Genomic DNA, 144,179 nt, shown 5'->3' with positions numbered 1-144,179 from the left:
TGTACAATGGTCTTACCATTCACCATTTTTGTATGTCATATGATATTTCAGTATGCCATTCATTCCATTATTTTTGCACTGAATCAAAGGAAGTTTTCTTCAACTGCACTTTTCTTCCCTAATCTTTGGAGGCTCATACTGTCCCCTGCAATTAGCTGCTCAGCTCCTCTGCCTGAAAAAGATAAAAAGATTCAGGTAGCAAATGCCATTTCCTGTCTACTCACTTAAAATCCCTAGAACTAAGAACTTTGTTTTATTTCTTTTTCTTTGCATTTTTGTTTTTCAATTTGCTAAACATTTATTGAATGGCTTCACTGTCTGTAACACTCCATTAGGGTTGCGATGGGGAGACTAATTTTCTAAAATAAATTAAATGTCCTCTATTCCTCAATCTCTTATTGAGTATACAACTGGGTAACAGTGGACACAGAGGAGAAAATGAGTGAATGTTGGAGAGCAGAGAATACTGCCTACGGACTAAGAATGGATCTAATGAGCTTCAAAATATCAACTGGAATGTTGCTATTACAATGTGGTTTTCTCCCTTAAATATTATTTCGTGCTACAATTGAAAGGAGAGAATATTCCACGTTGGGTGAAAAAGTTGAAAGTAACGCAACATGGCAGGTCGGAGTCAGGGTCAGTGCTGCGGTGTGAATGCTGGGGCAATTGAGAATGGGTCCACCTTAGATTCCATCCCATTTTTTGCAGTTTTTGGCCAATGCCTTGATCAGAACTTCTTCTTTTCCTGGTCATAAATGTGTGCCAACTTGTGAAATTCAGAAGACAAAAGTACTCTATCAAAATAAAACCACAAAATTCTGAATGTTGGTTATTGATGTTGCATGTAGCCGATTTTATTGCAATTTATTTAAAAATAAGCCCGTCTTCCCCTTGAGGCTGAGTGTTGAGGAAGCAATGGGTCCTGACTTAACTTGTCCTTCCAAGCTTGAGTCGTACTTAGCACCTGCTAGGTGCTTAATGAAAATGTGATTTGGATTCTGCCCTTCACTCCTCTGAATTCCATTCTCCCACCAGCTTATGATACCGCAAAAACATGGTGCTAGGCAGGATTTTGGCCCCCATGACTTTCATCCCTTGTTTTATGCCTGTGATTATGTTATATAATTAAGGTTGATAATTGACTCTCAAATAGGGAGATTATCCTGGATAAACAGGGTGAGCTCTGGGTAATCACAGGGTGCTTAGAGTGGAAATGGAAGGTAGACAGATGAGTCAGAAGAGATGTGCAGCATGAGAAGATCTGCACCACTTCTGATCCTGAACTGTAGGGATTGGATCATGTGCGAGATGTGGAGAGAGGTCTTTGAGAGCTAAAGCTGACCCCAGCTGACAGCCGAAAAGGAAATGGGAATCCCAGTTCTACAACCACATGGAACTGAATTCTGCCAACAATCCAAATAATCCTGGAAGCAGATTGCCCCCAAAGCCTCCAGAAGGAATGAAGTCTTGCCAATGCCTTGATTCTAGTTGAGTAAAACCATGTCAGACTCTGACCTACAGAACTGGAAGGTAATAAATTTTGTATTGTGCTAAGCTACTAAGTTTGCAGTAATTTGTTACAATAGCAATAGATAAGTAATTTTAAAAAACTATTTGTAGATCCCTAAAAATCCTTCTTGTAGGCACTTTATATCTGGTCTCTCCAAAGAGAAGTGTCCCCTCCCTCCTCCTAACCACACAGCACCTGCTATCCATTTGATACTTGCAGCATAAGACTTACCATAACATTAGCTCAATTTTCTTGTACTTTATCTGACACAATTGACTGTAAGTTCCTCGAAAGTAAGGACCAGGTATTAGTCATGTTTATCTCTTTTTGCGTAAGTCTTAAGGGAAGCCATTTATCTCTGAGAAGAAGGAGTCCAGAACTCATTTGGGAGAGAGGTGGTAGCAGGCTTGACTAAGGGAATTGTTTCACAGGCTGGGGTCTACAATGGTTGGAAGTGTTCAGCTCTAGTCCACCAGGAGGGGCACTGCCAAACCTGAAGGAGAACCAAGTCAGATACAGCAGCTACCATAGGAACCCAGATATCTGAAGCCAGGAAATGAAAGTAAGTACATGCATGTTGGGAGCAGTGGGGAAAAACCCTGGAAGATTACATAAAACCTCTGCTGAGTTGAAAGATTTGCCTTTGGAGCCCACTAGGATATAGTTGACCTGAACTAAAGGGCCCAGGACCTCATGGGTGTCCAGGGATAGCCATTTTCCTAGATGGCAAGCTATAGGCATCTCCCTGTCACTAGACCACCATCAAGATAATAGCTTTCAAGCAATGTATCATCTCTGGTAACCTAGAGAGTAACTCCCCACAAAGAATTCTAGAATCCGAATTTATAACTAACTAACCTTGAGTGGGTCTTGCACCATTTCACTTGATTCCATAATCTGAGTCTAAAGCTTCAAAAATGAGATGTGTTCCCCCACCTCCCCTCCACCCGCTACCACACACATGTTCCCACTTGGCTAGCCTGGAAAGTTCAACTGTGGAGACTACCTTCCATTTGGATCTCAGTCAACCCTAGGCGCTCTCATGGTTGTCTCAGAAGTACGGATCATCCCCAGATCAGACTTTTCAGCTCACCAATCCCAAGTGGTAGCCTCTCCAGCCAAGTCACCCCTGGAAACATATTTTCAACTCTTTTAGCAGAGAAAAATATTTGGATCTCTGCCTATTTTGCAAAGGCTTAGCATCAAATTACATACTCAGGGCTTCTGTTTTTTTAATATTATGTGTCTGTACTATTTAAACATACATGGAAAGTAGTATTTTTTTCCTAACAAACTAAAGCTTGCTGGCGCCAGAGTTGCGTTGGTGACTGTGACCGTTGTGTGAGTCGTGTCACTGGGATGCAGTTAAAGGCCTCAGCAAAGTCGTCTGAACGCTCAGGATGGAGCCAGTCGGATTGGGACAGGGAACGTGGCCCTTCCCTTTGCTTTTCTGGAAAGTGTGATCATCACTGCTCCTACAACGAGTTTCCATTAATTACTCAAATGTCACATCCTGTGTCTCCTAGCCGACTACAGTAAGCCTTTGGATATTGAAATATTATTCTCCTTTTATTTGTGGATACTCTTTTCATTAAATATTTTTCCTGTCTATAATCTTTTTTTTTTTTTTTTTTTTTTTAGTTTAGAAAACATTCTTAGCCTAGGTATCTAGGCTATGTAAGCACACGTGTTTTGTAACACTACATATTTCAAGAGGAAAAGAAAGAGGTTTTTTTAATGTATTTTCCAAGTCTCAGCTGATTAAGAATCTATTTTATCTTCTATGTCTGTGAATAGTTCACCAATGATATGGCCCAAGTCTTTTACCCCTAAATATCATACAGCATCATTAGTGCAGACTACCCTTGGGAATTAAGGAACATTTGAACAGCAGCTGCACTGAAGCTTATGGTCCCACAGTCCAGGGAGGAAAAGTTAGCTGAATAAATTAACAATATAAATAATACTTCAGAGGTTTTTAAAAACCAGTTAAGAAAACAAGCTATTTCCAATCTCTCCATATGAATTATTAACATTCTAAATTCTAATACTAAATTTGCTATTTTGTTTTATTAAGCCAGGCATTTTCATTTTCCCTGCTAGGAAGGCCCTTATTAACATAGCTTAAGTTATTATATCTACCTGAAAGAAGTAAAACTATATATCTTTAAAAATTAATACTTTTTAAACATTTTCAACTGGAATTTTGCCCCATTTAATGATGTTTGACTCCAGTTTTAATTACATAATAAGCTGTTTGGCTGTTCCCTTCCTTTCTTTCCCTTAAGAACTTCATTTTGACTTTGGACAGCTTTCTTTTTGCTTGACAAGTGTTGCAAAGTCCTCGCTTAATTTACCTGGACCTCCAGTGCTGGCTGATGAACAAGGTATGTTTCCTAGTAGGCTGTGATGGTAAAGTGGACTCACAGAATCTGTGCCATCCAGCTTAGCCATGCCCTCATCAAACACAACTCACTCTCCTGTAGGTCTGCCACAAGTCGAGGCAGGAGCTCACATTTTTGGTTCACCTACTATGTACCACATGGTGCAAATCACTCTAAATGCCTTACCATATTTCATCCTCTCAGGACACCTAAGACAAAAGTGCCATTGTTCTGATAATTTCCTACTCTACTTAGAAGAGCAGGGTTTTAGGCTAAGGACCATCTGATCCCAAGGATCATATGAGTATATGTAAATAAATTGGTCCCTTAAGTCCAATAAAAGATCCAATAAATTACAACATCCTTTAAAGAAAAAGCAGAAACAATTTCACAAGTCAACCACTTCAGTGGAACTAAATATTTTGTTGAATTTAGGGAAAGAATTGTCTTACATGTAGTACTTTAAATTGTAATAAAGAGTTTTGAGTAAAACAATGACAGGCCTGAAAATGCTTATAAAGTGAATATTTTGGAGGTGATTCAGATAAAGATTAAGGCAGGGGGTTGTTTCTTCTTTTGCTTTTCAGAGTTATTTTCGGACTTTCCCCTGATCAGGGTGAGATAAAATTTTTTGCTTTCCCCTCAAACCTGTAAGTCTTGTCATAGCAATGAGAGAAAAGCATGGCATGGCTGAATCATCTTTAGAACATGCAAAGTCAGGCATGTCATCTCCTTGTTCTAAATGCTTTAGGGACTCCCTGATGTCCACAGTAGAATAATCTAAGCTCCTTGGCAGAGCAAACAAAGGCTACAGAATCCCACTGTGACTTGCTGTGCAGCGTCTCCCCTGGCACTCTACTCCTGCATTCAGTAACAGAGACACCGCTCCAGGCCCTCATGGTCTGGACGCCATTCTGTCTGCCCAGGGAGGCCATCTCCACTCTACTTCAAGCATCATAAGCTACTGCCCTCCTCACTTGTTTCTGTCTTCCTACCCAACTCCATCCCTGCCTCTACAGGGCATCGGCCTTTGTGCATTGTAATCCCGGGGCTGTGTGTTGATTTCTCACTAGATGTCAAACCTTCTGAGGACAGACACTGTGTCTTTTCAGCTCAGCATCCCCACAGTTTTACTAAGTCACTTTGCCTATTGTGGAATGAACAACTTTCCTTTGAACCCACTCTGAGGTCTAGAGGCCCAGGTTGAAGCAATAGAAGTTAAGGACAAAATGGCAAAATAAGAAAACTGACCTTTTTACATTGGGTGGTCTATGAAATTCTAGACAAAATTTTGTATGTCTGAGCATCAGTTTCCTCATCTATAAAATGTAAGAGGCTACATAATTAGCTCTAAATGATGTCACCCACAGCTAGAAAGAGCTAGAGTCAAAGACTGACCTCCCATCTCCAGATCCTCGTCTATTTTCCTTTTATCACAAGTCCTGTTTATCACAGGTCTAGTCTTGACGCTGTAGCCAAAATCTTAGCAATGGGAATTCCTTTAGGGCCGTTGAGCCCCAAATCTCCAGTTTCAACATTTTTTAAGTGATTTTGTTTGAAAGCAATAAGCACTGGGCACATTACAATTCAGGGACAGCCCGATGATGAAAACTACAGATCATGTGGTACTGGAAATAACACAAGGAAAACCTTTTCTTTTTCTTTCTTTCTTTATAAAATGTATAAACTGTGGCTGTCGATGCAGCAAAATATTCTTGAGGTATAAGATATCAGTAAATAGATATTCATAATATCCTGAAATATACAACTTTCAAAATTAAAAAAAAATTAAAGGAAATATGTAATACTAAGAGGATTGGAGATGGTTAATAGTTAATTGTTTAGAGGAGGAGTTAATAGTTATCGATAGTTATATTCACTATGTTGTCTTCTAAGTAAAAGAATACATGGAGTCGACTTAGGAATTTAGTTACAAAGAACAATAAAATGCATTTCAAAAGCAAAATTATTGGATCCAGATAAAAAAAATTTCAGGCCCAATTGTGTGCTACAAATAAAGAAAGAAAATTATAACTTCAAATATTTCATAACCAGTTCAAAAGAAAGACTTCCTTCAAAGTAAAATCATAGTATTTTACAAATTAGAAGATATTTTCACTATCTGAACTTCAGGCACATGGAGAAACTATATACAGTACACAGCTGTCTTTACATTGCCCTTTTTGTTACTATAAAGTACAGTAAAAAGAGACCAATCCCTGTAGAAATGAGATATGTTCTTTTTTGTCAAAAAGAGTTGCACTTTCATGATTTCCCACAAAACAGCTGCAAAAATACCTACAGTAGGGCATCTGGAATTCTTAAAAGTGACTTGAGGATTTGTGGCTAATGAAACATTGTGAAATAACACTCACCATGTTGTAAAAACTACCCTTAACCATTTATTGGTATTTTTTAAGACAAAAATGAAAGGTGCCCTAAACATATTAGCCTAGCTTGATTAGAAGAAAAGACTAAAGTGACAAAGAAATAGTGTAAATAAATGCCTTGCCAGAAACAGATCTTGACACAGTAGACATTTAAGTCTCTTTTGAAAGTTATGAAGAACAGTGTGGTAAAATCATAACGTGACGGCTGTCGCTTAAGTGTTTGATCAGATTGTGGGACATCATCAGTAATAACTTTCATGTTCTTAAAAAATGTGGTTTCCTATTGAGACTGAGCATTGTTCCCAGGGAAAAAAAAAGATGGAATTCTCTTAAAGATGTTTTTCATTTTTACCTCTCGCAAAGCAGGACTATCAAAATGAAAGCAATGGCCTTTTCATGAGAACTTGGGTCAAATAAACCACACATTGTTCCATCTTAAAATGAAACATCTGGTTGATTTAAGAAGAAAACGAGCTTAATTATTCTTGAGCATCTAACAGAGAGAGGTTAACTTCAAAATCTATATGTCTTTCCAAGCTAAACATGGAGGGGAAAAAAAAAAACTATGAAGTTATTTTTGACTCAGGAAAGTAGATCTGGAGGTAATTTAGTGAACACAAATTACCATTGACAAGGGAAGAAATAATTTATTCTCCTGGTGAGTCTTTTTTATATGAGTGGCCAGTGTGGAGCTGTCAGCAGAGAAAAGGCATTTGGATGGATTTAAAATAATTGAAATCCAAGTCCAAAATCCTATAAGATATCCAGGGTATCATGCATAGTTGTGATATTCCTTGGAGAAGTTTAACTTCTAAACTGAAGCATGCGGGTGAAGCCATGAGATATAAATTTGGGTAAAGGAGAGTTCACAACTTGGAGATAAACAGGTTGGAGGGATAGCCAAACTAAAGTATTTCTTAACAAATCATTTTCTTTTAGCCTCACTTTGCATTTTTTCCTTGGGTTGTCAACCTAAAGGTCTCTTTTCACTTGAGTATTTATGGATGTCTTCTTGGAAGTCCTGTCTCAGCTCAAGTGCTCTTCCCTATGGCCCCTTCCTTGAAGGTGGACTTGACTCACTGTTGATGGTCATTACCAAACATAATCCGCTTGGAAGGGTGTTGTCCTTTCCCAGCTGGAACCATAAGGCATGGGTGGGATGAGGCATGGATTTGGTACCTGGCCAAGCTTCCCTCAGTGGACTGTTTCCTCTTCTTCACTTGTGTGTCACTGAAGACAAAAGGATGATCAGATTTTCCTGAAGGTGTGGAGTACCTTCAAGGCAACTACATCTTAACAGAAAAAAACTTGTAAAAAACTTACAATTATACTTTAAAACTGTCTTCTCTCACACTTCTGGGGGAAAGTGCCGACAGTTGAAGGGAAAAGTGCCTTCATAAGGGATTTCCTCCAGCTCACACTCAAGTTATTCACCTTGACCTTGATCACCTGGCCAGTACCTCCCTCCACCATTTCTTCTTCTAATCTCCATGGTGTGAAACTCCGCAGGCTTTTTGGCCCTCATCACGGGCTCAATTCACAATCTGTCCTTTTCTCTCCTCAGCACTATATTTCCTCCAGTTTAGAACACTTTCTCTCTGAGAGGAACAGCAGACTAAAAGGAATTGTGATTGCTGGCAATTAGCCTTTTAAGTCAATGAACAAGCCATCTAGCTTCCTTTACATGATGGAGAGACTGTTGAACACACATACTTACATATCTCACAGAGACAAACTTTAAATCTCAGAGAGTATCAACTAAACTCGGAGGGAGAGGAGTAATTACCTGACTGCACCATAATTTGCAAAACTGCCTCTCTCCCAGTGGAGTTGTACTTCACCGTGTTACACAGAGCTCTGTTAATGCAATCCCTGAAACCCCAACAATGCTCTCATTCTCTCTTTGCCATCTACAAGGAATAACCATATAGCTTTGGTTAGAACACTCTTTTAACTACACAAATACTCCTCTGACATTTTGAGGTTGCCAAATACATCAAATTCTTATCTGAGGGTCATCGTAGTCTTTTTCTGGGGTGAAGAAGTTATAGTGACACCTGAAATTATTTTATTGATGAAGATTTCATAGCTGGCTATTGGTCATATGATCAAATGCAACGTGGGTAGTCACATGGATAATCTCAAATAATTTATGCTCAAAATAATCTTAATCTAATGGTTTATGTATATTGGAAGTGAGATATGTTAAAAATTTGAAAATCTACTATAACTCAGAGAACAGTGAAGCCCTACCTTAATTACCAAATGCAAGAGGCCCTGAAGACTAGCAGCATATTTGCAACGACGCTTCAATGCCACATCCATGTTTGTGGGGATTGAAGTGATCTACCTCATCATTAGGAATATTCTGGAACTCAGGCAAGTCCTATCTCTCTCCAGCTCTGTGATTCTCGAACTCTTTCTTAAGGGAGAGGTGTGTGTGTGAGGAGAAGGAAGAGGAGCAGTAGCAGCAATATGTGTGTATGTGAGGGGAGGAGAGAAATGAAACATAGGGAAGGGCTACCAAACGCTTTTCATGGCAAAGATGGCTCAGGAAAGTCAAGTTTCATGAGGAATCATAATGACTATAGAAGCTCTATATATTCAGGACCCACCTTAAGCAAAACTGTCAATTTGGTTAGCTATACTTTGTAAGACTAGCTGGTAAGCTGGTCTTACCAGGAGTTAGGTTGTATGACAAATCATTTGCTCAATGAATCCCACAAAATAGGGGAAGCAGAACATCCCTCATATTACCTATACTTTTCCTCAATGTAATTTTTTGGTTTCAGGCTTCTGCCTTTATTGTTTAAATTGCTGTGGGAAGGGAAGGGCAAGAGAGAGAGCAAGAGGGGAGAGAGAAAAATCGTTTGCTGGGGAGGACCTGAGTCCCGGGAGAGGGGAGAGGAGTTCTAGGCAAGGCTCACCAGAGAGGAAGCTTGGAATAAGCAGCTTGAGGCCCCATTTCTAGCACAGTTGCCTAGGCATTGTGGGATCTACCATGTTTACACCAGGGAAAAGAATTGAATCTACGTTGGTAGGTTGGTTGTGTGTGTGTTTAATGCCCCATGTAAGAGAAATGAAGATTATCTCTACTTTAAAAAGAAATTAATAATAAATTCAGCCACTAGAGTTCATTTTCAATTGCATTATGAAAGATTAATAATGTAACTAAAACAAAGACATTTGACTTTATTTCTAAAGGTGATATTAACTTAGGAATTCAAAATACTGACTAAGATGACTGCAAAGTGATCAGGTGACTTTAATATTATGCTGATCGGCAAATCTTAAAAATGAGTGCTACCAATGGGTCTTTTTTTTAAAGGATAAGAACACTGATTCCAAGCCATGGTTTGGAGTTGTTAGGATAGCTTTCTGATCATCCAAGGACTCTTTAAAAATTTGCCATTTTAAGCCCTCTGAAAAAAATACAGATATTTGTTACCCACTATTTGATTATTTCAGTGGGGGGCTTAGAAAGTTAGGTGGAGTCAGGAAGTAAGGCCAAATTCAATGTTGCAACTCACCCAATAAAATTAAATCCAGGATACACAAGTCACTGAGTTGGGAGAGAACTTTCTGGAAAAGGTTACAATTAAAGTAAGAGGGCTTCTCATCAAGACAGGGCCTTAGGACTTTGGCACTGAGGCATAGTCTTGTTTCCAGGGAAAGAAAAGAAGTTTTAAGCATTCTTTGAACTTATCTTCACTGCTTTAAAAAAGAGAACAATATGGAGAGCTAAAGCCATAGAAAGAAAGGGAGGAAGAGAATGTTAAGGAAACTATGACGCATAAGGGATAAAAAGAAGGAACATTTGCAGGATAGTTAGCAAATTCCTTCACAAACAGAACCTTTAAATCTTTAAACTTTTCAACACCAACTAGGCTGCATTGTTTTCAAAATACCGTTTACTATTATTTTGTATTCTAAATTCGGGAACTTTTTAAAAGAGGTACATGGGGAGACAGAGAGGAAAGAACCACCTTCTTATGGAACTACCATTTTAAATCTCAACCTATCATGAATATTTTGTATTTTGTTTCCACCGAGAGGGGAAAATAGCTTTAAATATAACTTCCAGGCCTGCTAGATATTCAATTTTGCCCATGCTTTAAACCCAATTAATGTGATATCCAAAGGCACCACTTTTTAACAAACCAAATAGATGGTGTATTTCACCTCCTTCGATTACTAAGGAAAGTTAAGGGATGAATTGGACTTTTCATTGGGCAAACATAAAAAGGAACTTCAAATGATTGTGTCTCAGATCTAGCTGGGAGAATGGCGAACTGACAAACAATTAGCTTACAAGATTGACTGGGTTTCAAGAAGAAAAATGGAGGTGAGATTGTTTTTTATACTTAAAAATTTAAGAATAAAAGCATACTTTAAGTATAAAATAATAAGAGAGGTAAGTTAAGGAAATGAAGCTTGACTCCTATCTGAGTAAGAAAATGAAAACAAATTGAAAGCCCCACACGCCATCCCTACTGGGCTAATGCAGTCCCCGTTCCTAAGGCAACAGGACAAACAGGTAGTAGCTCAGACAACAGCATCTGGAATGGCCATGGCCTTATCCATCACTCTTCCTTAACTCCTTGTCACCCTTCCCTCCTCCCCTCCTCTTCTCTTTCTCCTCCACCCCTTTCTTTTTTTCATGTTATCAAAGGATATTCTGATACTAACTTAGGGCTACTACACCTCCACTGAGCCCACAACTGGAATTTAACAACCTCTAACACAGGAGGCAGTTTGACAGGAAAGCAGTATCAGGGAAGAGCGGTAAAAGATACTTGTTATTCCAAACTCTGACGTTCACCTCTAAGAGGCATTAGATGATTTCAGTAAGTGAAAATGATCAATTTCTTGGCATCCCTCAAAATACCATGATTTATAACATTGATAAGAATTTGCATACATGTCCTTTAGTAAGAATATGCACAACTCTTCAGTCACCACAGGCCATTTGTGATGAACCTAGCCAGTAGCTTATTTGCTCACAGAAAGTATCAGTTACATCATGAAAAATCACAAAATGCTGCTCTCATAGCTCCCATCTTCTGTGTCTTCCTCATCATTCCTAGGGAATTGGTTATCAGTGTGTGGACCTCACAGGTCTCATAGGTCAATGCCTGACACTATAGAAAAGGTTTTAATCAGCCGGGTGTGGTAACTCACGCTTATAATCCCAGCACTTTGGGAGGCTGAGGCAGGCAGATCACGAGGTCAGGAGATCGAGACCATCCTGGCTAACACAGTGAAACCCAATCTCTACTAAAAATACGAAAAAATTAGCCCGGCATGGTGGCAGGCACCTGTAGTCCCAGCTACTTGGGAGGTTGAGAGAGGAGAATGGTGTGAACCTCGGAGGCGGACGTTGCAGTGAGCTGAGATGGTGCCACTGCACTCCAGCCTGGGGGACAGAGCGAGACTCCATCAAGAAAAGAAAGAAAGAGAGAGAGAGAGAAAGAAGAGGAAGGGAGGGGGAGAGGGAAGGAAGGAAGGAAGGAGGGAGGGAAGGAAAGGAAGGAAGGAAGGAAGGAAGGAAGGAAGGAAGGAAGGAAGGAAGGAAGGAAGGAAGGAAGGAAGGAAGAAGCGAGCTTAATCACTCACTTAGCTCAACACCAGACTGCCTACATCAAGGGCAGGAGGAAACATGGCTCATGTTCCACTCTTCTGAATATGATCCCAACTCTTCCTGCCAAATGAATCAGTTGAAATAATAATAACAATAATTTATTTGGATGAAATTTTTGGTGCACTGTGAGAATATGTACCAACAGGCGATTTGATGGCACCCCCATATAACAAGCCTTGACATTAACACTGCTCAAACAAGAACATTAATAAATGTTTCTGTCTCCTAATATCTCTCATTAAGTGCAGGCAATAAATCAGTTGTGCCGATTATATTCCACTGACCTGAAAAGAAAGTTCTTCAGATCGTCTCATCCTTTTTAGGTCCTGGCTGTGTAACAATCCATAACTATTCACCTACAAACTTGTGTTGTGCATAGTAGGTACCCACTGAATGTTTGGTGAATTGAAAGAAAGACCCCTAAACTATATTTTACCAAAATCTCTCAAAGGCAATTCATAGGCATCTGAAACATTCCAGAGTGCGACAAAAACTAGCATAATTATATTTATCAGGATCCACCTAGGAAGGCAGAAACCACTGTGGGTACATCAAAGAGAGAGAATTAAATTCCTCACATAGATAATAGATGCTAAGACGCTGAACCAGGCACAGCGGTGTAACCCAGAGATCTGCACGAGCAGGGAGCTGTCATGTCTCCAAGGCTAGAAGGACAGAGAGAAAGACCGTAGTTACCAGAGCCCAAGGGTCGGGTCACAGGAACCAGTGAGAACTATGGCAGCCAAGTGGGTAATGGAGGTGTGGAGTTGGGGGACGCTGCTTGAGGCAAAGAGGGACAAGAAAAACATCCTGGATTCTCCCTTCCTTCTTTCTCCTTTGTCCCTCACCAGTGCCTCCCCTCAGCCAAACCCTGCTGAAAAACAGCTTACGAGGAAGTCTGAGAAAGTCAGCCAGCAGGGTGAAGCTCTCAGGGATGCAGAAGAGGGGACAGAAGGGGAAGGACAGGGGCTGGATCCAGAGCCAATGGCTCAAGGATGGCACAATGGTGGAATGTCAGCTTAGTTAACACTAAGTGGCTAAATACATTCAGAAAAGAGAGAGGCACTGTTGTCCCTGACACATTATAATGTATGTGCTCAAAACAGCTTATGTCACATATACATTGAGCTATGCACACAAATATCAGAATGACTCAAAGAAGTCACCAAGAAACTCATACACAAAATAGAGAATAGGAACATTTGAAATGACATCAAATAATTTTAGACACATTTCTCTCCAGCGTTGCCTAAACAATCAAAAGGGATCACTCTGCACATGTGTAGTGTGAAATCGGCATCCTGAATCCAAGGCAGCTAACTACTTAATCTTCCTTCTCTTTAGGAAAGCAAAGTTGGCAACCTTGGGAAGCTGGCTGCCCACGGAATGCACATTTCCCACCAATCTGTTTCACCCAGGCTTTTTACCAGTTCTTGGAGCCTATGGTGTCTGGCTTGTGGCTAGACCACAATTCTGACAGCAATTGTGAGTGGGGGCCACGCCAGGCTGACTTCACCGTGATGATATCAGAGCTGAGGCTGGGTTGCCAGTCTTGACATGCTGATGTCAAAGCCAGCCCACTCCTCCAACCTGCTTGGTTTGTTGGCTAAAATAATTGGCCAACATTAAACCAGGGACTAAAGACCAAATGATTGTTTAAGGCCCCAGTAGACCAGTTTCCCAGCAGCTGCTCAAAGTAAGCACTTCATAGCACATCATGTACAGTGAGGCAAGGGAGGCAAGATGTTGGAGTCAGAGAGATCTAGCTCCAAATCACAGTTGCTTGCTAGCACTGTGGCACTGGGCATCTCAAGCCATACATCTGCAAATAGGCAGAATGAAGTTAGGATTAAGGGCATGGTGCACATATAAGACTAGTACACTCTAGCATAGAATATGTGTTCAGCCCACAACATCTCCTGAAAGTATGAATGCTCAATAAAAATTATTCATCAGTGGCCAGGCGCAGCGGCTCACGCCTGTAATCCCAGCACTTTGGGAGGCTGAGGTGGGTGGATCACTTGGTCAGGAGGTCAAGACCATCCTGGTTAACATGGTGAAACCCCATCTCCACTGAAAATACAAAAAATTAGCCGGGCATGGTGGTGGGCACCTGTAGTCCCAGCTACTCGGGTAGCCTGCAGTGAGCCAAGATCATGCCACTGCACTCCAGCCTGGGTGACAGAGCGAGAATCTGTCTCAAAAAAAAATTTAATCATCAATAATAATGATAATCCTTGGCTGGGTGCGGTGTCTCACTCCTGTAATCCCAGCACTTTGGAAGGCTGAGGCAGGTGGATCATGAGGTCAGGAGTTCAAGACCAGCCTGGCCAACATAATGAAACCTTGTCTCTACTAAAAACACAAAAATCAGCTGGGCATGGTGGTGCGCGCCTGTAATCCCAGCTACCGGGGAGGCTAAGGCAGGAGAATTGCTTGAACCCAGGAGGTGGAGGTTGCAGTGAGCTGAGATCACACCACTGCACTCCAACCTGGACAACAGAGCAAGACTCTGTCTCAAAATAAATAAATAAAGAGATCCATGAAGGAGATAGTTTTGCAAGGTGGAATATTGGGCTAACCACTAAAATAAAATTGCAATGTAAATGGCAAAATCAGTTGCCCATGTGTATTAGTCGGTTCTTACCCTGCTATAAAGAAATACCTGAGACCAGGTAATTTATAAAGAAAAGAGGTGTAATTGGCTCGTGGTTCCACAGACTGCACAGGAACATGTGCTGGCATCTGCTCAGCTTCGAGAGAGTCCTCGAGAAACTTACAAACATGGCAGAAGGCAAAGTGGGAGAGAGCACTTCAAATGGCCAGAGCAGGAGGAAGGGGGAGCGGGGATGTGCCTCACACTTTTAAACAACCAGATCTCTCGTAAGAACTCACCCACTATACAGTACCAAGGATGAGTGGTGCTAAACCACTCATGAGAACACCGCCCCCATGATGCAATCCCCTCCCACCAGACCCTACCTCCAACATTAGGGATTAAAATTGGACATGAGATTTGAGCAGGGACACAAATTTAAACCACATTGCCATGTGTGTTTAATAAATATGTCCTTCCCTTGTTTAAGACACAAGGGTTCCCCAGGTTGTTTATTTGGCCACTGACCCTCCCAACCACGCTTCCCACACTCTCAGATAATAATCCTGAGTCATAAAGTCAACGGCCCCTAGAAAGGAACTTTCTACCCTGGGTCAATACATAGGAAATCATTAGTAACACCGTTACCCTCTGATTTCACTGTTACTGAGAAAAAACAGTCCTAAATATGTTTCACTTTGAGTATGAGGACTCTGCCTTACTGGCTATATATGACACTGAAGCATTAATATTTGCTGTAGTAAAAATTCAGAGACTAGGCTGAGCGCCGTGACTCAAGCCTGTAATCCCAGCACTTTGGGAGGCTGAGGCGGGTGGACCACCTGAGGTCAGGAGTTTGAGACCAGGCTGGCTAAAATGGTGAAACTCTGTCTCTACTAAAAATACAAAAATTAGCCAGGCATGGTGGCACACGCCTGTAATCCCAGCTACTCAGGAGGCTGAGGCAGGAGAATTGCTTGAGCCCAGGAGGCAGAGGTGGCAGTGAGTCAAGATCATGCCACTGCACTCCAGCCTGGATGACAGAGCGAGACTCCATCTCAAAAAAAAAAAAAAAAAAAAAAGAATTCAGAGACTACAAACTTCAAATGAGATTAATATTTCCTAAGGCAGCACTCTCAAACAATTACATCTAAACATTGCTTGCTTTTCCCTTTCTTCTTTAGCTTCCCTGCCCTCCTATTTTTTCCTTCTTGCCCTATGTAGCTGTACCATGAAATTAGACACATGAAATTATTTGTAGCAAAGTTAGACACATGAAATTATTTGCAGCAAAGTATCCAACAGGCCGTCTAAAAAATGTGAGTCACATCCAAGTAATTATTTTAAGGATTTTGTTATTTCAAAATTTGAGAAATCTGCACATGAGAAGAGTCCAAAAGCTAGGCAACTGCTTTTCTTTCAAAGGGTATGTTGACATATTCAGCAAATAATTTCCAAAACACCATGATATGTTTGAAGTTGTTTTTCTCTCTAGACAATTGTGTCACTAGAAAATCACATTTGTGTGGTATATTTTCTTAGATTGGCTTGCCAGGTGACTGGAAATAAAAGGCAGGTTCTTAAAAATCACCTCCTTCAAGGCCTATCTCCCCCAATCGAGGGGGTTCAGTGCATTCCAACTGTACATTTTTTGCTTTAACGCCCTGTGTGGCCTTGCTCAGTTTAGATTTGAACCCAGTTCAAAAAAGCACAAGTCCAGGAAAAGATTATGCAAGACTTCCGTGTTTACGCTGCACTGTACATTCTTAGCAATACTAGCCATGTCATCCATAAACTTCAATCTAAATCTTATAAGACTACCAATCAACTTCTCGGCAAATAGGGCAAATTTCAAGGCAAGATTGGAGAAAATTATTGAAAAACAATGTTTTCCAAGAAGTTTATAGACGATAATGAACACGAGTGCATTTATGAAATCAGTGAGGCCTCCTTTAGGCCTCACACCAACGCTACATGCTCAGAGAAACACACCAGTGAGCGAGACCTAACTCTAATACTTATATTCATATACTCCAATATTTAATACTCTAATACTGTACTCATAGACATAATACAATATTATTCCACTTAGTGGTATAGAAGAACAGCCATTTTACAGATTATCTGGATCAGTAAATTGGACATAGGAAATCAGATGGGAGTGACCTGTTTCTCCTCTACAACATCTGAGGTCTTAGCTCCAAAGACCTGAACAGCTGCAGGTGAACTGACCAACTGAGCAGCTGCAGGGGGATGGAATCATCTGGGTGATTCTTTCTACACATCTGACATTGGCTTGCGATGATTTGAAGGCGGGACTCAGTTGGAACTGCAGATTGGAGTACCTGCTTATTGCCTCGCCATGTAGTTTGAGGATCCCCCCAACATGGCGGCCTCAAAGCACTTGTACTTCTTACGTGGCAGCTCTGAACTCCAAGGACAAGGGTTCCTGTGAGTAAGGCAGAAGCTAGATCACTTTGTGTACCTAGCCTTGGAAGCATTACTTCTGTTGTATTCTGCTGATCAAAGCAGTCACAAGCCTGCTCAGAGTTAGGGGTGGGGGGAACACAGACCTTACTCTCCACAGAAGCGTGTTAAAGAATGTGTAGCTATGTTTAAAATGGCTGCAGAGGGCTCTTATTAATACCTGCATTCTACAGATAAGAAAACTGAGGCATGGAGATGCAAAGTAACTTGTGCAAGATTACTTATTAAGTAAGAAGTAGAGCCAAGTTACAAACCCAGCCCACCTGGCTCAAGAGCCCACGTTCTTTCCTAGTAGCTACGTTGCCTCTTAATTCAGTCTTGACATTTATTCAACGAATGTTTGTGAGGGTTTAGGTACTGGTCTCTGTTCAAGGCTCAGGGGATCTAGCACTAAATAAACTATATAAATGCTCTTCTCTTAGCATTTTACATTCTGTTTTTGGGTGACAGATAATAGAAAAGTAAGTATATAATATACCAAGAGATAAGGGCAAATGTAAAAACTAAGCAGAACAAGGCAGGTGGAGAGTCACAACTAGTTACTTGATTAATGTTGTTCCATGTAGGAAGGTCATGAAAGGCCTCTGTGAAGATGACACAGTGACATTATTGGAATAATAATAATAGTCCATCATGTGGATTTCTGGAAGGATTGTATATAAGGCAAGGAATACCACCTCCAAAACCTTGATGGAGAGGGAAGGACGGAGGAAGTTTAGGTCCACCAACAGCAGAGTGAATGGCAGGAACAAAGGACCAGATTTAGGAGCCGGCTTGCCAAATATAAGTGACAACACAGCCACCTGAAGGTCTCCAGCAGATTGCTTATGGGGCAGCGAGAAGAGGTGAGGTCAGGGAGGTGCCGGGGGATGGGATCATGTAGGATCCTGTGGGCCACTGTAAGGACTTTGGCTTTGACTTGGAATGAATTGGGGGAACCATTAAAGGGATCTGAGCAGAGAAGTGACATGGTCTGAATAGTTTATGAAGAACAAGGGTAGAAGCAGTGACAAGTTAGGAAGCTGTTGTCATAGTTCAGGCCAAGGTTAATGTTGGTTGGGCCACAATGGTCAAGTTGGAGGCAATGAAAACTAGAAAGATTGTTGATTGGTTTTGAAAGTATAGCTGAAGGATTTGGTTATGGGACTATGGAAGAAATGGGAGTTCAAAAATCACCTCAGAGTCTTGTCCTGAGTTGTAAGTTGCTGAGATGGGGAAGAGGCTGGGGGAGAAGTGGGTTTGGGGAAAATGGAAATTCGGGCTTATGCTTTTGATGTGCTCCATTACCGTGACTATTGGACTTCTGAGTAGAGATGTTGAGGAGGCAGAAAAACAAATCTGAAACTAAGGGGAGCAGCCTCCTTGAATGAAACCTTGGAGTCATCCTCCCTTCTATTACAGTGGGTAGCCAATCAGGCATGAGTAGAGCAGCAGAGGGCTCCCCACCCAGGAGTGTCAGGTCACCGTCAGGAAATGGTCAGGCGTTGTTACAGGTTCTCTAAAATAATAATTGGTCATAGCCAGAACCAGGGACAGGCAGTCTCCTAATAGATAGAAAAAAAAAAAAAAAAACCCTGAAACTGGTGATCAGCAGCTTCCTGATAAGATCTCAGGAGCTGGGGGAGTGTGCTCAAGCATATGCATTAAGAAGAGGTAAAATGGTGGCGTTTATCTGGTATATGACCTTCTAGGAACATTCGACTGGTCAGGGAAGAACGCCTCAAGTGAGCACACTTACAATTCCAGTAGACACACTAGGCATGTGGCCCCTCCCAAGTGCCAGCAGTTGACACATAGCACATGTGCACAGCCCACCCCAAGGGAGGAATCAGGGGAGGATCGGGGGAGAAGGGGTGCAACCCTCCAGAAGCATGCCAACGTGTAAAATCTCGGATCAAAGGTCAAACGTACACTTGGTCTCTCAAGTCGCCCACTTGGCCCTCTTCCAAATGTACTTTACTTGCTTTCGTTCCTGCTCTAAAGCTTTTTAATAAAGTTTAACTCCTGCTCTAAAACTTGCCTCAGTCTCTCACTCTGCCTTACGTCCCTCAGTCTAATTCTTTCTTCTGAGAAGGCAAGAATGGAGGTTGCTGCAGACCCGTTCAGATTTGCCTTCACTAACTTACTTTGGTGCCACGCGATACATCCCGCTGCTAACACCCCCTTTATTTATTATTTCCAGTCGGTTACTAAACACTGTCATTTTTTGCCTTGAAAACAAACTTTCTTGTCTGCCCTTCTTTTTATATTCGCTGCTCCTACTTGTGCCTAAGCACTCTTTTCACCCTGGTTGATGGCAATCTCATCTTAATTAGTCCTGCTGCCTCTTTTCCCTCCAATCAGTTCTAACAGGCTCATCTTCAAATGCTGCTCTCTTGTCACTCATCTGCCCAGAAACTTCCACAACCATTCAAGTTTCCTTAGCCAGAGTCCTCAGACTCCAGTGTGCAGAAGAAGTCACTGTAGATGGTACCATGTGGGGTTCTACAGGCTCCACTACCAGAGTCTTCTGCAGGTCCAGGAGATGTCCAGGAATCTGCATTTATGAAATAACCCAGGGAAGTTCTATTCAGGCAAGAGATACGCCATTGTGGTAGTAGAGGGATCTTCTTGCTTCAGGTTAGCTGGTGAGTCTGTGAAGGACAGGTACTGTCTCACATTCACCTAGAGCAGCACAGCACCAGGACACGGCAGATGGGCAGTAAAGAGTCATATATACAGAACTGCATGAGTTTCTTTTAAAGAGCCAGTAGGTGTGTGCTCACAGATATTAGACAAATAAAGCATCTCATCTGTGGTTTAAGTTAGCCAATATGTGTATCATGCTAGATACTCAACTCTTCAGTTAATAATTTCATGCTCTGAACTTCCTTTTACAGGTTAAGAAATTTGAGTCTCAGTGAGTTTAACTAATTCCTATAAGGCTGAGATTCAAACCCTGGCTGTTCCTAGCATCTGTGCTGATAACCAACCACCTCCCCTGGGGAAGTCCCCAATGAGTAACTCTCTCATTTCTATTAAAAATCCTGGAAAAAGTTGCTTTTACTCACTTTTTCCAATATCTCCTCATGTTCTCTTCCCAATTCATTATAATCAGATTTTATCTCATCATTTTATCTCATGAGATTTATCTCATGTCAAGGTCACTAATGATCAAAATCTTGCTCTACCCAATGCAATGGTCACTTCTCAGTCCTCAGCTTATGTGACCTTTCCACAGCATTGGACATGACCAATCATCCCCTTCTTTCCAAAGTGCGTTTTGATATTTTCAATCTTAGTCTTTCTCTTATCTCCATACACACACACACACACACACACACACACACACACACACACACACTCATTTGGTTGTTCAAAAAACATCTCGAACTTATCCTGCCCCAAGAGCTCTTCTAATTTCCCACCCCCAAAGCCTGGTTAGATTTGAATCAGAGAAGTCAGAATATGGCACCTAGCACTCGAAAGCAATGGGAAAGAGAAGAGGTTCAGCCCACCAACATTGTGCTTTGCCATTGATGAGGTATTGTACAAGCCGGTTAGGCACCAATGGCACCCTGAACCTTTTGCTCTATGTAGTAGCTCCATGACTCACTCCACAAAGCTCAAGTTCTCATTAAGCTTGTTACATTATGCCTAAGAGACTTCCCTACACATGAGATAGACATTTTATTCACAATCATCGTTTTAAAACTGATGCCATGGCCGGAGAAAAGGTGGGCACTGAGGAGAGAGCAGAATCAAAAGGGACTAGCTAGGTGACCCCAAAGCCTAATCTTGCCCTATTTTCTGCTGACGCAAATGTAATATGGGGCATATCCAAAGTCAGTCTCATGGTCATAGCAACTGAAACAGAGACTGGTTCCTTAGAAATAGAACTAGACCACGGACAGGCAGTGGGGCGCCTCTCTCCTTACTTCAGGGAAGCATATGGTTACCAGTTGCCTCACGTTTAACTGCTTTGGACCACTGGGTCTTCCTCAGCTGTTTCTCTCTGCTCCTTTCTCCAGCTAAGCTTGCTCGGTTTGCACATGGCCTGCCCTGTCAGTCAGCTCCCAATCTATGCCACATTTCAAGCCAGTCTCCATGTCTCTTGGTTCAAATCCCAAAGAGAGGAATCAGATTGGTTGCTAGACAATGGGTTGACTGACCTTGAGTCAGACGCCATACCTGTGGCCATTAAAAGTCGGGCTGTGTTTTTCAAACGTGAACATTTGGGCTTATGAGATCCATGAGTCTGTGCATTTCTCACTGAAAGGACCTATTTTATAGTAAATTCCAATGGAATGGATTGTGTAATGACAAATGGCAAAGCAAGATCATGTTTTCCTGATAAATTCTTCTTGAGAGTAAACTTTACTTATAATGATTAGTGAAAATTACGGAAGTAGGAATCAATGCACCGTAAAGAAAGCACTGAAGTTAAAAAAGGAGAAAGACTGATTTGAAAAGGGCAGGTGAAAATGAAGAGGGAAAGAACATAGTTCACTGAGTGCAATGTCTCCCTGAGTATGCGTATACACGTGAGACTCTAGATCAGTAGAGAAGGAATGTACCAATTTTTAGAGAAACAAAAATGCCAAGGGGGAAAAAATAAGAAAATATTGGTTGGATGATAGCCAGTTTCTCAGCTCCAGACATCTGGAGACAAGACACGGAAAGGTGAGGAGCTGCCCTTGCTGCAGTTCTTGACTCCGTGTGGCTGGTTACTGGGGATATTTACATTAAATTAATGTGGCTGGCTATGGCTGTGTTCAGCACTTGGATACGCGGTTAAATAATCAGTGTGGTTTGGCTGCTGGTTTCTTTACTGTGGTTAAATAATTGGTGTTGTCTTGGTTGCTAGCTACTTTAAAAATGTATATGTGCACTTGTTTCTCTCTCTTTTTTCCTCCCTCTTGAGCAATTTTGACAAGCCCTTGGCAGAAAAGTGGCTGATCAGCTTTTAAAGGGAGGCTTTTCTTCCACCTTGTTTATGCTTCCCCCAGATGTTTCTCAAAGATTTGAGAATGGCATAGACTTTTCCTCCAGGACCTAGAAGGTCCTAGGAAGGAATTCACTTCACTTCTTTTGTTTGTAGAACAGAGATAAGGTTAAGCCTGAGGGCATCTGCATTTTCCAGAAATTCCAGAAACGGACTCCCACTTTTGTAATGATGGGTCACTCAGTTCTCAGATTTACCATGAAAATGGGGAAAGAAAATGATGACAGCCATTGGATAAAATGACCTACAGGCAGGCATTTCCTCCTGTTAGTTACTGCCAGACCTCTAGAACACAGACCAGCTTCTGACACAAACTGCTGTGCAATATCTGTTCGATGAATAAAGAATAATAACAGCAAAAACGCATAATTCAAGATTGACATAACGTCTGTTCCAGAAAGTTGGTTCGTTTGGTCACTTCGTTAATGTGTTTAATAATTGTTAAACTACCACAAACTGCTCGCTCTGCCCTGGGACCACAGGAAGCCTTCTCGTTTCCATGTGGCTCTGTCTCTTCCCTTCCCTCCAAACCAAGGGTCAAGAGTGGGTTTGAGGGTACAAGAAGGGACACTTAACCCTCTTAGAGCAGCAAACTGCCTGTGACAGTGAGGCAGTAGACAGCTCAGGTTCAGAGACAAGCCTCTACGTGACAAACACAACAAATACAAATGAAAGCAAAGTCTTCACTGGCTGCTCAGAAAGCACAAGATTCTCAGGGTTCCATAGTGTATGGAAACTCAATGCTCTGAATTTGGTCAGATACAGAAAGGAAACAGGTGTTTCAGAGCAGGAAGTTAGGGAGGAAAGAGCAAAGCTTTGTTTCTCAACTATGTCCCGCCAATAATAGGATCATTTCATCTCAAACAGAAGTCCAGATATTTTATGTTAGTCATTCAGTGATTATCCAGATAAAAAATGTTGATTTTTTTTCTAGTATGTCTCTAGTGAGAGGGAAGGGAGTTCCTAAAATTTTAAAGGAAATCTGGGAGGATTCTTCAGAATTAACTGATTTTGCCATTTTAGTAAGAAATCCTATTCCTCTTCACAAAAAGGAATAATTGTTTGACAATTACTGATCAAGTGGAGGAAAATGCAAACCTGTAACCAAGCCTGTTGGCACTGTGCTATATACTACGGACAGGGAGCTGGGGCATGATGCAGGACAGGGGCTTGGGAGAGCACTTTCTGGGTGTCCTCACTCATGAGTTGGATGATGTTGGATCACTTAACCTCCTTGTACTTCAATGTATTCAATCTTTACCTTATTAATTTCCTGAGGACTTAAATAATAATGTATGACTTACATATAATAAGAGAAATTAAAATTAAAGCTACAATGGCATAACTGTTCACTTATCAGATGGGCAAAGATCCAAAAGCTTAATAACATGTAATGTTGGTGATGATATTAGGAAACACTCTCGCACACTGGCATGACTTCTACAGAGAATAATGGACCTATCAGAGACACAGAGATAGAACAATCGATCTAGCACCATTTAAAATGTACCTCCTCTTTGACTGAGTAATTCCACCTCTACAAACGCCACCTATGGCTGCATTAAAATATTTATGAGGTGACAAATGTGCAAGAATATTCACTGCCACATTGGAAGAACAAAGAATTTGAATTTAAATAGTCAACAATAAGGGGCTAAGAGACTGCTTAAATAATTTATGGAACACTCAAAAGTGGAATGCTATGTACTGATCGAAAAGGATAAGCAAGGAATACATCAGCTTTTCACAAAGTGACATGAAACAGTGCCCAAAATATACTGTTAAGTAAAAAACAAGGCAAAGATTGTTGTTTTTAAAAAGATTCTTTTTTTTTTTTTTTTTTTTTGAGACGGAGTCTCGCTCTGTCGCCCAGGCTGGAGCGCAGTGGCGCGATCTCGGCTCACTGCAAGCTCCGCCTCCCGGGTTCACGCTATTCTCCTGCCTCAGCCTCCCAGTAGCTGGGACTACAGGTGCCCGACACCTCGCCCGGCTAATTTTTTGTATTTTTAGTAGATACGGGGTTTCACCGTGTTAGCCAGGATGGTCTCGATCTCCTGACCTCGTGATCCGCCCGCCTCGGCCTCCCAAAGTGCTGGGATTACAGGCGTGAGCCACCGCTTATGTAGGTGTATACATGTAATTTCTCTGGCAATGCATGCCAGAAATTGATAACAGTGGCTAACGGAAGTGGCAGTCTCAGTGCAAAGGTAAGTGGAAGCTTGCTAAAACTATATGATTAAAAAAAACCTTTTGCATTTCATACTATATACATGTAAAGGACTTTGATAATTAAATGCATGTCTATGCATGAAACAAAGATATGTAACATAAGGTCACCTATCACAAATTTCACTAATCAGGAGAAAAACAGACCAGAACGCTTGGCCCAGGGCAGGTACTCCAGAAATATTTCCGGATGGATAACTGAATTATAAGAAGTACTATTTCAACATAAATAGTTAATCATTTGAGGAGATGGGTACCACCGAGAGACCAACTTTTGAATTCAAATGGCATGCCAAATCTTACCTCCTTTTTTTTTTTATAATGGACAAAAAGGAAATACTAAATCCAGAAGCTTTAAGAGGTGAAGCTGTAAATGAAAAAATTTGATTTAAGGTCCCTTGTAGGTTAATACAGAATGCTTCCAGGGAATTGAGGGAAGTGAAACTCTACATGATATTCGAAAGGTGAATACATGATATTATACATTTGTCAAAATGCATAGAATGAAGAACACTAAGAAGGAACTAATGTAAATTGAAGACTTTAATAATAAAATATCAGTATTGGTTCATCAGTTGTAACGAGTGTACCACAGTAATGTAATACAGAATGTAAATAATAGAGTAAACAGTTGCGAGGAGGAGGAATTGTGTGGGAAACCTCTGTACTTTCCAATCAATTTTTCTTTTTTTTTTGAGATGGAGTCTCGCTCTGTCGCCTAGGCTGGAGTGCAGTGGCTCAATCTTGGCTCACTGCAAGCTCCGCTTCCTGGGTTCACACCATTCTCCCGCCTCAGCCTCCCGAGTAGCTGGGTCTACAAGCGCCCGCCACCAGGCCCAGCTAATTTTTTGTATTTTTAGTAGAGACGGGGTTTCACTGTGTTAGCCAGGATGGTCTCGAACTCCTGACCTCGTGATCCGCCTGCCTCGGCCTCCCAAAGTGCTGGGATTACAAGCATGAGCCACCACACCCGGACTCCAATCAATTTTTCTAAAATTATCTTAAAACTAGGAGTGCTTAAAAAAAAAGTCTAATAATAAAGAAAGAAAAGAGGAACAGAGTTGGAAGACTTGAAAAAAAAATTATTCACCTTCCTAGAACATACAGTGGGAACTCAAGAAACATGTGTTGGATTCACCTGAATCAAATTCAGTAAGAAATGAGCAGGTAAAGTGCATATGCAGATTTAAAATTTAGGAAAAGTGTGAACTCATCAATGAGGTGTTTGATGAAGTCCTAGGGTATATATTTCATTAAAATGAATTAGATGGCTTGCAATCCTTATCAATAAGATTATAGATCTTTCCCAAGACATTTATGACAATTACAGATTTCCAGCAATAAATATGTAAGCAATTGTGGTATTTTTCTCAAATTATTTAGAGAAGCATTAACCTGAAACTTACAAATTTTGTACAAGCTTGTTGCCAGACTTTTTTCCCCCTGTGGATAGGTTTTTTTTGGATGTCTATTGTCTTTATATAAATCCTCACAAGATAAAAAGCAGACTTTTGAGGGATTTGTTAAGGTCTCTTATAAACTATGTTATTTTTATTTAGAAAACAGTTTATCTAGATTTATGAAAGAGTTATTTAAAAGTTTCTTTCTTGGCATGAACCCGGGAGGCGGAGCTTGCAGTGAGCCGAGATCACGCCACTGCACTCCAGCCTGGGAGACACAGCGAGACTCCGTCTCAAAAAAAAAAAAAAAAAAAGTTTCTTTCTTTCTTTTTTTTTTTTTTTTGAGACAGAGTCTCACTCTATTACCAGGCTGGATGGAGTGCAGTGGCTTGATCTTAGCTCACTGCAACTTCAGACTCCCTGGTTCAAGTCCTTCTCCTGCTTCAGCCTCAGTAGCTGGGATTACAGGCATGCACCACCACGCCCAGCTAATTTTTGTATTTTTAGTAGAGATGTGGTTTCACTATGTTGGCCAAGATGGTGTCGATCTCCTGACCTCGTGACCCGCCCACCTCAGCCACCCAAAGTGCTGGGATTACATGCATGAGCCACTGCGCCCAGCCAAAAGTTTCTTCTTAATTTTAGTCTTGACTTCAGTAGTGAGAAGCTAGATTTGGAAATAAGGCCTAGCACAGCTTTGAAACATACTAACTACGCATATTGTAGAATCGGCCACAATTATTGGAGAATTTAGTAGGTAATGCCCAAATGTGCCCAAGGTGCTCTCCTGGGGGGAAAAATGCTCTTGGTAGAAATATGGTTGTACTGCTAACTGCAATCCACTGAGGTTGAAGTGTGTTGTGCCTCAAATGTTCTATGTTGTATCTTGCCATTGGGTTTAAGTCTCTATTTCATTAATATCTCTTTTCAAAAAGTATGAAAGTCAAGTTTCCTGATAATTGGAGCTCCTTCTAATTTTGTGGGTATTTCCTTGTGTTATTAGGTATTGAAACTGAGCCAGGATCTTGATCTCCCCAGTCCCAAAGCAATGATGTGGGGATGTGTTTTTGCCCCCAAGAGAACAGTAGGCTGATGGTGTTAAACAGCTGCTCTGTCTCTATTGATACACTTATCAGTGAAAGCGGGATCCTGTTGTCATTCTGCATCTTGGAGTTGCTATCTATGTTCCTTGAAGAATTCGAAGTTTGTTCCGTCCATTTTTATTAGCCTTTACACAGCGCCATATCCTTATGTTCCTGTACCAAACTACTTATTTACCTCTAAAACCAAAGAAAATAACCAGTATCCGTTTCTTTTTTGTATTTTAATGTGTATATTTCACAGTGCTTCTCAAACTGTCTGTTCTGAAACTGCAGAACTTTTTTGTCTATCACAGATACTTTGTAAAACAAAATTTTTAAGTGACTAGAAAAAAGAATACCTACAAAATAGAAGCCTCAAATGTTATTATTAGCTTCAACTGACATCATACTACTCTATGAGATTGCTATGAAAGTATTCAAATGCCTGCTCTAATGAGCTGAGTGGTCTGTCTCATCATGAACCACTACAAAGCACTGGATCACATTTGTGGAGCCCTGGTGTAGTGGCTGATTTTTCTCATCATGACAGCGTTGGTTTTCCTTCAGGAAGCACGTGCTCAATCTCTCTCTCTCTTTCTCATCTCTTTCACTAAGGTACGTGGGCACATAGCCCAGATCCATTGACGTTCCAAAACTTTTGCTAAAACTTTTGGAGGAAAAAAGTAATTATTTCTATTGAGATTGCTAGAATGTACATAGTGTCCTTCCTTATCAGTATTTATTATTATTGGAAAGATTCTCAGGGTTGGGCCAGTTAGTATTTATATTTTACATTTTAAAGGTATTGCCAAAAAAGAATCCAACATTTCACATTTACACCAGCAACACTTGAAGGTATCTTTATAAGAACTGGCTGTCAAAGTGCTTTCACATCTTAGTCGGTCTATGGAGTGTTAAAGGAACATCTCATTGTTTTCTAATTTCCTTTCATCTAACTACTCATTAATTTAAACATTTTTTCACTTGTTTGCTGACAATTTGGATTTATGCTTCTGTGAATTGTCTATTTATATCTTTTACCCATTTCTCCCTTGGTCTGTCCTTTTCCTGTAAGTTTTTTTTTTTTTTTTTTTTTTGAGACTGAGTCTTGCTCTATCACCCAGGCTGGAGTGCAGTGGCGCAATCTTGGCTCACTACAACCTCCGCCTCCTGGATTCAAGCAATCCTCCCACCTCAGCCTCCTGAGTAGCTGGGATTACAGGCGCCTGCCACCATGCCCGACTAATTTTCGTATTTTTTCTTCTTTTAGTAAAGATGGGGTATCGCCATGTTGGCCAGGCTGGTCTCGAACTCCTGACCTCAAGTGATCCACCTGCCTCAGCCTCCCACAGTAGTCGGATTATAGGCGTGAGTCACTGTGCCTGGCCCTTTTCCTGTAAATTTCTAAGAGCTCTTTGTTTACTAGAAAAATGTGTCTTTTTCATCCACTCTCTTAGTTTGGGCTGCTATAACAGAATATCATAGACTGGGTGGCTTAAGCAACAAACATTGATTTCTCAGCTGTTGACTACAGTTACAAAGAGTATGTGCACATAGAAAGGGGGCGGTGAGACTTTACATGTATTATCCAGGAGGAGAGCGTCAAAAGGGAGACTTTCTCTCGTAATCCCTTAAAGCTGGGGGACAGAAGCGTTTCTCTGCTAAAGAGGCCAACATACCAAAGTCCATGGAGAGACAGATAAAGGGCAGGATGGAGATGCCATGGTGGATACTCAGAAGAGAAATTCCAGTTTATGTGTATGTGTGTGCATGAGTATGTGTGAGTGCATGCATGTGTATATGCTAGTGCCCATGCATGTGTGCCTGCATGAGTGTGCAGATGCATACATCCATATATGTATGTGAGTACATGCATCATATGTGAGTGCATGTGTGTGTGTGCATGTATGCTTGCGTTTGGGGGCACAGGCAAAAATAGATGGGGTTAAATATTTGGAACGGGTCTTTCAAACTGCTTTTTTTTTTTTTTTTTTTTTTTTTGAGACAGGGTCTTGCTCTGTCATCCAGGCTGGAGTGCAGTGGCGATCATAGCTCACTGTAGCCTTAACCTCCTGGGCTCAAGTGATCCTCCCTTCCCAGCCTCCTGAGTAGCTAGAATTATAGGCACGCATCACCATGTCTGGCTAATTTTTGTGGGTGTTTTTTGGTAGAGATGGGGTCACACAATGTTGCCTAGGCTGGTCTCAAACTCCTGGCTCTAGTGATCTTCTTGCCTAGGTGTCTCAAAGTTCTGGGATTACAGGAATGAGCCACTGACTAGGCCTCAAACTGTTATAATAATGGTAGTGACCTTGGACATTTTCCTGAGGAGTCACTGTAAATTTTTAAGTGGAGTAGTGATTTCATCTGACTCATTTAACATCAGCATGGAGGATTGCATTAGAGTAGTATTTCCAAAACGCTGTCTGAAGATGCAAAAGTTTCTGAAGAAGTTTCCCGTGTGTAGTAAATTTAGTTAAAATAATATAGTAAAATTTAGTAAACAAAAAATAGGACAATATAGTAAATCCTTTAAATATCTAAATTTATTCAACTTGCCTGAATTCTCTGGTTATTCCTTCTCTGCCTTCGGGGTTTCAAATCCTTTTTATTTAATAAGACACTGGTGTTAATAGATGGTAGTAATAGGTTTGTTTGTTTGTTAATGCTTGATAAAATAAAAAGTTGGCATCTTTTTTTTTAAGATATTCCAGATTTTTTTGAAAATAAACGGATCTTTGAAATCTCAAAGTCTGGGAGCCACTGGCAAGGTGATATAAGCAGAAATATGCCTTTGTCTGTGTGTGTGTTTTTTCCATAGTACACATTCCTCGGCCCCTGGGGAAGAATTCAAGTGTAATGAAGTCGGTACAGGCATATGTATTTGGAAAAAGCTCCTAAATCCTTTAGAGATGCTTCTCTGGTTTACAATCCCTGGTTTGGAGGAGAGCTGGGAAAGGCCTGGTGTTCATCAATGAAGAAAGCCTTGAAGAAACCAGGACATGAGAAGACAGGAAGGGTGAATGTGAACAACATTTTTCTTAGATGGAATGAATAGGACTCAAGGATGCGAAGATGGTCCTTGTGGATGATATAAGCAAAGCTGGGGTTCAGGAGGAGGCTCCAGATCGTCAGCTGGGAGAATGAGCCTGCTTTACTGTGCATGAAAGGGATTTCCTTCAACATGAGGTTCCCATCCTTCTATCTTGTTCCTAAGAATTAATTCTTCTTAAGAAGGCAACAGACAAAGAGAAGGCTTTTGTGAAGAATGAGGTAAACATTCAGGATACAAAGTCTAATGTAGAATTCTAGAGTAGATGGTGCTTGATTTCCATGGAGTATCTGCCACAAACTGAAGTATTAATATTTTCTGGTTTTAAGAATGCAAGTAAATAAAGAAAACAAGAGAATGGGTGTGATACGGTTTGGCTCTGTGTCCCCACCTAAATCTCATGTTGAATTGTAATCTTCAGTGTTGGGGGAGGGACCTGGTGGGAGGTGATTGGATCATGGGGGAGGGATGTAGGGATTTCCCCTGTACTGTTCTTGTGAGAGTGAGTTCTCAAAAGATCTGGCTGTTTGAAAGTGCCCAGCACCCCTCTCCTTTGCTCTCTCTGTCCTGCCAGCCATGTGAAGAAGTGCTTGCTTCTCTTTGCCTTCAGCCATGATTGTAAGCTTCCTGAGGCCCTCCCAGAGGCAGAAGCCTACAAAGCCTTCTGAACCATGAGCTGATTAAACCACTTTTTAAAATACATTACCCAGGCTTTATAGTAGTGTGAGAACACACTAATACAGGATGTCTGTGACTTAAGACTTCCGCTAAGTGGTTAGAGACTTTGACAACTCCAAATGGTCAAGTGACATATTGTTGAGTCCTCTGAGGGCAAGAGTCTATCTCCTCCTACTTTATCCTGGCTATGTTGCTAAAGCACCAAAAGGTAATTGGTACTTGTTGATTGAGGTTTTTGTTCTTTTACCGAACCAGTGAACCCTTTTGGAAATATAATTTTATATTTTAAAACTTCAGAACTATTCTGTATTCTTTAATCTCTCACGGTCTCTATTACTGTTCTCTGTAATAGAAATGATTTGGACTAGTTCTGAGTTGGCTGATTTAGAAGACAAGAAATAAGTGCTGATTCTTCATTCATTCAACTTATTAAATATTTTATTGACACCTATGATGAACCACTAATTGAATGTGGAATGTGAAGAAAAGGGAAGAATTCAGGCAGATACTAGCATCTTTCAGCTAAGCAATTGGACAGGATGAAAAGTTCTAATGATCTATTGTTGCCTAACAAACCATCTCAAAACTGAGTGGCTTAAAAGAACATTTTTTTGTTGTTGTTATTTCTCAGGATTATTTGGGTTGACTAAGCTAAGCTCTGCTGTTCTTGCTTGAGGCAAGACCAGAACTACAGAAGGGTGAGTGTAGTGTCTCAAGTACAAAATTTAAGGAGACACTCACTCTTGGAGTCTTTGGAGCCCAATTATGAAGGTCAATGCCTCCTTAAATTTTGCACCAAAATGCCTCACTTGCTTCACCCTGATCTTGATCCTGGCTTGGGGTCTCTCTCTTGTGCCTTAAGTAGGATGGCAGCTAGAGCTGGAGCCACTTGAAGGTTCAATTGGGCTGGACATCCAAGATAGTGTCTCCACTCACAAGTCTGGTGCCTGCTTCACTCACATGGCTGAAATAGCAGGGAGCTGGTCAGGGATCTCCTTCCCTCTCCATGTATCCTCTACACATAGTAAGCATGGGCTTCCTCATAGCATGCCAGTCTGAAGGTGGTCCAGATGTCTTACATGGTGACTGGCTTCTCCAGAGCAAGCATTCCAAGAGGCCTGATAAGGTTTGGCTCTGTGTTCCTAGCCAAATCTCATCTTGTAGCTCCCATAATTCCCACATATTTGGGAGGGACCCCGTGGGAGATGGTTGAATCATGGGGGTGGGTCTTTTCCATGCTGTTTTCATGATAGTGAATGGGTCTCATGAGGTCTGATGGTTTTAAAAACAGGAGTTTCTCTGCTCAAGCCCTCTCATTCCCTGCTGCCATTCATGTAAGACGTGATTTGCTCCTCCTTGCCTTCCGCCATAATTGTGAGGCCTCCCCAGCCATGTGGAACTGTAAGTCCAATAAACCTGTTTCTTTTGTAAATTGCTCAGTTTGGGGTATGGTCTTTATCAGCAGTGTGAAAACGGACTAATAGAAGGCCTGAGTAGAAGCTGCAAGGCTTCTTGTGATCCAGCCTTGGAGGCCCCAGAATGTCAGTCACTTTCACTATGTCCCATTGGTCAAAGTCAGTAAGGCCTACCCAAGACTCAAGGGGAAGGGGATTGAACTCTACCTTTTGGTCTGAGCAGTAAGGATTTAAAGGCAGGGGGAAAACTGATGGAGAACAATTTTGGAGGGTATCCACCACAGAAAGCCCATTAAACAAAGAGGTTTTGGGGATGGAAAATTAGAAGTGCTCTTGGGGAAGCTTAAGTTTGAGATGTTCTTGGAACCAAGTGAATATATACATATGGAGATCAGAGAAAGACTGAAATTGAAAACATCAAATTAGGAGATTCAATTTAAAATCAAGGCAATAGATGTGGTTACCTAAGGAGTCAAGAGAGAGAAGGAGCCACCAGGCAGTAAAATGAGAGAACAGGGGAGTGTGGAGTTTCAGAAGCCAAAATTTTAAAAAGCGTTTTGAAAAGAAGGAAGTGATCAGTCATGGCCAATGCTGCTGAAACGTCAAATAAGCTGAGGACTGAGAAGTGACCATCGGGTAGAGCAAGGTTTTGGTCACTAGTGACTCTACATAATCGAATGTAACTCAATTATGTAGCGTGAATCGAGGGGAGAACAGGAGAGTGGGAAAAATGAGTAAAAGCAAGGTTTTCAAGTTTTCATGAAAATGGGATAGCTACTGAGTAGGGACGTGGAGTCTAGAAGATTTTACTTTTTTTTTTTTTAAGATAGGAGACAGTACAGCCTATTGTGGTGAATGGAAATGACACAACAAAAAAGTGGGCTGAGAACCCCTCAGGATTGCAATGCTAATGCTGTGTGACTGGGATGCAGAGGTCCCCAAAGCATGCAGAGGTCTTGGGTCTCCCTTAAACCCCACTGAGAGCTGTATCAAGGCCAAGGTGGGGCAAGTTTTACCAAAAACACAACAACACAGAAAAAACAAACCATGTTAACTTCGAGAGCAGTGGTTCTCAAAGTTTGAGCAGCATTCCCTGAGAACATGTTAGAAATGCATATTCTTGGGACCCACCAGTCCAACTGAATCAGAAACTCCAAAAACTAGGGATCTGAGTTTTCTGATATGTGCTAAGGTTTGGGTCCCACTATTCTAAAGGAACTCAACAACCATTCAAGCAAAGATGAAACCGAGTGCTGACTTTGTTCCTTATGGGCCTAAAATAACAAAGCTTTAAAGACAAGAGGGGCTTGTTCAATTGTCTAATTGGCTTCGAACCTTATCTATGAGGGATCCCAGACACAGAGAAGGTGTCTGAGTTGTCCAAGTCCTTTCAGTCCTGCCTGGAGGACTTGGACAACTCCAAATAACAGAAAGAAAAAAAGAGAGAGAGATTAAGAATCAGGGATATGGTTGTTTTGATGTGCTATGAAGTTGCAGGCTTTCTGTATTTTTTTGGTATCGATGTATATTATTTGTCTACTACGACTCAAGTGAGAGCAAGCCGGTCCGCCTTACCTCAGTCCGGCTCTTTTAAGGTTTGATTTTGGTACTGCAGAGGTGCAGCTTCCCACGGCCGACCCAGCGCCTCTAAGGACCGCAGCAGCCTCAGCAGGCTCAGGAGGATTTCCCACAGCCGGAGGAATCTCCTAGTGCTGGGCCTGCGGCTGTGACTTTTGCCGTTTCAAATTCACTTGGCCTCTAGGGAGAGGCGGACAGCCCGACGCTGAGCGCGTCGGAGCCCCGGCTCCCTCTGTTTCTGGAGAGGAGATTTAGCCTTAATTTTTGTGACAGATGGAGTTGATAGTCTCTCCACGGAAAGGGGAGGAAAAAAGCGCCAGTTTTTGACAGGCCGCAGACGCCCGCTGCCTCTGGTGGCCGAAGGCTGCGTTGCGCCCCAGTTAAGGTAGCTCGGTAACTCCCGCGCCGAGACAGAAGTTTCCTCTGCGGGGCAGCCTCCCTTAAATGTAGTGAGGGGCTGAAACTTACACTTTAACACAAACCTTTGGTGCGTGCCCATTTATCTCCTTCTTCTGTCTTGTGACTGCGGCTAGGTGGTACTTGCTCAACATTCCTGAATATTTTTAATGCTATTTAAATTCTTTCATTACTGCACGTGTTGCAAGCTTATCTTCCTAAGAAATTATTTCGGTTGATTGGATTTCGGTCTTGCAATTTGAAAACGATGCCTGGCGCACGGGCGGTACCTGCCAGATGGCCTAACTGGGACTCGGGGGCGGGAGGAGGGTTGTAAGCATCTCATCAACATCTCCCTAATAAAGTGTGTGCTTCTTTCTTGTATGCTTTTTTAAAAAAGTTTCAGTCTCACATTTTCTCTCTGCATTCTCCCCCTCCCCTCTGCAGTGATCGAGACCCAAAGACAGGGAGCCTGGAAGATAAACTGAGTTCTGAATCCAGTCGAAAGCACAGATGGGGGCCAGCGAGAATTAATAAAACTATTAAAAAAAAAAAAAGCAAGAAAAAGAAAAAGAAAAAAGAACCAAACAAAAAAGGCCCGTGCCTGAGCCGGATGCAAACAGCTGCCCTTAAGCCCTGCCCGCTGGTTCAGTGCGCGAGCTAGGGCTGCATATCCGAGCCTCCTTAAGAGTAGGAGGAGCTCCCGGCCTCCGTCAAGCTCCCTAAGCCTTTCCTTTCAAGCCCTGAATGCCTGAATGTGAGCTGCCCACCACCCTCCCGCCCTCCCCCACTCCGCAACCCCACTCCAGCGGCTCGTAAAAAAAAAAAAAAAAAAAAAAAAAAAAAAAAAAAAAAACTTTCAACAACAACAGGCAGGACCAATAGCATCTCGAAAAGCCGGGAAAGGGGGCCGAGCAAAGGGCGAAAGAGAGTGGAGAAAGGAGAAAGCGGGCAGGCTCGGAGCGCGCGGGGCCGGGGCTCGGCGAGCCGGAGGAGCGTTGCTAATGTTTTTGTTTGTTTGCTTTTCCATGCATGCATAATGAGGGGGCACCGCGGCACCACGCGGGGGCTCCCGGCCCACTTTTGTATTTAAAGCCTCGCTGCTAACGAGTCTGCAGCCGGGCTCAGCGGATCCGCTCCCCGGGCTCCTGGTCACCCGAGAAGCCGCCGCCGAGTGAAGCCAGGGAGCCGCTCTCCGGCAGCGCCGACTTTCTTGTTCTCCCCGCGCCTCCCGGAAAGAGCTCCCCGGAGCTCGGTGGAGGCCGTGGTTGCCGCGGGCGGAGGGGGAGGGGACGCGGGGCGGCCGGGCCGCGGAAAGGCGGGCAGCGCGCGGACGCCGGGCCAGGAAGCGGCGCGATGCGAGAGACCGCGGCAGCAGTGGCGGCTGCGCGGCGCTGAGCCCGGGAGGAAGGAGAGCCGCGGCCACAGCGCGAGCAGCCGGCGCGGGGACAGCCGGCCGCACAACGGATCTGCAGGCGCGGAGCAAAATGCACCCGCCGCGCCGCGCGGTCCTGCAGCCCCGCCACGGCCCCGCGGCCCGCACCCCCCCGGGGCGACAGTGAGCCTCTCCCGCCACCACCGGGGGCCGAGCGGAGGGCTCTCGGGTGGGAGAGCGGGACCAGATCTCGGCAGCTGTTCATTTCCAGGAAGCCACCACAGCCGGAGCGAAAGGGGACCTTCTGCCACCAGCGGGGCATCAGCCAGCGGCGCGCATGGATTTATGAAGACACTCATGCAAGAAGTGGGCAGGACTTGGACAAACTTTTCCACCGGCTCCGCGTCCGCCGCTCCCCGCGCCTCGTCTCCTTTCCCCTCCTCTCCCGGCGGCCGCCGCTGCCCGCGATGGTGGCCGCGCTGCTGGGCGGCGGCGGCGAGGCCCGCGGGGGGACCGTGCCGGGCGCCTGGCTGTGCCTGATGGCGCTGCTGCAGCTGCTGGGCTCGGCGCCGCGGGGCTCTGGGCTGGCGCACGGCCGCCGCCTCATCTGCTGGCAGGCGCTGCTGCAGTGCCAGGGGGAGCCGGAGTGCAGCTACGCCTACAACCAGTACGCCGAGGCGTGCGCGCCGGTGCTGGCGCAGCACGGCGGGGGCGACGCGCCCGGGGCCGCCGCCGCAGCAGCAGCTTTCCCGGCCTCGGCCGCCTCCTTCTCGTCGCGCTGGCGCTGCCCGAGCCACTGCATCTCGGCCCTCATTCAGCTCAACCACACGCGCCGCGGGCCCGCACTGGAGGACTGTGACTGCGCGCAGGACGAGAACTGCAAGTCCACCAAGCGCGCCATTGAGCCGTGCCTGCCCCGGACGAGCGGCGGCGGCGCGGGCGGCCCCGGCGCGGGCGGGGTCATGGGCTGCACCGAGGCCCGGCGGCGCTGCGACCGCGACAGCCGCTGCAACCTGGCGCTGAGCCGCTACCTAACCTACTGCGGCAAGGTCTTCAACGGGCTGCGCTGCACGGACGAATGCCGCACCGTCATTGAGGACATGCTGGCTATGCCCAAGGCGGCACTGCTCAATGACTGCGTGTGCGACGGCCTGGAGCGACCCATCTGCGAGTCGGTCAAGGAGAACATGGCCCGCTTGTGCTTCGGCGCCGAGCTGGGCAATGGCCCGGGCAGCAGCGGCTCGGACGGGGGCCTGGACGACTACTACGATGAGGACTACGATGACGAGCAGCGCCCCGGGGGCGCGGGTGGTGAGCAGCCGCTAGACGACGACGACGGCGTCCCGCACCCACCGCGCCCAGGCAGCGGCGCTGCTGCAGCGGGCGGCCGCGGGGACCTGCCCTATGGGCCCGGGCGCAGGAGCAGCGGCGGCGGCGGCCGCTCGGCGCCCCGGGGCGCCTGGACCCCTCTTGCCTCCATCTTGCTGCTGCTGCTCGGGCTCCTCTTTTAGGCCTCGCGCCCCCCGCCGTTGGCTGCGGGAGAGCCTGCGTCCCGCTCCCATGCTCGCCTCGCCCCTGCGCCGGGGCACCTGTGGCTTGGGGACAGATAGAGGGGATGGTTGGGGATACTTCCCAAAACTTTTTCAAGTCAACTTGGTGTAGCCGGTCCCCCCCGCCACGACTCTGGGCACTTCCCCTGAAGCTCCTCTCCGGAGCTTGACTTCTTGGACCTCTTCCCCCGCCCCAATTCCAGGCTGCAGAAACTCCCGACTTGTCTGCGATCCAGAAACCTAGCTGCAGTGTTCAGGACCTCCCGGAGGAAGCGGGCATGTAGGGGACATAACAGTAGTCCTGGACTCGAAAGGGAAGGTGCTGACCAGTGGAGCCTTAGCAATTCGAAGGGATGGGAAGGAGGAATTATATTTGCAAAGGGGCTGCCTATTAGCATATTTCCTTTAAGGGGGAAAAAAAGTACCAGTATCGACTTTTATAGATTGTGGCCAGTGAGGACGTTAGAATCCTATGTAAACAGAAAAGTCCCACTTACCGATTCATTCTTTCACTGTTTGTATCAGCGCCCAGAATTCTCAGTGACGTGGGGGTGGGGGTGGCGGCGATTGCCTTAGAGGGAACCCCTAAATTGGTTTTGGATAAGTTTGAGCCCTTGACCTTAATTTCATTGCTACCACTCTGATCTCTTAGCACATTTCTTAGGATTAAGGGTCAAAAAATGCTGATCTAAGGGGTTGCCATGGTGTTGAACAATGCAACTTTTTATTTAAAAAAGCTCTGCACTGCCATCTATGAAAGCCTCTTTATGATGTTTGTTTTTTTGCCATTTTTGTTCTTTACATCAAGAAATTGTATGTTTAAATATGCGGAGAATGTATATTGCCTCTGCTCCTATCAGGGTTGCTAAACCCTGGTACATCGTATATAAAATGTATTAAAACTGGGGTTTGTTACCAGTTGCTGTACTTTGTATATAGAATTTTTATAAATTGTATGCTTCAGAAATAATTTATTTTTAAAAAGAAATTAAAAGTTTTAAACTCACATCCATATTACATCTTCCCCCCCTGAAATGTATAGAATCCATTTGTCACCAGGAATCAAAACCCACGGTCCATTGTGAAGTGTGCTATATTTAGAACAGTCTTAAAATGTACAGTGTATTTTATAGAATTGAAGTTAACATTCTTATTTTCAAGAGAATTTATGGATGTTGTAGAAATGTACAAATGCATTTCCAAACTGCCTTAAACGTTGTATTTTTATAGACATTGTTTTTTAAAAATCCTAAGTTTTTAAATAACTATGGATTTGTGTATTTTTTGGTTGTTTTATTAAAACGTGTACATCAGTAAAGAGTTTTAAACAATGAATATGGTGTAGTTACTTTCCAGAGTTACATTGTGGTTAACCCAATAATGGGTGAGGAGGGGGGCTGAGGGGGCACTGAGAATCTATCAACCATCAACTGAAATGCAAATACAGTACAAGACAAGAAATGCAGGGTATTATTTCTGCCTTTAATTTAATGAACAATTAGACATCTGTAAATGAGGCAGCCAAAAATATCTAATTGACTCGCCTCTCTATTGGTGTTTGCGTTTGTGGAGAGGATTCACAAAATAGTGTCTCTTGTACATAATTTGAGGATAACTCAGACATCATGTTGCCCCGCCTCCCCCTTTTTCCCTGAGACCTCCCCTCTCTGTATCCCCCTTCCCATCACCCCTTACCCCCAAGAGTATCCTCTCTGGCTACTAGCCATTCTCAATCAAACATGCCAATAACATCTGTTACCAATAGGTTTTAGGAAGCTTGCAAGACTCAATACTTCAAAGTCATTTTCACACTTTTGGTGAAAAAGTACAAAATTTTGTTGCAAAACATTCAGACCAGCAAAAGTAAACACACAGGGGAAAGGAACAATCACCAGAACTTGTAATATTGTTGTGAGGAGTTGTTTAGCAGTGGCTGAAGGCTGGGTTCCTGCCAGAGCTACTGATCTACACTCAAACGCCCTTAGATAAATAATTACACTCTTAAGCTGTGTCGAGTGCTGATACACTTGACCTTGTAAATAGAAATGTTTGCAGTAGGAATAAACTCCGGCATTGGAAAATCTTTTAAACATTAACACAAAAGAGAGCGCTCTGTCCTCTGGGGATTTGAGCCTGAACCTCGCCAAGCTAGGCACTTGCAAGGGGGAAAAAAAGTTTATTTATCTTCTATTCCTGGTGTTTATTTAAAGCTTTTCATTTTAAACGCGGTGATTGGAAGGCAAGTCAGGAGTTTAAAAGTCACCACAAATAAACTTTGTCTGAGGGGTCGACAGATTAGCAAGATCTGGTGTCTCTTTATTTGATATTAACATGTGCTGAAAAAACATAACCAGAGTTCTCTGCTGCCTAAAGTAATTAACAAAGCTATGCCCCCATTCTGACTTCCTCCTACCCACTCCCACCCCCCTACTTTCAAGGTTTCTTGTGCCTCTCACTCGCTCTTTTCTCAGCTTTTATGGAGGTTTTCAAGACACTTCTTGGTGCACCTAAAACCACAATTTCTATATGTATAGTATTAGAAAGTCTAAGATAGCTGTAGTGTCAGACGTAAGCCCAGGAGAGTGGTGTGTGGTTGGAATCTCCAGTCACCTGAATGGTTGAGTAAACATATTGTTAAAACAAAGCTGAGAGCGTTGTTTCTTTGGGAAGTGAACAAAGAGTATTCCCAGAGACTTGTAAATGAAATCAGCTTTCTTTACAAAACGACAAGCTAGCCGTGCTCCCGCGGTTGTCCTTAAATATATTTAAATCATCTCCATCTCATGTTATTTTAACACATTCTTGACTAAAAGTTAAGTCTTTGTCCCAGTAAAAGGCCCAGTTTTCCCCAGTAAGAAGTAAAAGGCATTAGCACTAGAAAAGGCCTGATAATTAACTGCTACAATAAACTCACAACTTGATTTTACAGGGTCCTGTCAAAAGCATCTGCCTGGAATAAATCAACACAACTCGGTCTTGGGGAGAGAGGACACGAGGCTTTATGCTTTCTTCCTTGAAGAAAGTGAACATTGATTGGTGGTCCATTTTCATTTAAACAATTATACACTGGAGCCAAGGAGTCCTCTGGTACCCCTGCAGACCTAGCGGAGGTTGTTGAGATGTTAGAACCCTTCGGCTAGTGGTTATGAGATTGCATATTGCCATCTGCTTCTAAGCAGAAAGGATTTTTACAGATGTTGACATCTGTAATATCTCACGCTCTCTGGGGAGGCTTTTGGAATTTTGGACATTTGGCAATCTCGAATGTCCCGTGGAGAATGGCTGGAAGTCCCATTAATGAAAGAAAAGGTATCTCTGGGTTTTCCTGAGGATTCTCAAAAAGGATCAGCCTTCTAACAGAACTCTGCCAGGGTGAGAGGAACTCCTTCTAGATTTCGCGTAAAATCATGAGTCCTCACAGCCTTTCCCATTTCCCCAGTTAGCAGGTTTGAATTCTCAGTGACAGTTTATTTGTCTTTGGAGGCACTTCAGTGACAAATGTTTAAGGGAGTGTGGGACAATGGTCGAGAACAAGGAGGCAGTTCATTGAACTGACAGTGACCATACAGTAAATAGAAGGAGGTTCAGGCTTCACTGCTCACCCGAGCACACAGCAACGCTTTTGTATATAATCACAATGGACATAACATAAGGTCTCTGTTTATTTTAAACAATATATAGCGATGTACGGGAGCAATACACGTATGTAAAGTGGAAACATGTCTGTAGGGAAATAAGTTCTTCTACTAAGTAGCAGGACTTCTCTGTACTTGGACAGCAACCCTACAAATGTCTAGAAGGATGGACATAGTTCCTAGCCCTGATCGCCACAAATTTAAGGGACCATCAGGTTCTAACACATCTAGGGTGTACCGCCATTCTCCAGATGGTGTCCCTGTGGGCGAAGACAGAATCTTTCCGTCTCTTTGCCTTGAAGAGTCAGGAGAACCCTCAGGGGAATGAGCTTTCTCTCTTCCTTGCCACCGTCTGTATTCACACCCTCAGCCCATCCCAGCAATGTTACAGAGCATCAAATAAAAGCAGATCCCCAAAACACCATGAGAAACCTCAAACACTGTATTAAAAATTTTTCTACTTTTAAAGTCTTCTACTTTGGCTTTGCATTGTTAGCTTGTTGAGTTCATTGTGGAGGCTCTCTAACAAAATAACCTCGTGTATCTCCTTTCAACCCATAAAAAAGAAAAGCCTGCGTTATTTGTGTTTTGACCTCTTACACCAAGGGACATCAGAAATCTTGCCAGTTGACCCTGTTTCTCCCAGCTACTCAAAGCAAGGTTGTGGGAGGGCATCAGGTTGCAAATGCCTTGTGGCCAGTATAGTTAAGGAGGGTTGAGTCTCCATGGGTCTCGCTGCCTTGTGAGTGAAGTAAAGTTGGACTTTACTGTAGTCTATTTGAGAGATTGCCTCTGGAAGACAGTGGAAAAGGTTCACTCTTGACTATCAGAATGACATAAGTCACGTGCTATTAGCATAAATACCTTCCTTCTAAGCATCAATTTAATCAATTTCTTAAATAACAGAATGATCTACTACAAAATAGTGGACTGTATACACTATATTTTGGCACAAAGATGGTCATTCTCCCACTAGTAACCAGGGGCTCTAAATAAATGATTTCAACAATGTTTTATTAAAGGACGACAAGAGCCCTCGAGCTGCATTAATCGGGGAGAAGTCGAGTGGCACTTTTGTTATGGAAATGTTAAGCACATAATAGCACTGCCAAACAATGTGCAGCCACTTCATTCTTTCAGCCATGCTGACACCTCTTAAAGAGGAACTGCAGGGAAGGATGTGGGAAAGATTTGCTTTCCGAGGAAGCTTTCAGCTAATATTTTGGAGGACTACCTTCACACCCTGTGTAATATGCATGCAAGGGGAGCCAGAGGGCTGCTGAGATGCAGAAAGTATTTTCTCCACTTATTTCAGGAGCATGGGTTCCATAATAAAATCAAATGTCTATGTTTTTGATACGGCATTCACCAAAACAATGCTTTACTGATTTTGTTGTCCTAAGAGTTCAATTTTATAAAGTTGATCAAAGCAAAGACAGCTACTCTCAATGGTGCTGGTATATACTGTAGTTATCTATAGCATGTTCTCCTTAAGCAAACAGATAGCATCTACACAATGTTGTCAAGGACACCTTCAATCTGTAATAAAAAATAAAATGCTATTATAGACAGCCTTGTGTTCTCTGGTTATCAATATGTGTCCTTACAAGTTTATCTTTTATTTAAATTTTATAAGTGCTATAGGATATCTACGAGTTCTTGGATACCAGAATGGGGTAAATACCACAGCTAAATCTGATTGTATATTTTATTCCTGATTAGATGTTACTAAGCATCAAAATGAGGAACAATTTCAGTGAGATTTGAGGTCTTTGTCATAGACAGTTCTTTTAGAAAAATGCCAGCCTTTAATTTTGTGTTTTAATCTATGTCACTTCTTACCTGCCAGTTAGTTTCACTGATGTGGAGCATCCTTCTGTAACAAACATTGAAGTGAGTTTTGCAATGACTAAAACCTGTGTCCATAATCCTGAACAGGTGCTGGAGGGTATAAAAAGAGTTCCAGAGGCATTTCCTGAGGGAGTGCCATGTGTGGGGGTATCTATGTGAATATGATACAGTCATGTCCATGGACAAGCTGACACTCAGGATGAGGAGACAGACACACGCAGAAACTTTTTATATGACATGGCAAGCATAGAAGAGGATCACAGCGCAACGCTGGGTTTAAGGAAAGCTTCTTGGAGAAGGTGACATTGAAGGTAAATCTAAAGCCAGGCATGGAAGGTAGCCAAGAGAAAGGTGGGGAAGGCCATTGTATTAGAGGTAATAAAAGAGAAAACTTCCGTTGAATTAAATGTAAGAGTTTAATTAAGCAAAGAACACTTTGCAAATCGGTCAGCCTCCTGAGCCACAGTGGTGGGCACTCCAGCATAGCCACGTGCTGGAAGAAGATTTATGGACAGAAAAAGGAAAGTGACATACAGAAAACAGAAGTGAGGGACAGAAACAGCTGGATTGGTTACAGCTCAGTGTTTGTCTTATTTAAACACGGCTCAAACAGTTGGCTATATCGGATTGGACAAAACTTGGTGATTGGCAGAAGAGTAAGCTACGGTCTGTTCACATCTCCACTTGTTATGGTTCACAATGTACAAGGAAACATTTAGACTGAACTTAAAATATGTAAGGAGGCAGCATTAGGCTAAACGATTTAACAGGGAGAACAGCATCACCAAAGGCATGGAGGGATGTATCAGCACAGTGCTGTGCATGAGACCACCTGTTCCCACCAAAGTAGAAAGTAGCAGCGGCCTGAAAGAAGGGTTCATGCCGAGTCATGGAAGCCTTGAAGGACATGCTAGGCATAGACTTTACCCTACACAATGTGCAAGATTAGGAATCCTTGGGTGTTCCCAGCTGAAAGCTCGAAGGTTCACTTTTTGCACAGAGTATATGTCGGTTGTAAGGGAAAAAGACCAGAGATGAGAGAACAGTTCAGAGGCTACTGCATGGTCCGGTGAACAAAGGCCAGGGATGGAACTTGAGGAGTGTCAGTGAAGGGGAGGAAGAAGTCAGGTTCAAGACATCACAATTGGTCAAACATGGGGCGTTCAGGGAGGGAAGAGGCCAAGATGACTGCTGGGTTTCTGGCTCAGGTAACCAGTGAATGATGTCACCCTTGATCCTAGAGGAAGAAAGGTGGGAGAGCAAGTGATGTGTGAGGACCTACAGGAGACCCCGTTGGTGGTGCACTTCAGCAAACCAGCTACAGGCCTGAAGTTCAGGCAGCAGTCAGCCTTGCATCGTGGTCATTGTGAAAACTGAGGGAGAAAGATGTGCAGTGGGCAGAGGAAGGGGTGCCCAGCGAGTACTCCCAGCAGGGATGAAAGAAAGTCAGAGGTGTCTGAGGAAAGCAGGAACAAGGAATAATAATAACATGTCTGGACACGTACACCTAAATGTCAAAATGCTTAAGGGGCCAATACTGTAAGCAAAGCTTAGAAAGCAAGATGAATTCACTGAATTTCTAAGAAAATGTAAGTGATCAAAATATTATTCATTTTAACAATAATAGTAATCATAATGGTAATCACAACTAATTCCAGGAAACTTAAAATGACCAAGTTACACCATTACATTCAAATAATAGTAATAGTCAATCATTGTTCACATTAAATGATTATTATTTACCATGACAATGCTGAGCACACAATATGTATCACATTATTTCATCATTACTACATCTTTATGAATAATATTTATTATTTTTATTATTACAACCACTTTAAAAATGAGGGAACAGATGCTTAAATGACTTGACCATAGTCGTTCAATGAGAAAGTTGGTGAATCTAGGTCTGTTTACATCAAGAGGTTGTGATCATAACTTTAATACCTTGCTGATTCTCAAAATGTAAAAAGCCTGAAGAACCCAAGAACATTTGAAATACTGGGCAAAATTCAAATAACTTTTCTTTTCTTTCTCTTTTTTTTTTTTTTTTTTTTTGAGACAAGGTCTCACTCTGTCACCCAACCTGGAGTGCAGTGGTGTAATCCTGACTCGCTGCAGCCTCAGCCTCCCAGGCTCAAGCAAGCAATCCTCTCACCTCAGCCTCCTGAGTAGCTGAAACTACAGAGGTGCACCACCACGCCCAACTACATTGTTTACATTTTTTGTAGAGATGGAGTCTCACTATGTTGCCCAGGCTTGTTTTGAACTCCTAGGATCAAACAACCCTCTGGCCTTGGCCTCCCAAATTGTTGGGATCACAGTCATGAGCCACTACATCTGGCTCCAATGACTTTTTCTAATCATCTGTCTATGAGAGGAAATGTGCCTTAATGTTAGCAGTCAGCGATGTAATTGTGAGTCGTTATTATTTTCTTCCTTACAGATTTAAATGTTCTCTAAATCTCATCAATGAATATATGTTATCCTGCTTTCACAATGAAAATGTTTTTAAAATGTTACTCAGAACCATGAAGAAGAAACAGCAGAGTGTGGATTCAGTCCCTGTGGGTGCTAACCTGCCCGTGACAACCATTACCTACACTTCAGAGGAATGGGCCTTCGTTTTCCCTTATTTGCTTAGTAGACTTCAGATTCATGAAGAAGAAGTTCATTCATAAAACAATACAAACTCTAAAACTGTTCTACATGAAAAATATATGATGTATGAAAATAAATCATAACACAAAACTGTTAGAGTGAGAAGACTTGATAAACTGTTTACTCGTTCATTCAATCAATATTTATTGAGCACCACTTACCATGGGCTAAGCACCATGCTGGGCTCTAGGGATATAACAGTGAACCAAATAGTAAACTTTCCTGCTATCCATGAGTATAAGTCAACACTAGAAACCTACTTTTTGGAACCCCCCTCTCTTGTCTTCTGTAACAAGACCATTCTTCCTCTACTAAAGAATGATTGTACCTTTCTTTTTTTTTCTCTACACCTGTTCATTAAACATTTTGTTTATCTTCTCTTTCTCAAAATATATTCACGCCTTACAGATATTTGTGGGAAAATATTAGCTCTCATATAGACGTTAATCTTCTGGCTTTTTAAAAATGCATTTTATGAGTGGAAGACTTAAGTCCTATAATATTTCAGTATATTTAAAAATGTATGAAAGTACAGCTGTCTTATTCTAGGGAAGTTCTGATAGAAGGGCTAAGCCAAAAATTGTTATAGCACTTTCAGGGCTAAATTCTGTCCTGATTCTTGACATGTAATAAAATGAAAACATACTGTTATATTCTAGAAGGACAAGTTAGTTATAGTAACTAAATTAATCATAACATTTCACATTGCATATTATTTTAAAAATAATTATTAGTAAGTTCTAGAAACAAATTGACTCATATGTCATGTAAATTGTCAAATGGGATCCTTGCTCACTGTCTCCTGATTTTTCTCTATTTCACAAAATCCAGCCTATTGAAACCAATAGTATTTTAAGACAAAACAAAAGGAAAAAAAAAAAAACCTGCCAATATTTAGCTTACTGCCAGGAAATTCATGATTTTATTATTTGGCCTCTGCCGCATAATAGACCACCCCAAAACTTCATAGCTTAAAGTTTTTAGTCATTCCTTTGATCCCAATTTTGGATCTCCTTTGTTTGGATCAGTAATTTGGGCTGGGCTCAGCAAAGTAATAATCTTGACCTTTTCTTGGCTAATTTGGCTTTAGTTAGCTGCCAGGTCAGGATAGGGAGGGTTGGTTCCTGGTGGCCTCATTCACATGTCTGGCAATTGGCAGGGTTGACAGTGACAGCTGGACCACATGTCTCACATCTAGCAAGGTAACCCAAGTTTCTTATCGTGGCACCTAGAGTCCAAAAACAGCAAGAGAGGGGAAGCCCCAGTTTGCAAGAACTTTTTTTTTTTTTTTTTTTGAGACAGAGTCTCTTCCTGTCGTCAGGCTGGAGTGCAGTGGCCGGAACTCAGGTTACTGCAACTTCCGCCTCCCGGGTTCAAGCGATTCTTCTTCCTCAGTCTCCCAAGTAGTTGGGACTATAGGCGCACGCCATCACGCTTGGCTGATTTTTGTGTTTTCAGTAGAGACGGACTTTCACCATATTGGCCAGGCTGGTCCTGAACTGCTGACCTTGTGATCCGCTCGCCTCGGCCTCCCAAAGTGCTGGGATTACAGGCGTGAGCCACCGCGCCCGGCCTGCAAGAACTTTTTAAGCTTCCGCTTGCGACACATTTGCAAGCATCTATATAAAACTCACATGACCAAGCCCAGCTTCAAGGGGTGGAGAAATAGACTCGACCTCTCGGTGAGAAGACAAGCAGCAGCTTTGCATAGAGGTGAGCGTTTGGGGATGTTAAGAATTATGACATCCGTTCTGTAAACGATCTTCTACAACAATGAATCATTTTCCCTGGGTTCTGTTCCCACATCTTCTGTTGGCATGATAGGAAGAAAGAGTAGTAAGAAAGTAGTTTATTGTTTTGGTTTTCAGAATTTATAGAATTTCAGAGCCAAAAACCCAGAAAGGACCTGAAATACCGATCTACTATTTTATTCACCAAAGACTTGCATTGATTTGGTTTCTAGTAGGATCTGCTTTTACATCAAAACATTTCACATAATGCTGCATTGTTTGCCTTCCAGGAGAGTTTTAGAATCAGCTTGTGAAGTTTATTTTTAAAAACTGTTATTGAGATTTTGATTGGAATTGGATGTGATTTACAGATCAATATGGAGACAATTGGCAACTTGATAATAGTGAATCTTTCCATTTTTCCAGTTAAATACTATAGTGATCTATAAACAGGTCTTGCTGAAGGTTTTATATCTTTTTAAAATTCAGGTCTTGTTTATTTCTTCTTAGATTTATTCCTAGGTATTTTGTAGTTTCTGCTAGATTATTACTATTATTACACTATTTTATTATTACATTGAGTACAGGCCAGGCACATCTGTAATCCCAGCACTTTGAGTCTACTGAAAATACAAAAAACATTAGCCGGGCGTGATGGTGGGCACCTGTAATCTCAGCTACTTGGGAGGCTGAGGCAGGAGAATCACTTGAACCTGGGAGGCGGAGGGTGCAGTGAGCTGAGATCGCACCATTGCACTCCAGCCTGGTCAACAAGAGCAAAACTCCATCTCAGAAAACAAAAAACAAAAAACAAACAAACAAAAAAATTGAGTACGTAGGAAGCTACTGGTTTTTTTTGTTTTTTGTTTTTTTTTTTTTGAGACGGAGTTTCGCTCTGTCGCCCAGGCTGGAGTGCAGTGGCCGGATCTCAACTCACTGCAAGCTCCGCCTCCTGGGTTCACGCCATTCTCCTGCCTCAGCCTCCCCAGTAGCTGGGACTACAGGCGCCCGCCACCTCGCCCGGCTAGTTTTTTTTTGTATTTCTTAGTAGAGACGGGGTTTCACCGTGTCAGCCAGGATGGTCTCGATCTCCTGACCTCGTGATCCGCCCGTCTCGGCCTCCCAAAGTGCTGGGATTACAGGCTTGAGCCACCGTGCCCGGCCTAACTACTGGTTTTTATACATTGATGTTGTGTCTAAATACTTGGCTGAACACTTACGAGCTCTAACTATTGGCAGTAGACTCTCTTTGATTTCCTAGACATAAATATAATAATGTTTTCTATCTAGAAAATGGTAAACCTTAAAAGTTTAATTGTAAGGTAGACTCTGAAACCATATCAATAAACATTTCATAATCTGTTACATTAAATTATATTGTTCTATCTTGCACTTTTAATGGATCGTTCATTCATGCATGATTTTGTAACATTATGTCTCAATCTTTTGAAAGATATTTGTCACTGAATTATGAAGATTTTCCAAGTGTTGACACATTTAATCTCATAATAGTAAATAAATCACATTTGTTAATATCCCCACTGATTCCATCATATAATTCTCTGTTGAAAGATGTCAATCTCACAGTATAGGATAAAAGTTTTTCTGAAGTTCTAATTTTTCCATGAATTTCACATTTTTACTATTGACAACAAATTCTGTTATTTTCCTTAAATTATGTTTGTTTTTGATAAACATTTGTCAAATATCCAAATCTGAAAAACTTAATTTCCCTTACAGTTATTTTTTGCAGTCTCTTCAAGTAAAAATGGTGTTCCATGAAAAAAAAGTGGCTAATTCTATTTGTAACTCAACCACGAGCTTTTTTCTTGAGAAAAACATTGTATGCATACTTCCCATTTAATCATCAAAATATTAATAATGTATACTCAAGGGTTGAGATCAGATAAAATTGTTACTACTTTATTAAGGTTATTCTTAATAACCTGATAAACTGTCAATTTTTTGTGTGTGCAAATACATAGCAGGGAAGAATACTGGTACAGTGTGGTGCAATTGCCTTTGTGCTAATTCACAGTGAGTTTTACCCACCATTGCTTTTGCTCCATCAGTGCAAACAAATGTCAATGGTGCAAAAGGAAAATTGAACTTTGGGATTATTTAACCTCATGGTCTCCCTGAAAGAAGCTTAGGAATCCTCCAGAAATCTATATACTACACTTTAAAAACAGCTGATATATTTTTACTTTTTAATATTTATAATATTTATGTCACATAATTACTTTTCATGTCTTATTGTTGTAGGTAGGGTTTCCACTTAAATAGGAGGGTATGATATTGGCTATTCTTGCATGCTGACTTCAGGGATGGTTACACTTTTAATGTTTTTTATTACGATGCTGGGTATAGATTTCTAGTTTATGCTTTATCAAGTTAAGGAATTTTCTTTTCAGTTTTTTTTTGTTTATTGGTCTATTGTGAAATTCTATTCTTTTTGTTTCTTTTTTTTTTTTTCTTTTTGAAGCATGGTCTTGCTGTGCCCCGCAGCCTGGAATGCAGTGACTCAATCATGGCTTACTGCAGCTTCCATCTCCCAGGCTCAAGTGATCCTCCTGCCTCGTCTCCTGAGTAGCTAGAACCACAGGCACGTGCTGCCATGCCTGGCCAATTTTTTTTATTTTTAGTTGAGATGAAGTCTCCCTGTGTTGGCCAGGCTGGTCTCAAATTACTAGGTTCAAGCTATCCTCCCACCTCAGCCTCCCAAAATGCTAGGATTACAGGTGTGAGCCACTGCACCTCGCCCTATTCTTGAGCTATTGTTGGTGATCTATATTTTCATAAAATAAAATCACTTTAGGTTTCCAATATATTATTATTACATTGTGGAAGATATTCTCTTTCAGTTTTAAAAATTTTCTGATTCTGTGTTTATGTCTTCCTTCTTTTTTAAACTTCTATGTGCTTGCTTTCTTTGGAAGTTTCACTTATATTATTTGTCTTTACTTTTCTTTTTTTTGAGACGGAGTCTCGCTGTGAGGCCCAGACTGGAGTGCAGTGGCACAATCTCGGCTCGCTGCAAACTCTGCCTCCTGGGTTCAAGCGATTCTCCTGTACTACAGGCGCCCAGCTAATTGTTTTGTGACTTTAGTAGAGATGGGGTTTCACCATATTGGCCAGGCTGGTCTCAAACTCCCGACTGCAAATGATCTGCCCGCTTTGGCCTCCCAAAGTGCTGGGATTATAGGCATGAGCCACCGTGTCCAGCCTATTGGTCCTTTCAAATAGCAAGTTTTTAGTTTCATCTATCAAACACATTCTATGATTGCTTGTTTCTTATCTTGATAATTTCTGCTGTACCGTTCTTGACTGCCTTTTTTCTACTTTATGTTTCTGTTCTTTTCCTGGGTTCCTCAGCTAAATGTTTAGCTTATTTATTTTCATTTTTTCATATGCTCTAACAAGTTCATTTCTAAATGCTAGTTTTCCTTTGTGCAACATTTGGGTTACAGGTTTTGGTGTGCTATTTCCTTATTATAATTTATTTGCAAAGAGTACATACTTCCTATTTTGATTGTCTCTTTAGCCTCAGAATTATCTATAATTTTGTATGTATTATTTTCTCATTTTACAGCATTTTTGATTAATGAGCCCAGCCTAATTATTTCTGCTGTGTGTAACTTCATGCTATTTAATGTATGGCTGTTAATATGATAAAATGTTAAATTTATATTAGGTATATTAAAAAGAAATGTGTAATCTCTGATTTTGTCTGAGTTCTTCTTTACAATAGTGTATTAAATACTTATCTTAATTCTCTGTATTTCTTTTTCTGTTATTTTCTTTAGAACATATGTTAACATTTCCTGTCACACTATGGATCCATCAGTTTTTCCTCTTATTTCTGTCAGATTTTATGTATATGTTTTGAAGGTATAATGTTAAATGCATTTAGGTACATGACTTTTATCTTTACAAAAGAATATATTTTGTAACAATATGAACCTTAACTTTGCCCTTTTAATAATGTTTGCCTTTAATTTTATTTTGTGTAGGAATGTCACATCGGGGCTAGGTGCGGTGGCTCACACCGGTAATCCCAGAACTTTGGGAGGCCAATGGGCAGATCACCTGAGTTCAAGACCAGCCTGGCCAACATGATGAAACCCTGCCTCTACTAAAAATACAAAAATTAGCCGAACTTGGTGGTGTGTGCCTGTAATCCCAGCTACTAGGGAGGTTGAGGCAGGAGAGTTGCTTGAACCCTGGAGGTGGAGGTTGCAGTGCACCGAGAGCACACCACTGCACTCCAGCCTGGGTGACAGAGCAAGGCTCCTTCTCAAAAAAAAAAAAAAAAAAAAAAAAAAAAAAATATATATATATATATATATATATTGCACCTGCTTTTATTTTGTTAACTGCTTTTTGAAGAAACTTCACTTTGCTTTTTCTTTGTAGAGGGTAATATGCACACATTAAAAATTTTAAAGATGCAGTTAATGAAAAATAAGACACTAAAAAACATCCATAATAACACCTATAGATAATCTAAGTACATTTACATGTAATCTTTTGACCTTTTCTATATATTTAAATTAAAATTAAAAAGTACATTCTACTTTATAAGTTGTGTCGTCATACTCAGAAGCCCTCTAATACCACTTTAGGGAGTGGTAGCTTTTTAAATATCTTCCTCTTTCTATTAGTTCATTTACACGCTGCTGATAAAGACATACCCAAGACTGAGCAATTTAAAAAAGAAAGGTTTAATGGACTTACAGTTCCTTGCGGTGGGGAAGCCTCACAATCATGGCAGAAGGTGAAAGGCATGTCTCACATGGCAGCAGACAAGAGAAGAGAGAGCTTGTGCAGGGAAACTCCCATTTTTAAAACCATCAGATCTCGTGAGACCCATTCACTATCATGAGAACAACATGGGAAAGACCTGTCCCCATGATTCAATCACCACCTGCTGGGTTCCTCCCACAACATGTGGGAATTATGGGAGATACAAGATGAGATTTGGGTGGGGACACAGAGCCAAACCATAATCACTCTTCAATCCATTTATCTTCTTGCAATTTAGGTCCTCTAATGAGCACATAGTTGGTTAGTATGAATTTTCTTTGATTGATTGGTACCATTTTTAAAAATCTAATGGAGCTTTTTATCTATTCATAGCAATTCAAAAACTATTTATATTTACTGGTTACTGGTTTGTTTTGATACATTCTCACCATTTTACTTTATGTTTTAAATTTGCCATGCTTTCATGGTTTTTTTTTTTCAAAAATCTCCTGTTGATAGCCTTTGTTGGATTGACTATGTATGCTTGTTGCTATTTTATTCATTTTTAACTCTAATTTTTGTGGGTACATAGTAGGTGTATATATTTATAGGGTACATGAGATTTTTTTTTTTTTGAGACAGTGTCTCGCTGTAGGCATGCAACACATAATAATCACATCATGGAAAATTTATCCCTTGTGTTACAAACAATCCAGTTTTACTCTTTTAGTTATTTTTAAATGTACAGTGAAATTATTACTGGCTATAGTCATCCTGTTGTGCTATCAAATACTAGATTTTATTCATTTTTTCTAACTTTTTTATACGTATTAACCATTCCCTTCTCCCCGGTCCCCTCCCACTACTTTTCCCTGTTTCTGATAACCATCCTTCTACTCTATATCTTCAAGAGTTCAATTATTTTGATTTTTAGACACCACAAATAAGTGAGAACATATAATATTTGCCTTTCTGTGCCTGGATTATTTCACTTAGCATAATGACCTCCAGTTCCATCCATATTATTGTAAATTACCAGATATCATTCTTTTTTTATGGCTGAATAGTACTCCATTGTGTATATGCACCACATTCTCTCTACCCATTCATCTGTTGATGGACACTTACGTTGCTTCCAAATCTTACCTATTGTGAAAAGTGCTGCAACAAATGTGAGAGGGCAGATATCTCTTGAATATACTCATTTCCTTTATTTTAGGTATATATCAATCAGTAGGATTTCTAGATCAAATGGTAGCTCTATTTTTAGTTTTTTGAGGAACCTCTGAACTGTTTTCCATAGTGATTGTACTAATTTACATACCCACCAACAGTATATGAAGGTTCCATTTTCTCTACATCCTTGCCAGCATTTGTTATTGCCTGTCTTTTGCATATAAGCCAGTTTAACTGGAGTGGGATGATATCTCATTACAGTTTTGATTTGCATTTCTTTGACGATCAATCATGTTGAGTATCTTTTCACATGACTGCTTGTCATTTGTATATCTTCTTTTGAGGAAGGTCTATTTAAATCTTTTGCCCATTTTTTGATTATTAGATTTTTTCCTGTAGAGTTGTTTGAGCTTCTTATATCTTCTGGTTATTAATCCCTTGTCAGATGAGTAGTTTGCGAATATTTTCTCCTAGTCTGTGTGTTGTCTCTTCACTTTGTTGATTGTTTCCTTTGCTGTGCAGAAGATTTTTTTGTATTATTTATTTATTTTTTATTTTTTGAGATGGAATCTCTCTTTCTCTTGCCCAGGCTGGAGTGCAGTGGTGCAATCACGGCTCACTGCAACCTCTGTCTCCCGGGCTCAAGTGATGCTCCCACCTCAGCCTCCTGAGTAACTGGGATTATGGCGTGTGCCACCATGCCTGGCTAATTTTTGTATTTTTAGTAGAGACAGGGTTTCACCATGTTGACCAGCCTGTCTCAAACTCGTGACCGCAGGTGATCTGCCTGTCTTGGCCTCCCAAAGTTCTGGAATTACAGGTGTGAGCCACTGCGCCAGGCCAGAAGCTTTTTTAACTTGATATGATTACAGTTGTTCATGTTCGCTTTGGTTGCTTGTGCTTGTGGGATATTACTTAAGAAATTTTTGCCCAGACCAATGTCCTGGAGAGTTTCCCCAATTATTTCTTGCAATAGTTTCATAGTTTGAGATCTCAGATTTAAGTCTTAAATCCATTTATTTGATTTTTGTTTATGGTAAGAAATAGGGGTCTAGTTTTCTTTTTATAATTAATTAATTTGTTTTTTTGGAGTCAGAGTCTCGCTCTGTCACTGAGGCTACAGTGCAAGTGGTGTGATCTCAGCTCACTGCAACCTCTGCCTCCTGGGTTCAAGTGATTCTCAAGCCTCAGCCTCCCGAGTAGCTGGAATTACAGGTGCCTACTATTATGCCCTGATAATTTTTGTATCTTTTGTAGAGACAGAGTTTCACCATGTTTGCCAGACTGGTCTCAAACTCCTGACCTCAAATGATCCACCAGCATCAGCCTCCCAACGTGCTAGAATTACAGGCGTGAGCCACTGTACCCAACCTCATTTCATTCTTCTGAATATGGATATCCAGTTTTCCCAGCACAATTTATTGAAGAGACTGTCTTTTCCCCAATGTATGTTCTTGGCACCTTTGTCAAAAATGAGTTCACCGTAGGTGTGTGGATTTGTTTCTGGGTTCTTTATTCTGTTCCATTGGTCTATGTGTCTGTTTTTATACCAGTGCCATGCAATTTTGGTTATTATAACTCTATAGCATAATTTGAAATCAGGTAATGTGATTCCTCCGGTTTTGTTCTTTCTGCTTAGGATAGTTTTGGCTATTCTGGGTCTTTTGTGGCTCCATATAAATTTTAGGATTTTTTTTTTTTCTGTGAAGAATGTCATTGGTATTTTGAAAGGGATTTCATTGAATCTGTAGATTGCTTTGAGTAGTATGGACATTTAAATATTGATTCTTCCAATCCATGAACAAGGAATATCCTTCCACTTTTTTGTGTCCTCTTTGATTTTTTTCATCAGTGTTTTATAGTTTTCTTTATAGAGATCTTTCACTTCCATGGTTAATTCCTAGGCATTTAATTTTATTTGTGCTATCGAGATTAGTTTTGAAGTTTCTTTTTCAGATTTTTCACTGTTGGCATATAGAAATGCTACTGAGTTTTGTAAGTTGATTTTGTATCCTGCAATTTTATCAAATTTGTTTATCAGCTCTAACAGTTTTATGGTGGAGTCTTCAGGTTTTTCTGAATATATAATAAGACCATACCATCTGCAAAGATAATTTGACGCCTTCATTTCTAATTTGGATGTCCTTTATTTCTTTCTCTTATCTGATTGCTCTAGCTGGGACTTCCAGTACTATGTTGAATAGCAATGGTCAAAGTGGGCATCCTGTCATATTCCAGATCTTGGAGGAAAGGCTTTCAGTTTTCCCCCCTTCAGCATGATAATACCTGTGGATCTGTAATATATGGCTTTCATTATGTTGAGGATGTCTGTGGCTGTTTTGTCTCACCTTCCCCTTTTCCCCAATTATTTGAAGTCATAAATTAGACTTCTATTTTGTCTAGTGTTATCTTAAAACTTAGCCCATATATTTAACTGTTACTTTCTCTCAATGTCTAAGGGCTGGAAAGTTTCGTATCTTCCTCCTAAAGAAAACAACAACTTTTCCTAAGCCTTCTTCTTTTACCATCCTCACCATTTCCTATAAATTGTTTGTCCTGTTTTGCTATTCGTATCTTTTGCAATCCGTCTTTACTTGGAATTAACAATACATGTTACTGCTTTCTTCATGAAGAATAGCAAAAAGAGAAGTATTTAAACATATCTACCTTAAATAATTGTTACGAGAATTTGAGATAAAAGGAAAGGAAGAAAACTTATTTTACCAGGTGGAACCAAAGTCCCTTTTAGGGAAAAAAATAGACTGTTTAGGAAGAACCTCGATAAGTCATTGGATAGCAGCATGGAAGGGAGGCTCCAGAATAGAAAGGTTGAATGGAGAACACAATGAGATAATTCAAGTGCTTTTTGTAAGTAAACAATAATTTGTGGTGGCGAAATCAGAAGAGAGAAGAGAAGGGCATGAGAGAGGAGAGTAATATAGGACATAGCAACATGACCAGACACAGAAGCCTAAGGCGACTTACAGAGAATGAGTACTATCTACTCTTCTCTTTAAATTATCTGCTGCTTAAAATTGATATGTGTGTCCTTTGCTATTATCTATGAACTCTAATAAAAATATACCACACATCACTACCCCTTACTGAATGTTCCTGATTTTTGTAAGTGACTGAAGAATGTGGTTCCCTAGACAAAGAAAAAGCTTTGTCTCACTGTGGGCTAGTGCTGGAGTGGACATAAAGAGATCCACAATGCAGAGGGAAAATAAGAGTACAAGAAAAGCAGAATGGCTGGGCCTGGTGGCTCATGCTTATCATTCCAGCACTTTGAAAGGCAAAGATGGGAGGATTGCTTCAGTCCAGGAGTTCAATACCAACCTGCACAACACAGCGAGGCCCTGTCTCTACAAAAATAAATAAATAAATCAGTAATTAGCTGGATGTGGTGGTGTGCACCTGTAGTCCTAGTTACTTGGGAAGCTGAGGTGGGAGGATGGCTTGAGCCTGGGAGGTTGAGGCTACCGTGAGCTGTAATTGCACCACTGCACTCCAGCCTGTGTGACAGAAAGAGACCCTGTCTCCAAAAGAAAAAAAAAAGAAAAGCAGAAAATTAGATTCAGAGGGGACTAGAAAAAAAAAACAAAACAAAATGATACCCTGAGAATTCACCAGATGCTTGGGGAAAGCACGAGACTCCACAGAATTCCAAGAATGAAAGTTCAAACTGCTCTTACTTATATCTTAATGTGCAGGAACATGGGCAGATGGTCAGTGAACAGTAGTGGTTACTATCAATGTGAAATTGAGACGACGATCTTCAGGTAAAATGTGCACCTTGTGAGTGCATACTCTGAAGTTCCTCCTCTGCACCAGAAAGGCCCAATCAAATGTGAGGTGCTATTATGATTAGTGGATCCACAATTATGTGACGCTAGTCTAGGGTTAGAGTCATCTCAAAGGTATTGGGTCCTGAGAACATCTCTTCTTCAGCTTCTGACACAAATACTTTCCACTGGGAAGGGGTGATAAAGGCAGCTTTCATTAGTAATAAAGTTTCAAGGGTCTGTATGTGTTAGTCCTATATTTAGCCTTATTTACTGAGTCTCATTTTAAATATTCATTTCTAACTTAAGGTTATACAAAACATCCCAAAGCCAAGCCAGATCTTCTAGAATAGATTCTTTTTGCCAAGTAAATGCATTCCAGACATGCCATCTGACTTTAATTTGTTTGTAATGTTTCTCCTAGGAAGCCAACATGCTTGGTCTTAAGTGAGGCTTTAGTCCTTTCAAGCTATTCATTCAACCAATATTCATTAAGTGTCTCATATGTGCCAGGAACTATGCTGCATGCTGTAGAGACAATGTCATAATTATCATTGTCGTCATCATCACCACTGGTCAGCCACAAATAGCAGAGTCAAGGTGTGGTGAGGGGAGAGGCATGCTTCAGCCACCCCCACAGTTGTATCAATTCCCCCACAACCATCCAAATAAATATTGATATGAGCTACATGAGAATGATGGCATGCTTGCTAGGTCAACTCTTAGAAACAAGAAAACAGCCAGGTGCGGTGGCTCACACCTGTAATATCAGCACTTTGGAAGGCTGGAGCAGGAGAATTGCTTGAGGCTAGGAGTTCTAGATCACAGTGGGTAACACAGTGAGACCTCTGGGTCTACAAAAAATAAAAATAAAAATCATAGCTGGGCTTGGTGCTGAGTGCCTGTAGTCCGAGTGACTCAGGAGGTTGAGGCAGGAGGATTGCCTGAGCCTAGGAGTTAAAGGCTACAGTGAGCTCTGATCACACCATTGCACTCCAGTCTGGGTGACAGAGCAAGACCCTGTATCCAAAAATACTAAAAATATTTTTAAAATAAGAAAAAGAAAAGTTTCCCAGTCTCTCCTGTCGACCATATTGATGGTGCCCCTAAACTCCTGGATATAGAAATTTGGGGATGTCATTGGCAGCAGCAATTTCTCCAGTTCCTCTACTTCAGCCTCTGTTTTTCTTCCATTGTCTCCTCTTCCCCACAATGCCTGTCATCCAGCAGCTCAGGCTGTGACTGTAGGCAACAGTCCATGGTACGCTTGATGTGGCTGCCATTGCTGGGACATGTCTATGCAACCAACAGGCAGTGGGGGACTTGGTGCCTTTGGCCTAACATGAGCCGCACCAAACTCAAGCGTCCCTAGTGCCTGTTGTTCAGGATACAAGATGTTATGGATGAATTATGTTCCTCCCCAAATTCGCAGATTGAACTCCTAACTCTAGTACCTCCAAATATGAACTTATTTAGAAACAGAGTCATTGCGGATGTAACTGACTTATGTTAAAATAAAATCATGCTGGAGTGGACCAATATGACTGGTGACCTTACTTCGAAAAGGGGGAACTTTGCGCACAAACACATGCACATAGGAAGAACACATGTGACTATGAAGGCAGAGATTAGGGTGATGCCAAGCCAAGGAGTGCCAAAGATGGCCAGCAAACCTTTAGAAGCTGGTGGAGAGACATGAAACAGATGCCTCCTCTCAGCCCTCAGAAGGAACCAACTCTGTCTACACCGTGAACCTGGACTTCTAACCTCCAGGACTGAGTCAGTTTCTGTTGTTGAAGCACTCGGTTTGTAGTGCTTCATTACAGCTGCCCCAGCCAGTTAATACAGGGGATTTGAAAAGAACTTGGATTTGGAGGGGTGACAGCATTGTGCTTACATTTTTAACTTCCTTTGTTGAGAATTCTACTGTTGGTGGACTCTTTTGTTAGGCTTTGCTTTAAAGAAAGCTCATTCCCCCTAAAGCAAGTATCTTATCGTATAATCATATCATATTATATATGGCTCCTTCCTTCTTTCTTTTCTTTTCTTTTCTTTTCTTTTTGAGACAGACTTTCACTCTTGCCCAGGCTGGAGTGCAATGGTGTGATCTCAGCTCACTGCAAACTCCGCCTCGTGGGTTCAAGCGATTCTCCTGCCTCAGCCTCCCTAGTAGCTGGGATTACAGGCATGCGCCACCACGCCCGGCTAATTTTGTATTTTTATTAAAGACGGCATTTCTCCATGTTGGTCAGGCTGGTCTCAAACTCCCGATCTCAGCTGATCCACCTGCCTCAGCCTCCCAAAGTGTTGGGATTACAGGCATGAGCCATTGTGCCTGGCCAGCAACAGCTTCTTTTAAGGCCACATTCATTACAACAGGGGTCAAAACTTTAATCCAATATTTCTCACACTTTAGTGTACATAAAAGTTTTCTGGAGAGCTTGTTCCAAATGCAGATTTCTAGGCTCCACTCTTCTTCCTACTGAGTCAGAATCTCTGAGGGCCAAGCCATGAGAATCTGTTTTTGTCAGGCACCTTAGGAGAGTCTACTGATCACACTTTGAGGGACACTGACAAGAGCTGAAGGAATTATGAGATTTCATGCAAAGTCTATTTGATGAAGTAGAGGCATCTTTTGGTGTATGTCTTAGTTTGATTTTGCTGCTATAAAAGGATACCACAGACTGAATAATTTATGTAAACAAAGAAATTTATCTCTTACAGTTCTGGGAAGTCCAAGATCAAGAGGCCACATCAGAATGAGGGCCTTTGCGTTTCATCATCTCATTGTGGAAGGCAGAAGGGCAAAAAAGCATGAGGGAGAGAAAGAGAAAGAGAAGGAGACCAAACATTCTTTAATCAGGATCCCACTCCTGTGATAAGTAGCTCACTCCCTCAATAATGGCATTAATTTGTCCATGAGAGCAGAACCCCCATGACCTACTCACCTCTTGAGGTTCCCACCTCTCAACACTTGCATTGGGGATTAAGTTTCCGACACATAAACTTTAGGGATACATTCAAACCATAGCAGCGTAGTTCTATGGAGAGTACTGAAATCCCACTACAGAAGCAGTAATCTTTCTAGCTAACATCTAAGAGAATATCCCCAAAGTACTCATTATGCATCTTAGTTAAAATGATCTTATTAGAGAACTCCACAAAAACCACACAATTATAGTTTAATGAAGTAGAAAATTACTTCTAATTGGGTTTGTTTCCCCAAGTAAAGGCAAGAGTCAGGAAGAGTCAGCAGTTTTTTGTGTTTTTTTTTTTTCTTCATTTATTCAGTAAATGTTCAGCACCCTTTCAGGCACTGGAGTAAAAAGCAGCGATTGAACAAGTCCCTGCCTTCTCTGAGCCTCCACCCTAGAAGGGAAAGCAAATGAGAAACCAAGGGCAGATGAGAATGCTGAATGCTCTTGCCACTTACTCCCTTACACTGTTGCATTTCAGTTTTCCCTGTGTAGAAAATGGGTATGCAGTGAGATTAAAACATACACCTAAAATGTACATATATATGTATAAAACTCTGACGTATTTTTAGAGAACAAAAAGACGACACAATGATTAACTTAAATGTCAGATTCGAGATTTAAAGTACTGCTCTAAAAAAGTAAACGGTGCTACTGCTCTGTGTGACTTACTCATTCCTTCACACACATGTTGCCTGTGCTCCTGGCTAGAAGAAACACATATCTGAAGGTTGGATGGTGTTAACTCCTGCCTTTAAGAGGCAACACTTAGGACAGAGATGTGTTTCTGATTTGCTCCGTTATCCTAACGTTTCTACAAGGACTCCAGAGAGATTAAGTTTCAGGAGAAGATTTAATCATAGGTGTTCAAACTACATGGAAAGGTGCTAGTAAAAGAGTAAGCATTCCAAATCACATTAAAAAGCAAAGAAAATCAGAATTAGAATTCCTGTTCATAACAGTGACTAAATATTAGTTTGCTATGTTATCTGATAAAGTTCAGGAGACAGTCAAATAGTATGTAGAGGGAAAAATAGGCTGTATTTAAAATTTAAGGCTAACTCAATTTTGATAGATGATGCCGAAATAATTCCCCCAGTGAGTACTACATTAAAACTGAACATGATTTTGGTTGTGTACACTGTTTTGCCAATGTTTACATACATTTTCTTTTAATATCCATAAGTGCGTCTTTCTCAAAACCCAATGCTAGACTTGAAAATAGAACTTTTTAGGAAAAGCAGCAATCATCTACTACCATTCATCCACTCCAAACAGGAAGAGACAAACTATATAATTTAGCAGCAAAAGCTTGTTTTTCTTCTAAGTTCCTAGTCTCGCATTTCAGGGTTTTGTGTGGTGTTTTAGAAAGAACGTCAAAGACACGGTTCCTAAACCCATGGGCACCATAAGAGGATACAACATGCCTATTAATAATTGTATTACTCTTCTATTATTGCTAAGAATAATGATGGGCTGGAAGCGTTGGCCCCCGAGCCAAATTTATCCTGAAATGTTTTCAATTAACTCTTGGCACCGGCAGGAAAGCATCAAACCTTTCCCAGGCTGAAATATGGAAAATCTGCAGGGAACGTCTCAGCAGGAGACGAATTTCATTAAAATGAGCACATCATCATCCCATGACTTCTGCTCCCGCTTTAAGCCTCCCTATTGATAAGGAGTCCCGGGCAATTTTTATGGATTTGTGAAGAGAAATGATTTCATAAGATCTTTTCAGAGAGGTTGCTTTGGCCTGGGCCTTTGAATTATTATCTGCTCGGTGATTAAAAAATGGTTAGACATTTGGCTGAACTGTAACTGCTCCTAAGAGGCTGGATAGGAGGGAGTCGAGGCAAGTTGAAGTTTCATCCTCAGACAGCTGCTTTCTGGGGTCACTGAGGAGCTGCCACCTGGCCTATTTTCCCAGGTCTCCACAAAGTGACATACTGTTACCACCCATGTTTCCAATGACCTGCTTGGAGAGGGGAGCAGCAGCCTTCTAAAGGAACGAGATAAGCAAGCGCACCCTCTAACAGCTTTCCAGGGAAAAATCCATTTCAGAAAAAATTAAACTGCCCTCCTGGGTACGGTAGTCGGGGGGTGGGGGGTGGGGTAGTTGGAAGCCACTGGGGAAGTGGTGCAGGGAAATAAAGAAATTTATCAGCTGGGCGCGGTGCCTCACACCTGTAATCCCAGCACTTTGGGAGGCTGAGGTGGGTGGATCACGAGGTCAGGAGATTGAGACTATCCTGGTCAACATGGTGTAACGTCATCTCTACTAAAATACAAATAATAATAATAAGAATAATAATAAGCTGGGCGTGGTGGCACACACCTGTAGTCCCAGCTACTCGAGAGGCTGAGGAAGGAGAACCACTTTAACCCAGGAGGCAGAGGTTGCAGTGAGCCGAGATGGCACCATTGCACTCCAGCCTGGCGATAGAGCGAGACTCCAAAAAAAAAAAAAAAAAAAATTATCTATGAATTTTTAAAAAATGTATACCTCTGTCCTCAACCTCTTACCCTAACTCTCCTGCATTCTATTGTTAAATGTGTCATGAGAAATAAAAGAGCCTTGGTCTCCTCACCTATGAAATCATTATCATGGTAATACTATCCAGTCAGAAAGTATCTGTGCTGTGAATGTTAAGAGACACTACATATAAAATGCTGAGGAAGTGTTAGTTGTTATAATCTTTTTAAAACTTCAAAATACTTGACCAGAACAACTGAAAACCAAGGGAAGTCATCAAAAACAAGGAAAGCCTGAGAAGCTGTCAGCCAAGAGGAGCCCACAGAGACATGACGAGTAAATATAGCCTGGATGAGATCTTGCAAGAGGAAAAATAAAAATTAGAAACAGGTAAAAACCAGGTGTGGTGGCTCACACCTGTAATCCCAGCACTTTGGGAGCTGAGGCGGGGGGATCACGAGGTCAGGAGATCGAGACCATCCTGGCTAACACAGTGAAACTTCATCTCTACTGAAAATACAAAAAATTATCCGGGCATGGTGGCCAGCGCCTGTAGTCCCAGCTACTCGGAAGACTGAGGCAGGAGAATCGCTTGAACCTGGGAGATAGAGGTTGCAGTGAGCCGAGATTGCGCCACTGTACTCCAGCCTGGGAGACAGAGCAAGATTCTGTCTCAAAACAACAACAGCAACAACAACAACAACAAAACTCAACAAGTCTAAAAAAGCTATGGATTTTAGTTAACAGCGTATCCATATTGATTCATTGATTATAACAAATGTAACATACAAATATAAGATGGGCCTGGTGCAGTAGCTCACACCTTTAATCCCAACACTTTGGGAGGGCAAAGCAGGAGAATTCCCTGAGACTAGGAGTTCGAGACCAGCCTGGGCAACAAAATGAGACCCCCCCCATCTCTACCAAAGAAAAAAAGTTAACCGGACACAGTGGTGCACCTGTAGTCCCAGCTACTCAGCTACTCAGGAGGCTGTGGTGGGAGAATCTCCTGGGCCTAGGAGGTCCAGGCTACAGTGAGCTGTGATCACGCTCCAACCTGGGTAACAGAGACACCTTGTCTCAAAATAATAGTGAACACTGAGTGAGGGCGTATCTGGGAATCTGGGAACTCTTTCTACTATTTTCTCAATTTTTCTGTAAATGTAAAACTATTCCCAAAAAATAAAGTTTATTAAAAACAAACAAAAAAGTAAATCATCAATTGAAATTATAAGGTGATCTATTATGGATAGTATTTCATTCTAATAAAAGCAAGATCACATATGCATTTTAAACTAGATGACTAAAGAACATTTGCCTTTTATTGCTCGTCCCCCCTACTGTCCCCCACGCATATACACAACGTGCTCCAGCCACAACTGAGATGCTGGTCATTTTACTGTGGCTCACATGTAGTGAGGATGCAGTACATTTGTCACTCAAGGTTACCTATATATGTATCTTATCTCTCAAGCTGTGTCAGCTACCACCTTCCAGGGTCAGCCCCAGGTCTGCTCTCTCTGTGTCCCTCTTTATGTCCAGTGACCTACAGGACACACCTTCTTAATTGTATCACCTGGGCTTTGAAACTAAACAGAAACCTCTGAACTTTCTTTTTCCATAGCACACACCCTTCCCAACTTCCTTAGTTGATCATCATGACTGACGCTAACACCACAGGCTGCTCTAGGCAGGCAAATGAGGAATGCTTAGACCCTCTTCCCTCTCCTTCCACATGCCCTGTTACCAAAGCCCTGTGCTGATGCCACATATGCCTCTTCCATCCATTTCTTTAGTTGTCACCCTACTCCAGCCTTTCAAATCTAGGTTATTTCAACTTCATCCATTTTTATCTTTTTGCAAACCCCCATATCTGATTGCAAAATCTTTTCCAAACATCATTTTCACTATGTTGTTTGTACATTTAATAAGAAAAGATATGGCCTGGTCTTTTTTTTTTTTTCTCTGAAGCACTGTTTCTCAAACTTACATCCAAATGGGAGAATCTTACTAAAGTGCAGATTGCGGGGCCCCAGCCCCAGGGTCTCCACTTCAATAGGCTTGGAGCAGAGGCCTGAGGACCACATTTTGAGAATCATGGCTCTGAAGTACCAACTCCAAACCCTTTTGTCTAGATTTTAGTATTTCTCTCTCTCTCTTTCTCCCAACACTCTACATTACTCTCAAGTACCTGCCATGGCTCCAGATCCTCAGTCGTATTAACATTTGTTCCTTCCTTGTTTGTTCCTCCTCTGCTTCATTGCCTAAGTCAGTTTTCCCTTCCCCACTGTTCCTTGTTTTTCACCCTTGCACAGCAATTTGAGATTTTTCTCTTGTAGTCTCTTTCCCAAATCAATTTATCCCACACTTAGGAGTTAGAGAGTTCCCTCCTCTCAAACCACACAGTCAACCAACCATCCAAACAACAAGCTCACCATGAGCCACAGACAAGCGTAGGCAAGATGCTTCATGTGTTCTGTCCTCTTCACCAGAACTACTGCTTCCAGACCCACTGAACCAGAGTCTCCAGAGGTGGGGCCCAAGAGGCTGGATTTCTCAAAGACCCCAGGCTTGCAGGTGGTGTTTGAGAACTACTGGTCTATACTCATGCCTTTTACTTTCCCAGCATCCAACCACTTCTTAACTCCTTGAAATTGGCTTTGGCCCCACCAGTCCATTGAAATAGTTTTCTTGAAGGTTATCAGTGATTTTTCTAATAATTAATCCAATAGCTTTGCCTATTGATGATCACAGGTCCTTCTTAATTACTTTTGAGAGGTGAAGCTGGTTGGGCTTCTGGGTCTGGTGGGGAGTTGGAGAACCTTTGTGTCTAGCTAAAGGATTGTAAATGCACCAATCAGCGCTCTGTGTCTAGCTAATCGGGTAGGGGACTTGGAGAACTTTTCTGTCTAGCTAATGCATTATAAACACACCAATCAGCACTCTGTGTCTAGTTAAAGGTTTGTAAATGCACCAATCAGCACTCTGTAAAATGGACCAATCAGCACTCTGTAAAATGGACCAATCAGCAGGATGTAGGTGGGGCCAAATAAAGGAATAAAAGCTTGCCACCCAGCAGGGTCACCTTCCATGCTGTGGAAGCTTTGTTTTTTTGCTCTTTGCAATAAATATTGCTGCTGCTCACTCTTTAGATCTGCACCATCTTTATGAGCTGTAATACTCACTATGAAGGTCTGCAGCTTGGCCCCTGAGGCCAGCGAGACCGATAACCCACTGGAAGGAACGAACAACTCCAGATGCTCCACCTTTAAGAGCTGTAGCACTCATCGCGAAGGTCTGCAGCTTCACTCCTGAAGTGAGCAAGACCGCAAACCCACCAGAAGGAAGAAACTCCGGAAACACCTGAACATCTGAAGGGACAAACTCCAGACACACCATCTTTAAAAATCATAACACTCACTGGGAGGGTCCGAGGCTTCATTCTTGAAGTCAGTGAGACTAAGAACCCACCAATTTCGGACACACTTTCTCCACCTAGGCTTACCTGGCACCACGTTTTTCTGCTTCTCTTACGAATCTATTCTAATTCCTTTCATTCTTCCCACCCTGTAATGCAAGCGTTGGGCAAGAGCCAATTTTTGGCCATTTTCTTTTCACTCTATATGTTCTCTTTTCTGGGAATTTCACCTACTTGCACTCTCTTTTTCAATTCCCAATTCCTTAAGATGATTTCCAAGCTTTTTCTTCAGCTCAGCCTCTTTTAATGGCTCTTCTCCATCTCTATCCTGGATGTGGCCAACTATGGGTCATTTCTAGAACCTTCCTCATTGCCTTAACATGCAAAACTTTTCTTTTTCATATGTTTTTTATTTGTATTAAGGCCGCCACCACTCTCGAGGAAACCTGATAACCTCATGTTTAATCCATGGCATCAATCACGTTTGACTCCCTGGTCTGCTCCACATCATACATCTAAAGTGTATGAATCTCAGCTGGGTGCAGTGGCTCATCTCTGTAATCCCAAAGTTTTGGGAGGCTGAGGCGGGAAAATCTCTTGAGCCCAGGAGTTCAAGACCAGCCTGGGCAACAGTGAGACCTTGTCTCTATTTTTTACATAAATATATGAATAAATACATATGAATAATAGTAAAGTGTATGAATCTCATGGATGCTGACCTTTTCATTGTCTGAGACTCATTCCCCCATTCGTTCATGTTGCTTTGATTCCAGCTTGGAATTGGAGCTGATAGTGCCTCACTAGTGTCTTGGACTCAGACTCATGCTCACCCAATCTTTGTCACAAACTATATTCAGATACACGTATCATGTGGCTGCTTATTTATAACTCTACCTCATTTTAGACTGAGGGTTTATGGTAATGTTGATAAATATATTCAATAAAAGATAAAATATAAAGTATAAAAGTCAGAATCACGGAAAAATAAACATCAGAGTGGAAGATCAGGAGCTAGCAGAAATTGATTGCAGATTATAAAGGCCATAATATTTAGCCAGGTAAAAACAAAATGGCAGATTTGCACTGAGCATCCTGGGAGACAAATGGAAAAGGAAAACAATTAGATGATTCTATTCCCTATAAAGAGTAAACTTAAGAGTTTCTCAGAAGCAACAAAGAGAGTAAATTTTCCTAGTGAAGGTTCTTTAAAGGGAGCCACTAGATTACTTTTTCTAAAGCATAGCTCCAATTATAATATTTCTCTGTTTAAAACTTTTAGAAGTATCCTCCTATAAGCTGAAAGAACTAATTCTAAATTTCATAGATTGCAGTTCGAGTTTTGGGGATGATTAAATACCATGCTATCTTTCAGTGTTCTCTCTCGTCACTTTCTCTTGTGTTCTCTGCATTCCAGGCAAGCAGAATTACCTCCAGTGCATGGGCCTTGCCTTTGACTTCCCAGAGTCCACATCCAAGCCTGGGAGTCAGGAACACCTCTTCGCAGTGCCTGTTCCATAAGGACCAACTGAACTGCCGTCTCCTGGGATCTCTTCTTAGTTCTCTCTTCTCGTTTTCTCCTTATCTGATCCTCTGTGGCTTTGTCTGTAATCCTTTGGTTGACATTTATGTCGTTCAGCTTCCTGCCTCTCCTAGTGGATTTTCAGCTCCTCCAAAGCACAGGCTGAGACTGTGGGTTCCTCCACAGCACAGGCCATTTTGCTGAAGTCCCACAGGCTAAACACTGAGGCTCAGACCTGAAATGTGAGGAACCACATGGGATTCTCAATGGAACTGTTCAATATGAAAATGTAAATTTCCCCGAAGACCATAAAAAAAGGTTTATTCATTTCATTATGTTCGAATTCCAAACAACACGGAGAAACACTAAACTGGCTTCTGTTAGTTTATTCTCCTAGTCGGAGTCAAGAGCCATCGTTCTGGACGTTGTCTTAGGGCCCCTCAAGCTACAACGGCCTCACCTCTCAGGAGCTCACCTCCATGCTCAAGAAGTAGTTTTTAAAGCGTGAATTGTCTCTCAAGATTTTGTCAAAAATCTTATGTGCAAAATTACGTGAGACATTTCAGACATTTTCTATAGCTAGTCAAATAGAGGGATTTTTTTAAAATAGAAAAAAAACCCCTCTGTTTGACTAGTTCTTATACTCCTCACCATAATTTATAGCAATGTGGTCAAATGGAATAATTCCGGATATTTAAAAAATACAATCCTCCTTTTGTCTTTACTCAAAATGTCTACAGTTGATTAATAAATAGCATTTATTAATCACCATCTTAAATGGCCCTGTGTAATCTGCTTCATAATCTCCAGTGATGGCAATTTGAGGCAGTAACTTTCTCAGTCTCTTGACAATGTATCATTTCTGCATTCTAGCTGGAAAATACATTTTTTTCTTTGTATTATTTCTGCATTCTAGCTGGAAAATGCATTTTTCTTTTCTTTCCTTTCCTCTTCATTCCCTCCTTCTTTCTCTTTTCTTTCTTCTTTCTCTCTTCCCTCCTTCCATCCTCTCCCCATCACCCTCCCTCCTTCTTTCCATTCTCTGTTTCTTTTTTTGTAGCATTCAGAGTTTGGGCAGTGCATTCTGAGAGTTTACTTCAATCTCTTAGTACACTAAACTTTTTAAAAAAATCTTCTTTGTGTGTTTAATTATTTTATTCTCATAATGCTCTATGAAGGCAGCGATTTTATGATGCCCTTTTACAGAAGAAACTACAGAGAGAAAGATGAAGTCACTTGTTCTAGGTCACACAGCTAGTCAGTGCTATAGATGAATTTGAACACAGGCTGCCTGGCCCTAGAGTCTGTGTTCTTAACCTTGACACTCGACAGACTAAGCTACACTTAAATGTAACTCCTGGTTTCCTGCCCTATCAATCTCTGAACAATGATTTCACTCTAATTACCTAGTTTGATCCTCATAGCAACTCTGTGAGGCCCAAAGAATGGGTATTACCATTGGCCCATTTTGCAGATGAGAAAACTGAGGCTAAGAGAAAGAAAGAGATTTAACTAAGGTTCAATTTAGATTGGTGGTTGAGCTAAGACTCAAGCTGAGAAATCTCCTTTTGGCTGGTATTTCTCCTAATAGATATTTTTTCCAATAAACATATTATTTTATGTATATGTGAAATATGCATGTATAATCAGGGTTATTGAGACATAACCCTTGTACTATGAATTCACTCATTGAAAGTGTGGAATTCAGTGAGTTTATAGTATATTTACAGACATGGGCAGTCATTTCCACTGTCTCATTTTAGAACATTTTCATCACCCCAGAAAGAAGCCCAGTTCGCATTAGCAGTCACTCCCATTTACCCCAACATTTTCTCTCCTTCCAGCCCTAAGGAATCACTATACTTTTCATCTGTGTGGATTTGCCTGTCATGGGCCTCTTATATGAATGGAATTATACCATATTTGGTCTTTTGTAGCTGGCTTCTTTCACTTAGCATAATGACTTCAAGGTTCATCCATGTCATAGTGTATATCAGTCCTTTATGTTTTTTATTGCCAAATACTCTCCCATTGTACACACACATCCCATTTTGTCTACCCATTCATCAATTGATGGGCACTTGTATTGTTTCTACTTTTTGGTTATTATGAATAAAGTTGCTATGAACATATGTGTATGAGTTTTTGTGTAAACATATATTTTCATCTCTTGAGTGAGAAGTAAAGTGGAAATGCTGGTTTAAATTAGTAACTCTATCCCTAACTTTTTTTTAGGAACCGCCGAATTGTTTTCCAAAGCAACTGTACCCTTAAAATTCCGAACAAAGATCTGGGATGGTTGCACTTCCTCTACATGCACTTCCACTACTTGGCATGATCTGTCTTTTTTTATTTCAACTGTCCTGGTGGCTATGAAGTAGTATCTCATGTGGTTCTGATTTAATTTGCCTGTACATCTTTTCTTGTGTGTATTGACAGTTTTTGTATCTTCTTTGGGGAAATGTCTATTCAAATCCTTTGACCTGTTTAAATTGTATTACTTGTCTTTATTTTTTAGTTTAAGTTCTTTACACATTCTGGATCCCAACCATCATACCCAGATTTGCAAATGTTTTCTCTCATTCTGTGGGTTATCTTTTCAATTTTTTGATGCTCTCACTTATAGCACAATAGTTCCTAATTTTAATTAAGTCCAGTTTACCTATTTTTTGTTTTGTTGTTTGTGCTTATGGTGTCCTATCTAAGAAACCACTCCCTAACCCAAGTTAATGAAGATTTACTTTAGAGTTTTCTTCCAAGAGTTTTACAGTTTTCACGATTACATTTAGGTCTATGGTATTTGATCCATTTTCATTTCATTTTTGTGTACATTGTGAAGTAGGGAACCAACTTCAATCTTTTCGCTAGGATTTCCAATTGTCTCAGTACCATTTGTTGAAAATATTATTTTCACCTTTGAATTCCCTTGGAACTCTCATAGAAAATCAATTAACCATAAATGTAAGAGTTTATTTCTGAACTCTCATTTCCACTCCATTAATCTAGATGTTTATTGTTATGTCTTGATTACTGTAAGTAAGATTTGTAGTAATTTCTCATATTGGGAAATGTGAGTTTCCCAACTTTCTTCATTTTCAAGATTATGTTGACTATTCTGGATCCCTTGCATTTTCATAAGAATTTTAAAATCAGCTTGTCAATTTCTGCGGACTAGTCAGTTGATATTTTGATAGAGATTGCATTGAATAGGTAGAACAATTTGGGCAGTATTCGCATCTTAACAATGTTAAATATTCTGATCCAAAGTGTAAGATATCTTTTCATTCATTTAGATCTCCTTTAATTTCCTTCAACAAAACTTGTAGGTTTAGATGTATGAGTTATTTCATTAAATCTATTGCTAAGTAGTTTTGGATGCTATTCTAAATGGAATTGTTTTTAACTTTTTCTTCCTATTTTTGAGATGTTCATTGCTAGTGAAGAGAAATATGATTGATTTTTTGTATTAATCTTGCATCTTGCAACATCAGTGAACTTGTTCATTACTTCTAAAATCCATGGATGCTCAAGTCTCTTATATGAAATGACATAGTAAAATTTGCCCTTCACATCTGCAGGCTCTGCATCCATGGATTCAACCCAACTCAGGTGGAAAATGTGTACAGCCAGCCCTCCTTATCCACAGGTTTCCACCCATAGTTGGTTGAACCTACAGATGTGAAACCTGTGGATAGGAAGGGTCACTTCCTCTTTTTGTGGATTCTTTAGGATTCTTTATATTCAAGATTATAATATCAGTCAATAGAGATAGTTTTACTTCTTCCAATCTGGATGACTTTCATTTCTTTCTGTTGCTTAACTGCCTTGGCTAGAACCTGTAATACAATGTTGATTTGAAGTGGCAAGAACGGACATGTTTTTCGTGCTCCTGATCTTAGAGGGAAAAACACTCAGACTATAAATGTCAACTATGATACCAGCTCTGAGTTTTTCACAGGTGGCCTCCCTCGGGTTGAGAAAGTTTCCTTCTATTTCAAGTTTGTTGAGTGTATTTTTCTCCATATTATCAAAGACTGCTGAATTTACTCAAATGCTTTTTCTGCATGTAGGCAGACATAGTTTTTGTTTTTTATTTTATCAACATAATTGATTTTCAGATGTCAAACAAACCTTGTGTTCCTTAATAAATCCTTCTTGGCCATGATGCATAATCATTTTTATATATTGTTGGATTCAGTTTGCTAGCATTTTTTTGAAGATTTTGACTCTTATATTCATAAGGAATATTGGCCTTTAGTTTTCTTGTGGCATCTTTGTCTGCTTTTGATATCAGGTTAATATCAGCCTCATAAGAGGAGTTGCCTTCAAGATCACTGTTTTTGACTTTTGGTAATTTGATTATGATGTGCTTAGGTATAAATTTGTTTGTGTTTATCCAGTTTGGAGCTTTTGAGCTTATTTTAAATTAAACTTTTTTAAATCAAATTTTTAAAGTTTTTGGTCATTATTTCTTTAGATATTCTATCTGCCCCCAGTCCTCTCTCTCACTGGGACTCCCATTATGCACATGTTGATATGTTGGATAGTGTGTTAGGAATTTCTGAGACTCTCTTCATTTTTTTCTCTCTATTCATTAGACCAGATCATCTCGATTAACCTGTCTTCAAGTTCTCTAATCTTTATTCTTTCAGTTTATATTTTCTGTTGAGTCCCTTTTGTGCATTTTCCATTTCTGTTATTTTTCAAAACAGGATTTTTCATTCGTTTTTTTTTTTAAATAGTTTTTATTTCTTTATTGGTATTCTCTATTTTGTGAAGCATTGTTTCTATATATTCGTTTTCCTCTTTAGTCATGGCTTCCTTTGAACATATTTATAATAGCTAATTTGAAGTCTTTGTTTTGTAAGACAAATGTCTGGATCCTTTCTGATAAACATTCAATTGACTGATTTTTTCCCCTGTGTATGAAATATGCTTTCTTGTTTCTTTGCATGTATTGTAACTTCTTGTTGAAAACTGAACATTTTATATAATATAGTGTGGCAACTTTGGAAGTCAAATTACCCTCATCCCAACCCACAATTTGTTTTGATTGCTTTGTTGTTGCTGCTGCTGATTGCTCATTTAGTGCTTTTCCTGGACTAATCCTATAAAATCTGTAGTCCTTGTAGTGTGCAGTAACTGAAATCTCACCTCAGTTAGTGTAGTAGTCAGTGAATTTGCTTACAGGTCCTGAAGCAATAAGTCTTTCATCTTTTGTCAAAGGGACATGAGTTTGCCTGGGAATACATGCTCCATGCTCTAACATTTTACAACTCTGCCTTAGCCTTCACTTCCTGCTTGTGCAGGGCCTCAAGGTCAGCCAGAGATGACCTGTCAGGTCTTTCCTAGTCATACACATAGCTCTACACATGTATGCAGTTTTGTAAATCCCCAGGAATATGTCAGAGTTTTTCAAAGCCCCCTACAAACATCTCATTCCTCAGGCTCTCCTTTCAGGTTTTGGTAAGGGTCTCATTTTCCCTAAGTGGTAGAGCAGTCTCAGGCAGCTATAATGTTAACAGTTGCCTCTGATTGTTTTCAGCAAATGCCCTGAGGTTAGGGCTTTCCCTGTGGATGAGCTCCGGGTTAGGTCAAATGAAGGCACAGCCTCGCAAATGGTGCTTTTCCAAGGAGCTGTAAGACAGGTCAAATAATGGCAATGCTCTTGGGATTGGACTCCAAAGCTGGCTTCCTCCCTCTGGTGGCTACTATCACAGTTGGAGGCTGCTGGTTTTCAAGACTACCATGGAGCTGTGGAGAGAGGAAAGTGAGTAGGCAAGTTTAAAATGTCACAAATCTTTTTGTTTTCAACAAACTCCAGCAGTTACTTATTTCTTAAATAAACACTTTAGATTATTGCAGGCTTTGGTTAATTTCCAGAAGTATGAAAATGTTGATTTTGACCATTTTGCCAGTGTTTTTGTTGCTTTTAAGGAGAAATGGATTTACAAAGGTTCTCATTCTATGATTCAGATAGTATGGCCATCCACTGAACTTTTGAAAGTTGATTTTTCGCATCTGAAATAGGATTGGATGAGCCACAGCCAAACATCTGTAATAACCAAAAAGTTCCCTGGCACTGGAATTTTCCTTCTTCTGATTATGTCTATGAATACAGTTGCCTGATAAAGCTAGATAAAGCTAGATTGTTCATGCTATCATCAAATACTGAGATTGGAAGTAACTGCAGAGGGTGTCTCCTTTAGTTCTCTTATTTGCAATCATAGATATTTATTTAAAAAAACGCTTGAAAGCCATAGCATTATTTTGAAGCTACCTAGGTATTCATTAAGCAGTCTTGAAAGTTTGGACATTCCTACTTTTCTTCAGTTGAAAAGAAGTTAAGTAATAAGATTGATTTAATTCAGGTAACAGGGTAAAGATTAAGCTTAGCATACTAAACCCTGCCTGATACAGTAGTGTTTTTTCACCTATGATAGACAGAATAATTCCCCACCCCCATCCAAGAAGAAAATTTTAAAAGATATCTACATTTTAAGTTCCCAGAACTTGTGACACTGCAAGTTGACAATCACGTGACAATCACATTGCAAATGGGATTAAGTAAAAGATCTAGAGATGGGAAGAATATCTTGGATTACCCAGGTGGGCCTAATCACAAGAGTTTTTGTTTTGTTTTGTTTTGTTTTGTTTTTTTGAGACAGAGTCTCACTCTGTCACCCAGGCCGGAGTGCAGTGGTGCAATCTCGGCTCACTGCAACCTCTGCCTCCCAGGTTCAAGTGATTCTCCTGTGTCAGCCTCCTGAGTAGCTGGGATTACAGCAGCCCACCACCACGCCCAGCTAATTTTTGTATTCTTAGTAGAGAGGGGGTTTCATCATATTGACTAGGCTGGTCTTGAACTCCATCACAAGAGTTCTTATAAGTGAAAAAGGGGCTGGTGGCTCATACCCATAATCCCAGCACTTTGAGAGGCTGAGGCGGGTGGATCACTTGAGGTCAAGAGTTTGAGACCAGCCTGGCCAACATGGTGAAACCCTATTTCTATTAAAAATACAAAAATTAGCCTAGCATGGTGGTGCATGCCTGTAGTCTTAACTAATTGGGAGACTGAGGCAGGAAAATTGCTTGAACCTGGTAGGCAGATGTTGCAGTGAGCCAAGATCGCTCCACTGCACTCCAGTATGGGCGACAGAGTAAGACTCTGTCTCAAAAAATAAAAAGAAAAGAAAAAGAAAAAGGGAGGCAGGAGAGTGAGAGTCAGAGAAGAGGATGTGGAGCAAGTTGGGGTGATTCAATTGCTGACATTGATGATTGAAGGAGATCATGAGCCAAGGAATGCCTGCAGTCTATGTAAGATTTAAAAAAGGCAAGAAAATGGATTCTTTGCTAGATGTACCAGAAGGAAGTTTGATTTTAGCCCTATGAAATTTCTTTTGAATTTCTGACCTGTAGATCTGTAAGGTAATATGTTTGTGTTGTTTTAAGCCACTAAGTTTATGATAATTTGTTACAGCAACAATAGAACACTAAAGCAGTACCTTTATGTTCCTTTACTTTATACAGGGAATGCTAAATTTATTTTCTACTTAAATAGTTCAATTTCCATATCCTGGTGATAAAATAACTGTAGGAGAAAGCATATATGGAAAGAAGGGTGAGAAGTTGAGTGGCTTGAAAGTGCAGTTAAGATGAAAGCATGTTGTGGAGCTTAAATTGTGTCTTTTGTGGAAGACTTAGTATTTTCCATAACCTCTTTATGTTCAAGATAAATATAGAACTGAGTGTGATTATAAAGCCTTAGGCAGCGTTTTTAAAAAGTCTAGAGGTATTTAATTTACATCTTGTGGATTTCTTATGTGTAAAAAAGAATTTTGCTCAGTGATTTCTTCACTTGATTTGCTAACTCTGAGAAGCATGGCTGATTTCAACCATGGCTTTCTCTTTCATCAGGTGTCATATCCATGACTGCTATGTTACTAGCCTCTAGCATCATCCCAGAATTTATGCAGAATGTTGAACCCAATTTTCCCCAACACCTTTTCTGTTCCAGATGCTGCCTGAACTATGCCTATATGTAAACATATAATTTGCCAGAGTTTCTGTTGACATTGTATGGAGTGGTGGGAAATGGGAGACAGTGCTAAACTACTTTCAGATTGTCCCAGAGACAACAGAGGTGTAAATTATCAGTAAGACTATTAGTAGCCCCAACTCTGTTGAAAGAAGATGAATCCCATTTCTAGAGAAAATAGTTGAAAACCCTTAAGAATTTAGGTCTTAAAGACACATATGTATGCCAGTCTTCACTTTCTAGGTTTTGTTTACCATCTATTAATGCACCATGTTTTTGCTTTTGTTTTTGTTTTGCTCTCCTGTGTCTATTTGGAGTGTTTGTCACCAATCATAGCAGACAATTAAGGAGAAATTAACTTGGAGTGCAAGGGTCTGGGAGTATATATTGGGAGTGATATAAGGAGGAGGTGGAGGGAGATAACATGTAAAATGACTTTTACTGAAGGAGATCCTGTTCCTTAAAAGCATATCCACTGTTTCACCTTTCAAGCCAAGAATTATAAAAACATCCTTCTGTTACAAAAGTAACCTGATACTTATCCTCACTTTCAATTTTTTTTTTTTTAACATTCTTCATCCCCTTACAAATAGACCTCCAGTGAAACACACCATATAAATACATGGTCACCCCGCATTTATGCCTCTGCCAATTCTTCCCTCACATGTAAACTTTAGGAAGTTCCACTCTAAATAGTTTTCAAATCCAAGCTGCCACTTTGATTTCATCAAATCAAGCCCTTGTTGAGATCAAACCTTTGAAATGAGAAAAGATTTTTAATCCATTTACACCAGCTGGGGTCTAACTCTTGCAGTCCTGAGAGCTGCAGGATTAGGATTTCTCAAACCCTTTCCATACTTCTACCTCCCACATACCCGGCATATTTTACAGCTACTTTAATCAAATTGTATCAGCACTTGCATTTGAACAAAATCAGGATAAGAATGTTCTTTATAGGCCAGTTTTGTTGTAACTGTTGGTGTACTTTAGTGACAAAATGTGGTCTTTCTCTACAGGCTCAGCAAGTAAAAATAAAAATAAAACTTATTGAAAATAAACTTGAAGCTAAGTCTTTAGTAAGGGGTAACAAAAATAAGAAAATGGCTGAGATTATAACCAAGAGGTATTTTTGTAATAAGCTCGAAACATTCCTGTGCAGGACGGATGAATGAAAATGACAAGTTCCTTCAACCATAGATACTGATATTTTGAATTTAAAAAATCATCATCTAAAATTATTCTGTTTTAAAGTGTCATCAAAACAAAAACTTGTTTTTCTGATAGAATCTGTCTTCAATTTTGTTTTCTTATAAATGGCACTTCAAAGAATTATTAAATTTCTAACAGCTATGACTTGCTCTGCAAAGTTACTTCCCTTTTCTTCTACTGGCACTTGCCAGAAAACAGAGACTGTATTTTATCTTCTCAGTTCAAATTATAACATAAGGTAATTCGTGAAGTTGTGTGCTACACAAATAAAGCTGGAGAATCCACTGCTAGGAATAAAACCCACAGGCACAAGGAGGCTGGGTGTGGTTGTGGGCGGATGGCATCAGATCCATTCAGAATCTATGTGACAAGCACACGTGTCTCTTCAGAGCCTGCTTTGTGATTTCCAAGATGTGATCAAGGCACTACCTGTGAGAAGGAACCCTGCAAGTGGTGAAGTAGTTATTTGTGGCATTTACAGCTGGAGGTCCTCCAATATCATCTCAAGCTGAAACAAACTGATGCTAGATTTTTAAAAAGTTTTAGGATTAATAGGAGGTTAGAGTTTGTACCAGGGAGTATGTGGAAAATATTATAAGTCAGAAATATAGAACCTTGATATTTGCGGGGTAACAAATGAGCAACAACATAGAGGAAAGAGAAGGATTAGGCAAAAAAGGTGAGCAAAGAGGGGTATCTACAAACACAACATTGAGCCTTGACATCTTAGGTTCTCATTATGGGAGGAGCCCTGAGTAATTTGATCAGGATGAGTTCCAATGCTCCAAAAGTCTCTGGAAAGTCAAGATGCATAGGGGATTGCTGCCAACTCAGGCACCACTCTGCCCAGGCCCCTTTCCCATAGAAACACTCAATTCTGGCTGCCGGTGGTGGCACTTGAGTCTCTGTTGGGGAGCTGCTGGAACCTACATTACCAGCAACACTGATGATCCACGGCCAACCACACCCAGCTACTATTGAAGTCAATAACTCAGGAGTGTGGAACAGAAGTACTACAGTTCCTGTGCGCCTTAGCGGGAATCTTTCTGAAGGACAAAGGATGTGTATTACATCACTTTCAGAGCTTTCTGGGGAGATTGAAAATCGGTTGCCCTCAGTGTTAGCTGGCTTAATAATGCCCCCTCCTTTAGTGCCTTCCCTTCCCTGTGTCACCTCCCCACCCTTGCTGGTGTTCCCTTCATCTCCAAAAAACATTGCATGCCCTTGAACTATGTTCCAGGCTCTGTTTCTAATAGGGAACCCTTTTAGAATCATTGTGCAGGGCATTTGTTTTCTTTAGTCCTCAAGAGACGACTAGAAATAGGGTAGAAATAGAAGTGAAGAGCTAGAGAATCAGGTTATGCAATCTAGCTATAGTGGAAATCTTTCCTGGGCAAAAACTCCACTTTCATGACACACTAAGCAGGAACCATGGGTAAAGTGCCCCCTGTCACTGAGCTTCATCTATAAAATATACAGAGGACTCCTCTCTTGAGATCCATGAGCATCAAGGCACAATTCCAAGTAGCTGTGCGATACCTAATGCTCCTTTCCAGCGTATACTGCAATCTTCGCTTTTGCTCTGAGCTCCTCCAATCTCATGGTGACTTACTTGGTGCATGCCTGGCTGAGAAGAGCAGGAAAATTAAGACTCGTGGGACAACTTTTAGCCAATGGGAAAAAATGGAGTCTGTGGATAAATGCCCATGTCTTCAAGCAGGTAATTCTAGGAAGCATTTGGGACACTTGTCTGAGAGTCTAGGTAGTCTAGGTAGAACTGATTCCCTTGCTCTCAGTGGTAAGCTTGATAATTCACCCTTTTATGGGCCCTTCTTCCTTTCTTCTCTCATTTCCCCACTCTTTTACCCCTGCTTCCTGGGATTATACCCCCACATAAGCTGCCTGGACCTGTGTCCTTCACTTAGGGTCTTTTTTTGGGGGGAGCCCATATTAAAACATGTTGGCTGCAAGATTTTTCCAAAGTTCACATCATATTAGAGATTTTACCATGAGATAAGCAGGAATCCACAAAATTCTGTAAGAACAATTTCAAAGGAGAGCACCACCATGGTTGATACCCCGAGCACTTCTCTCTGTGCTCCTGAGTTGCTCACACCACTCTCAAATGTCTTCTTTGGAAGTCTTCAGACCCAGTTTAGGAGCTGCATCAGGAAGTCAGAAGCTAGCTCATTAGGGAAGGAGAAGGAAGTTTAGGTTTACGAGGTGGAGAATTACTGCTGGAGTAAGACTGCTGGATATAGAGGAGTCTGCCTGCAGCCCGGAGCCCCGTGGGACCCCATTCGCACACATCATTTCTCCATTCATGGGGCTAAGCTTCAAGGAATTCCTCAACTCACATGGGTACCCATTGAAGCCCCCAAATTAAGGGATTGCCTTTCCCTATCACCTTCATGAAAGTTATACTAATTTTTAAATTGTTTGTAGAGACAGGGTCTTGCCATGTTGCTCAGCCTGGTTTCAAGTGATCCTCCTGCCTCAGCCTCCCAAACTGTTGGGATTGCAGGTGTGAGCCACCATACCCGGCCTACTTTTGGGTCTTAGACCAAGAAAATGAAAATTTTGCCCTACTCTTAGATGTTTCCTCCAAAGCACCTGACCTTTAAAAATATTATAAAATGTGATTGCTTTAAAAGTTTCCATCCCAGCTGAGTCTCAAACCTTTATGTTTTCCATGGTACAGCGATTATATCCTTCATGTCAACAACCGCTCTCTAGTTTACCAGGTGGTTTTATTTAATTCCTGGATCTTTTGCAAGAACGAGTTGGCTCAGGTAGGCCCTGGGTGGTGAGAAGAGAAGCCAGGGAGCGGGGCAGTGTGTGGGCGGAGTGGGGACCCCAAAACAAGGCGGTCCCTTAACCCATAGTAAATGCCAGCCAGACTCTTCAAAGCCAACAGTGCATTCCTCCCCTTCACCCTGCTGGAGAAACACTACAAGGGTTTAAATTTTCCACATTGTAGGCATGTTTCCCATCTCTTGGGGTGATGCAGACTATGCAAATAGACAAATGTGTGTTTCTTTATTTAGATTGCTTTTTCAATTTGTTCAGCGGAGAGGGCTATAAGTGAATGATGTTAAAGGCTTTATATTCTGTCTCTCTCTCTCTCTCTTTCTCTCTCTCTCTGTGTGTGTGTGTGTGTGTGTGTGTGTGTGTGTGTGTAGGGCCCTGAGGGTTCTTAGGAGGCCATGTGTGTATGAGTCACCATCAGCATGGGAGCGGAGCTCAGGGCTGCAGAGCAGATGCTCTCTTATTTTGCTGGGAGCTCTCTTCACCTTCCCCTCCCATAAAGAGAAAAGAGCAGCAGCCACAGCTACACTAGTGATTAACTTTGGAAGGAAATTAAGGCTGGACCGCTGCTGCTGACCTGAGGGAAGAGTCACCTCCAAGCAGACTGGGCTGGCCCAACAGCAGGGAGTGAGCGGCAGCAGGTGGAAGCACTCAGGGCGCTGCTGGCATCAGGTCGGGAGGGGTTCCACTCAGGGCTAGGACACCAGGAGGGAAGCAGGAGGAGAAGGGAGTAAACAGAAGAGAAGAAGGCAAAAGACGTGTGTTTGTGTGTGGGTGGGGGTGGGTGGAGAACAAAAGACACCGTTTTGCCAGCTCTTCCCTGAAAGGCAATCATCTCCACTTACTGTCTCAATAGCCCAGGCTCAAAGCACAGCAGCCTGTGGGCCAACTTCTGCCTGTCCTGGGATGTGCACTTCCCGGCAGGAAGGTGAAAGGGCCGAGGGGAGATCGCCGGAGAGGCTGGGAGGAGGGAGGAGAGGGGAGGGGGTGGGACGAGGTTGAAGGGGGAGAGAATGAGCGCGGAGGGAGAGGAGTAGGGGTGGGAAGGAATAGAGAAAAAAAGAGGAGGGGTGGGGGAGGGGAGAGAAAAGAAAGGGGAAAACCCCCTTGCTGACACGGGGCATAACTTAATTTTCACGGTGCCGGGACAGCTGTGTCGTGTAATCTGCCATGGCATGCCGTTAAAGCTTCAATGACTTTACTGACCCAGAAGGGAGACTCAGACCGTGGAGAGGCTTTTGAAAAGAAGTGGTGATCTTTCACGATTTATGAGCTTGTCTTAAAGAAACAGACTCCACTCACTTTAAATTAATCACCCTTTCCAGGGTGCATAGAAATGGGGGTCTTGGTGCCGCGCGCTGGGAAGGCCCCTGTGAGATGGGGCAGCTTTGACCCCGGGCTCGGCGGCGGCGGAGGTGAGGGTGGCGGCGGAGGTGAGGGTGGCGGCGGAGGTGAGGGTGGCGGCGGAGGTGAGGGTGGCGGTGGAGGTGAGGGTGGCAGTGGATGTGAGGGTGCTGGAGAGGGCGGTTTTTCCATTTCGTCCCTGTCCCAGCCCGCGCGCCCCCGCAGAGGCCAGGGGAACAGGGAAGAGGGCCCGGGCTGCAGGGCTGCCACTTGCGGAGGAAGGGGGCATCGTCCCCTTAGGGAGGCCCGGAGAGGTCAGAGCAGGGATAGCTGGCAGGGGGTGGGAGAGAGCCTGTGTGTGGTGGCGAAGGGCCGCATTCACGTTCCTGCACTTGCATTCATTGTGCAAGAAGAAAAAAGAAACCAGGAGAAATATAAGGCATTTCACACCCTGATGAAATGCGAGACCTCCCGTGTGATTAAACCGCTGAAAGGAAAAGTGGGGTATTACCAGACCCATGTGATCCTCCCTCATTTTCCATATTTCTGAGAACAAAAAGGTGCAAACCTCATCCTAATGTGCAGATATTGATTGCTTACATTTCGGCGGAGACATATTTCCCCCAAAAGCAACGTTTCCTAGAACTGACAAACCTAAAATTACCAGCTATAATGTCCTAGAAAAGAATCCCAAGACCAGGAGTGTTCTCTAACTTAATACAACCCAGCAAAAGATTGCATTTATCTTTCAAACACCTTTGCAAACTGCAGAGCTTTCTCTTGGTAAGTCACCCAGCTCTGCAGAGGACCAATGAATCTACAGCAGGGAACTCCTGCGTGTTTCTCCCTTCATTTCATTTGGGGTTTTCCTTTGTACCTGCTTTGCATGGCCAGAGTCTTCTGCGTTTTAACACATTTTGGAGCCTTTTTGTAGTTCTATGATTTCACCAACGGCTAGGTAAGACTGGTTGTCTTTAAGTGTTGAAGGCTCCCCAGCTCCTAAAAGATCTGCCACTCAGTGAAACCTTTTCTGGTGGTAAAAATGGGATCCAGTTAAAGGAAATTTCAAAGACAACAAATGGAGTAAATCTACTCTTTATAATTTTGATAAAATATTGTATCTGGTCTCTGTGTAGTGATTAGAACCATTTCTTCTTAAGCAGTGGTGTTGGTCCATATTTTAAAGTTTAGCACCAGTCAACAGACATCTAAAGACGCTTGTATGGAGGCGCTTGCAAAGAACAGCAGAAGAAGCTGGCCATGCTCCCACCCGCCTTGTGAGAGGCTCAGACATATCCCTGCACCATCTCTGGGATACACTAACCCTTCTGAGCTCTTCAGTGAGGTGATGTGGCTCCCAAGAGGATATCATTGGAGGTGCTCTTGTATCCACCACCAGTCAATGTTTGATGGTTTGAATTTCGTTTTCCTTCCCTCCCTCCTTCCTTCCTTCCTTCCTTCCTTCCTTCCTTTCTTTCCTTCCTTCCTTCCTTCCTTCCTTCCTTCCTTCCTTCCTTCCTTCCTTCCTTCCTTCCTTCCTTCCTTCCTTCCTTCTCTTTCTTTCTTTCTTTCTTTCTTTCTTTCTTTCTTTCTTTCTTTCTTTCTTTCTTTCTCTCTCTCTCTCTCTCTCTCTCTCTCTTTCTTTCTTTCTTTCTTTCTTTCTTTCTTTCTTTTTTGTTTGAGATAGAATCTCGCTGTGTCACCCAGGCTAGAGTGCAATGGCATGATCTCAACTCACTGCAACATTTACCTCCTAGGTTCATGCAATTCTCTTTCCTCAGTCTCCCGAGTAGCTGGGGATACAGGCGCCCGCTACCGCAGCCGGCTACTTTTGCATTTTCAGTAGAGACAGGGTTTTGCCATATTGGTCAGGCTGGCCTCAAACTCCTCACCTCAAGTGACCCACCCACCTTGGCCTCCCAAAGTTCTGGGATTACGGGCATGAGCCACCGCGCCAAGCCCATGGTTGAAGTTTCACAAATACAAGCTACAGTACTGTCATGACGTTGTTGATTTTATACAGTTTGTTTGCTAACATTGCAAACTGGGTAGGCAGAGTTAAGCAGTTCTCTATGACTTGTTTTTGACTGAGCATCTCACTGGAAAACTTCAATAACAAACAGCTCCTCTAGACTGGAGCCCAAGCATGCATCATTTTAAAAAGCTTCTTTAAAACATGTATGGATATGAATTTCACATAGCATAAAATTAATCTCACTGGAAAACTTCAATAACAAACAGCTCCTCTAGGCTGGAACCCAAGCATGCATCATTTCAAAAAACTTCTTTAAAACATGTATGGATATGAATTTCACATAGCATAAAATTAATCATTCTGAAGTGGACAATACAGTCATTTAGGACATTCAAAATGGGGTGCAACCATCACGTCTGTCTGGTTCCCATACATTTCTTTGTCTCGAGAATAAAACCCTATACTCATTAAGCAGTTCCCCCTTTCCCCTCCCTCAAGTCACTGACAACCACCACTCTGTATTCTGTCTCTTTGGGTTTATCTATTTTGAGTATTTCATGTAAATGGAATAATGCAATCCGTGACCTTCTGCACCTGGCTCAGGCCTGCATATTTTTAAGATGGATGTTCTTGCTGGTGGAGGCACAATGTCCCCCTAAGGACAGATTTGGCACTTTTTTTCCTAAGAGCTTTCCATTTTAATTATCATCACACAACTTCACAACATCAAGCATGAAACAGTTAATAATTCATTTCACCTTGCAATCCATCTTACAGCAACAAGTTATTTATCTATTTATTTTATATATGTATTTTTTTATTTTGAGATGGAGTCTTGCTATGTTGCCCAGGCTGGAGTATAGTGCTGTCATCTCGGCTCACTGCAACATCCGCTTCTTGTGTTAAAGCGATTCTCCTGCCTCCGCCTCCCGAGTAGCTGGGATTACAGGTATGCGCCACCATGCTTGGCTAATTTTTGTATTTTTAGTAGAGGTGGAGCTTTGCCATTTTGGCCAGGGTGGTCTCGAACTCCTGACCTCAGGTGATCCACCTGCCTCGGTCTTCCAAAGTCCTGGGATTACAGGAGTGAGCCACCATGCCTGCCCTAGAAGCGACAATATAAATTTTTTGTGACTCTCAATTTTTATTGAGATTTTTCTCAATAAATATTTTTTAAATTGAGGTTTAATACAATCTTTATGGATTAAATCTACCTATGTAGATGTATCTTGATTGTAATGATAGAATACATAGAATATTTTGCTCTGCTTCCAGATGTTGCTTTCTACATGCTTCTGCATGTGCCTAATATTTACATGTGTTTGTTTTTCTCTTTGGGCTGCATATTGTATCACACATTAATATATTATAATTTTCCACACCTTTCTATTTTTTTATCCTTTTGATATTACCGTGCTAAACATTTTCATTCATAAAATTGCTTGGATTTTTCATATTACTGGTATTTCCTTAGGACAGATTTCTAGAAATGGCATTATTGAATCAAAAGCATGGATTTAAAAAACTTTTCTTCATGAATGAAGTAGTTAATGTTTGTTCTAATCGCAGCTCTGAAAGAACATTTGATGCTACGTTGGAATAAAAACCACAACCTTTCAGCGTCAGCTTCATCACATCCCACACTCAGATCAGAACACTTCCAAGTTTCAAAGTGTGTCACACAGAAGCAGAGATGGCTAGCCAGCGTGGATACACAATGCACTGCCTATGATGATGACTGACTGTTCATCTGTGCACACTCCCCACCACCCTCAGATTGCAAAGATCTCACAACACCCTGGGATCCACTTTAGGAGAGTAGAGGGGAAATTTTGCAAAAGGATGACAGATCTCGGGAGAGCCTATGCTTCGATGCCTGTCAGAAGGCAGCATAGATGCGTCCCTCTCATCTGCCACCTGGCAGTGAGCTCAGGGCATGCCATCACAGCCAGGAGGAAAGACGCTTGTCCAGTATAATGGCACAAGGTCATTTCATAACATCGCCAGTCTCCCCGAACACTCACAGACAAGCACAGAGCTGGTGTTGCAGGAGCTCTTACCTGAGAGTTCAATGATAATATCACTACAGGAAAAAAAAAAAAAAAACAACAAAACGCTGCTCTTTAACATCCACAGAAGGGAAGGTGAGGCCCATAGCTACCTGTGAGGGAGTGGATTAACACTGGCAGGAATGTGTACCATTCAAGGGAGGCTCACCAGGAAACAAGCAGGCATGGTTGTTCCTGGATGTTTTCTGAGAAGCTTACTCTTATGAGGAGGAAAATAATACATTCACCTTTAACCTGAATTCATTATTGAACCCAGGTATTTGACAGCACAAAATGTTCGGTTTACTTGGGGACAAATGGGAGAGATGAATTGGTTACAGTTCCAAACTGGTCAGAACAAAATTTGGATGAAGTGGGATTTTGTGTGAACTAGAAATGTACTTTAAGGCATTTATTCGGAAACATAAGGCCAGTGATGGTCATCTATCCTGTTCTCTCCTGAGGTGTTGGCTGCACCTCAGCGGGGCTTGTCAGTTATAAGAAGATGCTAATCAAAAGCATTTAAAGTTGATTTCCTTCTGTTCAGAACTCCTGGCATTTCCTAATGCTTCATGGAGATGTTAGGCTTTGAGATGTGGAGTCAGTTTCACAGATCGAGCCTCCTGCTTTGGCCTCTCTGCAGCAGGACTCCCCCAGCATCTCTCGGTTTCTATTCTCCACAACCTTGGCTTGCCTGGTACGGGGGGTTGCCATGGCAATGGCTGTGGCCCCCAGTTCTATTGGATCTCATGACTCCAGTACCATTAACATCCTGATACAGCTTCCGGGTCTCTTCATTCAATTCATGATGTAGAGATCTGATGCCTGGTTCCATGTGGCCACATGTCACTTTGGTCTAATCAGCCAGCTGTGATGGCCCAGACAGGGTCATCTGGCTTAAACATGACCATTTAAACCCATCTCTTTAGCCACTTCCAAAAAAGCAGCGTGGATGCACTAGGCAGGCATCCCACTTCACCATTAAAGGTGGGTTTTTGTGTTTTTTCTTTTCTTGCTTTTAACTCATTCATTTTTTCATCCATCCATTCATTCCTTAATTTACTCAACTAACATTTAACAAGTGCCTACTTTCTGCCAGGTGCTGGCTGGGCTCACCACTGTAGTTACAAAATAAACAAGACACAGTCTCTGGTGAGTAGGAGCTCTCAGTCTAGCAAGAGAGGCAGACACAGAAGGGCACATGCTCATTTGGGTTTGGAGAGCAGGGAAGGCCCATGAGCAAGGGCTAAGGAGGATAACACATCAAGGTATGTGCTGGGGACTCTAGCAGTTTATTTGAGGAGCATACGTGGATGCAGCTGGAGAGATAGGCAAGGGCCAGACACAAGGTCAAAAAGGCATTGTTAAGTAGCTAGGACTTTAGCACACTCATCAGTATTTTCCAACAGGTGGGTCATAGACCCCTCCAAGGGTTCAAGAAGGTGTTCCTGGAGATCCAGCTATCAAATGTGCTATGGGATCTGTTTAAAGTTCTATTAAGATAATCAATCAATGATATATTTCTTTTATTGCCTTAAAAAAGGCAGCCAGTGTGTATGGCAATTAGTGGAGGCCAATGAACAGGCTTAAAATTACTACTTGGCTTAAAATTATTAAGTGTTTTGGGTTTTGGCCATACAGAAGCTTAACACATGCATTGTTGCTTTGAGGAAGAATCATAAGGAACAAAGGAGTCAAAACAGAATGTATTAAATGAGGAGCCTAAAAGTGAAAATAATTCTGAAAAATTACCTCCAGACCATCATCACCAGATCAGAAAACATGGCTCTAATACAAATCCTTCTGTAGCACACCAGGGACTTCAAAACACAAGATGGAGAGAGAAGACATTTGTGTTTATATCCAATTTTACATTACATTTAATAATAATAAGGACCACTTACGCTCACAATGCTTCATTTGGAAAATGGTTATAGTCAAGGGTCTGAAACCTTTTATTTTCATCTCTTAGAAACAATGCAATAAAATTATTTTTTAAAAAATAAACAAAATAATTTTTAAGTGTAAAGTTCCAGAATTCCAGATATCAGGTCATAAAAGGACATGTGTTTCAATTGCAAAGCTATGACAAACAGTTCAATATCAGTCTGCAATTTAATATACATTTTTACCCAAACCATGGTTGATGCTAATATACTCATCAACAAATAATGCCTTTTTTTTACAAAATTAATTTACAGTCACCTGAGGGCATGAGTCACATTAACTGGGGAAAAGTTGAAACTTGTCTTTATATACCATGAATATTAACTTTTTGTTTTAGAAGTTAATTTTACAATCTATGAAAATATACCTATATAAAATAAAACATTTTACTTGAGAGAGTTTTTTCCTCATTCATTAAAAAATTGAACAAATAATCAAAAACGTTCTTAAGGAACTGTCTTAATCCATTTGTGTTGCTATAACAGAACACGGCAGATTAGGTAATTTATAAAGAACAGAAATTTATTCCTCACAGTTCTGGAGGCTGAGAAATCCAAGTTCAAGACACCAGCATCTGAGGGCTCCTCCTTGCTTCTGAGATGGCTTCTTGAATGCTGAGTCCTCCAGAGGGGAGGAATGCTGAATCCTCACACGGCAGAAGTCAAAAGACCAAAACTGGGACAAATAATTTCCTTTATCAGGCCTCTCTATAAGGGCACCCAATCTCATTCACGAGGGAGGAGCCCTCATAGTCTAATCACCTCTTACAGGCCCCACTTCTTAATATGATCACGTTGGCAGCACCCAAATTTTGGAAGAGACACGTTCAAACCATAACAGGGCCTTCACTAGATTATTCATTATAATGAAAAGTGTTTTTGGAAAGTTACAAAAGTTAAATCAGTTGCTGAGGTTGACAGAAAGCCAACGGAAATCTTAAATAGGAGAATAACGTGATTCAGGAAGGCACCTGGGTCCCTTCTTGGTGTTAGTGTTACAGGAAAGGGGTCCAGATCCAGACCCCAGGAGAGGATTCTTGTATCTCACGCAAGAAAGAATTTAGGGCAAGTCTGTAGAATAAAGTGAAAGCAAGTTTGTTAAGAAAGTATAGAAATGAAAGAATGGTTACTTCATAGACAGAGCAGCCCTGAGGGCTGCTAGTTACCCATTTTTATGGTTATTCCTTGATGATATGCTAAACAAAGGGTGGATTATTCCTGCCTCCTCTTTTTAGACCATATAGGATAACTTCCTGATGTTGCCATGGCATTTGTAAACTGTCATGGCGCTGGTGGGAGCATAGCAGTGAGGACAACCAGATGTCACTCTTACAGCCATCTTGGTTTTGGTGGGTTTTGGCCAGCTTCTTTACTGCAACCTGTTTTATGAGCAAAGTCTTTATGACCTGTATCTTGTGCTGACCTCCTGTCTCATCCTGTGACTTAGAATGCCTTAACCATCTGGGAATGCAGCCCAGTAGGTCTCGGCCTCATTTTACCTAGCTTCTATTCAAGATGGAGTTGCTCTGGTTCCCACGCCTCTGACATTTGTACCCTCAACTCTGTTCAAAGGCAAATTCCAGAACCTACTGGGTATCATTTACTAGAGGAAGGTTTGATGTTAGAAAATGTCCCTGCTTGCTTCGAGATGAATTCAAATTACACAGCCATATGCACCAAATTGCCAACTTTTGTTGCCCTACTCTTTGGGTCAAGGAAGTGGCCCACAGAGAAAGCATCTGGAATTCACACTGTTCACATACACCACTGCAATTATCTTCTCACGAAGAATGCCTTTTATAGGTGAAATTGCAATGATATCACCAGAAGGATGTCACTGCATTATCTGGGCCAGGAAACCTGCAGCGCATCTGGAAGCTGGTGTTTTAAAATGATGAGGGCAACAGATCAGATGATTACTGCCACTGAAAAGACAGTGTGTCACTCAGAGTTCCCAAAAGGAGCTGGGCATGCCAGGCCACACAGGACCACATAGGGGAGCACTGGGGTCTGTCAGGAGGCAGAGGAAGCAAAGAGAAGCGTGAGGAAGGATGGTTTCCACAGTAAGGAATGGGCAAGACAGGGTAAACAGGATTAGGATTGGCTACTTTGAGTAATTTCAGCAGGCCCTGAGGTGTAGGGACTTTCTCTAGACCTCAGGTACCTGGCCCAGGAGTGATTAAGGCAGGGGAAAAGCAGCTTGGAGTGTGAGAGCCAGTTAGAGGAAGTGGGGGTGGACACGTTGTCTGGGCTCTGGATTGGTTGGTTTGCATATGAAAGGTGTGTTGGCAGGTGGGTTGTTTACTGTCTCTAGGAATCTGCTAGCCTGGGGAGGAGCAGTCTCTAGGTTTAGCAAGGCACCAAGATACAACAGCGTTGGAGATACAGAAAATAACAAGGCATGATTAATTCAACACTTTAAAACCACTGAATAGACGTCAAATCTGGTGATTTGGAACTACCTATAACGGTAGCATATGGAAGTCGGGAGCAGGGGTAGAGAAGGAAATGTGGCGCATTATAGCTTCTCAGCACAGTCCACCAATGGCCTTGCCTTTTCCATGAATGCATATTAATAAATAGGACTGTATTAGGAAATTCGACTTTTTTTTTTTGAGATGGAGTCTCGCTCGTTGCCCAGGCTGGAGTGCAGTGATGCAATCTCGGCTCACTGCAACCTCTGCCTCCTGGGTTCAAGCAATTCTTTGAGTACCTGGGACTACAGGCTCCCACCACTACACCAGCTAACTTTTTTATTTTTAGTAGAGACGGGGTTTCACCATATTGGCCAGGCTGGTCTCGAACTCCTGACCTTGTGATCTGCTCACAAAGTGCTGGGATTATACGCATGAGCCACTGTGCTTGCCCTACTTTCTTTAATAAATGAAACCCAGACATCCTCTATCAAATATAGGGAAAGAGAGCATGGGTAGTAAAAGATGCTGGGCTACACAGCTCCAGTCTTGGTTCTGTAGGATCCACATTCCCCTGAGTGTTTTTTGCTGGAAATTTCTGCTGCTAGCATATTAGCTTGGAGGAGTAGTTGTTCTTCCTTTAGCACTCTGATCCATGTGTGCCCGTTATCATTGGCTGAACAACGGGAATGTACGAAAAACAAATCAACAAAAAGGCTTCTTGAGGCAAGAGCGGAGCAAAAGAGAAATAAAAATAGGTACTATCTTTTCAATTTCTGGCTTATAAATGGAGATTGCTCATTTTGAGCCTGTGGTCCATCCCAGGAGTCCCTTCCTGCCCAGCACCAGGTTGTGCAGGCTGTGCCCAATGGCAGTGGTCATCTCTCACCTACACTACTGGAGTGAACTCTTACACACTCAAGTTTCTCAAGGTAAAGACCAAGGAAAGGAGTGACATTGTCTCTTCCATACTTTCAATCTCACTCTCCTAATTCTTGTTTCCTGTCTAAGGAATCCAGCCCTTATCTGGGTGGATGACCTCATCCTTAGGAATGTTCTTCACCCACAGGGATTTCATCTCACCCCTGCAGGTCTAAACAGAACAAATGTATCTCAGTCAAACATAACAATTCAGAATGATAAGATACCCCGCAAGATTCCAGGCCCCTGGTGTACATACCCTGTATAATCTCTGGGAGTTTGACTCTGATGAAATAGTCACTCCCATGATTAGGTTATGCTATAGGGTTCAGTTTGTGTTAGGAAAGGAAAACTATCCTTGGTCTGCCTGACCCAGTCAGGTGATGATCCCTTGAAAGGGGCTGGGGAAACAGATTTGAAGGGTGACAGGGGTTGACGTAAGAGAGTCTCTAATGCTGACTTTGAAGACAGAAAGGACCATGCAGCAAGAATTGTGAGTGGGCTTTAGGAATGATTAATTCAACACTTTAAAGCCACTGAATAGACGTGAGAGTGGCTCCTGGCTGACAGACAGCAATGAAACTGGTAACTCAGTCCTACAAGTGCAACTCAATGGATGTAACCTTGGAAGAAGACACCCCACTCCAGGTGAGAACACAGCCTGGTTCTCACGTTGGCTTTAGCCTTATGAGACCCTGAGCAGAAAACCCAGTCACAACATGCCTGTATTTTTGACTTCAGAACTGTGAGTTAACAATGGGAACTACACACAACCCGCAAACTATCTCATCCTTGCCACAAGACACAAAACATCTGGATATGCCCACGTCACACATATGAACATCTCCAAATCAGTATATCTCGGACTGAGAACCACTTTTCTGTTGTCAAGATAGGAAGAACATTTTTGCCCATGATGGATCAATGTGGTGATGTCATTCAGAGAGTAATGAGTGCCATTTTAAGCCACTGAGTTTGTGGTGACTTGTTTTGCAACAATAGAAAACCAAGACAACTCCAGCCTTCTTTAGTGAAGCACATCTAATTAGGTCATGATGTCCAGAAAGTCTATTGCAGAAGGAGAATTGATGACAGTGGGTTCTGTTGCAAAATGTCTCAATGTGTTCTGGGGTCTGCCATGAAAATATCAGCTCAAATCTATTTATGACGCAAACCCCACTGCCTCTAACTTACTGTCTCATTACTCTCTGATGGTGAAAAAAGTAAGTTTGCCTTATCTAGTTACTAATCAATTGATGCCTTGGGGCAATGATGACGTTAACAAAGTAATTCTTGGTGTTGCTATCTGCTCTTAATCCTGCCTAAACTTACTAGGAGACCTACCCGGGAACCTATGAGTTAGGTCATAAAAGGGCCAAAGAGTGGAACCGTGTGGCATCACCACATTGATCTATCAGTGGCAAAGATGTTCCTCCTGTCTTGACAATAGAAAAATGGTTCTCAGTCTACAGGCCAAAGTATACTGACCTGGAGATGTCCACATGTGTAACGCAGGCATATCCAGATGTTTTGTGTCTTGCAGTAAGGATGAGATAGTTTGTGGGTTATGAGTAGTTCCCATTGTTAGCTAAAATCCCAGCCCAGTGAAACCACTACTTTAGAGAGCCATGTGGCATTGGTTTTTAGCTAGACCTCCTGATGATAAACAAAATGAAGAAAACACACATTTCTGTTTTCTGACTACCAAAACTGCTGACAAGGAATCATCTGGTGTATCCACATTTGCATCTTCAAAGAGGGTTCTCAGGGCTGGTGAAAATATTTTTAGTTAAAAGGGAAAGGGTACCATGTATGACGTCTGTTTGAGTTCGGATATGTTGCCTGATTTCCATCGGCACTAACTTAATCTCTAGTTTTATACCAGAGGGAGAACGCTGAGACTTTCTTAATTTTTTTTTGACCTCTTTGAGTCTTTGTTTCTAGTCTAGAAATGAAACGATTCCTGTTTTGTAGGATTGTTGTGAGATTTGAACAAAATAATGTAAGTAAAATACTTTGTACAATGCCTGGCGCATGTTAAACCACAAATGAGAGTAATAATCATTACCATTATCACCATTACCATCATCATCACCATCACTATTGTTATCATCTTCTTCTTCATTATCATTATTAAAAACAACATCTTTACTGAAAGCTTGCTACTCGTTAGCCCACCTTAATTCACCTGGCTTCAACACTACCTAAAACACCTCTGTATTTACATATTCAAAAATATTAAGCAACTGGCTGGGCTCAGTGGCTCACACCTGTAATCCCAGCACTTTGGGAGGCTGAGGTGGGCAGATCACCTGAGGTCAAGAGTTTGAGACCAGCCTGGCCAACATGACGAAACCCCGTCTCTACTAAAAATACAAAAATTAGCCGGGCACAGTGGCAGGCGCCTGTAATCCCAGCTACTCGGGAGGCTGAGGCAGGAGAATCGCTTGAACTTGGAGGGGGCGGAGGTTGCAGTGAGCCAAGATCGTGCTACTGCACTCCAGCCTGGGTGACAGAGTGAGACTCTGTCTCAAAACCAAAAAAAGCAAGTAAGACAAACGGCACAGTTGATAGATATAATAAAGTTCTCATAACTGTGGCTAGTTCTTGCCTAACTTTTCATTCCAAGGTCGTAAAATACTCTGCCTCTTTATTTAAAATAAATATATCGATATCTCCTGGGGCAAGCATGTCCCCAGCATCTTTATATAAGGTCATTAGCTTTAGAGAAATCATCTTCACATTGCAGTTCCTTTTCCATCGTTCATGAGATTTTCTCTTCTATGGGCGTGACTTTAGTCAGCTGCTCCCATGCCCATCCCAAACCCTGTCTCCATGTTATCATGCAATATAAATTGTAGGGAGGTGGGGGAACCTGTATTAATGAAGACAAACCTGTAATTCTTTTCTCACTACAAAATCTTTTCCTAAAATCCAGTGTGTTCAGATTGACTTCTGCGTAGCTTTTCCTTAATTATAAGACGTTTTCTTGTTTGTCTTTATAGGTCTTGTGTTTTGGATGGATATTTTTTATTTGTTGTTTACAAGTTTGAAGTTGATCCCATTGTTTGTAATTAAACAAAACAAAGCTGGGGAACGGGAATAATGAAGGTAGGAAAAGTAGAAAGTAGACTAGGTATAAAGGTTTTGTAGCCTATGAAACTTAACTGTACATTACCATCACAATGACTCTCATATGTAAAACGGCACTGATGTCATCTTTATTTAGTGTGCTTTCTTTTTAGCTTGTTTGTTTTGCATATGGTATTTACATCCAAAAGTTATAAAACAGTAACAAAAAGTGGGGAGAGGCTCACTCACTCCTCTTTACAGTACCTACTCCTTCCTTCCTCTCAGAGGCAGTTGCTATTAGCAGTCACTATATATCCTTGCAGCATCTGGCAAGTAGTTAACATTAAAAAATTGTGGTACATGTTAATCACATGGTTCTACACCATGCTTTTTTCAGTTTGACAGTATATTTAGAATGCTTTATTTTCTTTTTAATGGATACATAGTATTCCAGTGTGTGGATGAACCATAATTTAATTAGTGCATCCTTTTCTGATGAACATTTTCATTGTTTCCAATGTTTGACTATTATAAACAATGCTACTGGAAATTTTTTTTTTTTTAGACGGAGTCTCGCTCTGTCTGTCTCCCAGGTTGGGTGCGATCTTGGCTCACTGCAAGCTCTGCCTCCCGGGTTCACGCCATTCTCCTGCCTCAGCCTCCTGAGTATCTGGGACTACAGGCACCTGCCACCATGCCTGGCTAATTTTTTTTTTTTTTTGTATTTTTTTTTAGTAGAGACAGGGTTTCATGGTGTTAGCTGGGATGGTCTCGATCTCCTGACCTCATGATCCACCCACCTTGACCTCCCAAAGTGCTGGGATTACAGGCGTGAGCCACTATGCCCAGACTATTTTTACTTTCTATGAAATTTTTCAAAAGCATTTGTACGTATTCAGTGGATGCCTAGCAAATTCAGTCCCTTCAAAATTAATTTTTATTGTAAAGTATTAGGCTCCTCCACCACGATTCTCATTTAAACACAACTTTTTATCCAGAAATACTGAGAAACCATTGTCAGATGGCTTTTTTTGTGTGGTAACAGAAAATATTCCTCTCTCAATGCTACCTTAAATTTGATTGCTGTTTTCTGCCCAGCAAAATAGCAGAGCAAACCTGTGCTCCATAGTTATTTTCTAGCTAAATCATCCCCTGCAGCCCAGAGTTCTTGAGATTTATACTCTTCCCTGGCTGTCCTCCTGCCGTTCTGCATGCTTACTTGTGTGACACACAGGTATTCCCAGACAAAAAAATAAAAAGTGAAAAAAGTTAAAAATATTTTTTGCCTTTATAATGAGCATTATATAAGCAATTGGGGTTTTCTTCATAATCTATACATAGGCTATATATATACAATGATCACAAAATCATTTATGAACTATCTGCCTCATCGTGAGACTACAGTGACTGTTGTTACACCTGTGTGTGCAGACAAGCCTGAAGCATGTAAATGAGCATTTGCCCATGGACTGTATCTACACGATAATAATTAGAATAAACATGCCATGCCATGGGCTAGTTTAATTATCACTCAAGGAATATTCATAGAAAACTTCCGTACGTCCATCACTCATTTCTCATATCTCTTTGTTCACTCCTGGCTACCTTCGAGGAATATAAAGTTATGTGAATCCAATTTAACTTTTGGCAATGTGCCACAGAGTGGCAGAAAATTCTGATACTTGCATCAAACATTTAACTGATTTTCTCATAGCACTGATTGGTTGGTAATTGAATCAGCTTGTACTAAGACGACTTATACAGGAGTTGTAGGATTGTGGGGCTGCAGAGAGCTTTAAGATGATCACGTTCAATCTTGTATCTCACTGATGAGAAAAACTAAGCCGTAGAACAGACTGTTATCTGCCCAGGATGAAACAGCAAGCTCAGATGAGAATTCCGACTTCCTGATCCCTGGTTAGGATCTTTCCTTTTTGTAAGTCAAATGGGCCAGTTGTTACTTAGGCTATTTTTACTCTCCTAAGGTTTGTTTCCCTATTATGCCCAATAATAGGCGTACTGTATGTGTGTTTACATAAGTTTTGAGAAACATTTAATCTCTGAAGGGTATTTTAAAAATCACCTGGCCCATAATACTTTTTTTTCCCTCTAATTACCAATACTATTATTCTGTCTTTCTTGTAGTCATTCTGTTCCCTTGGTGACCTCCCAAACAAAATAGAAATGTGACAGGTAAATTGAGCTATTAGTATGTGTGTTTTCCTATTTCAGCATCATTGCCTTTCTGTTCCAAGAAGGTCCTGCCTGGCCCCGGGGGTGGTTTCTTTTGTTTCCAGGAGTCCTGAGCTCTCTCACCTGAGGGAGGTGAGGGCTGTGCTAAAGGGGAGGATGGAGCAGCTCAACCAAGAAGATGGGGCGGTGAGGTCCCCCAAAGGGGGAAAGTATGGGGCTCCTTGGTCTACAGGTCCTATGGAGAGGGTGGGGTAGGCAGTGGAAGTCTGGCTATGGGTGGTCCTTGAGGGTAGACAAGGCCCCCAGTTCATTTCCTAACCAAAGAGAAACCAGGGATGCTGGATTTCAGGATCTCTCATTGGCTTGGCCAATGGGACCTTAGTTTTAATCAGAAGTCCGAATACCAAAGCTCTTTCCACCTAGCATTGAGCTCTGCTTGAGATCCCTGGGATGTTTGCAAAACCCTGCAGGGTGTGTGGGGAGGGCCTTGTATTAATTATCTCTCACCTTGTGACAATTACCCCAGGACTTAGTGACTTAATGCAACAAAAATCATTTCTTTTGCTCATTAATCTGCAGTTGAGGTTAGTCTCCTCTCTGCTCCACCCCAGGTCAGCTGAAGTAGCTTGATTTGAGGCTGGATAACGTGCTTTCAACCTGGCTTAGCATGTGGCTGGAAAGTCGGTTCTGGCCGTTGGCTGGGAGCTCTGCTAGGGCCATGGGCTGAGGATCTCAGATCCGCCCTACACAGCCCTCTCCAAAGGATGCTTGGGCTTCCTCTTACAGCCTGTGGCTGGTCTCCAATACCAGGTGTCCCTGTCCCACAAGACCCAGGGAGAACCAATCTCGGGAAGTAACATGGTGTCAATTCTGCCTCCTCAGGGGCAGGGGCCTCATCTCTTGATGGGAGGATTATGTATACGAGGACTGTCAAAACCACACAGTTAAGTAGAGCATGTAAGATGGGATGTATTCTTTGACGGTTCCTGGAAAATAGAATCTGCCATATTCCCAAATGACTGAGATGTCCAGTATGGGGGAGGCGTGTGGAACTAGCGTTGTTCAAAATTTTATAGACTTCACAGTGTGTCAGTTCTCTCAGGCTTCTACAACAAAACGCCAGAAATGGGGTGGCTTATAAGCAACGGAAATTTATTTCTCACAGTTCTGGAGCCTGAGAAGTTTAAGATCAAGGTGCCAGCAGATGTGGTGTCTGGCGAGGCCCCACTTCCCTCCTCCTGGACCTGTCTTTTTGCTTCTCTGCTGGAAGGAGTGAGGGAGCTCCCTCAGGTCTCTTTTGAAGGGCATGAATCCATTCCTAAGGGCTCTGCCCCCAGGACCTAATCACCTCCCAAAACCCCACTTCCTCATACCATTACCTTGAAGATTGGGGCTTCAGCATATGAATTTTGGGGGACACAGACATTCAGACCATAGCACAGTGTGTACAGAGAAATTCATTTTGCCTCAATTTGCACCAATGTCATCTTCTTATTCTAATTGTTTGTCAAAAGAATCACATTTACACATAGTAATGTGCAGAAAAGATTGCAGAGGGGCTTTCTCTTCATTTTGAATTTATTTACAATGGATTAATTTTTTTCTGTTCCACAGATTTCTCATCCCAGTCGTTATTCATTTTTAATCAATTAGCTTAAAGGCTCTTACTATTTAGCTATAAATTTTACAGTACAGTTCTTCCCTAATTTAATTTATAATTTGCATTTCAATATTATTTCTTCTTAAGCTGGGCACACCTGCAGGTAGATTTAAAGGTGCTGGTGAAGTGATTACAAATCTCCCCACGGCAAGCAAACCTCTGGCCTATGTATGAAGGCAAAGATTCTTCAATTCACTCACAGTAAGTCGTCTCAGGGAAAACTCCAGAAACCTAATCCAGAGTCGTCCTTTGCTTGGTTTAGCTGCTCTCCAGGGTTTGAAAAAAATGCTGACTGTGAAGACAACCCTGGGAGGAAAATGCTTTAAGGTGATTAAGGGAAAGCTATTCTTTCCTTCACCCACAAAAAAGCAAAACAAGGTACAGCCCTCCCTGAAACGCCTTTTGCAGTCTTTCCCTCTTTTTCTTAGATCACAGTTTTCCTTAGAGTCATTGATTAAATGCAGACGCAGGGGAAAAGTCGGAATCTCTTCAGGAAGTCTCCAACACCTTGCTGCGGAGGCGGCAACTGTTGGAAGCAGACCGATTATCCGGGACTGGAGATGTGGGGAATGGGAGGGGAAGGTGCAGGAAGCCCTCTCATGGCTGTCTTTGCAGACTCTTAATGTCTCCCTGCTTTCTCCAGGTGGCATTTGTTTCTAAAGATGAAACCGTGGTTAGTCAATACCATTCATATATCTTGGATTTAAATAAAAAAAGATTTTGGGAGTTCAAGACCAGCCTGGCCAACACGGTGAAATCCCGTCTATTAAAAATACAAAAATTAGCCGAGCGTGGTGGTGGGCGCCTGTAAACCCAGCTACTCGACGGGCTGAGGCAGGAGAATCGCTTGAACCCAGGAGGCGGAGGTTGCAGTGAGCCAAGACTGCACCATTGCACTCCAGCCTGGGCTACAGAGTGAAACTCTATTAGGAAAGAAAGAATGAAAGGAAAGACAGAAAGAAAGAGAGAGAGAGAGAGAGAGAAGAAAGAGAGGAAAGAGAGGAAGAAAGGAAGGAAGGAAGAAAGGAAGGAAGGAAGGAAGGAAGGAAAGAAGGAAGGAAGGAAGGAAGAAAGAAAGAAAGAAAGAAAGAAAGAAAAAGAAAGAAAGAAAGAAAGAAAACAAAAAGAAAAGAAAACAAAAGAGACTTTGGTACACTTTGGAAAAAAGTCTCTTTTTATAGCTAACCAGCAGCTTCTATCCACACTTCATTTTCTTCATCAGAATGGAATTTGTCAGGCTGCTTTAACTTCACCCTTAGGCCTGGGGTGAAGTTAAATAATGAATCATTTCCAGTGGCCTTTTATCCTCAGAGGCCCAATTCATCAACACCAGAATTCTCTTACGCCTGCATAAGCATCTCTTAGCTGTGGATAACACATTGCAAGGTTTAACTATCCCAGAGTGAGACATGATAGTAATCTCCAAGAATGACAGCTCTGGAAGGAAAGGAATCAGAGAGGAGAGGCCTCGTTGGATGTCTGCTGGGCCCATGGCCTCACCTAAGGAAAGCTGGCCTCTGGGATGGGGTGTCTCCAGATCTGGCCACAGTGGATCAGACAAGTAAGGACTCCTCCCATGCAGCTGATCTTCAGGCTGGCCAGCAGGCCTGGGGCACCTCTGCCTAACTGGGATAGGTGTTTCTGTTTAACTGGATCAGTTAGGAACTGGAGTTTGCTAGGAACAGGGGTGAGACATCAGCATGCCTCCAAAACTTGCTGACAAAGTCAACAACTTAGAGCAGGAAAAGAAGCAGAGTATCATACAGACAGATGAAAAGCCATTGAGTTACTAGAAGCCAAAGATTCAGGTGGTCAGAAGCTACATAGGAAGAGAAGAGCCTAGATTTATGCTTCTTCAAACTTTAATGTGCATACAAGTCCTGTGGGAGTCTTGTTGAAATGTTGATTTTGATCTGACAGCTCTGGGGTGGGACCTGAGACTCTGCATTTCTAATGAGCTTCAGGTGCCTCCAGATGCTGCTTCACAGGCCATATCTTGCTGCAAGGGTTCAGAAAACCAACCGTTCTCAGCCTGTGGCTGAGCATTAGAATTGTCCGAGAAGTTCGTAAAAATCCAGTTTCCAGGAGTGGGATCTGGGCATCTGTCTCTTAACATCGCCAGGCAATTCCACAGCACAGCCAAGGTTGAAATCATTGCCTGGGAGTGCAGTTAGTTGCTGGTTGAGAAGCTGCAGATACTGAATCGGCCCCATCATTGAGTGTCCAGAGAGGAGCAGCAGGTGTCTTTCCAAGGACATTCCTACTGCACTTGCTATATGTCTTGAACATATGCTCTGGCTCCCATGAGGCATCTGCTTCTGTTTATTTTTTTTTTAGTTTCAATAGTTTTAGCATACAGGTGGTTTTGGTTTTATGGATAAATTATTTAGTGGTGATTTCTGAGATTTTAGTGCACCTATCACCCATGCGTCTGTTTTCATCGCCATCATGAACCCAGTTAACCCAAACATACCACTGTTTGGGTTACAGCGTGGAAGAATTCAGCGAGGATGACAATAGTAAAGTTTATTTTACTTCATCTACAAAATATACAACCAGGACCAGAGGGTGTCTACCTGAAGAATTCAAAGTCTCATGGGGAGTTGTGTTATTTGTCCACAATTCTGCATTCATACTGACATTCTATGCACTGATTTTTTTTATAGAAACATCTTTCATCTTCTTTTAAGGCAGGTGAATAAATGTTTCAAGCCATGGCATAAATCTACATACTTTTAGGATCCTGCCTAGTGTGCAGCTTCATCACGTCTGTTTTCTGACACTTCTCAGCAGAAGAAACCATCTCTAACATTCCAAAGGGGGAGGAGCCCAGAAATGCAGCTGAGAAAGCAGTTTGACAACCCGAGACCAAATATGCTGAATCCCTTGAAGATGGAAGAAGTTTCTCCAAAACAACCAAGTATTTTTTGAGCTGGGAGTAATTACATTGTGGGAGATAGAAGGAAGTATAACATAGTCACTTGCCTTTAAGGAGCAAATATTCTGACCAGATAGAAACAAAGGCATGTAAGTGGCTCACTAGACAGACAAATCATTTACTCTGGGATGAAGCAGAGAGCTCAAGTGGTGAGACAAAATATGAGCCTTGATTTTTCAGCTCCTTAAATCTCAGAATGAGGAATTCTGAGTATTAGAATGCCTCTAAAGGAGGCAGAGTATACTCATTAAGAACATGGTCTCTAACACCAGATAGATGAGAGACCAAAGGCTGGGACTTCCACTTACTACCTCTGTGAAGTTGAACCACTTTATTTTTCACTTCTGTCAAGGGGAGTCATTGCAAGGGTGAACTAAGGCAGGCCTGGCACTGAGAAAGTAGCCAGGCAGTGTAGCCAGAGGAGTCCATTGTTAGGTAGTGAAAAAATTTTGAAAGCCTTAAAACAGTGTGGGGAAGAAGGATGTGAACAACACAAAGAGAATGAGTTTGAAAGATGAACGTAGCAGGAGTATCAGCCTTTGGAAGCATCTGTGCTGGGGAGAAGCTGGTAAATGCAGAAGCGACTCAGAGAGTCAAGGAGGGATGCTTTGAAGGCGGGACTGCATTTGTTGCAATGGTAAGAAGATAAGGTTGATAAGACCTGGGGAGTATGTGGAAATTTGAGACAAATGGGTTAATAAATCATCTCAAAGACAAGGAGAAGTCAAAGATGATGTTGAGCTGTGAGTTTTGGGTGGCCATGAGAATAGACTTTACAGGTATTAGGGAGGAGAAACACACTCCACTTGCCTCCTCAGTGCCCTTTTCCCATGAGATACACAGACTAGAAGATACTGGAGAAGTTTTTATATTCAGGTGGTTCCTTGGGGTACAGATGTTATATACACACTGCATTGTTTAATCATAAAACACTGGCTACCAAAAGATGTTTGAGCCTTTAGGTCACACACACCCAAGTGCTAAGTAAAACGTGAAAAGTAAGCTGAGGTTTTCTCTTGTTCCTCTGCGGTAGAAAGATGAATTTTTTTTTTTTTTTTTTTTTTTTTGAGATGGTGTCTTGCTCTATTGCCCAGACTGGAGTACAGTGGCACGACCTTGGCTTATGGCAATCTCCACCTCCCAGTTTTAAGTGATTCTCCTGCCTCAGCCTTCCAAGTGGCTGGGACTACAGGTGTGTGCCACCACGTCCAGTTAATTTTTGTATTTTTAGTAGAGACAGGGTTTCATCATGTTGGTTGACCTCAGCCTCACGTGATCTGCCCACCTCGGCCTCCCAAAGTATTGAGATTACAGGCATGAGCCACCACGCCTGGCCATGAATTTTTAGATATACGATGAAAATGAGAAAGTAAAGAGCAGTCCACATAAGCATTGGGATGCTGAACTTCAGAAAATAAAAATTTTCACCCATTTATCAGTCCTCCTGCAGAGTAGCCATCAAATATAGGTTCTGAACTTTCTTCTTGCTGGAAATTCCCTGAGACTATGAAAGGTCAGAGATGGACTGTCTTTGAGGCTGGTTGGACAAATGGGTAGTCTAGATGATTAAGCACTTATGTTTTTTCTATTCTTGCACAGCAAATTTCTTCCCAAAAATTAAATAGTTCTGCCTCAAGGAAAATCTGTGCTATTATCACCAGTTTCTCCTTCTATTTGTTTTTCCTGAAGTGCTTTGAGATTTCTAAAACAAAGTATAAAATATGAGCACTGTGAATGCTTGCTATTGTTCATAAACTTTATTTGGAAATACTCCATTTGGACTTTTCCACTTTTCCTTCCTTCCGTCTGTTACTAAAAACAATCTATCAACTTTTCTATAAGAATTTTTTGCCTGTAGTTATCCTATCATTTTTTATTTAATCAAAACACTTACAACATTCTTATGTTTTTCATTAATTCACCCTTTTTTTTTTTTTTTTTTTTTTTTTTTAATACGGTCTTATGCCCAGGCAAGTCTCAAATTCCTGGGCTGAAGTGATCCTCTTGCCTCAGCTTCCCAAATAGCTGGGACTACCGGTGCATTCTACCCAGATTAATTCATGTATTCTTTTAATGGCTTAGGGTTGCTTTTCCAGATGATAAAGAGGTGAAAATTATTTTATAACAGTGTTATCAACTGAACATTATTATGACTCCCTCTTGGTATAGGTAAAAAAGAAATGAGGACAGTGGAAGGAAAATTGACTTTAATTACTTCTTATGTTAATACTTTCCAGAAGTACTTTATACTTTAATACTTTATAGAAGAATGATTGGTTATCAACATTAACTGACTAGGTACAGAATACTAGAAAATTATAATAAATAAGAGCAAAGCAATGAGGAGCCTGAATGGAGGGAAATTTCTCAGTATCTGCAGCATGACAAAGGTATATTTCCCTGGAGCCAACAATTGTCCTGTAGGAAAATATCCTGTGGATAGACTTGTAAGTGCTCAAAAGGCATTTGCAGATAACTAGAATGTTCCCAACCACGTGCTGGGTAATGTACAGGACATGGGAGAAGAAAAGGATAAATTGATGTCTCTCAAGTGAGACAAGTGAGAGAGGAGGTTCTGTCCTGACTCAGGCGGGGAAGCAGAGTCAGAGGAGAATGACCAGTCAACTGCAAGGAACTGAGAGCCTTCTGCAGGAAATCCCAGGTTAAAACTCCATAGCGCGGAGGTAGGACTTTGGATAGAAAATGCAGAGAGGCAGCTGCAGCTCATCCCTTGTAATAACCACGTTTTCTAGTTTCTGTGTTTGAAGTTTTGACATTTGAGGCTTGCTAACTCAAGAGAAACTACTGCTCCCAGGGCAGCTAATTCCTAGAGATAGCAAACAACTTGCCTGGGAGTGCCCCTTTCAGCTGCACACCAACCAATCCAGAGCCCACACTCCCCAATCACTCTGGGTACAGGTTAAAAAGGAATAGGGCAATTGAAGGAAAATTGACTTTCATTGCATTCTATTTTAGTAAGTTATAGACATACAGATAAGAGAATGATCAGTTAACAACATTAACTTTCTAAGTAAAGAATACTACAAGTTTTAATAATTTTTATAATTAAGAACAAAGCAATGAGTAGCCTCAATGGAGGGAAATTTCTCAGCATCTGCCGCATGACAAATGCGTATTTCCCTGGTGATATGGTTTGGATCTGTGTCTCCACCCAAATCTCATGTTCAGTTGTAATCCCATTGTTGAAGGGGGGGCCTGGTGGAAGGTCATTGGATCACAGGGTTGAAGTTCTCATGAACGGGTTAGCACCATCCCTTTGGTGCTGTTCTCATGATAGACTCCTCACGAGATCTGGTTGTATAAAACTGTGTGGCACCTCCACCTGCCCTTCCTCCTGCGCCGTCCATATGAAGATGCCTGCTCTGGCTTTACCTTCTGCCATGAGGAAAAGCTCCCTGAGGCCTCCCCGGAAGCAGATGCTGCAATGCTTCCTGTATAGCCTGCGGAACTGTGAGCCTGTTACTTCTCTTTTCTTATAATTTACCCAGTCTCAGGTATGTCTTTACGGCAGGATGAGAATGGACGAATACATCTACAGCCAACAATTCCCCTGTAGGGATTTTTCCTATGGATAGACTCATCCTGTGGATAGCCACCAATCACCTTCTTTATTTGACTTTCCCACTCATGGCCATTATCCACCTGTCTCAATCACCCCAGGGCCAGGTGTCAGACAGTTAGAAACAGTGGTTAAGTCCCAGAGCCCATGAAATTACTCAAACTAGCCAATCCTAAACCTGCTTGTTCTACCTCATGGGTTCCTCCTCATGGAAACTACAGTAAAGAATTTTACCCATGTCTTCCCCTGGCTCCCTCTGCCTTCTGACGACCCTGGTGCTTCCCCACATGGCCTGTGTGGCGTGTCATACCTCCTGTTCCTAGCAGTTTGTGAATATTGACTTCACAATAGTCATTTCTGTGTCTGCATGTCTTTCATGCCTGATTAAAACAAATCCCAGACATAGTTTTAAACTTCCTTGAAAATAACTTTCAAATAACTTGAGCTCTTTGGAAATAAAAAGGACATCCAGAGACGTGACAATTTCCCTGTCCTAAAGACAAGTAATCAGAAGCCCATAGTCTAGAAAACGAAGTTTGGCATGTTATATGCGCGCATGATGGGGAAGGGGAAGAAGTTAGTGTCTTTGATGATCTTTAAGTTTCCTCTTGTATGTATTATTCTACATAATCAGGCATATTGTGTATAATCAGTAGATGCCCTGTGTTGTGCTATTTATTTCTGTGCCTATGCACTTTCATTTAGTTTTGTATACATAGTGTGTATGCTGTGTTCTGTGTAGTACCTAGCACATTGCTAGTACTTTTAGAAGATTAAGGCCCAACAAAAGCTGAATATCATGTTCTCCCGTCATGAATTGCATCTAGTGTCTAATTTTCTGAATGCTCCTAATCTCCCTTTGTCTGATGTGCTTACCTCAAAATATTGGCAGGTGGATGGGGTGGAGGGCTCGGTCGGGGAGAGGGCAGCACTAACTAGACAGGTAGGGTTCCTCTTTCACCTGGGACCTATTGTGAGGAGCTTCTTACCACTGGCTACAAAAATTACCTCCAAGATATGGAACGAGAACTCAGAGTCAAAGCCAATTGGGAAAAGGTAAGGTACGAAGAAAATAAAAATGTGACCAGAATTCAGGATCCATAAGTGGAATTTGGTGGGGACTTCGGAGCTGAGCATTTGGAAACTACAAGGAAGAAGATCAGAGCAAAAAAGATTAGAAGGCAGCTAAGTAAATTCTTGTGTGATTTATGAAGCAGCCTGGGGCTCCCTTGGCTGGTGGATGAGAGCGTGATCCTTAGGGGGCCAAGTTGGCTGGAAGGGTCAGTGAAGGCAAAGTGAACATGTGTCTTAGGTTGGGTTCCCCTGGAAATGTATTCTGAGAGTGTGTAGAGGTGGGGACTGCTCTCGGGAACAACATCTGGAAGGCAGCGAGGAAAGCCAAATGGGGCAGAGGGAGGAGTCGAACTGCAATGCAGTTGCAGCCAAGGCCTTGGGTAATCTATATGTCGCTCTGTAACTGGGGTGGCAGTTTAGAGTTGTCCAGAGTTGAGGGGAGAAAGCTGGGCTTTTTTTACCTCCTCTATGGATCTGAGCTACTCTGGAGCAGGGAACAAAGCTTGGGTGAGGCAACCTCACTTCCACCAAAGGCAATTCCTGGAGATGCAACTGTGAGCTCAGCGGCCAACAGTCAAGACAACTGGAGGAATGAGAACCTCAATCCTGGTGAGGGATCTGGGTGGCATCCACGACAGCATCCCATTAAATGGAAAACTGGCAGTACTATTTTTGGAATTGTGGATTTTACAACTCAAGTCTATCTCATTATCTCAAATCAATGTCAAAATGTTACACTGTGCTGGACCAGGAACTCGGATGCTCCAAACCTGTCCATGATACGTTCTCATAGCTGCTATAAACATCTCAAGAACCCACATGTGATTGGACCTGAGAGCCCAAGGAGGTGCTATTCTAACTGATGTCTCTGCTGACCCCGGTAAGCTGGGGAGCTCGGCTGCAGTACACCACGTGTCTGGCTAGGAAGTTGTTTCCATGCCTAGCCAAAGGTGACGGACCCAGGGTGGTCACCTGAAATGTGTTTGTCAGATACAGGTCATCATTTCTGGGAACCTTTGGCCTCATTTCCCACATCCCTCTGGCTCAAACGTGTGATGGCTTAAATCAAGATGCTTGGAAGCAATGAGAAATAACCCACTAGAATGTTTCTGCTACTTCCCTTCTTGCCTATGTCCCACCCTCTCCTGCACACATGCAGACAGACACACACAAGTACAGTACTGTTCTACCATATCCTTAATTTTACAGATCTCCCGCTGAAGGTTCTGACTAATGGTAAGTTATTTGTTCAGAAAGATTTTATGGCTCTCATAAAACGTCAATTACAGTTTTAAAATAACTTGTAGTTTTTCTGTAACATGATGCTGCCATCTTGGTTCCCAGAGGGTGTATTAAATTCAAGTAGCAATAACAAATCATTTAAGCAATAAATAAATAACCTGAGACGGAGCGTTGTTAAGAGTTAATAGTCTCCCATACACTCAATAGAGGTTGAGGCTCCACTCAATTAAAGTGACCCCGGGAGGGGGGGGCACAGGGGCCAAACTGCACCCAGTCGTTTTGTTGAAGGTATTCAACCCGCACACATTCATTTCCTTCTTTATGTTGTCTCTTTTCAGCAGGGAAGGCTCTCTGCAGTCCCTGGTTCCAGAGAACAATTACGGTACAGTCTCAGAGAACAGAGAGAAAGCTGGGGTCATAAATATGTTAAATGGGTGCGTGGGTTTAAGTGGCTTTGTAAACGAAACACGGAGGAAAACTCAGACTAATTAATGAATATGAAGCAGCGGGAAGGCTGGAGGTTTCTGGGGGACAGTCTTGTTGTGGGGTGAGGATGTGGCATCTGTAGAATTATTTTCCTCCAGGAAGGGACACTTGCTTATTTCAAAAACTTTTTTTCAAGATCTCAAAGTGGCTTTGTGGAGAATATCAGATGTGGGTGAAAACACACAAAACGCATTTAAAAGTGAAATTCTCTTAAGTGGCAATTTCTCTGATCAAGTTATAACCTCAGCCCGAAAGAATGATCTTGCAGATTTTTAAAAAGTGTTATCCTTGTATTCTGAGAGAGAGACATCATGCTAATCTTGAAAAGAAGATGAATTGCATATTTTTAATACAGATTCACAGTGCATTCCAATATACAGACTCTCTCCTAATAAGTGGCATTTGTTGAATATTAAATTCCATTTGGATCAAATCAAGGATTAAGATTTTATGATATGGCATTTCTGTAATGTTCTAAAATATTTCAGTTTCTCTGTTTGGAGAATTTACTATCTTTCCTTTTGTTCCTTCTTCACTTTTTGTTGAAAAAATTATTAGCACAAATATCTTATCTGCATGGGACGTTAAAGGTTCCCTGCGTGCCTCCTATGACCCGTGTTTACCTACAAATGACTTCCAGATCTTCTATGTGAGACAAGCCAGTGCTGGTACTCTGAAATGTCTCTGAACTTGGGGGATGCTGACACTGTAGGAGCCAGTCAGAGAACAACCACCAAACACAGGCCACAGCAGAGATGCGGATGGACGAAGGAGTCAGGGAGGAGAGAGACTCGAACAATGATGGGAAAAGTAGACAGGCACAAAGAAAGACACAGAGAAAAACAAAAACAAAAACAAAAAAACCCAGAAGCAACAGAAAAGTGGCAAACAGTAATACTGCTTCTAGGATGTGCCCAGACTTCCTTGTTTAATTGACCAAATGGCAGAGCTGTGAGCAAAAGATTAAATAGTTGATCTAATTTGATTGTTAAGATACAAAAATAAGCAGAACAACCTCACCTTAAGCTGTTTCAGCGTCTTAGTTGCAATGATAAACAAACAAAGCATTGCTAAATCTTGTCTATATTGATTCAACCAAGTCATTTTATTTTTATTGCATTTAAAGCTGAAGAATTACTTTTATAATCCTTAAATGTAATTCATAAATGACATCTATTCTTCAAAAAGAAATAGTACATGTTTTATTGAACACCTACTACAGGAAAGGTAGGGGATCAAGGCTTTGCACAAAGAATACAAGGATGTGTAAGAACTCTAATTGATCTTAAATTATTAAGGAAATAGATGGTCAAGGTTACATGATAAACATATGTCAAACTAAATGATATCAGGATAAGTCCTGAATAGTACAAGAAACAACAGAAGAACTGTCACAAGAAAAAACTCTTGATAAATTGCTTAATAAGGGATACAGATTATAAATGTTTTGAGGTCTGAAAGGAGAAGACTTGGGAGTTACAGTAATCATTGATTGTTCCATGGAGATCATGACCCGCTTTGGGCCTTCAGGGACCTCTGATTCCCTTACAGGTAAAAAGAAGAAAAGGATTTGGAGACATTTATTTACATATTATTTATTGCTATTGTTTGATTTATAAGGAACAATGAAATCATAAGCATATTAATAGTAGTATGATGTGAATTGTATTTTGTCTTAAATTTTCAACTTATGCACAAATACAAAGAGAAAGTTATCTAGGCAATCTTCGGGCTGCAATGAAACTATTCTATGGAAGAGAGTGATTCTGCAAATAGTTATTAAGCAAAAAAAATGGTAGTAACTCTCAAATACCTATCTTTTTTGTCAGCATCTGTATATACAAACTATCAAAAGACTACTTTATATATGGTCTTTGCTGTGTCAGAATGGAATAATGTCCTTCTCCCCTGAATACCTTATAGCTCTCAGAGCATGATTTAAACACTCAACTGTCTATCAAACAGAGAAGAAAAACAGATCCGTATTTGCCTAGAGTTGAGGATGGGAGCAGGGAATAACTGTCACCTGGGCACAAAGGAATTTGGGCAGTGATGGAAATGTTCTAAAAAATACATTGTGGTAATGATTGTACAATTGAATACATTAACTAAAATCACTGAATTTTACATTGATTACAAGAAAATTTAATGATTTGTAAATTATAATTCAAGAAAGCTATCTTTTTTTAAGTATCTACCAGGCCGGGGTGGTAATGTAACGCAATCCCAGGTTCTATGTTTTGGATGAAGATGCAGTCTTTTTGCATGGTAAATGTTTAAGAGTGTCCCTCAACCTCACTCAGATTTTGCAATCTCCCATATTTCATGAAACCCAGGATTTTCTTGTCCTATTTTTCATTTTCTAATTTTTATAGAGACGTGAGTATAGAAAAACTTTGTTTAAATTAGAGGAAAATGACATGACAAATGACAATCCAAAATTTCTCACTGTGGAGCCTCAGTAGAGAGTGGTGGGGCCATAATACCTGGAGGGGTGTGTCCCGTGTCAAGGTGACGACCACTACTCAGCTCCGTTGGTTGTTACAGGGTAGGGAGGGGAAGTTGCTGGATTTTCTACATCTCCAAGAGAATGTTATAATGAAATCTGATTTTAAGATGTTGGTTCAGACTTTTAAAACAAAACACAATGTGGTCCAAACAAAATGGGACCAATTCAGTCGATAAGATGAAAATCCACAGCCTCTGCTTTATAGTCAGAAGCTCACAGTGTAGTGCTTAATTGTGGATTTCCTAGTTTTGCTCACTGTTGTTCTCTGTGGGCTAATTGTGATTCTTCAGCTTTTTATAGTTCCTGGAGCTGGAGGTTGGGGTAAGGGTTTTGGGCCTGATAAATACATGTGTGTGCATGTATGTGTGTGTGTACTGGTCTCAACCCTGTGCCTAGCTTTGTGCCAAATATATATGACAAATGCACAGTCAGTACTGTTGATTTCATTACTGTAATCAAAATGTCACGCAAATAAATGTTTTCTTGAAGGCTAGCTCAAATATGCATGCTACTTTACCCATCTAGTAAGATACAGCCTGCACTCAAACTCAAGTCTAAGCAGACATCACTTAAAATGACAATGACCTGTCAGGTTTTCCCTGGCCAGATTTAGCATACAAGAAAATAAAATAATAATTTTCTGTATTGGGCCATCATATTATTTCTGAAATGTGGCTGAGACTAGATAGATTCTTACCAAACGTTGTTTCTTCTTTCTGGGCATACAGAAAGACTACATTTCCCATTCTTCCTTGCAGTTAGTTTGAAGTCACTTGACTATATTTTAGGCATGCAATTTGAGCAGACATATTCCAGGACTGGCTTTAGAAGTCTCCTGCATGAATCTCCATACCTCTTCTCTTCCCATGCTGTAGCATTTGTGGAGGATATGTGTTAGAATAGAGTCATCATATGATGGAAGGAACCTGGGTTCCTGAGTCACAGGGTGGAGGAGAGTCACAAAGGAGAGTCATCTGGCCTACATCAGACTAAGACAGGTAATAAATAAATATATTTGTGTTAAGCCACTGATATTTGAGGATTGTTTGTTATATAGCAACTAGCATTATTTATCCTGTGCTTTTTTAGGGATAGTCTGAAAAAAATTGATTACACATGTAGGTGGTTCAGACCCTTCCGATGTAATTAATAATGACAGATTGCTGAATAATCATACACTTTTCATAGTTAACAAAACTCCTTTGCACACTATTTTATTTAATGCTCACAACACAACCCTGTGAGGGAACAAGATGAGGCTTATCACCATTGGGACAGATAGGAAACTGGGGTGCAGAAAGGTAAAGGGAAGCAGCTGGGATTTAAACCTGAGTATTTTGAGTCCGTATTTAGCTTCCTGTTCATCTACCACTGTTTATGTTTAGCAGCGAATCCCCAAAGAGGTGGAAAGAATCCTTAAACTTGTTATCTAATTATCTTTTCATATTCATATTTTAATTGCAAAATTGCATGCAATATTGATGCCAAGTCTTCAACATGGCCTGGGTTCTTACACTAATGTTAATTATTATTGCTTCAATTAGGTTTCTGTAAAAAGAGAAGGGGTTGTGCAACTTCATCTACTGCATTTTATTCATATAAAAACTTGATGATGACATATAAAAACTTGGATTTTTATAGTGCAATGTATCTCCTGGAAAAGTATAAAATTCAGAATTTTTCATCCATAAGGTAAAATACATGGTGTATAATTATAAGTACAATTTGCCCCATTTTTGAATAACTTCTTTCTCAATTAGTGGTGTACACACTGACAAAAATTTCTTTTGCGGGGACAAAAATTAATAATATTTTATAAATATGATGCACCAAAAAATTAAACACTTTCAAAACTGTTTTTCACCAAAGAGAAGAAATAAAATACTAACAACGAATAAGCTCAAGGAATTTCCAAACTTTTATATTCTACGGTCCCACTCACATTCTATCTCTTTACTTTCCTTGTTCCCCTGTCTGAAATAGCACATTTTAAATCCATTATGATTCTGTCAATTTTTTCAGGATTGCACAGAGTGCAGCCTACTGTGTACCACACCTAGGTGGTTCTCAACCCCCAGAAAATGTTTGGCAATGTTTGGCAACTGATGCATTGTCACGGGCCTGCATATTCTGAAGGGTCCCACGTTTCGTTTAATGCTCTGTGGCTGCCCCTTATCATTCTTAATAATTTTATCTTTGAACTTGGATTTTGTGAGTAAAGTCTGATGGGACAGTGGAGAATGTGCATAAAAAAGATGTAGAATATGTGGGGATGCCTTTTCTTGCCACCCCATTCACGTGTTAGTAGCATTCATGTTGCCCCATGAGCACAGAATGCTGGTGGTCTACCGTGAGTGGGAGTTCAGTAAGACTCAGAAGTAGTACAAATTAAGAGAGTTTCATCTATACCAACGTAGCTCCACTAGGCTGTACTTTCTACTTGAACCAGAGCTTTCTTTGAGTGCAGAAAAACACAAGCAACGAAGGAATCCTGTCATATTCTTTCTTATTCAGGCCATTTTCCTGTATTAGCCAAGCACTTGTCCCGAAAATGATGACACAGAGAGAAAAGGAAAGATAGGGCAATGCATAATTCCTTTTCCTTCCAGAGCTCCCCTATTCAGCAGTAAGCTGAAGGTAGAGAGAGTTTGTAGAATGTGTGCATGTTTTTATTTTCTTTTTTGAGACGGAGTTTCATTCTTGTTGCCCAGGCTGGAGTGCAATGGTACAATCTCAGCTCACTGCAACCTCCGCCTCCAAGGTTCGAGCAATTCTCCTGCCTCAGTCTTCCGAGTAGCTGGGATTACAGGCACACGCAACCACCAATCCTGGGTAATTTTTTGTATTCTTAGTGGAGATGAGGTTTCACCATGTTGGCCAGGCTGGTCTCGAACTCCTGACCTCAAGTGATCTGCTCGCCTTGGCCTCCCAAAGTGCTGGGATTACAGGCATGAGCCACCATGCCCAGCTCAATGTGTGCATATTTTGTGCAACATTTTCACTATTCTAGTAAGAGTGACATGCATGTGCATGCGTGAACTATGACATAGGAGTTGTGTCTTTGTTTGAGATGGAGTGTCACTCTGTCACCCAGGCTGCAGTGCAGTGGCGCACTCTCGGCTCACTGCAGCCTCTGCCTCCCAGGTTCAAGCGATTCTCCTGCCTCAGCCTCCCAAGTAGCTGGGATTACAGGCATACGCCACCCTCCCTGGCTAATTTTTTGTATTTTTACTGGAGATGGGGTTTCCCCATGTAGATCAGGCTGGCCTTGAACTCATGACCTCAGGTGATCCACCCGCCTTGGCCTCCCAAAGTGCTGGGATTACAGGTGTGAGCCACTGCACTCAGCTATATCATTTCTTTTTATGAGCTAAATGCTGTTGTATTTGCAATTAAAACTGGCATTCTGCAACATAAAGATAAACAGTAAAATTCATCCTAATAAGTTACAGTTTTAATTTTTCGTTATTGGACTGACGTTAAATAGCAAATAAAAAATATTAATACCAAGGCAAGTCGAGAGAGAGACGGTGGAAGAAAGGAAAAGCTGCACGTTTCAGTACCTTTAATGTTACTTTTCCCCTGCTTTTTCAACAAGGAGTCTACATTTTCATTTTGCACTGCACCCTGAAAATTATGCAGTCGCACTAATGGAGACAGTTTTGATTGTCACAACTGGGATAGGGGGATGCTACTGGCATCTAGCAGGAAAAGGCTACAGATGCTGCTAAACGCCCTGCAGTGCACAGGACAATCTTTACCACGGAGCCAAAAATGTCCATGGTGCAAAGGTTGAAAAACCCTGTGGCATTTGGGTCCATTTATAACTTTTCCAACTAAATGTCCAGTCCCTTAGGTCATGGGCCATTGCTGCTTTTTCTAACTTGTGTAGCATCCAGTACACTTTCTGGCACCACTGGTGGAATGTTTAAAAAAGTGATCAGCCAGGCACGGTGGCTCACACCTGTAATCCCAGCACTTTGGGAGGCCGAGGCGGGTGGATCACAAGGTCAGGAGATCAACACCATCCTGGCTAACATGGTGAAACCCCGTCTCTACTAAAAATACAAAAAAAAAAAAAAAAATTAGCCGGGCTTGGTGGCGGGCGCCTGTAGTCCCAGTCACCTAGGAGGCTGAGGCAGGAAATGACTGCACTCCAGCCTGGGCGACAGAGCAAGACTCCGTCTCAAAACAAAAAAAAAGAATCAATGCTTGTTCTGTTAAAAAGAAAAAAAGAAATAGTCTTTCAATGTTCTTTGCTTGTTATATCATCCTCCTTGTCATACAGGCTTGGTAAACCATTTGCAACAGCTTGCTGATGACTTGTGTGCTTCAAGTCAGTGGTGAAGCCGGAAACAGAAGCCCTACCTCAGATCTTCAGAGATAGAATTATTATTTCCATCAGAATTAATATGTAGCTGAAAAGGCATAATTGAGAATTGAAAAGATTTTACTACTGAAGTTAGGAGGCAGGTGTCAGTGAAAGGAAATATTAATTTAGTTCCTGACTTATGGGCACTGATATTGGGTGCTTCTTATTTAATCCTTTGTTATAAATGGTTATTCTTTTTTACAATGCTTATTCTTTTTTATAATTTTTAATAAATGGTTATTCTGTTTTATAGGTGAGAAACTTGAGGCTCAGAGAGATTCAATAACTCATCCAAGTTCATATGTCTAAACAATGTAGACTCAGGTCTACGTGATTCTGAAACACGTGACGCAGGATCCGGCCCCCCTGCAGTTACACTTCACCACTGAGGACTACAATATGAACCCTGAGGTTGAAATGCCAGTCCTATTCCACATTTATGCAGTGCCCCCACTGATGGGGGTACCACATACCCAGTCCAAACCAAGACACCTTTGAGAGTGAAAGGAGTTATTAATCTGTATGCTGGGACAATAGCATATTATTAACTAGGACTGCTCCAGTGACATGGGGACCTACTATGATCATCCCCAACCCCCAGAAATTTCTTGGAAGCGGGTCGCTTAGCAACACAAGGGAAGCGTCCTGGTCAGGGCATCTGCTTCCCCAGAGCAACCACTGACATGTCTACCATGTTTACTTGATAGAAAGAAGTAACAAGGGAAAGAAACACGCAAGGCGTTTTACAATTCGTCATAAAATGAGTGCTGGGACCATATTTTTTGCTTCAAAAACATTAGTCAAAACAATTCAGCTGTAGTCCTGGTATCATAGAACACACATATCCTAGCAAATCTCAAATGCAATAGTTTATCAGTTTATTGTCCACAGAAGAGCTTCTAATTATAGGCCTGTGCCAGATTCTCCTTATTCTGTGGTGTCTCTGGGGCAGCGTACATGGGCATGCAAATGGGACAAGAAGAATTCTGATTCCTCACGCCTATTTAAACATCCCCTGGAAGTTGTGAAACTCCTATTCTGGGTTCATGCCACAAACATGATGTGGCTAATTAAAGAGTCTAAAATCAAAAGAACCACAGCTCCTTCTTTCAAAACACGGTATTTCTCTTCCTCTTTCTGCTCCTCCTTCTTCTCTTATAGAGCTCTTTCTACCAAAGTACATGCAAATTAGACATGCATTACTGGAAAAAACTGGAGGAAAAGGAGCTGATGACTTTAGTGGGGCAGAAGGTCCAAATATAGGGCAGGAATCCAGCCCCACACGACTCGCTTATTTGAATATCCCCTGCTATTCATATTCTACTCACCTCCTGTCCCCCAAATTTCTGCTGGGCACCTGCCAAAACTCTGATGTATGAATCTAAATTTGATGTTCAGCGCACATATTTCTTCCCATTCATGAAGATCCATGACTACAAAGACTAGGAAATGAGAATCTAGGCCCCAGACCTTGCTTTGGACTGCAGTATTTCCATATATTGGCTCAGGGATACTTAGAGGGCTGGATTTGCGATGTCACGCCTGAGAGCCTGCTGGTTGTCAGCGGGGGTCTCCTTCTTGGCTGAGGAAGGCAGTGGCTCAGAGACCCGCTCTTTGTCTGAGGTCACACAGACTCTTGGCGGCAGACCTCTTCAGTTCAGGCTTGCTTGCTTCTGGAGTCCTGCCAAGCCTCACACTAAGAAAACGACAGCATTTAATTAGAGGGAAACACCTCGTGCTACATGAAAGAGAAGGGAGAAATGGGAAAAATTAATTCATTGCTATGTAATAGGTGTAAAACACTTTAAATATGTAGAGGTTGCCATTTAGCTAAAAAAAAAAAAAGTCACCTTCTTATTAGACAGCGGTGTAGATAGATATCTTGACAGCTTTTGCACTTTGGTAGCAGCCTAGGCCAACATGGACACTAGAAAGTCATTGCAATAAACCTCTGAGCTTTGCCCTATTAAAAATGTCAGACTAATAAATCACATTTTTTAATGACCAAGGAGGGAGGAGATCAATAAGCTCTAGGAAGCCATCTACAGAAGTGTCATCTGGTGCTATTTAATGTAGGCTCACTAAAGGTGGCAAAGATTTCACAACCATCTACAGTTCAATGTTAAGATCCACATTAGAACATGAAAGTTATATTAACTTTTAGGCCAGGAATCTTGGAGGAAACTCTCCTATTTTTAGGCACTATTTAGTCTTTCAGATTGTGTATGTGTTTATAAATAGCCCTATATTTTCAAGTTGTTTTCTGTCTTCCGAATCTTTAAAATGTAGAAAATAATGTTTTTATCGGTTCTATTAACCAGAGCTTTTAAAAACATTTCTAAATATGGCAATTATTTAGCATATTGAAACAACAACAGGAAGTCAATTAAACAAAAGGGTGAAATTTACGGTTGAGGCAATGAATGGAAGAGTATACCCAATAGACCTGCAGGCTTCAGTGTTAGCAAAGATCAAACTGTCAAACTCAAAGAAAAATAGATCCCTTAAAAGAAATAATCCAAGGCTCATCTTTATTCTTTGGGGCTTTTTCTTCTCTCTTCCTCATACCTCCCTACTCCTGAATTATACAATCATTCACAGACATTCTCACTGGAGGGGAAAAAAGCTAAATTTGGCATCTTTTATAAGTTATTCATTTTAGCAAAAGTTTCAAAATTGCCTTTTTTAATGAGTTTCTCTTCACCAGTACAAAAGATATAAATAAGACACAGTGATGGGCAGTAAAGGAAGGTCTTTTGAGGTCTTGGTGAGACTGTTTAGCAGGGATTGAAGACCACTTCTGATGCTCACTCTAAAAGAAATATTTTAAGCAAACCATAAAAGTGGGCTTGACCCTTCCATGGGCCCATCATAAATCAATTGTTAAAGCAAGGGTGAAAACTGGGGAGGAGGTCAGAGGTGGGAGAGAGGCCACAGCGAAAGGACAGTGTGAGAAACTAGAGCGAAACCAGAGAAGAGAATAGGGTAATCTTTTGGTTGAGCAGCATCATTAGTTCAGAAATTGTGTTTGTGCTGCTTAGAACTGTACACCAATGAAATTAGAGCCATATGCAAAATTCCCGCAGCAGAACCTAAAACCTAGGGTGGTTTTAACTCTAAGGCTCCTGTTCAGCAACAGGTAGATTGAAACTTGGTTAAAAGTAAGCATCAATCTACCCTAAGTCCTTGGGAAAATTACTCCAAATATACAGGAAAGTTTATGCCCCTATTTCCTGTGTGTCGTTAAAGGATACACCTTAAGATGAGTGGGTGGTATTCAGACATAAATACCTCACTCATAGTATCTCAAAGCATGTCAGTTTTGCCATAGTCTGAGAAAGGCAGCCTTTAACTTTTTGCCAAATTGATCTTACACTCGCAAGGAAAAGCTTCGTGATAACCCCTTCGTTAGGAGAAAAGAATATAGAATGACAAGTTAGTGTGTTGACTAATCTAAAAAATAAAAACTTCTGCTTTTGTAGAAAATTTTGTATCAAATGTAGAGTTTGAATGATCTACATATCTAGTCATTTGTTTCCTTAGGGTGGAATCAAGTTTGGAGCCCAGACAATTAAACCGATTCACATTTAAATGAAAGGTGGCTCGATTGATTTGTAACGACACAATTTATTTGGTAATAATGACATTCCTTGCGTTTGGCCCAGAAAACAATGGTTGATTTATTTCCTAATAACAAAGACAAATGGCCCTTCTGCTCCAACCTCTTCCTTATTCTCAGTGGTTTAGGGGCAGGTTGTCAGTGGACTCTGCTCTGTTCTCTATCTTGCTCGAGAAGGATTCTAGACAAAATGTTTTAGAAACATGCCCAGAAAAGTCCCAATAATGGAAACTGGACAGTTGCACACATACCTGCAAGTTTTAAAGAGCCATGTGCTTGCAATTGCACAACTTGGTATCGAAAACAAAGGGTTATGCTAGAAAAATTACACACCTTATGCAAAGCACCTTGATGTTGTCATTTGCAAAGATACAGCTCTGGTTAACATATGTTTTTGAGACTAATCTTAGAAGACTCAGATCAATAGGGGTGAATATAATGATGGCATCATTATTATAATGATAATGCTTGTATTTTTAAAAATTATTCTTTAAAAATGGTCCAATGTTTAATGCAAGTGTTTCACTTTAAATAGAAGGTTTAAATGCAAATACAAGTGGAACAACTGGGAAGTGTCTATTTCAGCTTAATAAGTAATGATAAAAAATAATAAAAAATAATAATATGAAGACAAACAGATAAAATAAATCCGTTTTAAGTAAATATGTGGTTCTTATTTTTATGTGACAGAATCACAGTACTAAGCTTATTTAAAACAAGTTTTCTATTTTGTTTTAATGTATTTTTAAATGTTCAGAGAAAGCAGGGTGGTTATGGGGCCTTTAAGAAACAAAGTCCTTGAGTGACCTAGGGAATTTCCTGGGGCCAACTAGACAGAGCAGGCTTTTCTAGTGTGAGGGAGACCCTGGCCAGGGGAAAGAGGCCAAGGAAAGCAAGTGAGTTCAAGTGGTGTCCTAGTGTGGTTTGCAGAAGATCTTTTTCCTGAGCAGGAAAAGTGCAGTAGTGTGAAATATAAAGATAAACCTTATCTTTATTCCTCTCTGAAAACAGAGAAACCTTTCCATTTTGACACTGAAAGGTTGCTGGGAACCAATACAGGTAGCTGTTAGAAGAGCTGAGAGAAGAACCAAGGCGGCAAATTGCTCCTTGCTTTCCAATGCAACATTCATTCATCCAACAAACAAATCCCTACTATGTGCCAACGGTGGTGGGACAGGTGACTAAAGCACAGGTGACTAAAGAGAAAGTGAAAGCACACTTGTGACAGTGATGGGAGCTGAGGAGGAGATACATAGAGCAATGCCACAGAGCAGGAACAGTGAAACTCAGAGGTCTACAGTCAGATAGGTGACCTATGTGAAAAGGTGCCAGGGAGGCCTCATAGAAGGAAGCCTGCTGTTTAGCTCAAGCAAAGAAAACATTTTAAAAGAAAAAGTTTTAGCTTGGGCAACATGGTGATACCATGGCTCTACAAAAAATACAAAAATTAGCCCGTTGTGGTGGCACATACCTGTAGTCCCAGCTACTCAGGAGGCTGTGGTGGGAGGATCACTTGAGCCCAGGAGGCAGAGGTTGCAGTGAGCCATGATTGCAGCACTGCACTCCAGCCTGGGAGACAGAGTGAGACTCTATCTAAAAAAGAAGAAGTTAAAAAAAATCAGAGAGGTTTAGCATACAATGAACAATCAAATGTATGACTACAATTTGTAAGCAATGATAAGTGCTAACATACTGTCATTTGGGCTTCTGGTTAATTTCAATGAAAGAAATAAGGATAATGTATTAGAACTTAAGTCCTTTTTTATTCTTCTGGCTTTATGTTCTAATACCCCTCCCTTCTTTCCTCCCTCCCTGATGGAGACAATCACTGTAGTGACTTTGGGGTTATTCTTTCAGTCCTTGTTGCTACACATATATGTGCTGCCTGACAGCAGCATTACTTTGTGTTCTTAAAATGTATATAAATTGCATCATTCTGTATGTAAAATTCTGTTATTTGCTTTTTTATTTAGCAGTACGTTTTGAGAGTTATCTATGTTAATTTTTATGGATCCAATTCATTCATTTTGTTGGCCGTGCAGTATTCCATTATATATCGTAAGTTATTCTGATTAATGAGAATTTGAATTTTTAACAAATTTTACTGTCACACAGCATGCCTCACTCAACATTTATGTATATGTCTCCTTGTGCACAGATGCAAGGGTTTCCTTAAGAATTATACCTAGAAGTAGAATTGCTAGATGGATGTAGGATATTGGGTAGACACCAGATATTCCAGATACTGAGGAACTGTGTTCCAAAGTGATTGAACACGTTTATAGTCACTTTAGGAGTGTGAGGCTTCTCCTTTACCTGATGCTTGCCAACGTCTGATATCGTACATCAGTCTTATTGTTACGAAATGATATTCTTTTTTTCACATTGTCATATGAAAACTATATTATTTCTCTGATTACCAGTGAGGTAAAATTATTTTTCATACATTTATTGGTCATTTAGTTCTTCTGTTTTGTGAATTCCCTGTTTCTATCCTTTGCTGAATTGTCTATCAGATGTTTCACATTTCTTTTTCTTTTTTATATTTTAAGTTCTAGGGTACATGTGCACAATGTACAGGTTTGTTACATATGTATACATGTGCCATGTTGGTGTGCTGCACCTGTTAACTCATCATTTACATTAGGTATATCTCCTAATGCTATCCCTCTTCCCTCCCCCCACCCCATGAGATTTTTCACATTTCTCCTTATTAATTTGTATCAGCTATTTACATATTCTGGATTCTGAGATTATATATACACATACACACACAACATATGCACAAAGACACATATATGCACATATGCATGTTTAAAATTCTACTAAGCACATAAAAGAAGACCTAGATTAATGGGAAAAAAAATCAAGTCCTTGGAGAAGCAAATAACACTCTAAAAGTGTAAATCATTCTCAAATTAATACAGAATCCACATATTAGAGTAAAAAGAAAATCAAGAACAACTGAGACAACGTTTAAAAACTGAGAAAAAGCAGGAAGCGTGTTCTATAAGGAGACAAGAATTATTGTAAATTATAGTTACATATAACTGTAATCATATGTACAACATATGCACATATATTAATAGATTATATATACACATACACAATATACACACAATATATATGTGTGTATATATCAGTTTATATCTGATCTATAAAGAGTCATCCCTTGATATTGTGGGAAATTTGTTCTAGGACTCCTCATTGCTCAAGTCTCTGATATAAAATGGTGTATGTAGTATTTGCATATAATTTATGCACATGCTCCAATATGTTTTAAATTATCTCTATATTACTTATAATACCTAATTCAATGTAAATGCTATGTAAATACTTGTTATACTGTATTGTTTAGGGAATAATGACAAGAATAAAGTATGTACAAGTTCAGTACAGACACAATTCTTTTTTCAAATATTTTTAATTTATCCTTGACTGAATCCATGGATGCAGAGCCCATGGATATGAAGGGCTGGCTGTCCTAATATATGTGTATTCAGTAAGGTGAGCAATCACAAACTTAACATACAGAAAAAGTTAATAGCATTAATTTATATACATAGTAATCAATGAGCTAGAAGATATAATTGAGGCCTCATTTGCTAGGTAACATAAACATATAATAAATACTCAAATAAGTTTATTGAGAAATACTGATACATTTAAAAATTCTACTAAGGACATAAAAGAAGACCTAGATTAATGGGGAAAAAAATCAAGTTCTTGGAAAAACAAATAATATTCTAAAGATGCAAATTATCCTCAAATTAATCTATTAATTTAATAAAATTCTAATAAAAATTCAAGCAATATTTATTTTGTAGCATGAGACACAGAATGCACATATTAGAGTAAAAATAAAATCAAGAACAACTAAGACAACCTTCAAAAACTGAGAAACGAGGCAGGGCACCATGGCTCATGCCTATAATCCCAGCACTTTGGGAGGCCAAGGTGGGTGAATCACGTGAGATCAGGAGTTGAGACAAGCCTGGCCAACATGGCGAAACCCCATCTCTACTAAAAATACAAAAATTAGCCAGGCGTGGTGGTGCACGCCTGTAATCTCAGCTATGCGAGAGGCTGAGGCAGGAGACTCGCTTCAACCCAGTAGGTGGAGGTTGCAGTGAGCCTAGATTGCGCCACTGCACTCCAGCCTGGGTGACAGAGCAAGACTCTGTCTCCAAAAAAAAAAAAAAAAAACCAAAAAAAAAAAAAAAAAAAAAAACTGAGAAAGGAGAGGAAGCATGTCCTGTAAGGAGACAAGAATTATTATAAAGTAGAGTGATGATATCTATGTGCATTGGTAAAAAGATACACAAGGAGACATTGGTCCTCAGTGTATCTTCACAAACTTTTGTTATAAAAACATTCCTATATTCTATACTACTACTTATTTAGCCACTAAATAATTCATTCTATAATTTTAAAATAAAAATTTAAAGAGCAATTTTAGGTTCACAGCAACACTGAGTGAAAGGTACAGAGAATTTCCATATCCCTCGACCCCTACAAATGCTCAGCCTCCCCCATTATCCACATTCACCACCAGAGTACTGCATTTGATACAATTCGTGAGCCTACATTGACACATCATTATTATTCTTTAATTTTTAATAAATAATTCTACTTTAAAGAGAGAAAGAAGCATCATAGTCTGGCTGATATCTTAAAGTTTCTAAGACACAGGAAAAGCCATTGCTCTCTTGAACCAAGAAAAACACCATCTTCTACCGGCTAACTAAAGAAATACAGGAGGAATTAACTAGCTTCTCTAGGGCTATTTCCTTACATGTGACAGCTGGTTTTACGTGAAGATATTACACTCAAAGAATCATATAAAAACATAATGGGATTTTTTTTTCAAATACTATCCTCATTGTATCTATACTACAAACTAGGTGTTACCATCTCCATCGAACAGATAAGAAAGCAGAAGCTCAACAAGGTAAGATACTTTTCCCAGAACACAAGGAGAAAGGGCAGAATCAGAAATCCCAGTTAGTTCTAGAAAACTCCAATCCTACACCTGCCATCTTGCTTGATGCCCACTGTCAACTCCACTTACACTAACCCTGGTCTCACTCAGAGAGTTGCAGCCATTGATGACTTGGAGCTCCATAAGACTGGGATTCAAGAACTATAGAACACAATTCCCTAGAACTCAGAGTGGTTTGCCTGTGCCCCCGTGACTTGGGGTGCTCAAGCCTCCTGGGCTGCACCATTTCAACACGTCCTTGGAGCACGTTAGTGATACTTCATTTTGCTTCTGCTTAACTTCAAGGATTTCATGTGCTTATGTCAAGTATTAGTTGCATGTTCCTGCAGTTTAAACAAGTGTAGTGTCATAACAAGAGTAAACTATTAATGCAATGGCAGTAGGAATCAGTAGCCTGAAAAAAGAGTAGGGAAGTAGTGATCAAGGTATCTTCTACCCTATTGTTTTCATTCACTTGGTCTCTGTAACTCTAGTTTCTTTTCCACTCCTTGATCATGGGAAGCTCTTTTTTTTCTCCTCTCAACAAGGTCTTTATATTTACTGTTCCTTCTGCCTTAAAACTGACCTACTAATTTGTGGATGGCTGCCTATTGTTCTTTAGGTCTTGAGTCAAATAGCAGCATCTCTGAAAAGCCTGCTATAATCACCCTTGGTCACAAGGCTCTAGTTACTCTCTATCATATCCCCTGGTTGTTTCTTTTCAACCAGTTATCTCAATCTGAAATCATCTTATTGATTCATTGTCTTGAAGCTAATACTTCTGGCTCTCTGTTAAATACCCAGCACCTAGACTAGAGCCTAGAAAATGATGGTAGCTCAGTAAAAATGTGTTAAATAAGTCATCGAGGGAGTGAGCAATCTTTACGAGAGATAGAGAAATGATCAGAAAACCTTTTCCGGCTACATTTCCAAGAAAGAGATTTAGCAATGAAAATGGGTGGTCTGACATACTTTTATTCAGTTCCAAAGCCCTGGTCAGTAAATACTGGTTTCAGAGGCCAAAGAAACCTGAGACTTGACTGGCTCTAGGCTTGCATTGCAGCTCAGAAAACCCCCACATGCAAGCAGAACAGGAGTTATTCGGACCCCCCCCTCTGCTCCTTTGGCATGCGTTCTGGGCCCTGTAAAGGTTGCCATTTACTGGGTTTTGTCAGATCAACACAAAGTAAATATTTTCAGTTCCTGAATGCTGGTGAGAGCATGGGAGGGATCAAGTGACAGTGCCTGGGAGTAAACTCGATCTCCGTGCAACAGCAGGCTCAGTTCCATGCTCTCTACAGAGCCAGGCCGATTAGTGGCACATGGCTAGGGCTAAGTTCCTCCAGCAGCCCTGTGACATGCAGGAAGAAGTTTATGCAGCCTTATGAAAGAAATCAACACCAGTAACAAATCAAGTGTCAGTGCATGCCCCATGACTTATAAATACCCTTAACCATATAGAGATGCTGGTGAATCACACAGCATGAGAACAGAAGGGTGGTGGGGAAAGACACACAGCAAGTCAGGAAGAGGAACTAAAACAGTTCTGCCAGATGACCACAACGGGAAAGAAAATGTTCGTTGCCCTGAGCTCAAGTGTGTGAAAATCACACTTCTCCATAGATTAAACACTACCTATAAAAATTACCGAAAGTTGTGACTATTTACTCCTGCAACAGAACCAGATTCTGGCATCTGTCTGAACCCAGGAAGAGTAATATGCCCTGAAGCTCAGAGTCCGATCGCTGTTCTCGTGCAGAGTGGGTGGTAGCTAAGCCCTCCAAGATGCTCTGTTCCTCTTGGCCAACAGGAGAGAATATTAGGGCTTGCCCAAACAGGCCCCAACAAGGCACTTTTATTTAGTTTCTAGCATGATTAATCTAATTTGTTTTAGGTTCTGGGAAACTGGCTATACTACAAGGTAGCTTTCTGGAAACTTACGAAAACTTACGTCCAAAAATCCTTGTGCAAATTAGACATTAATGGGCCAATTGTACATGTTTCAAATCAGCAAGCTGCTCCATAGATGAAATTGATCTATTTAGAAAAGGTTTAGAATTTAGAAAAAATTAGGTTTCAGGAAGATAGTATACCTTCTTTTAAACCTTTCTTTCCCAGGCTCACTTTTAAGAGATCGTTGTAATTCCCCACTAAGAAAGTCACTGTATCTGTCGTCAGAATGGTGGTATCAGATGGCACCCCCATCTGCTGATGTGTCAGGATTTTGAAGGATTTGCTAATCTTAAAGAAGCCTCTCTCTTAGACTGCTTTCTGTGCTGGGAGCGCAGGCGGTGGGAGAGTCCCAGAGGCGGGGCATGGCTCTGGAGTGGAAGCGTCCAGTCCTGCAGAAGCAAAGGGCAGAAAGGGAACAGAGCTCACAGCATAGAAAATAGTTTCCTAGATGAATTAAATCATTCCCCTAGAGAAACATGGCCCAAAATCTGATGAGAAAGCCGGTTAGAAAAGCTCCATCTTCTGATTTGTGGTCCACAGCCATCTCAATTCTGTAGTGTAGGCAGTCTGATAGGGTAGTCCCAATGGGTTCAATTCTAGAAGCCACCAGATTGAAACTGGTCCAATCAACTAGTTTTAGGACATAGGTTTTCCAACCCAGGACTTCATATTCCATCCTTGCCCTCCAAAATCCAGAAACCAGTTTTTAAAATACTTATTTCTATCTTCTAAAAGTAGATTGTAAACCCAAACCAAACCTCTAAAAGGATCCACAGACTAAGGCCTTCTCTACTTACCCTAGACCTCTTAGCTGTAGGTAGAAATAATGTAGGCTTTTCAGATGCTTAAAAACATGTCCCACTCAGGAGGAGATGGCTCCAGATAAGATCTTTTGGCAGGTGCCTATTAGGCTCAATTCCATGGCTTTCCTCCAAGATGATTTTATTTTTAAACAGAATCAAATTTTATGCTGTAGCCTTGCTAGGAATATAGTAGATAAAACTGTTCTTTTCTCAAAACAGCTTTCTTTTAACATATTTAAACTTTCTTTCTTGTCTATGAAATAACTCAAAACGGAATTCTCTTTACAGTGGAGCTTTGTTTTAAAGTAAGAAAGATCTTACCCCCTCTATCCATGCCATGGGCAGAAGAGATTGTTTAAAAATCCTTGACAATATTAAATGTGGGATGTAGTGCTCATTGAAATTATACCTTATCTTTGTCCAGATGCATAACCCAAGAGACACCAATGTTATAAACAAAGCATTATAGTAGCTTCTATTTGAAAGATCTGGTATTAAATGTTGTCATTTATCCTCAAGATCATGAGTTTATTCATGTAAATTAATACTGTTCATGTGCTCCAGTTTCTGATCAATCTTTTGGAAATCTATCAAAGTATTTGAAAAAATTATTTGAGTGGTAAACTGAATATTATAGGTCAACTTCTGATATCCAAGTGAAAGATACAGAAGCCTTAAAATAAGGAAAAACATATCTACCATGAGAAGTTTGTTCTTAGCACAACCATGAGGATCAAGTTTGAAGAATGCTCTCCAATGGGACTATATGTCCATAACAACTACAGTTCATCAAAATCATCTAGCTCTCTGTGGCCCTCAGGTGGTATCTGGTCATTCTGGCCATAGACTAGCTACAGAACTAGCTTTCAAAAAGTGGTTCATCTCGACCAGTTTCAAGATTAAATCAGAAGATAAGATCAGATCCGATTTACCTGCAAAATCTCCATTCTAGCATTTAACAATGCACTATAGTTGCTCAGTCTGTCTGTCAACTTGTCAACATAAGTTCATTTAGCTAAGAAAACAGGTGAGTTTTAATCTCTTCTGTAAGGGCCATGACAATAGTAAGCTCTGTGGTGTGTTCACATGCATGTGGGCTCTAGAGTTTTAATTTGCTTTCCTTCAGTAGAATGTAAGCTTCACTGAGGGCAAGAATCTCTGCCTTGTTTGCTTGTTTGTTTGTTTTTGTTTTCCCCACTGTTCTTTTCTCAGACACTAGATCAGAGCCTGATATGCAGTAAGCACTCAATAAATATCTGGTGAATGAATGAATTCAAGCGTAGGGTTTCTGCTCTGTGTGGTTCGCTGGGGGATTCCAGTCCCACTATTGGGACACCCTGCCTGGTTACAATGCAAAGTGTTCATCTCTTTGGCTACCTTATTTTTTACTTTGGAGATTTGTTTCTAAAAGGCAGGCATGGGTGCTTCCTTTCCTCTAGTCATAAACAATAGAAGTAGACCAATGTTATGAACCTCACTTTCAAGGAAAGAGAAAATGTGTCTGCTGCTCTTGAACTTCCCAGGGATACTTACATTAGATAGTATAGCCAGGCAGCCAATACCTCTTGCTTCATATTATTTAGAAAAATATTCCCAGCAAATATTCTCTGTGACTGGAGAGTTCATAGACCTTTTTTTTTTTTTTTTTTTTAGTTTCCTTTGCTCAATACCCAGGACAGAAGAAAGCAAGGGTAAAATGCCACACGATTCATTGTACTGGGTCTGTCTTGATTTGACCAGGACAGATGAAATCTTGCACTCTCCACCTACCGCTACAAGCAAAGGTACTACATGAATGGGCTTCCCAGGCCAATGCTGGCCTCTACTGGTGTGGAGGCAGAGAAAATCAGAAGGCCACTGGAAAATGGCCCTTTATTCCAACCAAGATGGCAGCTTGAGGCAGAAACATACAGTCACCTGAGAGTGCTTTGGTTTCTCAACATTTCAGGAACTAACATGAACTAACATCCACCTTCTATTATCTCCTGTTAGAGATATGAGCACATTCAGGTAGAGAGCCAGAATCGATTTGCTGCAGTTTTTCTACAAAATTACCAAAAGAGATGGGAACAGAGCAGCGACCAGTTGACTTTAGATCTCACTGCCTCAGTATAGAGCCTGGCATATTAACAGATGCTGGCCAATGTTTGTTGAATGCTAGAGTGACCAAGAAGTCCTGGTTTTCCTGGAACTTTCTCAATTTTAGTAGCAAAATTTTTATGTCTCAGGAAAATCTTCTGTCCAGGTCAAACTGGGATAGTTGGTCACTCTATTCAGAATGCCACGGTGATGCATGGATTTACAGAACTCTGAGTTAAGGTCAGGTTACCTCTTGCAAATCAGTGCAGTGTACCAAAATGCCTGTCATAAGTTTGTTTGTAAAAAGCAAACAAGCAAAAATTGTTCTATGAAAACATCAACATATTTTTGAACTATGTGAAAAATACTTTGTTTCTTTTTTCAAATACCTGTCAGAATAGTCAGTTAGCACAAAAGACTAAAAGATGGTGAACAGATAAGAACAACATCAAATAAGAAGCGTGACAAATGATTTTGGTTACAGAAGCAAACTTATTGCTTTCATTTCCCCAAACTGTTACCTGTCAAGTAACTTATTGCAGACACAATAGGGTCAGGGCTGTAGGCTGGATATTTTGATATGAAAAGATAATTTTTAAAAAATGCTAGGAAACAAGGAACATTAAGTATTTCCTTACTCTTCCTTTCAAAAACAAAAATAAAAGAAATTTGTCAAAAGAAATACCCCATCATTGTTTTAAAGACATTTTGCATGTTTAGAATTTCCCCCAATAAAATGCCACAGAGAAGAATGCACATTTTACAGTCCTAAACATATTTAATATACTGTTTTTACAACAGCTGTTGCTTTCACAGAACTTTAACCCTGCTGTGTAAATGCATCACCAGGAAAATACCCAGGTTGTCATGGAGACAACCTCAGCGCAGAGCCCTTTGCTCCGTTGAACTGGTGTCAGCTTTCAGCCTCCCTGCATTCCAGTCTGGCATCAACCCCAGGCTACAGCTCAGACTTCATTAGAGGTCCTGATGAAGGACAGCGAAGGAATCCGAGGCAATTACTAGAACTGTAAGACCTCTTTCCATCAACACACCTGATGGGAGAACTAAAAATTAATTCCAGAGGGAGTGATGGTATTAATCAAGATTTTCTGGCATCTTCCTTCAAGAACCCTAGATAGACCCAGCTGTCTTTTCTAGCCAATTTTAGGCCCATCCATTGTCTTAGCAGGGAGAGATAATATTACAGCTGACATTTGGAAGATTATTTAAAGTATCACGTGGCAAATGTTACAAGTGTAAGGCCAAATTTTCAATGTTGCTAAGTTAGTGAAATTTCTATCACTACTTGAAGAAAAGAACGGTAGTTACATTGAATCCTTCCTGCTGGTGATTCATGATAACATTTTATAAAAAACATTGAATATTTGACTTTAAACAAAACTGAGTTTAAAGGGGTGGCACAAAAAATGATGGATAAAGTGAAATGATGATCACACAGTTCTTGTAAAGTATTGCAGAAAAGACAAAATGAATTTTTTAGCCTGGGGGACTGCTTTAGAAAGCAAATTAAAACAAAGTTTTCTAAAGCAACTTGGTTTTATGGTCTCATAAGTACAAGTGAGTTATGTTTCTGGTTTTTTTTTTTTTTGAGACGGAGTCTTGCTGTGTCGTCCAGGCTGGAGTGCAGTGGTGCGATCTCGGCTCACTGCAAGCTCCACCTCCCAGGTTCACGGCATTCTCCTGCCTCAGCCTCCTGAGTAGCTGGGACTACAGGCACCTGCCACCACGCCCGGCTAATTTTTTGTATTTTTAGTAGAGACAGGGTTTCACCGTGTTAGCCAGGATGGTCTCTATCTCCTGACCTTGTAATCTCCCACCTTGGCCTCCCAAAGTGCTGGGATTACAGGCGTGAGCCACTGGGCCTGGCTGAGTTGTTTCTTTTATCCCTGAAAAGTTCTTAAATTTGGTGACAGGAAGATTCAAAAATTGATTTATTTCATAAAACCTTTAAATATATATGATTTATCCAAACAAAGCACTTCCTTGGTCATAAAGGGAACTTACCAGAATTGTTATCAGTAAACTAACAAGAAATCAAAGACACAAAATGAACTCAGTCCTCTAATCATCCAATGGACTTATGTGGTGGCAAGGCTAACAGTAAAAGGACAGAGAGTAGGCATTTGCAAAGCTAAGTTTATGTTGAATTGACCTTAGACATCTGAACAAATCAGCTTTGTATTTAGACCAAAGACTTGTGCATAAATAAACCTGAAATGTATGACAATTGTCATGTTTAATAAACTGATTAAAAGGGAAGGAAAAGATAAAATTTATTGTAATTTGCTCTCTTACTGTTCACTTCCTATTATACACTCATTCAACAATGATTTACTTAGCACATATTTTGTGCCATTGCCTGTACTTGATGTATAATGATACATCTATTAGTAAGTATGATATTGCTTACATGAAACAGGTTTTTCTGAGCTGTTGTTCATTTGGCATGTATATTTTTTCTCATATTGTGATATTTTCACCTCTGTATTTCCATATTTACCAATTCCTTGAGAGCAGAGGTTTGCAACTAAAATAAGTTGTGTTTTAAATAAATGTTCTCTTTTAAATGAAATTGCCACCGGAAAGAATTTTACAGGGCATTCTAGAAATATAACTTTTCCCATCTTTAGTCCATTTTCTGATTTATGTCGCATCATGATCACTCCCTTTTTCCATCAGATTTGGCCCAGAAGGTCAGCATTAGACAGACTTATTAACAAAAATCAATGTCAAAGAAAAAAGGGATGCCACAACTAAGGTCGTTTTAAATAATGTGACATAGGTGCTATTCCAAATAAGACATTTAAAAAATCAATGGCAGTGTAATAATTTTGAAATATTAAGCAATGTGTGTCTTGTCCTCTTTGAATACCTCACTTGTGGCTCTGTGGTCATGACTTTTGGGGAGACATGTGACAGAGCTAAAGCATATAAAAATTAGATGACATGGTAGATGTATACCGTGGAATACTACACAGCCATAAAAAGAACGAAATCATGTCCTTTAGAGCAACATGGATGCAGCTGGAGGTCATTATCTTCGGCAAATTAATGCAGAAACAGAAAAACAAACACCGCATGTTCTCACTTATAAGTGGGAGCTAAACCCTGGGTGCTTATGGACACAAAATGGCAACAATAGACACTAGGGATTATAAGGTAAGGAGGCAAGGATTATAGACCACCTATTGGGTTCTATGCTCTATGAATTTTCCAATTTTCTTTTTCCCTGTCTCACATACTTGGGAATGGGCTTAGTTACGCTGCCATAACCGGCAGCCCAAATTTTCACTGGAGGTTGATGTCTTACTCACAATACTTACCTATTGGGCATTGGCTGGACACTCTCCTCCACTGTCATCATTGTCCCCGCTCATGAGAGCCCATGGTGATATTCCAGTCACTGTCTGGGCCCTGCCTGGGTGAGCTGGCAGAAGGGGAATGGGATGCTGGTGTTGCACCTGTCTGGAAGTCTACAGAACTAGTCTGAGATCCACCTGGGGCCAGATCAGAGCTTTACTCTGCTCCTGGTACCAACATGCAATGGCAGCCTCACCAGGAACAAGCAGATATGCTTCCTAGAGTGAAATAATTTTGTTTGCTTTTGTTTTTGTTTGACCATCCACTCAGTTGAATTGCTTATAATAAACCAGAAATGGATAATTAATGTGTTATCTGAAAAGTGACAAAAGTCAAAATTGTCTGCGATGATGAGTTGAAAAATTGCCTGGAAGTAATTCCAAATGTTCACAATGCCTGATTCTTTATATGACTGCATTCAGTAGGAAAAGAATTTTGAGAAACATCTAAACAAGCTTATTATATTCAGTCATAAAGAATTTTCTCCTTACACCAGTGTTTTATGTTTGTTTTCAGAGATTGAGAAAATACAAACTTTGTTAGTGTGATTTTTAGGTTTCACAAATACACTTACGAGTTTGTTGCAAACTCTCAACTCTATTTTTTTGGCCACTCACTATGTTGCTTTTAGCATTTGTATTCTTAGGAGATAATAATAAAAGGCAGAAGGTCACGATCCCCCACTTGGTTAAATTTTGGGATTTACCAGTTGAGTATAGAACACAGAACATCACCTTCAGTGGCTCACCCAGCCTTGCTTATTTCTGTTACCCAGTCCTGTTGATTATTTTTGTGAATCGTTCATTCTGTCAATCCTTTTGTGTTTTTCTTACTTATCTGTGGAAGCTTCTGTTATGTTAAAGATATTGATCTCATTATTCTTGATGCAAGTTACAAGAGTCAGGAGTTGGATTATGGATTCCTGTTGCAAATGAAGTAAAATATTACACTTCAATTTTAAAAATGGTTGTTCTGGGAGAGCTGAGATCAACAGCTGTGTCAGAATGTTCTGCACTGAATCATCCTTGTTCATCTGCTTGAAATGCGTTCTATCCTCCCCTGAAGTCTCGTTCTACAAATCACTCACCCTTCGCAGCCTAGCTGTCTCTCTTCCTCTAGGAAGCCTCTCCCCATCACTCTCTCTGCACTGACAGCCCTGCCCTCTGTGTCTGTAGCACCGCAGCCCATAGCCCACAATCGCGGTGTTTGGTCACAGACTCCCTCACATGATTATTCAAACATTTTATGTATTTATGTCTCCAAGCCAGGAACCGGGTCTCATGCTTCCTCCACATCTTCCACAAAACCCCACTACACTCATGCGACTTCAGATCAGGTGTTTCCAAAGAGATGGTAACCTCCAGGTTTGGTTTATTTCCTCCACTGTTGTTGCACATGGTGGTAAGCCCAGAGCAAGTGCTCAGTAATTGTCAATGGATTGGGTGAAGGTTATGAGAAATGGAAGGGACCCCCTGCCAGGACAAAACGTCTTCAATTTGTCACTGATAGAATGGAATGGGAACATTCTACCTCCTGCTCATGTTCTACATGGTAGACTAGCTTCAAGAGCCCTTAGGATCTCTTTGGAATTGTTAAATATAACAATGACAATAGCAGAGAGATAGAGCGATCTTTAGTGGGTTTCTGTTACCTACAGCCATGAGTTTTGAATAATCCTGTGATGACTTTTTGGTAGGAAGGGAAAAGTACAGGTGCCATATAATTTAAAAAATTAGGACTGATCATGCTGTCCCTAATATTCTCTTAACTTTTTATCCTCATTTAATAACATACAGTAAAAAGATTCTCATGCCATTACACATTTTTCTATGTGATTTTAATTTGTTAATTAACTGTATTATGATTATCGAACATTTTAGTTGTTCAAAAATTTTCAATATTTTAAACAATCCTGTGATAAACAATCTTACTGTGTACCTTGGAGCAACATTCTTGGTTATTTGATAAGTATAAATTCTCAAAAGTTTGGGGATCAGAGAGCATCCTCATGGTCACATAGTGATCAATTGTCTTCCATTGTGCTGTATCAATTTACAGTTCCTTCCCACCACTTTGTACTGCTTGGGGCTCACTTTTCCATACCTTAATCAGCACTACCTTCTTATCAGTGTCTCTGGAGCTAGACTTCAGGGCTACAGGAGTTTTGCAAATTGTTCATTTTTCCCTACAGGGCCTAGGTCCTCCACTGGCCAAGGATGTGATCCAGCCATGCAACCTGAGGCACATGACTTCACCTCGCTGGCCCTAGTTCTAGTTCCCTCATCTGTGAAGTGGCGATGAGGTTCTCTTGCCACGATAGTTGTGCAGTCTCCTCTTTGCTGTGCAATTCAGCCTTCGGGTACTTTTCATAACCTACCTACTCTCCTACTCAGCCAAAATAATGTGGCTTGTATGCCTTTTGCGTTTAGTCCTTTCTGCATCCAACAGTTACTTGCATGGTGTTATTTGAGAGCATTTCCAGAACAACTGTCCAAAACTCTATCCTGCTAAAATGTCATGGAATTTAAAATTCTAATGTTGGAAATAATGAAGAATACCATCCTTTGTTAAAACGCACTGCAAAACATTACAAGACTTAAAAAGAGCTACCGAAACAGAATTTTCATAGAGGAAGAGAAAATTATGAAAGCAGAATTGATCTAAAGTTTTGGAATCACATTTTTAATTGATTAATTTTTTTCAGACAGAATTTTGCTCTTGTCACCCAGGCCTGAGTGCAGTGGGACAACATTGGCTTACTGCAACCTCCGCCTCCTGAGTTCAAATGATTCTCCTGCCTTAGCCTCCCAAGTAGCTGGGATAGCAGGCGCCCACCATCACACCTGGCTAATTTTTGTATTTTTAGTAGAGACAGGGTTTCGCCATGCTGGCCAGGCTGGTCTTGAACTCCTGACCACAGGTGATCCTCCCACCTTGGCCTCCCAAAATGCTGGGATTATAGGCATTAGCCACCACGCTGGGCCTGTAATCACGTTTTTTAGATTGGGATAGTTGAGAATCATCAACTGCTTTTATGATAACCTGGATAGATTAAATTTCGGTTAATACATATATTTTTAAATCTTATATTTCGAAGTTATTCTGCACATCTAGACACATACAGTGATCCAAAAGGTGAGCGTCTTCCTCTCTTCCGAGTCTCAAATCAGACAAGCTCTGAAGAATAGGGTTATAGGTACTAAACTTAGGAATAAACATATGCAAGCTTTTATAAATATGTTCACTAAGATAAAGCAATGAAGACATAATAGCTTCAGGATCTCAATCCCCAACAGTTTTGAGTACACATTTTATGTTTAAAACTGCAGATGAAATATCTCTGAAGAGGTACTTTCTTTTTCTGAGTGAGTTCCTCCATGTTTGGGGCCGTTGCTTCTAAGACTCCAGGTCTATGTGCCCTGATTTAAAATCCTGGGGCTAAGTGTCTTTGGCAATGTATAATTGTTTTAGTTTTTAGAAAGTTAGTAACCAGGTAGGTGGGATAAAATTGCCTGGGGCCCTCAGCAGGGGCTGGGTCTACCCCATAATCAAACCCATTATTTGGAATGCAAAATACTGAATACTCAAACCAAGCAGAATAAGTAAAGATTATGCATAGCCTTCGGGTCACGTCAGGTTTTGCTTTGAAACAAGTGAGAAGGAATCTTTAGGGTCCCAAAGCTTTTTGGATGTTGGAGTTGTGAGGAAGGGAATGTGGATTTATACAGATAACATTAGTTTGCAATATCCATACCGTGTTAAGGAGGTAGATGAGATTCTAGGAAACATTTCCTTTTCAAAATAAGTTTAAATGTTCAACCTACACTATGTAGAAAAAAGCTTCCATTTATTTAACAATGATTTATTGCATTCCTTGGCTGTGCCGAGGCCTGTGCTAGGCACTGGGGGAGATCGATGGACAGACACGGCTCCTGTCCCCATGCAGATAAGCTTGGCAGAATCTGTAGTTATTGTAGATACACTGAAATTTAACATGGATGGAAAAAGCTGGACATGTCACATTTCTTTTAGAGCTGATTTATAATTCTCATTAAATTACCCTGATTTCAGCCCAGACTGATTATCAAAGCTATTAGAAGCCCGTTACTTATGAGCTCCATTTAAGACCTGCTCATTTAAAAAAATAAGAAATAAAAATAAAATAAAAGCACATGCAAAACTATAAAGAAGCCTTCAGCTTTCATGTCTAGATTTTCTTTTGGATGAAAATTTTCATTACTATTATTTATTTTTCAAGGACACATTTTTCACTAGGTGCTAGGGAACATACCAAGACCCACACTTTGCTATAGTAGAAGCAAGGGTCTGATATACATTTCACCCCTATTTCAGGGAACTTGGACCTCATCCCGATACTTAGGGGACTGCTTACTTTCCCCTAGCTACCTGGATCATAGGGGCATGAGAACATACAACTCTGATGCAACAGCAGCTGAGGCTGTAGAGAAGGAGCCAGTGGGCACAGAGTTCCCAGCTATCAGTAAGCAAGCTTCAGCCTGCACAGTCAAAGGACAGAAGAGTCTGGAACAGAGCCAAGTGCAGCACAGAATATCACAGATAGGACATTGGTCAGGGATAGGAGAGGAATCCTGTGGGAATGGAGGTGGGAATATGGAGGAATACAAAATAACATAGTCAGATGTTGCTCTAATCTTGCTGTAATATAGCTCCTGCCAAGATGAGCTGGTCTCCTAACAGGAGCTGTTGATGGGTTGATGGTGAGACTGGATGACCCAGCTCATGGGGGCTTTCTATGCCCCTGGACAGGGCCAGCTGGGATACAAGCCAGGCAACACAGTGGGGAAGGGAAGGGGAGAGTGGATCAAGTAGGAAACTAGCAAACCTCAAGAGTTTCTTTGGAATCCTCTGTGTTATTTTGAGACTGCCTCTAGGAGCTAGAGGCTTAAGCAACTTTTCACATATACATGACTTGGCTACCAATATGGGTAAGGGGATCCTACTTGCTACTTAGTAGAGCTCATTCTCCAGGGGGAGTATGTCTTTTAAAGCAGAGACAAAGAGCTCAGACAGGGTTTAAAGCATTTGTTGACTGGGCAGGCCATCAAAAAGTGGCCACGGGGCAGATGAGTGAAGGCAGGAACATCTAGTGGGCATCTGCCAAGACAGATGACGGGAAGGAGCAGAGGCCACATGCTCCTAAATGCCTCAACATTCTGTGGGCACTGGGACTTAGCGCAACCTCAGAGGAATTTATAGGGGAACCATAGCTTGATTATAGTCAGGTTTCTGCAATGCTAGTGGAAAGAGGGCTCAAATAGGGATTAGTTGACCCTTGAACAATAAAGAGCTTGAGGGTACCAACCCCTTCATAGTCAAAAGTCCAGGTATAACTTTTGACTCTGAAAAAACTTAACTACTAATAGCCTACTGTTAATCAGAAGCCTCACCAGCAACATAAATAGTCAGTTAACACGTATTTGATACATTATATGTAATATATATGGTGTTCCAACAATAAAGTAAGCTAGAGAAAAGAAAATGTTATAAAGGAAATCATAAGGAAGAGAAAATATACTTACTATTCATTAAGTGGAAGTAGAACATCATAAAGTTCTTCATCCTCATCATCTTCACATTAAGGAGGCAGAGGAGGAAGAGGAGGGGTTGGTCTTGCTGTCATAAGGGTGGCAGAGGTGGGAGAAAATCTGTGTATAAGTGGACCTGCACAGTTCAAAACTGTGTTGTTCAAGGGTCCACTGGAATTTGAATTTTAGAGAAAGAAGGCATACTTCTCCTATACCTAAAGTTATAAACTAAGATTTTTACCTGTTTCACATATATTTAATCTGATGAAAAGGAGGCATCGATGAGGTGCTGGGGCCTGGATTGAGAGTTGGAAAACACAAGATTATGAAAATCTTTAAGTATCTGTAGAATCCCCTTGTGGAAGATGGATTTGACACATTCTACGGGTGCTACATTTAGAACAATGGCTGGACACAACAGCTTATACACTCAGAATAAAGTTGTTCCAGTTGTTGGGAATGCCAAAAATGGAATGATTCTCACTGGGAAGCAGTGAGATAAAATTCCTGGCTTTTGGAAGAATTTGATCCTTTAAAAGGAGATTAGAAAATTATTGGGATGAGACACCTAGCTATCTAAGATGCCAAAAAAAGAAAGTCTAGCATAAGATGGAGATTTGGGCTACACGCATCTCAGGGACAAGAAGGGGAGAGGGTACCAACACGGGTTGAGTACCTAGTATGTCCTCTAGTGGACATTAGCATTGTTCTTGTTTCTGTTTTTGTTTGGCCACCCATCTCCTGAATCCCTCTTCTGAGCTTGGAAATTTTCCTACCTTGTGAGTCTTGCTGCTAGAGACACCCTGGTATAGAATTTGAGAATGCTAGTTAATCACTCTCACAACCTCCCTTGCCAACAGTGCAAGCTCCAATGTCTGGGGATTGGTGACAATGGTAACAGCGCCTCAGTCTTTTCCCAAGAGATATCTGAGCCTTATTCACCAGCCCTCATAGACAGGCTGTTTCCTGTTTTGTGTGAGTATTTTATTATGAAGAATTTCAAAAGCACACAGGCACATGCAGCCACACAGAACAGCAAAATAAATCACCATGTATTCATAACTGAGGTGCAGCAATAATCAACGTTTTGCCAATCCTGTTTTTTCTACACTCCTCCACTCCTCTCCTCCTATGACTTCTTTCCCTAGAGTTTTTTGATGTGAATCTCAGACGTTGTGTCATTTTACCAGTAAATACCTTAGTGTGTTAGTCTCTGTTAGAGCCTCTACAAGAACAGTAACCCTCATGACAATTTTACACCTAAAAAAATTCACAGTAATTCCTTAATGTCATCTCATACCCAGCCTTATTCCACTTCTTCCAATTGTCTTTTCATGGTGGTTGCTCGAATCACAATTCAAGTGAAGTCCACCAATTACCTTTGGTTGTTATGTCTCAGATGTCTCTTTTATTCAACAACAGCTCTTCTCTCACTCTTTTTTTTACATACCATTGATTTGTTGGTGAAACAGTTTGTTTTCCCTGTAGAACTCAATATCCTTGTAATAAATTCCCTTTCTGCTTAAACCAGCCAGACTGGACTTCAGTTGATTGCAACTAAGAATTGTGACTGAAACACAAGCCTTTTAGGGTTCCCAGTTTTACAGAGGAGGAAATTGAGGTTCATGGGGGTTAAGTAACTTGCTAAGTTTTCAAAGCTAGTAAGTGTCACAGCTGGAATTGAAATTCAAGGCTCTCTCACTCAATGGCTATTCCATAATCATCAGACTTTCTCCTAGCTCCCTTCCAATGCTAACATTCTAATATTTCATGCCCCTTTCCTCAATCCTAAATTCGTTTCAGCCAGCAGCACACCTCAGGGGTCCAGTACACCTGGGTTCCCACTGCCAGCAATGATGATCTCTGCTCAGCTCAGCTGCTCCCTGAAACCACTGACTGGGGACAGGAAAGGGGTCCAATAAGTGTTGGCTTTGTTACAGTCCATTACGCTTCCTGCCAGAATACAGTTGCAGATGTGGGTAAATAGAAATGTAATCTATGCATGTATCTTTATCCTAACTAAGCCACTGGTTCTCAAAGTACAGGCCCCAGAACAGCAGCATCAGCGTCACCTGGGAATTTGTTAGAAGTCCCACCCTGGACCCACTGAGTCAGAAACTGTGGGGGTATGGCCCAGCCATCTATGTTTTAACAAACCTTCTTCATGATTCTGTTCAAGCTTGAGGACCACTGCAGGAGGCCTTACCACTTGTGCCTTCCCATAACACCACATTCCTCAAAAATCTAAAATTGCTGTTCTTTTCTCTACCTGCTCACATAGAACTGCCAGCATTGCACGTTGAATGCTCTTTCTACAGTAGCTAGAAATCTTTTATCTACCACCGAGTTTGCTGGTAGACTTTGGTATTTATAAAAATGTTATTCTTTTTTGAAATGTCATTATAATTTAGTCTCTCATTTCTTATATTAAAATCACAGCATTGAATGAAGTCCCACATCTCAGACACTAAGGCCTTGTTCTTACTTTGTGAGACTCGCATTTGTTGGAGCTAGAAACTCTGGCTTTCAGGCAAACGGCTCAAGACAACCTTCAAATCTACAGAAGGTCACAGAGTGCGTGGGGTTTGCTAAAGAGCCTGTTTGGGCCAGTGCGCTCCCCACCCTTGGCTTGGTCTCCGGTTTCATTCAGCTCTACAGGCAAATGGGAGATAGGGAAGGATCTAGAAAGCCTGAAGAGGCAAATAAGGGTAGGTAGGGGTATGTTTGCTGAGTAGAAGGCAGGTCTGAAACTTTGCAAGAATCTTTAAAAGTCATTAAGATGTTTGTGTTCTGGTTGTGGTATTCTGTGGCAAGCCCCATTTGCCCTCTCTTATTTTATGCCAATTTCCTTACACATAACCATTCTGCTAAAATTCCCATGGCTGGATCCTTGCCATCTCATTCACGACGGATAAAACCAAGCACTCGACTGATGGTCCTGCTGACCTCAGCTGCCCGCTCCCCACAGGGCAGCATCTGCCGGCCCTCCCCAGGGCCCCCCTGGGCATCAGTCTCCAGGCCTTGGGACAACACGCCCAGGTCATGGGGCCACACTGGCCTGTCTGCAGCCGTGTATTTGGCTCCCTGCTCAGCCTCAACTCTGTGTTCACATTTCAGGTCCCACTGGGAGATGTGAAAAACTGCAGGAGCGTTCTTTGCAAGGCACCATCTGTTTTTCCTCTCCTGTTCCAGCCTTTTCTCTCCTAATCTTCATTCTTTTCCAGGACACAGTGATATATCAAAAATTAGTTAATACTTTCCTTCTCAACTGATTCACAGTTTCTTCCCTCTGTAACTTTCTGGGCCACACTGAATTTCCCGCCAGTGAGAAACAGGCTAATCTCACCACATGATGTCAAATTACAGCTATGCCGCGTGCACACGTAGGCACGGGCGTGCGTGCGCACACTCGCACACAGAATGTCTTTAGATTTACCTCACCATTCCACAGCGTCTTCCCTGCAGAAAGTTAATGAAATCCCTCCACGGCACTAAAATCACCAATACTGATTCTACATAGTAACACATTGGACATTTCTGGGAAGGGCTTTCCCTGTAATGTTTGGGCTTAATGCTTGTAGTTAGTGTCGGGTCATGTCTTATCCAAGGCATCACTCCCCTTCATTAAGTGAAAAGTAAATACATCTCCAGTGTTACAAAAACAAGCTGCGATTTCCCCAGAGCCGGTTATCTGAATCTAAGTCCTCTTTCTTGGAGCCTGAAGACCACAGTCTTTACACAATCAATAGGCAGGGATGTGCGTGCCAAGGTGCCTGGCCTAAGAGAACAACGAAAAAAACCCCTCTTTTGTCCCCCACCTTCGCTGGGTCTCTCCATTTCTTTTGGGGCTGTCATGGGTTCTTCACATGATATAAGAAGGCGCCTGAGGGTCATTTACTTCTCTTGGCATGGGAACGTTGCGGGGCTTTATGCTGCCCCATCAATCTCTGCTCTTGGCTCCTTCTCACCAGGCTCCAGAATGAAAAATGAGAACGCTTCAATCTCGCATATTAAACCATAACTAATTATTATTAGATCGGTTTTCACTTTTTTCCCAACCCAAATGTCAAAGGCAAAGGTCTTAATTTACTAGCTCCGGTGGGCTGCAAGCTAGGGTGAAAAGGAGGACTGGAGATTCCAGGCTGACTGCAACGGGCTCAAAAGCTCCAGCAAGCGAAACAGCTTTTGGCCACTTGAAGGCATGGACTCCGATCTGTTCACCCGATCGCCCCTTAAACGCTCTCAATGTTGCTCACGTTCTCTGAACAGAGGAAAGGTGCCTGCAGTAAGCAGGAGTTGCTTGGTACTCAGATATGAGATCGCATAAAAGCCAGGCAGGCACTGAGAGTTTAGGGCCACCAGATGTCACAGCTGCAAGAGACCCCTCAGATAGCCTGTGGGCACCACAGACTCCTCCAATTACCAGCGAGCAAACCAAGGTTTGCAGAGAGGCCGGGTATGGTCACAGCCACAAACCTCCCTGTTTCAGGCTTCCTCTTTCCTTGGTGATTTGGACCATGTCCACCTTTTGGCCATCACAGAGCAGAGGAAAGGGTCATGGATCAATGGAAAGTGCAAGAGTAAATCCGGAGGTCTTAAATTCTACTCTTACGTTTTGGCACCTAGAAAAAAATTTAAGCTAACTGAAATCTTATTTATATTAAGTTCTTCCAAAAAGCATGGAAACTCGGAGAATCAGAACAGATGCTAACACACTCAGTCTACTGTGGAGCCCTGAGTCAGACTGGGCTATCACATCAAAGGCTGTTGAGCATGGGGATAAACAGTCTGGGGTCTGAGATGGGACGGGCCTAGGACTCAGTCCCCACTCAGCCTTTCACAAATGTTAACCTTGGGCAACCGCAGTCTCTCCAAAGGCTGAGTCCTGGTTGGTAAAGGGGTAAGAATAGCACCTCGCTTGTGGGATTGCTATGAAAATTTAAAGGGCTTAATATAGTTCTTAGTACATAAATCTTAGATAATGTTGTTATTATTTCATTACAGTTACTAGATGTGGCATTGGGAGAAAATATTCAAGGTGTATTGAGTATCCAATTAAAATTTCTAGAAAACTATTAGGCACTTAAAGACATGAAAGTAAGTAATAAATAATTTATATTTCATATAAATTTAAATAATAAATTTATATTATCATGGGACCCTACCTTTTGAGACTCATCTCCTCTAAAGGAAACGTCAAAACTGTATATGAGTACAAGTGACTTTCTCGCTTCTATTACTCATAAAAGCTCTTTGAGGGAAAAATACACAGCAAATCCTCCTTGGCCCCTGTTGCCTTGCTTCCTTGTGGTCTCAGAGTCCTGAAGTGGCCTCTGGGGACCAAGGGGACTCCCCTGCACTGTGAGTAGGGCAGTAGGGATCTCATGAATGAGCCCTGCGCCTTCTTGTCATCCTGTAGAGCAGGACGACTTGAATGTCAGCTCTTACAGTCGGCATGTTTGTGAGCGCGCGTAATATATCTAGACAGCAGGAATGTGCCATAGAGAGAGGATAGAGATTTCTCTGCAGGAACAGGAGGTGAAGGAATGGAATGGGCAGGGGTATGGATGAAGAAAAAAGATTGGGTGAGCACGAATAGAAAATAGAACTCCCCCTCCTTGCCAGAGAGATTGACTTGTGATCTTATGAGCTCGGAAGGTTTTGTTTGTTCATTTTGGTGCTGGTGGGGGGAGCATTAGGGGAGCAGAGAAGGCCAACCGAATGAGAGCTGGGAGAAGGCAGTTATGAGTGTATGGACTATGGATTCTAGAGAGACAAGGACAGGGCCTTTGAAGTGGGTAGTATCAGGGGTGAGAAATGCCAAGAGTACAAATCTCCTTTATCTTTAATGACCCCAAATGAAGTGGCAGCTCTCACAAGGCTAGAAACATGAAAAGGAGGAAAAGGACTTCCTGGCTTCAAAGGAAAGACACCAAATTAATATCACATTTTGCATATTTGTTGATAAATTCTGTGCCACTGATGCCTATCAGATACAAGGTTGGGTTAAGAACAAAGCCCAGTTTCAAGAAGCAACTGTTTTCTAGACCTAAGGATATTAGAGCAGTTAGGATAGAAGACAGCAAGCTTGCCCCTCTGCTTACATCACACGTAGTTAAATGTATTACACAGGTGCATACATGTACTTTTTTCTTAATCCTTGAAAGATAATCAAATTATGGTTTGTGGGGAATGGAGTCCTTTTGGTGACATAACTTTACTCTCTTTCTCATTCTTATCTCAAAACTGAGAGAATCAGTTTTTTTATTTTCTTTCTTTCTTTTTTTCCCCCACCCCATGGATAGCAAGTTCCACATTCCTCAACTTTGGCAGGGTTCACATGAGGAAAGTGAGGTTCTGGATCTCTGAAACTGAAACCCACAGTCCTTGCTGCTAGTTCTTAAATTCATAATCCACACAAAATGTACTGTGATGGTTGGTATCTGTTTCAGGCAGGGGATCTCAGGCTTTGCTGCAGGACAAGCAACTTCAAACCTTTAGCAACACAAGTCTGCTTCTGGCTCACCAGGTCCTCTGCAGGTCTGGTCTTGTTGACAGTCCTAGCAACTGTTTAGTTTTCTGTGCAACTGGCTAGTGTTGTTTCTTCATGCCCTCAAAGGCAGCTAAATGGAGGCAAGGCGTTAAGTGTTTTCCCCTGGAGGTGATAATGCCACTTCTGCTCACATTTTATTGGCTGGAGCAAATCACATGGTCATGCCTAACTTCAATGGAGTAAAAAACTTAAATTTCCAACAGGAGAGAAGAATTATGGTAATCCTACCACAATGCCACTGAGTCATTGTGAAAGTGAAAAAGCACACAAATGCACTGTCCTACCTAAACAGTCTCATAATTCAGAGACATTGGCCATTCTTCAGGGCCAATGCACCCAACTCCTCAGCCTCTGCAACCACCCCTCACACCCTATTAGACATCATATGTTCATTATCCTGACAATGGATGGCTCTTTCCTTAGGTAGCAACTGATAGTCAGTAATACATCTCAATTAAACTCAAATTTTGCTCATTTATGCTGGATTTTTGGCACAGCTTAGTTAGAAACTTAGAATTTTACATACCTATAGAAATCAGTCAAATGGTGGCCAGGCACCAGGCTCACACCTGTAATCCCAGCACTTTGGGTGGCCAAGGAGGGCAGATTGCCTGAGGTTAGGAGTTCAAAACCAGCCTGGTCAACATGGTGAAACTCCATCTCTACTAAAAATACAAAAAGTAGCCAGGCGTGGTGGCAGGCGCCTGTAGTCCCAGCTATTTGGGAGGCTGAGGCAGGAGAATTGCTTGAACCTGGGAGGAGGAGGTTGCAGTGAGCCGAGATTGTGCCACTGCTCTCCAGCCTGGGTGACAAGAGTGAAACTCCATCTCAAAAAAAAAATAATAATAATACTAACAAAAAGAAAGAAATTAGCCAAATGGCCCCGAAATTCTGTTGCCATGTCCACTTATGCAACCTTACTGCCATTACACACATGAGAGTGGCTATAATTCTGTTGACTTAGATTTCTGAGGCAATGCTTGTGAGAGTATTCATTTTCTTGTAAGGATTTTACCTAAAACTTTATTGAGATACAACCATGGGACAATGCATCCTGAGTTATCACTTCTAAGAACATACCTCTTCTTTCTACTTATCTTTCTTTTTTCTATAGTAATATAATTATTTAAACTAGATACAAATAACTATTAATTAGCGAAATAATAGCTTACTTATGCAGACATGATTTTCTTTGCAAGCTCCACTATTTGAGAATCTTGAAGGAACATAAATAATACGGTTGTGGGCAGTTTAAATAAATGTCACAGAATGTATTTATGGCAAATTTCCTATGATTTTAATAAGCTTCATATGGTTAGGAGCACATTAAGCTCAGGCTTGGAAAGGAGTCCTTCCCTCACACCATAACAGCAATGAAAAGGACAAGAAAGTATAAAAAGCAAATCTAAGGATTTGAAGAGTAGAGCAGTCTAGAAGTCCAGAGTTATTTGGTAAGGGAAAAATTATCCCATCCATCTCACTGTCTCTGAAGGGCAACAAAACACAGTGAGAATATAGTTTACAATGAAGATCTCAAACAATAGTTATGTTTCATACTTTTAAAAAAAGTTACCACATATAATAGCAGCAGAAAAGTATAAGTGGTAAAACTATGCTGAAAGACATCTAAGGAAACCTAAATAAATTCAATATTTTTTAGCAGCAAAAAAATGAAAAATAACCCAAATACCCACTGAAAATAAAGAAATAAATAAGATATACCATATACCTGGATGAGAAGATTCAATTTCATAAATATACCACTTCTCAGATTAATATACCATTTCTCAAATTAATCTATCAATTCAGAACAAATTCTTCTGGGGACTTAACAAGTTAATTCTAATATGTACATAGGAAAGCAAAAGGCAAGAATTTCCAAGACACTCAGAAGAGAATAAAGGGTGAGGAAGAGATTGCCCCACCAGTGTCCAGGCTTCATGAAAAGGTATAATAAATAAATCAATATGGCACCGGTGCAGATAGAGGCTAATATGCCAAAGAAATAAGAAGAGAGAGCCTGGAAATAGACCTATGCATAAATGGAAATTTTGTATGTGGCTGGTAGCATTGAACATCTAGGAAGAAAGGATGAACGAAGGACCACATGGTGCAGAATTAACTGGTTATCCTTGTGAGAAATAAAATGAAATCAGATCCCTCCCACACACAATGCATAAAACCAGTGTCAGATGGATTTAAGGATTAAATGTGAAAAGAAGAAATTTAAAACTTTTAGAAGACAATATAGGATAACTTCTGTGTTTGTGGTGGTGGTTGTTTTAATTTCACTGTGGTAAAGGATTTCTTCAGACAAATGAGGCCAAGCCATAACGGAAAAAGTAGAAAAACTAGATTACATTAAAATATAAATTTCTGTTTATCAAAGAACACAATAAAAAATAAAAACATGAAAACCCATAAACTGAGAGATAATTGTATTATATTATATGTGACATATTAATACATATATGTATGTATGCATGTGTCACTATGTATATACACAAAACAAACAAAACTATATGTATGTATATATATAAACAAACACAGAAAATAGAAAACAAAATAGAAAAATAAGCAAAAGACAGGGATAGGCAATTCACAAAAGAGTAAATCCAAATGGTCAATAAACATATGAAAGGATATTCAATCAGGGAAATGCCAAATGAGATCACGCTATACCATTTTTTACTCACCA

The 144,179-nt window shown here is 41.1% G+C and overlaps 1 protein-coding gene across 1 annotated transcript; it reads left to right on the top strand.

The window, feature by feature from the left end:
• Nucleotides 1-34,938: 34,938 nt before the first annotated feature.
• Nucleotides 34,939-38,082, top strand: GAS1 (growth arrest specific 1). Its single transcript, XM_045373014.2, has one exon. It carries the CDS (start codon nt 35,665-35,667, stop codon nt 36,706-36,708), a length of 1,044 nt encoding a protein of 347 aa, XP_045228949.1. The 5' UTR covers nt 34,939-35,664; the 3' UTR covers nt 36,709-38,082.
• The last annotated feature ends 106,097 nt before the right edge of the window (nt 38,083-144,179 follow it).

The sequence above is a fragment of the Macaca fascicularis genome, chromosome 15, assembly GCF_037993035.2.
Source record: "Macaca fascicularis isolate 582-1 chromosome 15, T2T-MFA8v1.1".
NCBI classification, from domain to species: domain Eukaryota; kingdom Metazoa; phylum Chordata; class Mammalia; order Primates; family Cercopithecidae; genus Macaca; species Macaca fascicularis.
The sequence above is the reverse complement of the archived record's forward strand: the minus strand, read 5'-3'. Positions and strand labels throughout refer to the sequence as shown.

What these genes read in the sequence shown, in the direction of transcription:
- GAS1 (XM_045373014.2), top strand. Translation starts at nt 35,665, where the DNA reads ATGGTGGCCGCGCTGCTGGGCGGCGGCGGCGAGGCCCGCGGGGGGACC.